The sequence below is a fragment of the Hippocampus guttulatus genome, chromosome 4 (genome assembly GCF_054856545.1).
Source record: "Hippocampus guttulatus isolate MCC_2025c chromosome 4, RoL_Hgut_1.0, whole genome shotgun sequence".
NCBI classification, from domain to species: domain Eukaryota; kingdom Metazoa; phylum Chordata; class Actinopteri; order Syngnathiformes; family Syngnathidae; genus Hippocampus; species Hippocampus guttulatus.
The window spans coordinates 3,813,468-3,938,905 of record NC_141264.1 but is presented as its reverse complement, the minus strand read 5'-3'; the positions used below and the strand labels follow the sequence as shown (position 1 = coordinate 3,938,905).

At 43.0% G+C, this 125,438-nt stretch overlaps 2 protein-coding genes and 1 long non-coding RNA gene across 4 annotated transcripts; 1 reads left to right on the top strand and 2 right to left on the bottom strand.

The window, feature by feature from the left end:
• Positions 1-3,835: 3,835 nt before the first annotated feature.
• On the bottom strand, positions 3,836-29,864 carry gal (galanin/GMAP prepropeptide). Its single transcript, XM_086109262.1, has 6 exons — positions 29,805-29,864; positions 29,546-29,626; positions 28,052-28,106; positions 7,498-7,584; positions 5,865-5,936; positions 3,836-5,451 (listed from the first exon to the last, which is right to left on the bottom strand). Exons 2-6 carry the CDS (start codon positions 29,624-29,626, stop codon positions 5,390-5,392), a joined length of 357 nt encoding a protein of 118 aa, XP_085965388.1. The 5' UTR covers positions 29,805-29,864; the 3' UTR covers positions 3,836-5,389.
• A 27,988-nt stretch (positions 29,865-57,852) lies between these two features.
• pard6a (par-6 family cell polarity regulator alpha) lies at positions 57,853-88,918 on the bottom strand. Of its 2 annotated transcripts, XM_086108206.1 has the most exons (7): positions 88,582-88,918; positions 71,427-71,649; positions 70,958-71,014; positions 67,689-67,978; positions 66,162-66,287; positions 62,844-63,040; positions 57,853-59,326 (listed from the first exon to the last, which is right to left on the bottom strand). In XM_086108206.1, exons 1-7 carry the CDS (start codon positions 88,645-88,647, stop codon positions 59,056-59,058), a joined length of 1,230 nt encoding a protein of 409 aa, XP_085964332.1. In that variant the 5' UTR covers positions 88,648-88,918; the 3' UTR covers positions 57,853-59,055. The 2 variants fall into 2 exon arrangements, with proteins under 2 accessions (XP_085964332.1, XP_085964333.1); XM_086108207.1 differs by lacking the exon at positions 70,958-71,014 and having other exon boundaries at positions 88,582-88,916.
• Positions 88,919-116,683: 27,765 nt separating this feature from the next.
• On the top strand, positions 116,684-117,436 carry LOC147205678 (uncharacterized). The gene is made up of 3 exons (XR_015100595.1): positions 116,684-116,816; positions 116,888-116,983; positions 117,059-117,436. It is a non-coding gene; the product is annotated as an uncharacterized LOC147205678 (long non-coding RNA).
• Positions 117,437-125,438: the final 8,002 nt, after the last annotated feature.

The window sequence follows — 125,438 nt, the reverse complement described above, 5'->3', positions numbered from 1 at the left end:
AATCATGAGTCCAATTTTTAAAAAATCGAGTGATCAGTTCTTTCCAGTAAAATATGTAGCTGGAAATAAACACAGCTTTTCACTTGTTCCATATTTTATTACATTGCACCCATCATGTCTGTGTGAAACTGAAAATCAGAATCATCGTTATTTGCCCTATTAAAATATACTGTACTTATAAATGGTGAATTTTGGGACATAAATTTCCAAGTAATTTTCATTTTCTGTTTCCGCGGGGTTCAACTCCAACCAACTTGGCATCGCTAGACCCAGACTGACCCCATGGGAACTGGTTCTACAACCTTTCGGTGCAGTTGTATCACTAAAAATGTCCATGAAATATATGCATGCATAATGCGAATATATGCATAATGTTTACTGTGCTCATCCTGCTACCTTTGCATTAATGAATCCGGTACACCGCGATAATAATAATTTTCTTGATTATGTTTACGTTGTTGTCAAAATTTATATCCTTGTTGCATGAACTTCGGATGGGTTCAAAAAGAGATGTTTCCAGCCGAGGCATGAACAATGACGCAAGTTCGAAATTGTGAAATACACCAAAGGTAATGAATTGAGTCTCACCGGAAATTCAAGCTGAGGGGGGGATACTTCACAAATCTGCCTGTCTGGAGTAGGTCACTGGGCTACCCTTTCTCCCCAAAAATTTCAGCAGTCTTTTCCAGAGTTTTTATATTTTTTAAAAATTGATCAGGGGCCACTCAGACTATGGCCCGCCATTTGCCCATGGCTGTTCTACAATAAAAGCTGATCATTAAAAAAAAAAAAAAAAAAACAAGAAAAGATTTTTGTGACATTGTCTGAACACTTAGTCAAGGTTGAATGATGGTGTCAATTGTGACACAATTGATTTATTCATTCATTCATCTTCCGAACCGCTTTATCCTCACGATGGTCGCTGGGGGTGCTGGAGCCTATCCCAGCTGTCTTCGGGCAGTAGGGAGGGGACACCCCGAATTGGTTGCCAGCCAATCACAATTGATGTATTTAAAATGTATTAATCCCAATAGTGAGGGTAGGACTCCGCCAAGGCTGCCCTTTGTCGCCGATTCTGTTCATAATCTTTATGGACAGAATTTCTAGGCGCAGCCGAAGCGTTGAGGGCGTCCGTTTTGGTGGCCTCAGTATTGCATCCCTGCTTTTTGCAGATGATGTGGTGCTGTTGGCTCCTTCAAACGGGGCTCTCCAACTCTCACTGGAGCGTTTCGCAGCTGAGTGTGAAGCGGTTGGGATGAAAATCAGCACCTCCAAATCTGAAACCATGGTCCTCAGTCGGAAAAGGGTGGAGTGCCCCCTCCGGGTCGGGGGAGAGATCTTGCCCCAAGTGGAGGAGTTTAAGTATCTTGGGGTCTTGTTCACGAGTGAGGGCAGGAGGGAGCGAGAGATCGACAGGCGGATCGGTGCAGCGTCTGCTGTGATGCGGACGTTGTATCGGTCTGTCGTGGTGAAGAAGGAGCTGAGCCAAAGGGCGAAGCTCTCAATTTACCGGTCGATCTACGTTCCAACCCTCATCTATGGTCACGAGCTATGGGTCGTGACCGAAAGAACGAGATCCCGGATACAAGCGGCCGAAATGAGTTTTCTCCGCAGGGTGTCCGGGCTCTCCCTTAGAGATAAGGTGAGAAGCTCGGTCATCCGGGAGGGGCTCAGAGTCGAGCCGCTTCTCCTCCACATCGAGAGGAGCCAGATGAGGTGGCTTGGGCATCTGATTCGGATGCCTCCTGAACGCCTCCCTGGTGAGGTGTTCCGGGCATGTCCCACCGGGAGGAGACCCCGGGGAAGACCCAGGACACGCTGGAGTGACTATGTCACCCAGCTGGCCTGGGAACGCCTCGGGATCCCCCGGGGAGAGCTGGAAGAAGTAGCTAGGGAGAGGGAAGTCTGGGCTTCCCTGCTAAAGCTGTTGCCCCCGCGACCCGGCCCCGGATAAGCGGTAGAAGATGGATGGATGGATGGATAATCCCAATAGAAACGTTTTGAAATTAAAACAAATTGGAAGGGAGGATTGCGGTCGACTTCTGTGGTCCAACTGCATTTAAAACTGTCAATAAAAAAAAGAATGATCAAAGTGATTTTTTTTTCTTTATTGAACTCCATCGTCTTTGACCTGATGACAGCAGAATGGGGGAAATAACAGTACAGAAGCACGAATCTGTGTTTAACATCGAATTTGATTTCAGTAACCATTACCGTCGATCTTTGTGACTCTATGGCTAAATAGATGTACTATCTATTTACATCTGAGTATATGCTATTAATTAGATTTTCTTTTATTTTCACACAATTACAGTAGGTGGTTTTTATTCGGTCTGTATTGCCATGCAGTATTTCTTTGTCATGTTGCCAAGTTGTAATTCATTGGTTAATCGAGTCACTTTGAAGTAAATAAATTAAAGGTCACTGCCTCTGGAATCTTATGTGCAGGTACGAGGAGTCTTCAATGTCTTCAAACAGCAGTTTTCTTTTTTTTAATTATCCGTCAATGAGCTGGGTGGTGTACCTGATGACGGTCACTGTGGCTTTGCAAAGAGGACACACCTTTTTGTCTCCTCTGAGTCAGTAAGTAACAATTACGATACCAAGACATTATTATAGTTGAAATAATCATGAGTCCAATTTTTAAAAAATCGAGTGATCAGTTCTTTCCAGTAAAATATGTAGCTGGAAATAAACACAGCTTTTCACTTGTTCCATATTTTATTACATTGCACCCATCATGTCTGTGTGAAACTGAAAATCAGAATCATCGTTATTTGCCCTATTAAAATATACTGTACTTATAAATGGTGAATTTTGGGACATAAATTTCCAAGTAATTTTCATTTTCTGTTTCCGCGGGGTTCAACTCCAACCAACTTGGCATTGCTAGACCCAGACTGACCCCATGGGAACTGGTTCTACAACCTTTCGGTGCAGTTGTATCACTAAAAATGTCCATGAAATATATGCATGCATAATGCGAATATATGCATAATGTTTACTGTGCTCATCCTGCTACCTTTGCATTAATGAATCTGGTACATCGCGATAATAGTAATTTTCTTGATTATGTTTACGTTGTTGTCAAAATTTATATCCTTGTTGCATGAACTTCGGATGGGTTCAAAAAGAGATGTTTCCAGCCGAGGCATGAACAATGACACAAGTTCGAAATTGTGAAATACACCAAAGGTAATGAATTGAGTCTCACCGGAAATTCAAGCTGAGGGGGGGGGGGGGGGGGGGGATACTTCACAAATCTGCCTGTCTGGAGTAGGTCACTGGGCTACCCTTTCTCCCCAAAAATTTCAGCAGTCTTTTCCAGAGTTTTTATATTTTTTAAAAATTGATCAGGGGCCACTCAGACTATGGCCCGCCATTTGCTCATGGCTGTTCTACAATAAAAGCTGATCATTTAAAAAAAAAAAAAAAAAAAAAAAAAACCCAAACAAGAAAAGAACTTTGTGACATTGTCTGAACACTTAGTCAAGGTTGAATGATGGTGTCAATTGTGACACAATTGATTTATTCATTCATTCATCTTCCGAACCGCTTTATCCTCACGATGGTCGCTGGGGGTGCTGGAGCCTATCCCAGCTGTCTTCGGGCAGTAGGGAGGGGACACCCCGAATTGGTTGCCAGCCAATCACAATTGATGTATTTAAAATGTATTAATCCCAATAGAAACGTTTTGAAATTAAAACAAATTGGAAGTGAGGATTGCGGTCGACTTCTGTGGTCCAACTGCATTTAAAACTGTCAATAAAAAAAAGAATGATCAAAGTGATTTTTTTTTCTTTATTGAACTCCATCGACTTCGACCTGATGACAGCTGAATGGGGGAAATAACAGTACAGAAGCATGAATCTGTGTTTAACATCGAATTTGATTTCAGTAACCATTACCGTCGATCTTTGTGACTCTATGGCTAAATAGATATACTATCTATTTACATCTGAGTATATGCTATTAATATTATCTCATCAATTATCAAATATTAAAGGTACTGCGAGACAACCAAGCCTTGCTAAAGACAACATAATTCACTGTTGTGTAAGAAATAACAACATAATGACTCGAAAGCAGGGCTGTCCAATAGAAAATAATAATTTTGCCACAATAACATTCTTCACCTTTAATGTATTAAACACACCAAAACCAATACAGCGTGAAATATGATGGGAGGCCTGTTACTCCATGTTATGGGGCTGCTTACAGCAAAGGGTGGCTTGAATTTGTGCAGGCTGACATATCAAGCCCATGAAGACTAGAAGGAAATGTGTTGCCCAGTGTCAGAGAGCCGGGTCTATTTTGTGGCAAGTTTATATAGAGATCCGGGTCATTATAAAGGGTTTGCATTAATAAATATAGAAATAGTTTGACAAAGAAGTGGTACCTCTACTTACGAATGTCTCTTCATTTGAATATTGCCTCTTGTTACAAAAGAAATTTCAAGATGCGAAAGGTAAAAATACAGTATAGGCTGATCCTCGCAGCTCCGAGTTTCCTGAACTTATGGCTGCTCTGCCATTGGCTATTACCTAGAATCTTCCTGGCATTCCATTGGCAAAGAGGGACCTTTCCCGCATGTGTCTATGTGTGTAGATAGATACGATATGTGTCTATGCAGCGTCCTCGTCATCTGCCCGTTGGGCCATGAGGTTTTTCGTAAGTGTGAATCACCTGGAAAAATTGTTCACCAGTCCAGCGATCGCTATCCGTGCTGATGTTTGCCTTGGATATTTTCGAAGGATTGTTCAAACCCAACAAAAGCAAATGTCCTTGGATCAGTTCTTTCCAAAACGCCAGGCAAAAACCACTTCCGAGAGAGAGCATGGACTAAAGAGGGCAAAAAATGCCAGTTCAAAGTTAAATGACCATGATTTTTATTCTTTACTCTATTCTTTGTTTTTTACATTATGTATAAATCTCATTTATTATGCAATAATCTAATTGTAACATTTATTTGTTACATATTTTGATGCATTGTTATGCTTTAGGAAATATTTATATCCGAATTTTTGGGGGGGAGGTGAGGGTGGGCCTTGGAACAAATTAGGGCATTTACATGGAAAGTGTGTCTCTACTTACAAAATGTTCTAGTTAAGAAATTTCTTCCAGAACCAATTAATTTCATAAGTAGAGGAGCCACTGTAAATCTTGTATTTCACGAAGAAGCATGACAAATATTAGTAAGGTCTCGCCACAAGGATGCCACACAATAGGATCAAAATACCATCGTTCTAGTCTTAATGTCATCTGTTATTATATTACATTTGATGTGAGTACCTAAACCTTGGACATCCCTGCTCTAAAGTGAACAAAAGTTATTTGAGCAAAAGCAAAATGATGGGTAGAGAAGGAGTGATAGCAGATTGTGATGTGGCTAAGGGTTAGCCATTTCATCTGAAGTCACAGAAGAAGTCAAGCTTTGCAAGGCTCCCATTTCTACAAATTACAAAAAAGAAAAACAATTGATTTTTGATATAGCTCATCACTTGAAGCTGTTTGTTTGAGAGGAGATCTAAATCAATATCCTAATCATCATAAATAATGGCAATTGAATCAGCACCAATCTGGACAATTTTAAGGACACCCATAGACTGCGTAACATGTCTGTCAGTGTTTTTCACGGATTTATTTTGGAGTCTATAATAAAATCCATAAATGCCCTACCCCTCATCCATTCTTTTCCTGTATTACTTCTCCAGTTTACGATCAAGTGCAGAGGTGCTGACCCAATTCCTTGACCCCCCCGCCCCCAATCTGGTGGCTTACTTGTACTTCTTTGTGTAACCCTACCAAATAACAAACTATTTGCAAATTATCCATAACACCCATGGCACAGAGTACATGAATACCTTTATATTTGAGGTATGTCAGGAAGTCAATGAGAGTGTGGACAATGTCTTCCTCCGCTTTCCTTTGGTTACCTGTGAAAATAGAGAACACCCATACATCCGTTTTCAACACTGCTTATTTTTACAGGGTCCAGTGCTGGAGCCTATCCCAGCTGACTTCGGGCAGAAAGCAGACGACACTCTGAACTGGTCACCAGTCAGTCATAGGGCACACATAGAGATAAACAACCATTCACACCCACATTTAACATCGTCAGTGAGTGGGAACTGACCCCGCGCTGCCCACACGCAAATCAGGCGAATGTATCAATACACCTTTTCAGAACATAAAAAAAAAAAAAAAAAAAAATCAAAAATCTAACTTGTACGAGAGCAGGTCAAAAGCGGCGAGAACCTTTGCCTGAGGCTTTTGTACCTCTGCTGCTGTGACCTCAGTGGCTCAGTTTTCCAGTCCCTATTCCATGACCTCTCAAGGTGTTCTTTGCCGTTAAAGGTCAAGTGTGAAGTAAACTTGGCCAACCACCTATTGAGTAATATGGCTAACACTATTTCAAGGGTACTTTTGTTACCTTTTTTAACGCAGCCCACCCAGGTTCTAAATTAGACCCACAGCAGCGTCCTGAACGGCAAAAATGCTTTTGTTCACCAATCGCCGGTCATTGCAGTGATGTCATTGCTGAGTCACCAGTCAGCCATCATACTGCATTGTTCATTGTCCCGTTAACTGGTCTTTGCCAGTGATTTTGAGGGATTTGGTAAAGTGCCTCGGCACTGTGTGGCGCTGCACTGTTCACATACGGGCAAACAATTGTTTGAGTGGTCAAAAGAAAAGAATAGGGAACATAAATGGGCCAGTTTCGTTCTCACAAAGCGAATGAATTTCACGCCAGTGTTGATGAGTGTTTTTGTTACAAGCACTTTGACTACCTCAGTTTTCTCAACCGTTTTGCTTATGATAAATGCTTTGCAAAAAGGTAGGTGTGATAATCACGAACTCTGGCTGTTGTGTATGAAAACATTCGATTCAAAGTATTATACATGTACATGGATGTAATGCTGTAGGAAATCTTTCAAACTACTGTATTGTCCGCACTATAAGGCACACTTATTGAATGCTAATTCAATTTTGTTAAAAGCCAAGAGTGCGCCCTATAATACGATGTGCCTTGTATATGGATCAACATTCAGATTTCTTGGATGTAGTATTTTAAATGTTCTATAAAGCGCTTAGTTACAGCTGTAGTTGTTGTGAAAGCTCTATATAAATAAAGCTGCATTGTATTGTATTGCCTTTAGCATAACTCCATCTGGTGGATGCATAACACAACCGCAGCCACTATTGTAGCTTCTATTCGATACGTCTTATAATGCGGTGCGCCCTATATATGAAAACAGTTTTTAAACAGGCCATTCATTGAAGGTGTGCCTTATTCTCCGAAGCGCCTTATAGTGCAGAAAATAAAAGACAGCATATGTTTTACAAGTGCATATTGGATCTGCTCTTAAAATAAGTTGAATTAACTCCACAGTGAATGCCACTCAGTGTATTGATCTTGGTGGTGTGGCATTATATTACAATCCATGTCATACATACTGATGCATGATACTGATACATTATGCTCAAAACACCAACCTGTTTGGAAGTTATCTTCCCAGTCCATGTCTCTCTTGCCAGCAAGACCAGGCTTGTCTCCAAGTATCCTGTGCCCATCTATGCCATCTGGACAGGAGTAGAGTTGTTTGTAGTTAAGGGCAGCCAGCATGCCAAATACAGTGTCACTCACACTTGTGCACAGCTGGGTGTGAATGTTTTGCTGGTGGCCGGAGGGGCAATCGGTGCACACTGGCAGCCACGTTTCCATCCGTCTGCCCGAGGGTTGCTGCGGCTACACAATGTAATTTGCCACGGCCAGAGCGTCAACGTGAGGGTGCATGAATAATGTATCCACTCTCAAGCATCTTCGAGTGTTCATTTCAGTTCAGTTATTATTAATAATGTTATTACTATTACTGTTATTATTAATTATAACAATCATCATAATAAATACACTTTGACACAATTTAATTCGAGTTTTATAGCCTTGTGCTGATTCTGCATCATAATCTGCAAAGTAGGCTGGATATCCTTTTTTTTTTTACACTTCAAATAATTCAAATTCAATGAAAAATAAAATCACTCTTAATTCACTAAATGATATGCTGAAATAGTACACTGTGGGTTAGTTTAAACTTATTTATTTAAATATTTTCTGTCCCGCTTAACCTCTTCAATGGCAGGATGGGGACTGCAGTCTGTCCTGGCAGACAGACAACCTCCCCCCAACATAGTCGCCATTCGGTTGAAGGGTGGTGGTGGTGCTTTCAGAGAGAATTTTGACCCCACACCAGCTGCATGAAAAATAATTATGTGAACCTCTTTTCTACATCACTCTGATTTATGCCTACCAAACTTAGGGTCAGGATATAAATCAGGTCCATGTCAATTTTTACTGGGTCATTGACTGTCAGAGTCAAATGTTCTGAGCTATTTTGTTGTTTTTAAGTTGTCTGCGTTTTGGCGAAGCTCTTTCTTTTCATGTTGTATAATTTTTCTTGTCTTTCCCGTTCTTTAGCAATAATTTAATTGTACAGTTCGAAGTACTGTAGTTGACATCATTTTGTAATTATAGTGCTCCCAAATTCAAGATATGAAAAGATGATTTGGCATAGAACTGTCATGGTTCTGTTTGATTTGTCTCGTAGTAGGTGAGAGAGGAGGGCGTCTCCTCCAGTGCCACACCTGTTCATTGTCAACATCATCAATCACCTGCCTTTAAAAGGACTGCCAGGCTGACAACCCATTGTTGGATAATTTAGCCTTTCTCATGACACTAATATCAAGCGTTGTATTTTCCAGACGTCTAGGTTCATGCTTCGTAGCCACGTTTAGTATTTTTGATCTTGGAAGTGGAGCAACGCCACTCGAGGGAAGCGCGCCTCTGCAGTCGATACAGTAGTCCGCAGTCTCTGCTTTGCGTGCGTAGCGCGAGCACGTACGTACGCGCGCGGTTTTTGGTTTCAACCAATCAGTGCCAACGCAACACACATCACGGATCGAGAAGCCGGAACAACACCACAACTGGTTAGCCTAGCCTACGCGACGCACGAGGTCTCACGGACACGTTTTCCCGATTATCTGTGTGCCTTGCCTTTCTTTCCCGAGAATACATTTTCACTGTACTGACTGTCTTAGCCACTGTGCCTTTCCCGTTCCACTCGGGCTTATAGCAAGTCTGCTCAGAAAGAGACGAAATCTCATTAGAAGTCCATTTTTTTTTGTACATACCTGTCAACTTTTCGGAGCATCAAACTGTATAAACTACCAAAAAAATCCTTATAAAGAGCAAAAAATCCTTATAACATACCAAAGCATTTTATATGTCAAAATAACGGCAGAAAAAACCCCACGAAATTTTCAATGATATTTATTGTAGATCTCCATAATACAATGTCTGGTTAATGTCTAATCATCATTCTACTTAGTGGCATTACTTAAGTTACCGGAAATGAAAGCATTCGAGTAGACTAGCACCATTCTGGGCAAAAACAAACGGAACTACCTGTTAGGGGGAAAAAAAACAAAAAAATGGAAATTTTCAGAATCCGTATGATTTGTGCGATACGGCCATATACGTAAGATTCACCACAAAATCCATATGAACTATGGCTAAACCGTATGAGTTGACAGGTATGTAAGTAATGCCACTAAGTAGAATGATGATTAGACATTAACCAGACATTGTATTATGGAGATCTACAATAAATATCATTGAAAATTTCGTGGGTTTTTTTCTGCCGTTATTTTGACATATAAAATGCTTTGGTATGTTATAAGGATTTTTTGCTCTTCATAAGGATTTTTTTGGTAGTTTATACAGTTTGGCGCTCCGAAAAGTTGACAGGTATGGGGATGCCAGGATGATGCTCGATAATAGCCAATGGCAGAGCAGCTATGAGTACATTGCGTTCAGGAAACTCTGAGCTGTGAGTATTTGTCCCTTTTGCATCTTGACATTTCTTTCATAACAAGAGGCAATATGTTCCTGTTGAGATGTTTTGTAACTTGTGTAAAATATTTCATATATATACTGTATATGTAAAAAAATCCTCATCTCACCCATCGGGTGGTGTCCGTCCTCCATTCAGCTTGGGTCCTCTACCAGAGGCCAGGAAGCTTGAGCGTTCTGCGCAGTATCCTTGCTGTTCCCAGCGCTGTGCTTTTCTGGACTGGGATGTCCGATGTTGTTCCCGGGATCGGTTGCAACCACTCATCTAATTTGGCCGTCACTGCCCCGAGAGCTCTGACCACCACAGGCACGACTGTCACCTTTACCTTCCAGGCTCTCGCCATCTCCTCTCTGAGCCCTTGGTATTTCTCCAGTTTCTCGTGTTCCTTCTTTCTGATGTTTCCATCACTTGGGATTGCTACGTACACTACAATGGCTTTCCTCTGCCCTTTATCTATGATCACGATATCTAGTTAGTTCGCCATTACCATCTTGTCAGTCTGTATCTGGAAGTCCCACAGGATCTTCGCTTGGTCATTCTCCACCACCTTTGGAGGGGTTTCCCATTTTGACCTTGGGGTTTCCAGTCCATACTCCGCACAGATGTTTGGCTCCTCTGGTATCTCTACCAATGGCCTTCTATGCTTCGCTCATGTATTGATCTACTGTATGTGTCCACTTATCTTAGCCGCAATGATGCCTGTCATGAGCTTCCATGTTGTAGAGACAGGTTATTGGCCGATAGTTGGATGGGACTGCACCCTTTGAGGGATCCTTCATGATCAGGATCCTTTGCTCTTCGGTTAGCCATCCTAGGTGATCCCATCCCTCAGCAACTGGTTCATTTGTGCTGCTCGGCACTCATGGAGTGCTGTGAGTTTCTTTAGCCAGTAGGCGTGGACCACCAGTAGGCCTGGTGCTGTCCAGTTTTTCATATCTGAGACTCTTTCCTGTATATGTTAGTTGCTCCATGTACAGCACTTTGTATGCAGCGATGGCTGTTTGAAAGTGCTCTGTAAATACAGTTGAGTTGAGTTGAGTTGAGTTGAGTTGAGTTGAGTATGTCTGCCACTGTTATGGTAACTGGGTTCTGTTCAGGGAGGTTGCTGAGCTCCTCTCAGCGTCACCAGCCATTTTGCACTGCTGTTATGTGCGACCTCCTTCTCCCGTATGCCTTTCCAATACCTTTCAGTTTCCAGTCTTGGTGGGTCTGCTCTGCTGTTAGAACCGTGCCACTGAGCGTACATTTTCGCAGGTTGTGTTGCGAACAGCCTGTTTATTCGTCTAGTATCATTCTCTTTCATGTACCTCTTTATGTGACTGGACAAGGCTTGGGTCCTTTGCTAGGCAGTTTCGAGTGCTTCGGTTATGGTCATCTGGATGTACCTCTCGGGTATTGGCCTTTTCATCACACCTCTCTTGGCCTCCGTCTTGCTCTTTATAAGGATTTTTTTGGTAGTTTATACAGGTTGATGCTCCGAAACATTGACAGGTATGTATTTGCTATGGTCGACCATTTCACAAATCATCCAAATCAATTTGCAACAGGACTTCTCTCTAGAGCTAAGATCGGTCCTAAAAAATCGAGCCCGACCTGACGCGAACCGGCCCGAGGGTATTTAAGGATTGATTTGCAGGCCCTAGCCGGAAGCAAACCAGACATTTCCTATGTTATTTGTGAGGACTTGGGAGGAGGAGGGGTGATTTCTGATCACAAAGCCTGTCTTTTGTAACGAAATCTAAGTTAAACAAGACTGTATAAACATTTACCGTATTTTCACGACCATTCGACGCACCGTATGGTTGGGCGCAGTCTCATTAATGGGTGCTATTTCTGTATTTTACACATAGACAAAACACACTGTATTATTGGGCGCGATTTTAAAGTGGTAAAACATACGCCAGCTTAAACATACGGCATGCATGCGCGCACGCTAAAAACACGTTAGCTTGTAGCATACGGTAGCATGCCAAGACATACAGATACAAGCTAAAACACGTTTTTAAAAAGGCAACGAAGCAAAACGGAGTTCCGTTGTATTTTATTTAGCCATCGTACAATGTACTCACGTTTTTCGATCAATCATCACCCAGAAATCCATCAAAGTCCTCATCCTCTGTATCAGAATTGAACAATTGTGCAAGTACCGGTAATCCATCAAAAACGCCGTGTTCCCTCTCGTTGTCAGTCACTCTCATTGCCATGTGGCTCCACAGAAATGATGCCGGCTTTGCCAAAAACTCGAACAACAGTGCAAGCAGACACGTTCGTCCAAGCAGCCACAATCCATTCGCAAATTGTGGCGTAACTCGCCCGGCGCTGCCTCTCACTCTTTGTAAAGTTGTGTTTGCCATCGATCATTCATTGTTCCCATGCCGTTCGCAACTTTACTTTGAACGCCCGGTTGATGCCGATTTCCAGCGGTTGGAGTTCTTTAGTCAAGCCTCCGGGAATAACGGCAAGCTCAGAGTTCATTTGCTTGACTTGGTTTTTCACCGCTGCTGTGAGATGGGCACGCATGCCAAAAGCATAACCGATGGCTTGAAGTTTGAACTGAGCTTCGTAGGCGTGTCTCTTTGTAGAATTTATTTTCGGGGGTTCTTAGAAACCAAAACCGAAGTTGTTTTGCAACAATGCACATAGCCACACTCTATACAGGTGTTGGTACCTGCTTGTAGCGTCGCTTTAGCGTCCACTTACACGCCCACCCTTCACTCATTGGCGGCCTGCTTCCCCGCATGCCTGTCACTCACGTCTGCCTTTTCTCTCTCTTTCTCTCCATATATGTATATATACACGCCCACCCTTCACTGATTGGCCGACTTCTTTGCCGCATGCCTGTCCACAGTCACTTCCGCCTTTTCTCTATATAAACAGCGTGTCGGCTGTCAGTCAGATTTTGGAACTCAGCGCATAGACAAGACGCTCCGCATCATAAGGCGTCCTGTCCATTTTGGAGAAAATTTTAGACTTTTAATGGCGCCTTATAGTCGTGAAAATACGGTACATCTTTTATATTTCTGTTTCTGAAGAGGTTACATTAACGACAATTTTCCATCATTGACGGATTTTTTTTCAAGAGTGGATGGGGAAAATTTAAGGCCGTCCGTCATTTTGACGGGTTGAAAATTGGGCCGTAAACAACAGCAGCAGTACGTCCTTATGAATCTAGCGCGGCACTTTAAGAGAGAGAAGCAGAGAGACAAAGACGAACACTGACGGGTGGATACTCAACAGAGACTGGAAGGAGTTCTTTGAATTGTCCTTGGAAGAGTTTAGTACAGTACGTGTTGTGATGAGGCGACTTCTGTTTTTTTGCAAACCACGGTCTCTTGTGGCCAAAACTATTCACGGCCTCGAAACAAAAAAAAAAAAGTCAGCGAGAGAGAAGCCAGACCCGACCCGAACCCGAAGCATGATTGACATTCGGGTCGGGTCGTACGGCCTGATCTTACCTCTACTTCTCTCGACAGATAAATGCAATGAACTTGCCTGCTACTTTTGGGAAAAAGAACAATCCATCAGGTCAAACATAATCACAAACTCGCAAAATTATAAAATGATGCAGCACTTAACATCAGACCGGGTTGCGTTCTTGTCAAATATGTAATGTCTCGTGTAATGTCACCCACTACATGCTGGGTGAAAAACTGTAGAACTGAATGCCAGAATGGAATGTTTGTATGTATGGGTTTAAAAATACAAAATCATGTCATCAAAAATAATTCTACAAAATGGACTATGCAGAGTCGGGATACTAGGGCAAGTCCAGTTTGTGAATTTGGTCGTTGACTGCATGCTGCCTGCACATATGGCAATTTGCAGACAAAAAGTAAACTAGATTTTTGACTCGCTAAAACAAGGTCTAAGTGTGCTGTAACACAACAAGAATGAACAAAATGACATAACACGTCATAGTTGAGACAGATGAACACCTGCTTACAGCTGTAGCCTTTATAGACTTACAGTGCATTCCAAGTTATTATGCAAATTGTGTTTTTTTTCTCAGATTTTTATAGTCAGTGCCATTGGCATTCAGCATAATTTTCAAGTCAACTGTTAGAGAACAATTTGAATTTGAATTTTTTCAACAACCTTCCCAAATGATAACCTCCCCCCCAAAATAAAAATGTAGTTTTTGTTAAAATTCACGCTATGCAGTCATGTTTTTAGCTTGAATGAACACGTGAAGCCACTACAACATGTCTTCAAGGTATTTGACACGCTAACTCTGATTCAATGTGGGCACAAGTTCAATTAAATGAGTTTCACAAAATAAAACCAATTTAACTACATACTACACACTCTGGTTTAAAAATATTTCGACGGTGTTTTCTCCACGTACTTGGGTTTCCTCCCACGTTCCAAAAACATAGATGGCAGATTAATTGAACACTCTAAATCAGGGGTGTCGAACTCATTTCACGTTGTGGGTCACATACGGCCTCGGTACATGTCAAGTGGGCCGGACCATTAAAATTATAGAGTACTCTGCTATAAATAACCAAAATAACAGGTCTTTCCTTTGGTCTAAAGAAGCACAGGAACATTAGGAAAATGTTGAAATTGAATGAACATATTTTTTACAAGACATTTTATGAAGCACCTTAGATTTCCTTAGACAAATGTGCAATTTACTTTTATCATTCACATATACAGTATGCATTGCAATGGATCCCACTGATTGTACAAAGAGCACAACTTTAACAAGTACCGTAAATTCCGGGCTACAGACTGCACCCAATTAAGAGCCGGATGCTCAGATTTATGAAGAAAAATCGCGGTCCCCCGCTGAACCCCCGCAGAAAAAATGCAACATTTCTTAAGGTTAAAATAATCTCCATATTTTTATGAGCATGATAAATGCATTTGCACAACGAAATTATGCTGAAACACATAATAAGAGGCCAGACAAAGAGAGATCTCGATGCGCATTTGCGTAATTACGAGGAGAAATACTGCAGCCCACTTGGCTTTAAATAGAATAATGCAGTCACCTTTTTAATTTACACTCCAAGTGAGAGGCAAATCAAATGTCAGAGGGTCTTCGTCCATATTTATTATTTCATCTGGGCTGATGGAATTCTCCTATCTTTGTTTGTGTGAATGTGCGGAACGAAGCAAGTTTGTCCTCGTAATTGGGAGTAGAGCTTAGATCGGTCCTAAAAAATCGAGCCCGACCCGAACCGGTATTTAAGCGGGTTTAAAGCCCTACCCGGCCCGAGCCCGATCACTTAACTTGATTTGCAGGTCCGAGCCTGAAGCAAACCCGACATTTCATGTTTTATTTGTGAGGACTCGGGAGCAGGAGGGGTGATTTCTGATAACAAAGCCTGCCTTTTGGAACGAAATCTAAGTTAAACAAGACTGTATGAACATTTACATCTTTTATATTTCTGTTTATGAAGAGGTTACATTTCCATCATTGACGGATTTTTTTCAAGAGTGGATGGGGAAAATTTTAAGGCCGTCCGTCATTTTGACAGGTTGAAAATTGGGCCGTAAACCACCGCAGCAGTACGTTCTTAAGAATCTAGCGCGGCACTTTAAGAGAGAGAAGCAGAGAGACAAAGACCAAAAATGACGGGTGGATACTCAACAGAGACTGGTAGGAGTTCTTTGAATTGTCCTTGCAAGAGTTTAGTACAGTATGTGTTGTGATGAGGCGACTTCTGTTTTTTTGCGAACCACGGTCTCTCGTGGCCAAAACTATTCACGGCCTCGAAAAAAAAAAGTCAGCGAGAGAAAAGCCCGGCCCGAACCGAACCCGAAGCATGATTGACATTTTAAGGCCCAACCCGAATTTCGGGTCGGGTCGGGCTCAGGCGGCCCGATCTTACCTCTAATTGGGAGGGAGCTGCTGACACAACGTCGTGCGTGCCCTAATAGGCAGGCTTTTCCGTTTCATGAATCTATAACACCACGACGGCCCACTTTTAACACCTTTAAAAGCTTTGGTTGTCTTTTTACATTGGCTCAGTTCTTCTTGCCAGAGCCTCCACCTTCACACCATCGACTAGTCTATGCCAAGATTACGAGCAGCAGCTTGATTTCCTTCTTTAACTGCCAGAGTGATCACTTTTAGTTTAAAAGCTGCATCAAATGCTTTTTGTCTGGTATTCTCCATCTTGATCAGGGTTAGAAAAAAGACTGAAATAAGGAAGTTGTGATTACCGGTAATCATACAATTTCATTGGACCCCTGTGTACTACTCATTCATTTTATTGGTCGCCTGTTGCCGGCTAACACAATTTTCCCCGCGACGGCTAAAAGAGCGGAAGTTGTGATTAGTCATACAATCTCATTGGACCTCAGTGAAAGACTCATTCATTTTATTGGTCCATGTTTTTCCCGCGATGGAAAAAAAAAATTAAAAAGCCGCTTCATATTACACGTCGCAGTGTTGAAAGTGTGGGAAAAAAGTAGCGGCTTGTAATCCGCAATTTACGGTAAATGGTCTTGAAAAATAGAGTAATTCACTTTAAAATTAAACGAGATTTATAAAGAAAATAATTTTTAAACCATTTACACATGTGCATATAAAATCAAAATTTAATCATTGCTCACACCTTACAAACTAAGGAGAGTGCTATTAAATGTGAAAAGAATAAAGTTTTCAAATGTCCTTCATAGCGTCTGCTGTGTTGGGTCTGTCTCAGTGACAGGCTGAGACTGTTGTTGTCTTCTTCCCTGATCAAAACAGTGTGTCCCCTAGCGGATACTCCACGAATTGCACCTTATTTAAGATATAAATTCCGTGTCTTTTATGCATTTTTTTCACTTATAAATTATCCTGCGGGCCTGATCGATCCCATGCTCTAAATTGTCCCTAGGTGTGAGTGTAGGCGTAATTGGTTGTTCGTGCCCGATGTGTGCCCTGCGATTGGCTAGCAACCAATTCAGGGTGTCCCCCCGCCTCCTGCCCGAAGACTGCTGGGATAGGCTCCAGCACCCCCCACGACCCATGTGAGAATAAACTGGATCAGAAAATGGATGGATGGATGTTTCTACAGTGATCAAATATTTGGTCTTGATATTACATTGTTATATAATATAATAATGGTGTTGTATTTTGTGTCTGCTCATCTTAATTCATCTGAAAGGTGAATGTGACACAAACCAACGGCACTTGTAAAATGACAGCAATAGCATCTGGATTCCATAGACATAACAGTAAAATCTGGAGAGAACCCCCCCCCCCCCCCCAGAATATATATATATATATATATATATATATATATATATATATATATATACAGTATATATATATATATATATATATATGTGTGTGCCCTGTGATTGGCTGACAACCGGTTCAGGGTGTCCCCGCCTACTTCCCAAGACAGCTGGGAAAAGGCTCCAGCACCCCCCCGCAAAGCAGATCGGAAAATGAATGAATAAATATATATATATATACACACACACGTGCGATAATAGAAATTGGATGTCTGAGTGATGCCATCAATGCGTGTTGTGACCATTATGTTTCCTGAACAAGTACTAGATATGCTGCAGCAATTGCACCATCTATCATTTTTTGGTACTTACTGACTAGACAACCAAATGGTCACTTTGCAGAACATTGACAGTCAGCATTTACAGAATACATGTCTCTGAATACTTGCTTAAAAAAAGACAATATAGCGGTACCTCTACTTACGAACGTTCAAGTTTTGAAATTTAAGTTACGAAATGGATGGATGGATGGATGAATGGATGTGTGTCTATGCAGTGTCCTCGTCAGTCGCCCCTCGAGCCACGAGGTGTTCCGTTTTTCGTAAATGGGAATCACCCAGAAAAAGTGTTCACCAGTCCGGTGATCGCTCACTATGCTGATGTTTGCCTTGGACTTTTCGAAGGATTGTTAAAAGCCGACAAAAGCAAAGGTCCTTGTATCAGTTTTTTACAAAACGCCGGGCAAAAACCACTTCTGACAGAGATCATGAACTTAAAGAGGGCAAAAAACGATGAGGACGAAGTTAAAAGTTAAATGACCATCATTTTTATTCTTTACTGTATTCTTTGTTTTTTATATAATGCAAAACGCTCATTTATTGTGCAATAATTGAATTGTAACATGTATTTGTTACATATTTTGATGATGTTTTTATGCTTTAGAAAACATTTATGTCAGAGTTTTGGGGAGGTTGAAATGGATTAGGGCATTAACATGGAAAACCCGTCTCTATTTACAATATTTTCTTGTTAAGAAATGTCTTCCCAAACCAATTAATTTCGTAAGTAGAGGTACCACTATTACAGTAATCCCTCGTTTTATCGCGGTTAATGGGGACCAAAAGCACCCGCGATAAACGAAAATCCGCGAAGTAGCGACCAATAAACATATATTAAAAAAATAAAATAAAAATTAAGTCCGCAAAAGGTCCGCGAGAAGCTGCAAAACAACAGCGAGTCACATAGAGCAACATATACAGTACTGTACTCCATGTATATGAAACAAAAAAAAAAAGTATATATATATATATATTTTTTTTTAATCCGCGATGCACTGAAGCCGCGATAAACGAACCGTGAAATAGCAAGGGATCACTGTACATACTTTTACTGTTTGGATGGATAAAATCAGACATCAATACAATGATAGCCGGGACAGGAAGTTTGAATGGGGCAATTCCTGGCCTAAAAGTGAGGTCCTGCAGCGGCTGTTATGTTTCTATCTTACATTGAGTGATCAGGTTGTCTCTGCCTCTGGCACTGGGTGAATCCTTTATCTGAATTAGGTGATCAATCCGACCTGTAACACAGGATGAGGCAGGAGGAACTTTTATGTGAGCTTCCACAGATATGCAAACACACTCACACACAGGGGGTGAACTGCCCACAGAGAGTTTACAGGAGTTTCCCCAATTGGCCACTGACAGTTGAATTGAGCAGCTCATTTTGAGGGAATAAAAGGTCAAGGTCATCTTTATTGTAAAATGTGCTCTATGTATGACATACAGCACAGATGAAATTTCTTTCTCTCAATCCTCATTTCAAACATACAAACATGCTGTGCATTAAAACACACACAACTAGAGATAAACCAGCAAACAACACTGTACAAAAGGCATACTATATAAATCTAAACAATAAAAATAAAAAACACTGGCACTTATGACTATCTTGGGTTAAAGTGAGGTAGTGCAGTGTGCAATACGCGAATGTCGGATGCGGAGGAGAGGTTCATAGGTTCCCTAACAAACAAAGCAAAACAAAAATCACACCTGTAACAGCAGACTGTTTCGGTTTTCCCCTTCTGTATATTAAGTGATTGATATGTTGTCGTAACCAATAAAAACATAAAAAGTAAAGTGATTTCAGCTGACACTAGACACTAGAACCTGGAATAGGCGAAATCCATGAAGTAGTCAGTTTTATTTTTTACAGTTATTATACAATACTGAACTATGTATACGATGCAGAGGCGATTGCTCTAAGACTGCAAGGGAAGCTCAGCTTCTGTCATGTTCCTGTTCTTGGCTTTGCCAGCAGGTGGCAGACTTAGCATTCTTGCTGGTTGCACACCTGCTGCTAATCTTGCAAATTAGGGAACTCAGTATTTAAGGAGCCACAAACTGTCTGCTGGTTGTCTGAGTATTGTTTTGGCTTGCTGCTTTCCTTGCTCATAGACCTTTGCTATAGACCTCGTTGTACTCGCTATTGTTCCCTTGGTACCATTGGTTTTGTAAGTACAGTCATACCTCAGTTTTTGAACGTCTCTGTTCTCGACCAAATCGGTTTTCAACCAAAAATTTTGAGTTTTTTATGCCTCGGATGACAACCGAATTTCGGTTCTTGAACAAACTGAGCGCACTTGAATGCGTCACTTGACTCCTCTTGCCTTCCTTACACGAGGAAGTGACACTCCCTCGGGTAGACGAGGACGTGACGCTTCCTCGTCTAGCGTTCCATTGTGAACAGACGTGTTCAATAAAGATTTTTTTTTAAAAGAGCGTGGTTTCGGTTTTCGAACAAATCGGTTTTTCGAACAAATCGGTTTTTCAAACAGCCTTCTGGAATGGATTATGGTCGAAAACCGAGGTATGCCTGTATTGTTTTTTTTTGTTTTAGTGAATTGGCTTTTGCTGCGTGTATTTCATACATTGTTTTTCGTTTGTAGTCTCGGGTTTGTTTTCCTTCCTTGCCTTTAGTGCAAGTGCTTTTGGTTATCGTTTAGTTCTTGTGTTCCCTGGTCCTTGTTTTGACCAGTGCTTTATGTTCCTACTTTGTCGGTGCAATTTTTGTATATTAAACATTTTTTGTTACAGAGTACTTGTCTGGAGTCTACAATTTTTGGGATCCTCAACATTAAATGGTTCGACCGAATCATGACAGCTTCCCTTAAAATGTCAAAAAGTAAGTGATCAAATATATGTGTGTACGTACAAATGTGTGGACATGCCATTGACTAAATATGCGCGACAATGCGCTCAACTTTTGTTCCGAATCAGCTTCTTATTACTGGTTACGACACGACTCTCTTCTCATTCATTCCCGCAGCTTCACTGTGTTTTAAACTGTGTGGACGCTCTGCGTCGACCACGCGGACTCTGGGCGTCTAGAGAGTTCAGTGTAGGTTGTCCCAATGCATTGAAACGAGACGAGTCATTGGATAAGTGCTGCTTTTGTCCTGCCAATCGGATGCTCATCTTTTCTGCATGATGATTGGATGATCTGTCTGAGGTTGAATTTCTTTTTGATTGATAGAGAAATGAGCCAATCACGATCTTATGGTGAAGGCATCGTTTTCATTTTTTTGAAAAGGAACGGAAAGTGGAATTCATATACAAATAAACGGACACATTTTATGATGTAGGCCGAAATTGAGCTTCCCCTTCTTGACAGACGAGCATCCGCTGCTGATACAATGAAACCAAAGACCAAAAATTTGTAAAGGTAAATTTGGCAAGCTGTACAGAGATAAGGTGCGGAAACTGTTCACGTTGGTCAGTCCCTTAGCCAATCAGGATGCAGAACACAATTCACTGTTTAAAAAACTGCACTAAAAAAGCGGAAGGTGAACTGCGTTATAGCGAGGGTTAACTGTATACCAATAATTATACGAATAGACTGTGTGCTTTTCAGTATTATTCTGTCACATGCCAACTCAGATGTCTTTCGCGCACATTGGAAAACTTTAAGAAAACGATGGTGGCCTTAATTGGGGAATAAATAAAATGTGTCAGTATTAGGGTTAGAGTTCTCAGTAATAGGATCTGAGTTTGTCCTATCACACAATCTAGGTCAGGGGTATGTATCAAACTCATTTTTGTCACGGGCCACTTTGGAGTTACTTCTTCCCTCGGAGGGCCAAATTAATGTTTAATCATCGCGTGGTATTGTTATTTGTACACAACAAATTGATGGATTACTAGTTTTGAAATCGGTCAACTATATGTTTGTTCACTTATTGTTCAAGTGAGTGTAAACAGGGTCAGAAAATTAGCACAAAATCTCAATGTTGTTTATTACACCTGACAATTTGACATTTCTGTACAAATTTTAGAAATCATCATGGCAGTTGACACACATGATCTGCTTTCGTGGGCCACTAAAATGACGTGGCGGGCCAGATCTGGCCCCCAGACCTTGAGTTTGACACCTGTGATCTAGGTCAAACTTGCTCAAGGGCACCTCAACATTTGTCACTCCACCAACTAGAGCTATTAATGAGTAACCCACAGAGGGCTTTCTCATGCAAGTGCACACATGGGCAACCAACCTGGATATGCTGCTCAATGCGGCCGCTCCACAAGTCGCCAAAGTTGCATTTACTGTCGGTCACAGCTGTCAAAGTCCCAATGAAAACACCTTGCTTTTTACAGAACGTAAAATGTGAATAACAGTGTTTAAATACTGTTCTTGCCAGGAACCTTTTGTAAGTCCAGTCTTTTCAGCCTTTGGAGTGTTTATGTATTTATTTTTTAATTCAGTTGACTTGGTCTTTGCCGTGCTTTTGTTTGGTTGATGTTTTTTTTTTATGTGACCTGTGAATCTGAAGCCCTTTGGAATACCAATCGCTTGCATTCCCATACATAGGTGAAATTAACAATGCAAGGTTTCTGCGCTATGAGCAGGAGCGTTTTAGGGAGTTACATTACCAATTTCAGGAGGAGTCAGATTTGTCGAGAGCAAAGTTGTGAAATTTAGGACAATTGCAAAATTCACCCCTTGCTTACAATATGCTGAAAGAAAACAAACGTACTGACTTTACAGCGGACACACCGCCTGACACAGGTAATAAATATTTGTTGTATCTAATTTAAAAGGAAAATAAATATCTGCTCAGAAAGCATCTGCCTCTCTGAAGTGCCTTGGTATGTTGGAGTGGGCCATGACTTTTATTGTGCAACTCCACCTTATCCTGCCAGACAACCACAAAGCCATGACTTGCTTCTTCCATCCATCCATTCATTTTCTAATCTGCTTATCCTCACAAGGGTCGTGGACGTGCAAGAGCCGATCCAAGCTGTCTTCGGGTAGTAGGTGGGGGACACCCTGAACTGGTGAACTGGTTGCCAGCCAATCACAGGGCACAGAGTGTTCCGTTAACATGCCATGCATGTTTTTGAAATGTGGGAGGAAACCAGAGTACCCAGAGAAAAGCCACGCAGCCACAGGGAGAACATGCATCTCCACACAGGAAGGCTGGAGCCGGAATCAAACTCTGCAGCTCTGCACTGTGAGGCAGACGTGCTAATCAGTCGCCCTCCGCACCGCCCCAATTTCTTCTTCTCTTTTTTAAATTAATTTCAGACATGTCAATAACCACATAGCCAAAGCATTTCAAACAATATAGGTGTAAGTTGAGGGGTTCGTTGTTTTGGAATGGATGGCTCTACTTTATGAACGGCAAAAGGAGAGATGGAATCCTTTGAATGCAGTTTTATTGAAAAGGGGAAAAAAGACGTCTGCACCGCAGCACGTTCGAGAACGCCACTCCTTCTTCAGGCAACTAAAACACTTCCTGTTTCCTCCAGCCAATCAGACACTCTCAACTTAAACATGTTAACATCAAAGACAATACTGTAATGTTCAAACATACAACTCAACAGTATTTATAGAGCACTTTCAGACAGCCATCGCTGCATACTAAGTGCAGTACATGGAGCAACTAACATATACAACAGTAAAGCAACAAATCGGTAACAAAGACGGTAGAAAGCACCAAACAGTAAAACCAAGAACTAATCTAAGTCATGCTGAGTCGAATGCCAAAGAATACAAGTGAGTTTTGAGGAGGGCTTTGAAGATGGGCAGCGAGGAGGCTTGCCGAATGTTCAGTGGGAGGTCATTCCAGAGAGAGGGACCAGTAACAGAAAAGGCTTGATCCCCTCTGAGCCTCAGTTTAGTTCTTGGTACTTCTAATAATGTCTGGTCTGCAGACCTGAGGCGCCGGGCAGGTGTGTAGGGGCTGATGAGCTCAGAGAGGTAAGGTGGCACGAGGTCATTTAGAAATTTGAAGACAAATAATAGGATCTTGAAAATAACTCTAAAATGTATAGGGAGCCGGTGAAGGGATGCCAGAGTAGGAGTTATGTGCTCCCTCTTACAAGTACCAGTCAAGAGGCGAGCAGCGGCATTCTGGACCAGCTGGAGGCGCTTAATGGAGGATTGGCTCACTCCAAAGTAAAGGGCATTGCAGTAATCAAGCTGGGATGTGACGAAGGCATGAATTACTGTCTCAAAGTGTTCATGTGAGAGGAGAGGTTTTATTTTGGCCGGCTGTCTAAGGTGAAAGAAGCTGGATTTGACAACGGCACCAATTTGCCGATCAAGTTTGAAATCACTGTCCAGTTTAAGGCCCAAGTTTGAGACTGTTGACTTAAGGTAAGGAGACAGGGGGCCCAAGTCCACAGGATGGGATGTACAAGGGCAACTGGGACCAAACAATATCACCTCTGTCTTCTTTTCATTGAATTTCAAGACATTTTGTGCCATCCAGGTTTTGATTTCTTCCAGGCAGGATAGAAGTGGCCTTAATGAGAAAGAGTCTTTCTTGCTCAGTGGGACATAGATCTGACAGTCATCTGCATAGCAGTGGAAGGAAATACCATGTTTCCTTAAGATGGAACCCAATGGGAGCAAATACAGTGAGAACAGCAGAGGCCCCAGAATCGAGCCCTGTGGAACACCACATGACAGGGGAGCAGTACGTGACTCAGAGCAGCCAAGACTGACACATAAGGTTCTGTCAGCTAAATAGGACCTAAACCACTCAAGAGCACTGCCACCAATGCCCACCAAGTGCTGCAAACGAGTCAGCAGAATACTGTGATCCACTGTATCAAATGCTGCAGTTAAATCCAATGAAACTAGACACACGTAGTCTCCAGTGTCATTTGCCAGGAGGATGTCATTAGAAACGCGTAACAGGACTGACTCCGTGCTATGCATCGTCTTGAAACCTGACTGGAAGACCGCCAAGATGTTATGTTCATCCAAGAAAGATTTCAACTGCATGTGCACCACTTTTTCCTGAATTTTTGAAATGAAAGGCAGTTTGGAAATGGGCCTGAAATTTGACAGCACATCTGAATCAAGACCAGGTTTCTTGATCAAGGGTTGGACCACAGCATGTTTAAACTGTTGGGGAACTATACCAGAAGAGAGGCTGCTGTTGATAATGTCCAAGACCGATGTACCAATATTCGGGAGAACCTCCTGAAGGGAATGCGGGGGAAGAGAGTCGCAGGGGGAGCCAGATGGCTTCGTCTGGAGAACTACATCCTCCAAAAGCATCAAGGACACAGTTTCAAAAGAATTTAGCACAGCTGAACACGGAATGTGGACAGAGGGGTCAGATGCGGACTTTGAGACCGGAGTCCTCGCTGTAGAAACCTTATCAATGAAAAACAGAAGGAATCTCTTGCACATCTCGGGTGAAGAATCCGAGCAAATAGGCAGAGAGGGTTTGAGTACAGAATCTATGGTTTTAAATAGTGCGCGTGGGTTGTGACAATACAAGGATAATAATTAACAATTAAGCAAAAGCTTCCACAGGTATACACGCACATCAATATACCTTGTCAACATTTCCCTTTCAACATGCCCAAAAAGGGGTAAGAAGTACAACTTACTTTCCCCAACTGTAATATTCACTATTCACCAACAATCATGATGGTTGTGATTCCCGTGAGTCCGGTAAACCAATGCTACAAACAACAGTTTTTTTCTTTTCAAACATTTTACCACTTACACCTCCCAAAACACACCCTATGTACCATCATAGTTACAGTGCTAGCTCCCTATTACCCCATATTTTGATGCCTATATTTTTTGAAAATAATCAATCTGAGCTGCTTCCCCAAAAAAACCCATCCTTGGATTATGTTCGAACTCATCACTGAGTTCATTTCAAACTCTGACACCACTCATCGAAATCCACTTTCTAGTCATGGTTGTTCGAAGACTCCTGGTTTTTAAATTAAGATCCATCCATTGACTTTCTAATCTGCTTATCCTCCCGGGCGTGCTGGAGCCTATCGCAGAGCACCAACAGCCGGAGGCAAAGTTTACACACAGACGAACTCCTCTTTGAGTAGCATAACATCCGCTCTCCCAACTGCTCGCACGTCCCCCCTCACATCCTGTGAGTCACATGACGCATTCCAAAATACTCAGCAAAAACAACATGACGTGTTGTCAACAACAACACACATATCCTCAATTTATCCCTGCCAAACACTTAGATTTGGCACTTGCACATTTTGTAAATTAAAATGTAACAAAAAAAAAAAAAAGAACGGTTGCTGTCACTAGGCATCAGTGTTCCCTCGGCGCAAAGGCAATTTAAACAGCGGATAAAATCAAAACAATTTTGAAAAAAATCAAACGTGAGCTGGATTGGCATTTTCAATTTTCAGATTCGCCTCTGTCATGGTGACAAAATACAAATTAAAAATTCTGGGGTTTTTTTTGGTGGATTTTGGATGGAAGAAAGGTGCACATTTCTCTCTATCCAAAACCGTTATTGTGTGATCCTGAATGCATTTTGTAGAACGCTAATTATTTCAGGAAAGGTAATTGCAACCACCTGGGAATGGCCAATTGCAGCTTGTCCCTGATTGGCCTGAAGCTCAAGTGAACTCCCTTTAAAAGAGGAATGAGGAAGTCACTGCGCGTCGGACAGCCTGGAGAGCAGTGCTACATGTGGTCTGCTAAAAACTGGTCAACTGTTGCTCCTTGAAATAAAGAAAACTGGAAAATCTCCTTCCTGGATCCTGGCTGAATCGCCTTTTTATTCTTTTTTTGCCTGGCCTGCTGTTTCGCCGCATAACAGCCTCATACAAAGAATTCAACGGTTAATGTGATACACAAGGTTAACAGAGTGGGGAAAGAAAAATGTTAAAAAGAAAAAAAAGATTATGAAAGTGTGGGAGCATTTTGGACTGAAATGCATGGAAACGTGGAGCCTCCAATGTGGAAGATAAATATTTTGACTGGCAAATACGTGAAGACATACTTGCGTGTTCGTCTGAATGTGTTGGAATACATTCAAACGTACTCGCAAGTACTTTCGAACGTACTTGGCTCGAAATACGTTCGAACGTACTTTTAGGCAAAATGCTACATGGCATTTTCTCAACTCAACTCAACTGTATTTATAGAGCACTTTCAAACAGCCATCGCTGCATACATTTTCCATAATTCCACGGGATACTGACTTGCACATGTATTTTGAGTAAAAATTCAGAAAGTAAATCATGCACTGCAGCCATTCATCTATCCAGAAGATCCATTTTCTGAGCCGCTTATCCACACGAGGGTCGCAGGCTTGCTGGAGCCCAGCCCATCATCTTAGGGCAGTAGGCGGGGTACACCCTCAACTGGTTGCCAGCCAATTGCAGGGTACGCATAGACAAAAAAACATTCTCACTCACAATCACACCTAGGGACAATTTAGAGCGTGCCATGCATGTTTTGGGAATGTGGGAGGAAACCAGAGTACCCACAGAGAACCCGCGCAGGCATAGGGAGAACATGCAAACCCCACACAGGAAAGCCAGGGCCTGTGACGACATCGTGAACAGCTGCGCTTCTATCCAGCTTCCTCCCACATGTACAGACTGTACAGTTGAGGTCTGTTGTCCCCTGCCTGTAGTATCAAATCTTCACCAACAGAGGGTGATAAAATACTGCTGAACAGCTGTAAAATGCCGGTTAACGTTTAACTGTATGCAAACTTTAAATCCACACACAAACGAAAATTCCGAGGAGATTGCGGCAATTCCTGCTTCGTGTTTTTTCACTTTTTGCGGGGGAGTTTGCCTAATAACTGCGAAAAACGAAGGATTACTGTTTTTGAATTTCTAATGAAATAAAATTTGTTTTGGACTATGTGAGCAAAGTGTCTAAAAACAAGCCATATATATTTTTTACAAATCCACTGACCATGGCAGTGCAACAATTAAAACACATCATATTACTGAGAACTCAAAACAATATAATCTTTTTAAATGGAGTGCAAAATGATGTTTGCACCTTTATAGACACATTTCACACACACAGGGAATATGATCTGAAGAATTCATTCCAAACTAGCCATCCCTTTGAACAGATATGATTTAGATATCAAATATACACTACATGGTAAGGTGTGAACGTGTTAAGTTACTCATGTAATATGCTGTCCACCCTGTGAGCTGAAGAAATAAAAACAAACTAAAATAAGAAAATGTGCGCCTAACAACCCCAGGTTGCCACTTGAGAATGGGGCCTAAACAGCTATGTGCACCCCTGATTGAAATGTTGAGACATTAATAAAGTCTGCCCAAAGTCACATGGTCAAAATGTATTATGTGCAAGATGAGTATAAATGTTGGTGAATTCTCAACAAATCTTGTGAAAAATATCAACAATTTGAAAGTTTCATTTTCATTCACGTTCATTCTCCTCTCAGTCACAAAACAATTAATGATTACAACTCTTGCGATGCAGTTATGGCAAACAAGACCTTTAAAATATACTATTATAGGGCAGTGGTTCCCAACATCCAACTGCGCAACTGACATTTAGCGAACATCTGTCTATTTAAGAGCCATGAGCCACATGGTGGAAAGAGTTTAGTGTAAATAATGTGTGAAAACAATGTAAAACTATGCAAAATGAACAGTCGGTGTGTTCGCAGTACTTACGGGGACCTAAAAGGTAGCCGGCACTATTGAGAGTCCACCCCCTCTTCTCCTTTGCCTGCATGGTGAAATAGGACAAAAGTAAAGGGGTCGACAGATTAGTATTTCGTCCTTAAGATCATTGCGTATCTACACTTGTCCTCACAAGGACAATCTTTGGATCACAATGACTCCATTTATAGATTATCGTCAAATGAAAAATGTAGTTGACAATTCTCGACATGTACTTATGGAACAAATGTTGATCTGGAGACTTAATCTGTTTTTTAAATTTTCATTTTAGGAATTAAAATACATCATTGCAGATTACGAGATGACAATCACTTTCTGGTTATTTATTGCTATTTATTACCAGGTAAACCCAAGGGTGTACTTTTATTTCCCCCCTTTTTGGATAAAGGAGATCATATTCGGATTTTGGGGTGCTTAGTGGCGCTGATTTCCATGTTTCTGTAAGTAATCAACTCCCAAGGTTTCACCAATTTGAATTGGATTGTGGATTCCAAACTATTTAGTTTCCAAATTTGAGCCAGCTCAGTGGGCTGTTCTGTGATGATAATAAATATTTAGACGTTGTAAAATAAAACATGAAAACTATGATTTCTTTATTAATTTATAGACCTGAAACATACTGGTGTATTAACTACATCATTAATAACAAAAAAACATAAATCATGATTTTTAATTATCAATGCATTTAAATTTTTTTGGGGTCGTGTACCTTGACGTGCTGCTGCCTTTGATGAAGATGACAAGATTCACAGTGATTGTCTGAATACCCAGTCACTGCCAGTCCCATGCAGTAATGCATTTTAGAGTTGCATCAAAAAGGCCATCATCAAAAATTTCACCAAACTAATTACAGTATGTAAGCGACTCGCAGTGAACCCTGATGGGATGAGCAAAAAGTCACGACAAACAAATGCTCTATTGTTGTGTGTAATTGTTTGATTAATTATTATTAATTAATTATTCTCTCTGGAATGACCTTCCACTGAACATTCGGCAAGCCTCCTCGCCCATCTTCAAATCCCTCCACAAAACTCACTTGTATTCTTTGGCATTCGACTCAGCATGACTTAGATTTGTTCTTGGTTTTACTGTTCGGTGCTTTCTACCGTCTTTGTTACCGATTTGTTTTACCGTTTATTGTATATGTTCAATTGCTCCATGTACAGCACTTTGTATGCAGCGATGGCTGTTCCAAAGTGCTCTATAAATACAATTGAATTGAATTATTGTTTAGCGCAACTGTTGCATGAACCTCAATTTGGTTTGTGGAAAAATAAATTTATCAAGCCCTGTATGTAGATTATTTATGGATCCCTAATCCCTACAAGCAATGAATGTAATTTATAGTCGATCATTTTCTTTTGTTCCAGTTCTACTTCTGAGATTGCAGCAAAGAATAGAATAACAACACACAAAACTGAAGATTTCATTCACAAATGCAACAGTAAATTGCATGGCATTAATGAAAAAAGAAGAAGATCTTACCGCTATTACCAGCTCGATGGTCTCCGAGAACATTGTGCAAAAGACGAGAGACACCAGCAAAATCCTATAGGACCTCTTCATCTAAAGAATTCAAGTAAGAAGGAAAGACATCAAGAACTACCTCACCCATTCAATTTTTACAATCAATCCAACCGGGAAGACTTTCCTTATGTGGGACTCTTCATGTACTGTAGATTGACCTACACATAGAATGCCTTGATAATAAGAATTAAATGACTTGAACAAAGCAGTGTCTTACCTTTGATATGCTGGCAACACAGACTCTCCTCCCCGAAGGCAGCAGCTGAAGTTGCTGTTTGTGTGAACACTTTGCAGTTCCGATGAAATGGGTACTACATACACCTTTTATGGTCCTCAAACTCACCATGGCTTCGGTCCACCTGCGTCAGCAGCCCTCTCCCCTCAGACAAGAGAAAGCGTAATGAAATTCAATTACATCATGTAATGCCCGGAGCTGATTTTTCTTTACCCCCCCCCAGAGACATGGATTAAATTTGAAAATGAGGGAACTCTTCCTATCACCATCTTTCACTCTACAAGCATATGCTTCAAGTTTGTGTTGCAAATCAGTGTTGGACAATTTGTTTTCATGCTTGCTTGTTTGATTTAAGATTTTTCTTTGGGTCGGTTGAAGGAAGAGTGATTATGAAAATCCATATAAGATAAAATATTGAAGACATTCCTCCTCTACCAAATAGTTCATCCTTTTATATCTGCTGCTTTCTGGTCAGGTAAGGAAATAAAAATAAATATTTACCACCTACTTATTATTCTACTGATCAGTGAAATGTCCATCTTTCACTGCAGGTGGAATCATTCCTTTTACAAACTAGTGAAACGTTATGGGCTAAAATACATTTCAGTTCAAACTTTTAAAAATAAGTCCAGTATTAGGTTTCATTCAAACAAGATATTTCATTGACAATCAATCATCATAAACGTGAACCTACAAAAGTGACTGAAAACATGTATGCCAGGACAATGCAATGCCGTAATAATTTTTTTTTTCAAATTCCTATATATTTTTTTCATATCTTCCACTTTTATATTTAACATACCGGTAATCAAATAAATGTAAATATCAGACTAAGGTAACACGAGTACTTGACTTGACTTAAACAAAATTCAGTTTTAAATGTTCATTTTATGTGTTAATGGGGAAAAAAAACAATTCAACGCTACCTGGTCCTGTGTGAAAATGTAGTTTGCCCATAAACCTAATAACTAGTTGGACCACCCTGAGCAGCGACAACTGCAATCAAGCCTTTCACATTTCTGTGAAAATATTTTCTCCCAATATTTCTTGCAGAATTGCTTTAATTCAGCAACACCGGAGGGTTTTGAGTTGCCCTTTCAAGATCATGCCACAGAATCTCAATTGAATATAAGTCAGACTATGACTAGGCCACTCGAAAACCATCATTAAAAAGAAAAAAAGAATAATAATTTGATTCATGACTTTGCTTGCCGGTGTGTTTTGATGTTGTCCTGCTGCCGAACTCAAGCGTGCTTCAGCTTGAGGTCACAAATTGATGGTCAAGCATTCTCCTGGAGGATTTCCCAGTCAAGAGCATGGTTATATCAAACACAGCAAGTCGTTCAGGTCCTAAAGGAGTAAAGCAGCCCCATCGCATCACTCCACCACCTCCAGGTTTGACTGTTGGTATGATGTTCTTTTTATGAAATGCTGTGTAACATGTATGGCAGCTATAATGAGTCACACACTTACATTTCATGTCAGTCCATAGAATAGTTTTCCAAATGTCTTTGCTGATAGCTCAGTTGGTAAGGCATCGGTTTGGCATACGGGAGACGGTGGTTCGAATCCCGCTTGGGGCAAAAAAAAAAAAGAGCACATAACACCATCCAGTGTGGATCCTTGGGCAAGATCCTTCACGCTAATGCCTACCTCATACAATGATGAGAGACAATAAAATGAATGACATGGGTTTTGACGTCGCCTGGCCAAACAAGGTCTGCGTCAGGTGCTGGGGAACCAGAGCACCTTGATGAAAAATGGGCTACTGGAACAAAGCGGAGATGGGCGAGATGCGATAACATGGCTCTGTTGGAATGCTACTCAAGCAACCCTAGTCAGAGGGGTTACACGCAGAGAATGTGGGCTAAATGGCTACTTCGAAACCCACAGTCACGGTTGACCACGAAACAACTAGTAGCTCAGTGTTCCAACATCCACAAACGGCAACTGCTGTCACAACTTGAGATTGATGAAGTACAACGCAGGTTCCATGGTGTAGGGCCCCAGGCTGCCAGATCAGAGGAGGAGGTCATACCAGAGATTGGGAGGCAAGCCCCAATGAATACAGATGATGAGATTGGGAGGCCAGCCCCAATGAATGAAATGCTGAGCGAGGCAGCAACTGACCTGAAAGCCAAGATCATGGCGAGAATGAAAGCTGGGCAACCTAGAAACGGATTACAACGGCTATGTGAAGTACCACCTGAAAGTCTCATGGAAAGTGTGAATGCAGCACTGAGGGCGATCCCTACCGTAACGATCACGGAAACCAATGAGCTGATATACGCTTCAGCATCAGTGATCCTAGAGATGCTTGGCTATAAGAGCAACCATGGAAGCAATGAGATACGTTACCCACCATGGAAAAGACGGTTGGAGGCTAAGATCAAGGCGGCTCGGAAAGATGTGAGTCAATTGACGGAGGCCCAGAGAGGTGTGATGAAAAGGCCGATACCCGAGAGGTACATCCAGATGACCATACCTGAAGCACTCGAAACTGCCAAACAAAGGCTCTAAGCCTTGTCCAGCCGCCTAAAGCGGTACAGGAAAAGAGAATGAGGCCAGACGAATAAACAGGCTGTTCGCAACACAACCTGCACACTCAGTGCACAACCACAAGTGTACGCTCAGTGGCAGGGTCCTAACAACAGAGCTGACCCACCAAGACTGGAAACTGAAAGGCTGGTGACCCTGAGAGAGGAGCACAGCAACCTCCCTGAACAGAACCCAGTTACCATAACAGTGGCAGACATACAGGAAAGAGTCTCAGATATGAAGAACTGGACAGCACCAGGTTCACACCTGCTGGCTAAAGAAACTCACAGCACTCCATTAGCGCCTAGCAGCACAAATGAACCAGCTGCTGAGGGATGGGACTCACCCAGGATGGCTAACCGAAGGGCGAACGATCCTGATCATGAAGGATCCCTCAAAGGGTGCAGTCCCATCCAACTATCGGCCAATTACCTGTCTCTTCAAAATGGAAGCTCATGTCAGGCATCATTGCGGCTAAGATAAGTGGACACATGGATCAATACATGAGCGAAGCACATAAGGGCATTGGTAGAGATACCAGAGGAGCCAAACATCAGCTTCTGGTTGACAGAAGAGTCGCACAAGACTGCAGGTCCCGACGTGCCAACCTGTGCACAGCCTGGATTGATTACAAGAAAGCCTATGCCTATGCCTATGACTTGATGCCACATACATGGATCACTGAATGCTTGGAGTTGTATAAGGTGAACAGGACCCTAAGAGCCTTCGTTGCGAACTCGATGAGGATGTGGAAAACCACACTTGAAGCCAATGGCAAGCCACTTACCCAAGTGTCCATCAAATGTGGCATATACCAAGGTGATGCACTCTCCCCACTGCTGTTCTGCATAGGACTGAACCCCCTAAGCCAAGTAATCACCAAGACAGGCTATGGATACCGCCTCAGAAATGGAGCTACAATCAGTCACCTCCTCTACATGGATGACATAAAGCTGTATGCTAAGAGCGAAAGGGACATAGACTCCCTGATCCACACAACCAGGATCTACAGCAGCGACATCGGGATGTCATTCGGGCTTGAGAAATGTAGTCGGATGGTGACTAAGAGAGGAAAGGTAGTCCGTACTGAAGGGGTTTCACTCCCTGAAGGAACAATAGCAGACATTGAGGACAGCTACAAGTACCTCGGTATACCACAAGCCAATGGCAACCTCGAACTGGCAACAAGGAAAGCGGCTACGGCCAAATACCTCCATCGAGTGAGGCAAGTCCTAAGAAGCCAGCTCAATGGCAAGAATAAGACCCGGGCAATAAACAGCTATGCCCTGCCAGTGATCAGATACCCTGCAGGAATAATAAGGTGGCCAAAGGAAGAGATTCAGACCACGGACGTTAAGACCCGAAAGCTCCTAACCATGCATGGAGGGTTCCATCCCAAATCCAGCGCCCTGAGACTGTACGCAAGCCGAAAGGAAGGAGGCCGGGGACTAGTGAGTGTGAGAGCCACTGTCCAGGATGAAACATCCAAGCTCCATGAATACATCAAGGAGAAGGCTCCAACGGATGACGTACTCAGAGAATGTCTCAGACAATGGGGAACAGAAGATGAGGCGCTGGAAGAGGGACCATCATGGGAGGACAAGCCCCTACACGGGATGTACCACCGAACCATAACTGAAGTGGCCGATCTCAAGAAGTCCTATCAGTGGCTAGAGAGGGCTGGCCTGAAGGACAGCACAGAGGCACTCATCCTGGCTGCTCAGGAGCAGGCCCTGAGCACCAGAGCCATTGAGGCCCAGATATACCACACCAGACAAGACCCAAGGTGTAGGTTGTGCAAAGAGGCACCTGAGACGATCCAACACATAACTGCAGGGTGTAAGATGCTGGCAGGGAAAGCCTACATGGAACGTCATAACCAGGTGGCTGGCATAGTCTACCAAAACATCTGTGCGGAGTACGGACTGGAAACCCCAAGGTCAAAATGGGAAACACCTCCAAAGGTGGTGGAGAATGACAGAGCGAAGATCCTGTGGGACTTCCAGATCCAGACTGACAAGATGGTATTGGCGAACCAACCAGATATCGTGATCATAGATATAGGGCAGAGGAAAGCCGTTGTAGTGGATGTAGCGGTCCCAAGTGATGGAAACATCAGAAAGAAGGAACACGAGAAACTCGAGAAATACCAAGGGCTCAGAGAGGAGCTGGAGAGAGCCTGGAAGGTAAAAGTGACAGTCGTGCCTGTGGTGGTCGGAGCACTTGGGGCAGTGACCCCCAAACTAGATGAGTGGTTGCAACAGATCCCGGGAACAACATCGGACATCTCAGTCCAGAAATGTACAGTGCTGGGAACAGCAAGGATACTGCGCAGAACCCTCAAGCTTCCTGGCCTCTGGTAGAGGACCCGAGCTGAATGAGGGATGGACACCACCCGAGGGGGGGTGAGACGAGGAATTTATAATTTTATATATATATATATATATATACACACACAGTATATACATATAGGGCGGCCTGGTAGTCCAGTGGTTAGCACATCGACTTCACAGTGCTGAGGTGCAGGGTTCGATTCCAGCTCCGGTCTCCCTGTGTGGAGTTTGCATGTTCTCCCCGGGCCTGCGTGGGTTTTCTCTGGGTACTCCGGTTTCCTCCCGCGTTCCAAAAACATGCATGGCAGGCTGATTGAACGCACTTAATTGTCCCTAGGTGTGAGTGTGTGCGCGCATGGTTGTTCGTCTGTGTGTGCCCTGCGATTGGCTGGCAACCGGTTCAGGGTGTCCCCCGCCTACTGCCCGAAGACAGCTGGGATAGGTTCCAGCACCCCCCGCGACCCTAGTGAGGCTTAAGCGGTTCGGAAGATGGATGGATATATATATATACTGTATATATTTTAAATTTTTTATTTTGCTTGAGTAAGATGAGGTTTTATGTTCTTTTTCGCCTTGGAAATCTGCTGTGGATGTAATTTTCATCCTGTTTCCCCATATCAAAAAAGCAAGCAAGAAGGAGAACAATGAAGCACTGTGTGGCGACCCTCCAGTTGCTTCAGCTTTATTTTCTGTTCACAGTGCTTGGTGCTATACTGACAGAGTCTCTGCTTGTTTATGATTGCCAATATTTATTGGACTTTCAACACAACGTCGGAGGTTCAGGTGCAGTCGAGCATAGTGAGGAGAAGACATTGCCTCAGTTGCCGGCAGACATTCTGGCTGATTGCTTCCGTGTTCACGTGCTTCTTTCATGGTGGAAGCGTCGCCGCGGCAAACGCAGCAGTCACCAGGCGAAGCTAAAATGGGTAGAACATGGTTCATCTCTGCTCGTTCCCGAATATATGGATTTATACGTGCTTGCTACCAGTCATCGGCTCTGCCGGAGAGCCACAATGAAGATTTTCCAGTCAGGTTTTAAAGTGATGCATAGCCTTGGTTGCTCTGAGTCCTGCACTGCCCCACTAGCGTATAGTGTTCCACAGGGTTCAATTCTGATGCATCTGCTGTTTTCATTGTATCTGCTGTCCTTGGTTTCCATTTTAAGAAAAAATGGTATTTCCTTCCATTGATATGCGGATGACTATCAGATGGTTGTTCCACTTTGAGACATTGAGACCACTTTTGTCTTGTCTGGAGGAACTCAAGGCCTGGATGGCTTTCTGGCTTTCAATTTATTGAATTTCAGTGAAAAGAAAGTTGTGGTGCAGAATTTATAGTGTTTGCTCTCAGTAGCCCTTTTACATCCCCTCCTGCTGATTTGTGGCCCTCTGGCGCTTTATTTTAATCCAACAACTTCAAATCTGAGTCTCAAACTGGACAGTGAATTTAAATTTGGACCAACAAATTGGTGCTGTTGTTTAAAGCAGCTTTTTTATTTTAGGCAGCAGGCTAAGTCTCTCCTCTCTCAACAGCACATTGAATTAGTAATCCATGCCTTTGATACATCTCATCTGGATAATCCAGATGAGATGGATTACTGGATTACTGGAATTCACTTTATTGTGGAATCAACCAATCCTCCCTTGAGCATCTCCAGTTGGTCCAAAATGCTGCTGCCTGCTTCTTAACTGGTGCTCATCGGAAGGAGCACATAACCCCAACTCTTGCATCCCTTCTCTCACTCCCTGTAGAGAGTTCATTTTAAGATTCTTTTCTTTGTTGTCAAATCTTCAAATGGTTTCACAACACCTATCTCTCTGAGTTCCTCCACTCCTACGCACATGCCCCAGGTAATCGGACCAGATTTTGGAAGTGCTGAGGACTAAGCGGAGGCTCAGAGAGGATCGAGCCTCTCCATTGGCAATTATTATCTTTGGAACGAACGCAAAATGTTTTGCAACCTCACTCTTTGCTCATCTTTAAAAGTTGTCTGAAAACACATTTTGATTTGGCTTTTGACTGAGCATGAGATTCAGTACTGTTTTGGTGTTTTAATGTTTTCATGTTATTAATGTATTGTTTTAACTCTCCTTGCTGTGGTATGACAAATTTTTACACGCCATTTTAGCTTCCCAGCGTTCCGTTAGTTGCTTCTAGATGGCATCGGGATGAGTTGAGCTGTTGCACACCTGCGGGCAATTAAGTCCTACTTTTAAGCCTTACCAGCACACCAGGATGGACCGGGATTATTCTTGTTTTTTCCAATTTTGCTGTGTGCATTCTTGCTTGCTCCAATGTGGAGAATACTGTATTCTGCTCTCCTTGTTTCTGATGGTAAGGTTTTTTTTCCTGGTAATATTCTCTGCTTTGTTTGTGATTATTTATTTGTACTTTATAACCTGTCACATTCTACTTTTTGTAGCGCATTATGTTCATTATTCTGTTGTTTTGGTACTTTGTAAATTACTAATTGTTGTGCTCTGTTCATTTGATCGGTCCTTTTCACTGTGTGTTTGGTAACAGTTTTTGATCCCCAGATTTTGCTCTTTTGTATTTTACAGTTTTATTTGTTCCTTGGCTTGGTTAAAAAGACTAGTGAAGTTTTCCAATGCTCTGTTACCACCTTGGGGTCTGATCAGTCACGTAACACAGTTTGTCAGAATGGTTCCATTTAAGTCATTTTCTTGACTGAAGAGATCTGGGGGTAATCGGCGTTGCATTTTTTCCCCTTAATAAATAAAATCAACTTTTATCATTACATTTAGATTTAGATCAGTATGTGGTATTTACCTTTGTTTCATGACATTGAATGTTAAAGTGAGGAAACCATGCGGGGGAGAAAAAAAATTCTAAATGACGCAACGATTTCTTTGCGACACTGTTGCCCATTTGAAAGAAACAATAAATGCAGGGAGGGATACCATCTGCTTGTCTCGTCCTATCCAATTTAATGTTCTAAAATCAAGACATTAAATATACTTGAAATTCACATGTGGATCCCCACGTCACAGGTAAAAAAATAATGATAAAATTGTGTGAACTTAGACATGCAGGAGAAGTGTTATCAAGCACTAGGAGCCAATGTATAGTGATCCCATGACGAGTTCTTGTTTTGACACCTTCAAAAAGCATCTCCAAGTGATCTGTAAATCATTCAAGATTACAGTCTTCAGATTCTATCTCATTATCTCATTGTATCATTATAGTAGCAATCCTTTGTCTTTGTCCATGTGTTTTATTACAGTCGTAAGACAATCTGCACCTTTACCAAATCTATAATTGGCTAAACATGTATATTTTGATTAAAAAAACAAAACATGTAGATTGGTCAATATGAACTCTTCATCTGCAAATTTGTCAATAAAGGTAACATCTGTCAAATCGGATATTTGGTATTATTATCTGGTGCATGCAAACTCAATAGAGGCTAAATAGGAAGTTGTAATATTTTCTGGCCAAATTATGTGTTTTGGAAAGGGGTTAATGCAAAGCATAGCATGAGGGGTGAAATTATATAATTTGTAAAATGATATTTTGTGTCTCTCAAAAATACTTTTTTGAAAGCTAACCTTTAGCCATATAAGGAAGTTATATGTCATAAGTTGTTTTCGTTGTCCTGAGAAAAGTTTATTTTCGCACATAATGGTTTGACGTCATACTTGACTCATTGTGTTAGCCACTGTTGCAGTCGAGGTTAATGGACAGAAGGGCAGAGCAAAAGAAGCATCCTAACTCTCGAGTAAACTGTTGCAAGTAAGATATTCACCATGCAATTAATATAATTGTTGCCTACAATGGTTAAAATAAACAATGATGTGTGGATGATCCCTTGCAAAATGCTTGCCGTGCTTATTCCGTAATTACTGTCAGGCATCATGGTGGACATTGCTCACGAGGCAAAGTTGTAGAAAGAGGTTAAGAAGACTGAAGCAAAAAAGAGACTTTCGGGTACTTTTATATGTAGCCAGCACATCTGGGCTGAGTTTTTTTTAAGCTTTATAAAATGCATAAAAACTTAACTAATCACATTCTCAAATCAAAATGACAAGTTGTTCTATACGAGTTAATTGGCAACACTTAGTGGGAAAATTGGACATTTTTGGTCCAATACAAAACTGTGGACATAGACGAGTTGAGTTACAAGAAGCGGCCATGAATTTCTGACACATGCACCCCAGAATTACTGCATCCCTTCAAAGCCTCCGCCTATTTGTTGTGTAAGAGGTCTGGTAAGCTTCAGATTTGCCTTTTTTTTTTTGTCAATGCAAAGCCTATTGCGGACTTGAATTTCATTAGAAAGACAATCTAGAGAGGAATTGACCTGCCCACAGCTGTGTCTTCAAATATGGTTTTGTATTATTCAATGTGCATGAAATAATGACCATGAACACTTAGTCATTGTTCTGTTCTGTATCAACTACAGGCAAAGAGGTCACTGTCATCATTTCCAATGTCTTTAACCCTTTCATGCACCCTGGAACCAGATAACATGATAAGATTTCCACCGTAGTAACCGCTGTCCCTGAAAGGGTTAAAAGAAAACAAACAGCTGCATACACATTAGTATGTCTACAAATGACCACTAAAAGAGGTGGATAGGGGCTCTCGAAGACCGGACTTGGGCACCCCTGATCAATTGCATCCTCAAAGAATGAAGCCATATCGTTTCCAGCCAAGAAATAAGTCTACCAGGTGACATTTTACTTTTGATCTGAGCGATATAGCGCCACATGGTCTTTTGATGACACAAAATACACTTTGAAGAATGAGTGAATCGGGCAATGCAGCAGACTCATTCGTGTGGTTGTGCTTGTTGTTGTGATTCGTGGTCGATTGCTATCAGTCATAAGGTGGAGCCAAACCTTCTGCCTGCATACCAACATGACAACCCCAAACATATACTGTACATCCCCCAAAATAACAGATACGGTACAAGAGGTGAGTTGGGAATCCTACCGGTATGTGTTCTTCATCAGGTTGTCAGAGTCAAGGATAGTCTTATACAGGGTGTCTATAAAGCCTGGGTACATGGTAAAAACACATACTTCTTAAAATAAAACAATTTTATTCAATTGTAATGTTGATCAATTATAGTTTCAACATGATTTCCATTATATATATATATATATATATATATATATATATATATATATATACACACACACCTATGTCTATATATCTATCTATATATATCTATATATATATATATATATATATATATATAATATATATATATATATATATATATATATATATAATGTATGTATGTGTGTAGGGTGTAATTATGACTAAATAAGGGATATCCCTTGTGCTGCAGTCGATGTAAATAATTTGATGTAATGCGACATACAATTTTACAAAAATTGTAAAAGTATTATTCCAGAATATTTTTTTACTTTCAACCACTCGACATGTTCAGTGGCATCAGCGCTATACATACACATAAAGTTCTTATTTTTTTCTATGTATTTTTGCCCTCTATGGACAATAAAAGCGGTACTGTGCTATATGACCTAAACCAGTGGTCCTCAACTAGAAATGCTGTAGGTCCATTTTTTTTTTTTAAATAAGACCAAGGTCCAGTCCCATGCACGGCGGTCATGGGGAGCAGGGCTATATGCCCATTTAGTATGGTCAAGCCAAGCTTATACAAATCAACACTCCTCACAACCAACCAATAATGGGGTGCATGAAAATAACAATTATTCACTTTGCCAGTACACAGCAAATAATGAGAGGTATTGTGTTGAGGCACAGGAACTCTTTTATTTTGTTAAGTTGTGCCTGCTTAATAATAGAAATAGCCCTTTTAGGGAAATAAGACATTTTTTACTTTAACTTTGTTAAACAGTAGTTGTCTTTTTTTCCCTTAATTTAACAAAAACAAAACAAAATACTAATTTTACCAAAATAAATACTAAACATGATAACAAAAATATCCTTTTCATTTGTACAATTCCCCTTTTCACATCCCCTCTGAAATCACTGAAAAATATATCAGAAGAGGAGTTAAGAACCATTTTAAATGCTGACACAAGGGAGCACAGGAATGTGCAGTGCTGTTCTTCCACTAAAGGTGAATGCAATGTCTGAGGCATGCAAATATTATTTGAGGACGCCATTGTGATGTTCAATTACCATGTTGCGGTGTTCTGCTGTTAAACAGCTGCAAAGATCCCCGGGGGGTAGACGGGAGCAAAACTGCACACAATCGAAACCTCCCGCGATTCGTCTTGTCTGTTGTGTTGTGTTATTTTTGTTATTTTGACTTCAAAATGGCGCCGCGTGAGTGGCTGCCTTTCCAGCAGCTCCTATATTTTGTTGTTCTACTTCTTCCTTCCGTACCTTTACTGCTGTGAATCGGGAATTTCTCCATTGCGAGACAAATAAAGGTTTTCTTATTATTAATTGTCTGTGTGCGGCTCTCCTGGGCTGAAGCTGTGAGCACACTGTGGCGTCGCGCATGCGTCTGTTTCCTGACACAATCATCCATTTTGAATGCGTGACATGTATGGGCACACCTTAAGTTCAGAGGAGCCAATCAGCGCATCGTTATCGCCAACATGCCCTGCTCAGCCAGGGTCTCCAGTTAGTCAAACATTATACACACACAGTCGCGCTGCTGCGGTACTCTGCAATACATCTGTTGGTGCACGCAAAGAATACAACGGATAATTTTAACAAGCGATCGCGGTAATGCGCAGATTATAGTCCAAAAATATAAAATGTATAACGTAAAAATTACTTTATAATTTTTTATTTTATACAATTTGCCGAGGGTCCGGACAGAGGAGGTCGGCGGTCCAGTCGTGGATCGCGGTCCGCCAGTTGAGGAAGACTGACCTAAACATATATTCATTCATTCATTTTCCGAACCGCTTTTATCCTCACTAGGGTTGCGGGCTAAACATAATAAACATAAACAAAATAAAATAAAAATCCTCGTCTCACCCCCCCTCGGGTGGTGTCCGTCCCTCATTCAGCTCGGGTCCTCTACCAGAGGCCAGGAAGCTTGAGGGTTCTGTGCAGTATCCTTGCTGTTCCCAGCACTGCACATTTCTGGACTGAGATGTCCGATGTTGTTCCCGGGATCTGTTGCAACCACTCATCTAGTTTGGGGGTCACTGCCCCGAGTGCTCCGACCACCACAGGCACGACTGTCACCTTTACCTTCCAGGCTCTCTCCAGCTCCTCTCTGAGCCTTTGGTATTTCTCGAGTTTCTCGTGTTCCTTCTTTCTGATGTTTCCATCACTTGGGACAGCTACATCCACTACAACGGCTTTCCTCTGCCCTTTATCTATGATCACGATATCTGGTTGGTTTGCCATTACCATCTTGTCAGTCTGGATCTGGAAGTCCCACAGGATCTTCACTCTATATTTATATATATATCTATATAGATATATACATACACAGTATATAAAAAACATGAATTGGATATGAATATTTCATATCACACCATTTTTATGCTTTGTCTTTGATTTAAAGATGACAACACGCAAAAATCTACAAAAATTGTAGAAATTGTAAAACAAGGGTTTTAAGCTTTGAATTTTAAGCTTTAAAATGGCCCAAATCACTCTGACGACAAAGCAATTCCATCTAATTGGTCAGAAATTATTAAGCATTAAAGCTTACCTTTGAGGTAACAACAAATACTGCATGAAAGAAGCGGTGAAATACATTGATGTTCATTTTGTGATGATGATGGTTATCCATCAAATAATTTTCGAGATTATTAGGGTCAAAGGTGAGCAGGTGCCGATCCAACATTTCCCCCTGCCTTGGTGGACGTCTGTGTTCCACTAAATTTGTCAAGTCTAATTGTGACTACGGTGGCCCGGTGATGCAGTGGTTAACGTGTCGACCTCACAGTGCAGAGGTTGTGGGTTCTATTCCGGCTCCAGCCTCCCTGTGTGAAGTTTGCATGTTCTCCCTGTGCCTGTGTACTCCGGTTTCCTTCCACATTCCAAAAACATGCATGGTAGGTTGATTGAATGCTCAAAATTCTCCCGAGTTGTGATTTTGAGTTCGAATGGTTGTTTGTCTATGTGTCCCTTGCGATTGACTGGCAACCAGTTCAGGGTGTACCCCGCCTACTGCCCGAAGACAGCTGGGATAGGCTCCAGAACGCCCGCAAACCTTGTGAGGATAAGCCAGGGGTGTCCAAAGTCGGTCCTCAGGGGCCGCCGTCCTGCCTGTTTTCCAGCTCTCTCAGGAGCAACACACCTGATTCAAATAATCAGGAATGTTCTAATGCTGCTTCAGAGCTGGCTGATGAGCCATCAACTGAATCGGGTGTGTTGCAGCCGGGAGAGCTGGAAAACAAGCAGCATGGCGGCTCCTGAGGACCGACTTTGGACACCCCTGGGATAAGCGGATGAGAATATGGATATTTGAATTACTTGTTGACTTATTTTTGCCTGGGTGGGTTTTGCTGCAGAAGAGCTCTCACTCTGCTTGCAGAATTTCCATATGTTCTCAACTCAGCCCAATTTATGTCCTTCAATTTTATTCCATCGCCTTACGGAGACACACCTGATTATGTTCTCAAATATGGGATCATGTTTTTGTTGCATGAGGTGGTATGCTTTCCATCATCCTGTCACAGCTATGGTCTCACTTCCTGTACCTGTTTTTACACATGGTGTACCAGACCCACAATGAAAGAAATTTGGTTTTAGAGTCGAATAAAAAATATTTTTCAGATAATGCTGGGGTGGAGAGTACAGATAAAAAGGACAAGCAAACCTAATGATAGAAAAAGACAGAAACCCAAAAACTAAAGCTTACAATTGAAAGCTGGACATCACTGACACTTGACATGATTTGCACTGACACAAAAAAATCAATAAGCCAGCACTCAAAAGAGAATACTGTTGAAAATAGCATGAATTTTTGTTTGAAAGATTGATAATGTAACTGGAAGAGCATTTGTTGGTTATTTGATTTAAAAAAATACAAGAACACGTGTAGACAATAGCAATAAGAATAATTTTTCGGTGTGCACAGTTTTGCTCTCGGTCTCCTCACATACCCTTCTCTTCAAAGGCGAGATAACAGCAGCACAGGAAGGCAACAGACACTTTTCTTTTTCAAACCGCAGAGGTCTTGCTGTGAGGAAAAGGAAAAGGGTGTACATCATGAGCTATTAGAGCATCATTGTCCGGGGGAAAAAAGGTACATGGACACAATACAGTTAGTGCCACCATTAAAGAGCTTTGCACAAGAGACAAGGTCAGCCTTTGAAGGTAGATTGTATTCTGATTTTAAATATAATTGAAAGTAAAAACCAAATGGCCAAAAATAAGTGACAAAAGCTCATGAAGCATTTCTGAGGAAAAATATCCAGTATTAAGTAAACAAGTGGTGACTGATGGAGTGTTCTCCAGGTCTCAACTACAGTGGTACCTCTACTTACGAAATTAATTGGTTCCGGGAGACATTTTTTAACGAGAACATTTTGTAAGAGACGCGTTATCCATGTACCGGTAAATGCCCTAAGCCATTCTAAGCCCCCCAAAACTCAGACATAAATGTGTTCTAAAGCATAAAAATGCATTAAAATATGTAACAAATACATGTTACATATTAGATTATTCAACTCAACTCAACTGTATTTATAGAGCACTTTCAGACACCCATCGCTGCATACAAAGTGCTGTACATGGAGCAACTAACATATACAACAGTAAAGCAACAAATCGGTAACAAAGATGGTAGAAAGCACCGAACAGCAAAACCAAGAACAAATCTGAGTCATGCTGAGTCAAAAGCCAAAGAATACAAGTGAGTTTTGAGGCGGGTTTTAAAGATGGGCAGCGAGGAGGCTTGCCGAATGTTCAGTGGGAGGTCATTCCAGAGAGAGGGACCAGCAACGGAAAAGGCTCGATCCCTTCTGAGCCTCAGTTTAGTTCTTGGTACCTCTAATAATGTCTGGTCCACAGACCTGAGGCGCCGGGCAGGTGTGTAGCGACGGATGAGCTCAGAGAAGTAAGGTGGCGCGAGGTCATTTAGAGATTTGAGACAAATAATAGGATCTTGAATTAGATTATTGCACAATAAGTGAGAGTTGTGCATAATGTAAAAAACTAAGAATAAAGAATAAAAATGATGGTCATTTAACTTTTAACTGCGTTCTTGTCGTTGTTTTGCTCTAGTTCATGTTCTCTCTCAGAAGTGTTTTTTCTCTGGCGTTTTGTAAAGAACTGAGCAAAGGACGTCTGCTTTTGTTGGCTTTTAACAATCTTTCGAAAATGTCCAAGGCAAACATCAGCAGAGTGGGTGATTGCCCGACTGGTGAACACTCTTTCTGGAGATTCAAATTTACGTAAAACAATATGAACATGGCCCGAGAGGCGAATGACAATGACGCTGCATAAACACACATCTATCTATTGACACACAAACACATCGGTAGAGGTCTCTCTTAGCCAATGGGATGACAGCATGATGCTCAGGAATAGCCAGTGGCAGAGTAGCTATCAGGATGTTGAGTTAAGTAAACTTGGAGATCCGACTCGCAACCCATACTGTATTTTTTACCTTTCATATCTTGAAATTTCTGTCGTAACTAGAGGCAATATTTTTCTGTTGGGGCGTTTCGTAACTTGAAAATTTCGTATGAGGAGACGTTCGGAAGTAGAGGTACTAATGCAGTGGTCCTCAACTAGAAATGCTGGAGGTCCACTTTTTTTTTTTTTTTTTAATAAGACCAAGGCACGGCCATGGGGAGCAGGGCCATATGCCCATTTAGTATGGTCAAGCCAAGCTTATGCAAATCAACACTCCTCACAACCAACCAATAATGGGGTGCATGAAAATAACAATTATTCACTTTGCCAGTACACAGCAAATAATGAGAGGTATTGTGTTGAGGCACAGGAACTCTTTTATTTTGTTAAGATGTGCCTGCTTAATAATAGAAATAGCCCTTTTAGGGAAATACGACATTTTTACTTTAACTTTGTTAAACAGTAGTTGTCTTTTTTTTCCCTTAATTTAACAAAAACAAAACAAAATACTAATTTTACCAAAATAAATACTAAACATGAAAACAAAAATATCCTTTTCATTTGTACAATTCCCCTTTTCACATCCCCTCTGAAATCACTGAAAAATATATCAGAAGAGGAGTTAAGAACCATTTTAAATGCTGACACAAGGGAGCACAGGAATGTGCAGTGCTGTTCTTCCACTAAAGGTGAATGCAATGTCTGAGGCATGCAAATATTCTTTGAGGACGCCATTGGGATGTTCATTTACCATGTTGCGGTGTTCTGCTGTTAAACAGCTGCAAAGATCCCCGGGTAGACGGGAGCAAAACTGCACACAATCGAAACCTCCCGCGATTCGTCTTGTCTAATTGTCTGTGTGCGGCTCTCCTGTGCTGAAGAGTACAGTGTGAGCACACTGTGGCATCGCGCATGCGTCTGTTTCCTGACACAATCATCCATTTTGAATGCGTGACGCTTATGTATGGGCAAACCTTAAGTTCAGAAGCATTATACACACAAAGTCGCGCTGGTGCGGTCCTCTGCATTACATCTGTTAGTGCACGCAAAGAATACAACGGATAATTTTAACAAGCGATCGCGGGAATGCGCAGATTATAGTCCAAAAATATAAAATGTATAACGTAAAAATCACTTTATAATTTTTTATTTTATACAATTTGCCGAGGGTCCGGACAGAGGAGGTCCGGACAGAGGAGGTCGGTGGTCCGGTCGTGGATCGCGGTCCGCCAGTTGAAGAAGACTGTACTAATGTATTCTCAACTGCCACGGTTGCGCACATTTACCCTTATTTGCATTAAGAACCGCCTCTTATATCCCGTATAGAATATCAGCAACTCTTTTAAGAAATCCAAAGCATTGCAAAGAGGATGTAGAGAATCTCAACGATCTCTGTTACTACGAAAAGTAAAAAATAAAAAAACGAGTTAACATGAAAAATAAAAATGATACATATATTTTTTAATGTGTCACGGCCCACAGATGAGGATTGTCTCTGATTCACTAGAGGAGGACGAGCAAGTTATTTGGTGACATCACGACTGCATACTGTACGAGATGGCAAGTTAAATCAAATCAATAGAAAAAAATGTTCACACTCGTTGCACGCATTATTTCCTTTGTGTTTTCTCGAGCGTGAGTTGGAAGGATTTGGACAGCGCATAGTTCAGCTGTACGCATTACGTTTGTTGCAAAGTGAACGCTGATCACTTGTTTGGTGCCGACTGTGCTTCATTCCTTATGCTGCGTAAATGACGTCCATAGAATTATATCTATCTATCTATCTATCGAAAGCTATGTATATCTATCAGTGTTGTATCCAAGGACCGCCAAGGACTTGACTCTGAGGCCAAGGCCAAGGCCAAGGACTTGAGAAATTTTCCGAGGCCAAGGCCAAGGACCAAGGACTTGCCTCCGAGGCCAAGGCCAAGGACCAAGGACTGATTTCGAAACTAAGCCTAGCCGAGGACATGTATAAAACAATGCTATCATACCACTTGGCAGGTCTTCATGATTTGCAACACCCCTCCATCATAACCCTTTGCACTCCCTAACGCTTGAATGAAGTGTTTTTATTCAAAGAGTAGAACAGTCAGGGTTCGTGTTATTTATACTGAGAAAAAAAAATAAAATCATATGGTATACATTTATGAATTAATGTTTTAGTGCAGTAGTTTCTTAATATGAAGTAAATCAACACTCAACAGGCATGACGTGGCACGGAACACAAGTTGAGAAATGACTTTGCATAGAAGTCAATCACTGACTGCAGAAAAAGCGGTAATCTCTCAGTGATAATTTTACAGTTTACCGGCAGCGAGTCCCAGGGACTCGCTGATCAGAAAAGTACAAGTGCCATTATGGATTGAGAGAGTCCCAAATTTCGAATTCTGAAAGGGTCTACTTATTCAATTGCATATGATAATAACACAAACAACAACATATACATACAATGATAAACAAATGCTGCAAAAATTTAAATAATTCAGGAGCAGGCCTGAGGATTTCGGAAATTCATGGTAACCGTTTTTCGGTTCCGTCGGATTACCCAATGGGAAACCATGATTACAAATGTTGGGTTCCGTAAACGTTCATCATGGGAACCCATTTTTCTATTTTGACTGATATTGATAATCAAGAATTCCGAAACTCCAAAGTATAATGTTTCAAGGGTCAATGTTTGAAAACTATGCATTAACAATGAACATTACATCAGCAGCTGTGTACTCCAGGTTTATTCCAAAAAATAAATGGATCAAAAACTGGTGTACTCATGTGGCATCATCAGAGTATTTTTTCCAATCTCACACAGCAAAGATTAATTGACTGGTAATCATTAATACAGGTAAGTATTGATGTGGCTTGACATCCTCTTCCCAAGACGATGCATGTGTAAACTACGATCAATTTGACACACGTCATCATGAGTTCTACCAACAGTGAACATTAGCATTACTACACCTTGTGACGAATGTTTTATTCATAAAGTTTCCATGCTACAACCAGTAAATTATAGAATAACCAATACGTGCCTCGCGTCGTATTTCGCTCTCGCGTTCTGTGCATACGTCACAGGTGAGTTTAGTGATACGTCCTTTGGACGATTCATACGAAAAATCAGACAAGCATTCCCATTTCTTAAATATCGTAATTAGTAGACCTTGGTGAGTGTTTTTTGCCGCCATCTCAAACTTTCATCGGTGCGATTCCTCAGTTTGCGGACTAAAATAACAACCCGCATGCGCACATAACGTCATCTGTTGTGTCCCCCCCCCCCCCCCCCAACACTGAAAACAAAACAAAACAAAACAAAACGAAAGTAAATTAGAAGAAACACACACACACCACATCACATCACAAACACACATACAGGCGCAGTGAAATCGCGTGGATCACACAGTCAATTCAAATGCGGTGACTATAATTAAACTATTTTTCGGTACCGTGAAAATGACGCCACGGAAACGACACGCAACTGGTCACGACTGTTACTGTGAAATCCTCAGGCCTTGCCGTAGTTTTTTTTTTTGTTTGTTAGTTTTGCCTGAGAAATTTCCTTGCGTCCCAAAAACGCACATTGTTTGGAACTGTGCGTCCCGTGGGAAAATTATGCGTCCCGCGTCTAGAACGCGGGACGCAGAGGTAACGAGATGGCTGAATCTCTAACCTGAATCTCTAACCAGTACTACTATTATTACCACTACCACTAATACTACATTAATTTAATACCTTCAACTTCAAAATAATAATAATAAATAATTAAATCAACCATGAACATCTGTGCGGAGTATGGACTGGAAACCCCAAGGTCAAAATGGGAAACACCTCCGAAGGTGGTGGAGAATGACAGAGCGAAGATCCTGTGGGACTTCCAGATCCAGACTGACAAGATGGTAATGGCGAACCAACCAGATATCGTGATCATAGATAAAGGGCAGAGGAAAGCCGTTGTAGTGGATGTAGCGGTCCCAAGTGATGGAAACATCAGAAAGAAGGAACACGAGAAACTCGAGAAATACCAAGGGCTCAGAGAGGAGCTGCAGAGAGCCTGGAAGGTAAAGGTGACAGTCGTGCCTGTGGTGGTCGGAGCACTCGGGGCAGTGACCCCCAAACTAGATGAGTGGTTGCAACAGATCCCGGGAACAACATCGGACATCTCAGTCCAGAAACGTGCAGTGCTGGGAACAGCAAGGATACTGCGCAGAACCCTCAAGCTTCCTGGCCTCTGGTAGAGGACCCGAGCTGAATGAGGGACGGACACCACCCGAGGGGGGGTGAGACGAGGAATTTTATATATATATAATTCCTCTTGTCTGAGACATTCTCTGAGTACGTCATCCGTTGGAGCCTTCTCCTTGATGTATTCATGGAGCTTGGATGTTTCATCCTGGACAGTGGCTCTCACACTCACTAGTCCCCGGCCTCCTTCCTTTCGGCTTGCGTACAGTCTCAGGGTGCTGGATTTGGGATGGAACCCTCCATGCATGGTTAGGAGCTTTCGGGTCTTAACGTCTGTGGTCTGAATCTCTTCCTTTGGCCACCTTATTATTCTTGCAGGGTATCTGATCACTGGCAGGGCATAGCTATTTATTGCCCGGGTCATACTCTTGCCATTGAGCTGGCTTCTTAGGACTTGCCTCACTCGCTGGAGGTATTTGGCCGTAGCCGCTTTCCTTGTTGCCAGTTCGAGGTTGCCATTGGCTTGTGGTATACCGAGGTACTTGTAGCTGTCCTCAATGTCTGCTATTGTTCCTTCAGGGAGTGAAACCCCTTCAGTACGGACTACCTTTCCTCTCTTAGTCACCATCCGACTACATTTCTCAAGCCCGAATGACATCCCGATGTCGCTGCTGTAGATCCTGGTTGTGTGGATCAGGGAGTCTATGTCCCTTTCGCTCTTAGCATACAGCTTTATGTCATCCATGTAGAGGAGGTGACTGATTGTAGCTCCATTTCTGAGGCGGTATCCATAGCCTGTCTTGGTGATTACTTGGCTTAGGGGGTTCAGTCCTATGCAGAACAGCAGTGGGGAGAGTGCATCACCTTGGTATATGCCACATTTGATGGACACTTGGGTAAGTGGCTTGCCTTTGGCTTCAAGTGTGGTTTTCCACATCCTCATCGAGTTCGCAACGAAGGCTCTTAGGGTCCTGTTCACCTTATACAACTCCAAGCATTCAGTGTGATCCATGTATGTGGCATCGAGTCATAGGCTTTCTTGTAATCAATCCAGGCTGTGCACAGGTTGGTACGTCTTGTGCGACTGTTCGTCAACCAGGAGCTGATGTTTGGCTCCTCTGATATCTCTACCAATGCCCTTCTGTGCTTCGCTCATGTATTGATCCATGTGTCCACTTATCTTAGCCGCAACGATGCCTGACATGAGCTTCCATGTTGTGGAGAGACAGGTTATTGGCCGATAGTTGGATGGGACTGCACCCTTTGAGGGATCCTTCATGATCAGGATCGTTCGCCCTTCGGTTAGCCATCCTGGGTGAGTCCCATCCCTCAGCAGCTGGTTCATTTGTGCTGCTAGGCGCTAATGGAGTGCTGTGAGTTTCTTTAGCCAGCAGGTGTGAACCTGGTGCTGTCCAGTTCTTCATATCTGAGACTCTTTCCTGTATGTCTGCCACTGTTATGGTAACTGGGTTCTGTTCAGGGAGGCTGCTGTGCTCCTCTCTCAGGGTCACCAGCCATTGTGCACTGCTGTTATGTGCAACCTCCTTCTCCCATATGCCTTTCCAGTACCTTTCAGTTTCCAGTCTTGGTGGGTCAGGGGGTTGGTTGGACCCTGCCACTGAGCGTACACTTTCGCAGGTTGTGTTGCGAATAGCCTGTTTATTCGTCTGGCCTCATTCTCTTTCGTGTATCGCTTTAGGCGGCTGGACAAGGCTTGGAGCCTTTGTTTGGCAGTTTCGAGTGCTTCAGGTATGGTCATCTGGATGTACCTCTCGGGTATCGGCCTTTTCATCACACCTCTCTGGGCCTCCGTCAATTGACTCACATCTTTCCGAGCCGCCTTGATCTTAGCCTCCAACCGTCTTTTCCATGGTGGGTAACGTATCTCATGGCTTCCATGGTTGCTCTTATAGCCAAGCATCTCAAGGATCACTGATGCTGAAGCGTGTATCAGCTCATTGGTTTCCGTGATCGTTACGGTAGGGATCGCCCTCAGTGCTGCATTCACACTTTCCATGAGACTTTCAGGTGGTACTTCACATAGCCGTTGTAATCGGTTTCTAGGTTGCCCAGCTTTCATTCTCGCCATGATCTTGGCTTTCAGGTCAGTTGCTGCCTCGCTCAGCATTTTATTCATTGGGGCTGGCCTCCCAATCTCATCATCTGCATTATTGGGGCTTGCCTCCCAATCTCTGGAATGACCTCCTCCTCTGATCTGGCAGCCTGGGGCCCTTCACGTTGTACCTCATCAATCTCAAGTTGTGACAGCAGTTGCCGTTTGTGGATGTTGGAACACTGAGCTACTAGTTGTTTCGTGGTCAACCGTGACTGTGGGTTTCGAAGTAACCATTTAGCCCACATTCTCTGCATGTAACCCCTCTGACTAGGGTTGCTTGAGTAGTAGCATTCCAACAGAGCCATGTTATCGCTTCTCGCCCATCTCCGCTTTGTTCCAGTAGCCCATTTTTCATCAAGGTGCTCTGGTTGCCCAGCTGACGCAGACCTTGTTTGGCCGGGCGACGTCTGAGCCGGCATGTCATTCATTTTACTGTCTCTCATCATTGTATGAGGTAGGCATTAGCGTGAAGGATCTTGCCCAAGGACCCACACTGGATGGTGTTATGTGCTCATTTTTTGCCCCTAGCGGGATTCGAACCACCGTCTCCCGTATGCCAAACCGATGCCTTACCAACTGAGCTATCCAGCCGCTATACACACAGTGTGTGTGTGTGTGTGTGTGTGTGTGTGTGTGTGTGTGTGTATATATATATATATATATATATATATATATATATATACACAGCACATTAATGTGCCATGGCACAGTGGTTGAGAATCACTGAGTTCAGAAATGTGTTGAGTGTAAATGCATCACTTGGCAATCCAACTCTAAGCATATTAATGTCACAAAAAAAGTCTGCCCTGAAATTATTTACGTCATGCTCTCACCCACTTTTGGTGCAAATTACACTTAATAACTCATCATTTAGGTCACCTTCAAAAGGAAATACCAATTAGATCGTAAGTGTGATTATGTGTTATTTGGAAACATAATAGCTCGTTTTCTTTGAAGGACCATCTCATTAAGAAGAAAAAAAAGGGGAGGGGGGAATCATCTGAGCCAAACCTGTCTTCAACAATTTTCTCCTGTTGTAAGACATTCCCAATGAATATGTACAAGAAACCTAACAAAGTGGACTGTGTACCTACCTAAGACAGGTTTGTTCCGCAATTTTCTGTGAACAACCAAAGCCATGATAAAAACACATTTTAGACGTAAAGATGAGGGTGTAGGAGCCAAATTAGTTACTTTTGATAACCAATGAATGCATTCTGTACTTTTGCATTTCATAAAACTGTGGCTGGAGTTATTTGGAACAGTTGTGTTTCAGTTCAGACTTACCTTTATTAGTTCCCCAATTGGTACATGTTAGGGATGCTCCGATCGATCGATGGATGATCAATATCCAACACTTTGGAGAGAACGTATCATACTGTATATCACAGATATGCCATCAGTGAGATGATGCTGATCTCTGCAATAATCACGTTGACGTTTTCATTTGAAAGTAACGTGATGTGAAACGAAAGCCTGTCGTGAGGGTTCTTTGTCATCAAGAATGTACTGTAGTCATCATCCTGAATGGACAGCGTTTCTCTCACGATGGCACATCAAAACCGCACTGACGTTTGGAGAGAACATCTGAAACAGGGATGAGTTTTGGGAAGTCAGTCCTTTTATTGGATGAAACCAAAGTGAAGTTGTTTGGGCATATGGATTCTGGCTGTGCTTGGAGAAGAAAAGGCAAGGCCTTCAACCCTGCATCGTACTAATGGGACTGATGATTTGTTCCTCTATTCACTAATTATCATTTTTTAACTAAAATCCAGCTAGGATAGGCTCCAGCACCCCCCGTGACCCTTGTGAGGATAAAGCGGATCGGAAAATGGATGAATGGACAATAGGGTGATTGACTCAAACAACTTATGAAAGTCAAATACAGTAAATATTCTCTAGTACGGACTCGTGTTTGCGCTGTCCAATTTGTCCTGATAACAGAAATTCCTCATTTGGGAAATGAACATGGTACATGTCCTTTATGAACCTGCAAGTATGTTGACAAAATGCACGTGTAACAACACAATCAATAAAATACAAAAATATACTATCAAAAAACTGTTTATATAACAAAAACTGCAATACAGGTGTATCCCCAAAAAAAATCACAACAGTAAAATACATACAGTATTTGAATGTTTATTTTTTTCTGTCTTGGGAAAAAAATGTGTATTTTGGACTGTTTTGTTGGATGCATTCTTCGGTTTATGACAATGTTTGCCTGCGTGTCATACAGTTTTCTTGCTAGTTGCAAGTAACTGTCCCGTTGATCACCGATGTCTGGTAATTCTTGTGCATACTGAAGGATTTTTGTTGCCATTTGCATTGCTTCCTTGCTGGATGGTGGCTTGTCATCAGGAGTTGAATCGATGCCTTGTTGTTTAAAGTTTCGTAGATTTCCGTCTTTCTCACTCCAAGTGTCTGCTGGATCTTTTTAACTTTGTGTCCAGCCTCACTCAAACGGATGCATTTCACTCGCTCCGCTCCAGTCGTTACAGTTCTTCTACGTTTCGATGCGATGATCTACACGTCGTAAGTGAATAAAGTTAAAATCTTGCGCAATTACAGTAAAACGCACGCCAATAAAAAGTCGCTTGCACGTCTTCGTTTCGAATCTGATGAATGAAAACGGCGAAGTGAACACGTTTCTTCGGTCATGTCGAGTGGGTGCTGCTTTTAAGCTAGTGCTGCGTTCTCCAGGACGTAAGTGAATCAAGTTAAAATCATTCACAATTACAGTAAAACGCACGGCAATAAAAACTCACTTACACGTCGTCGTTTAGAATCTGATGATCGAAAAACGTGAAGTGAAAACTTGTTTCAGCGTTGTGTCTTTTCTGTTGCATCGGGTGGGCGTTGCGTGTATTTAAGCTCCCGCGGCATTACACCTCCATCCGGGTTACGGGTAGTGGAATTTCCGCATACGCAAGTTCCGGTAACACGTAATATCGTAGTCAAAATGTTAATGCATAGGTTTTTATTCCGGGTGAAGGATATTCCTTTCCATAGAATTCCGGGGATGGGAATATTTACTGTAGTCTCGGCGCTTGTTATGGGCTTTTGCAATCTCTTCAAATGACACAGTATACTGACGTCATGATTTTTTTCCCCTTTGATCTCCCTCCTTTAAAAATAAAATAAATAAATAAAAATAATACAGTGGACCAGAGCATATTTGTAGTTAGACAAATGAGAATTCACCTATCCCATTATTTACAGAAGAACTCGCCAGTGATGTGACAAAAAAAAAAAAAAAAAGTAAATGCAAAATGTACAGATTTTTTTTTTAAAAAACAAAAATACTATGAACAGTAAGTATGATTTAGTGCAGGAGTGCTGATCAACCGGTAGCCCGCGGACTGGTCCCAAGTTGATCGCGAGGGGTGGGAGACGGAGATGGGGGGGAAAAAAAGATTTGTGTGTTTGTAGGTTTCGGTTTCATTCATTTTGGAGGCCGTTACGGCTGTTGCTCATCGTGCCATGCGTGTGTGCATATGTGCGCGTGGGCATTGTTACACACCCTCGTGTGTGCGTGTGTGTGTATGCTTGCACGCTCGCGATCAGGTCAATCGCGGGAGGTTGGTCGCTTCAAAATTCGATCTTCTGTCAAAAAAGGTTGGGCACTTCTGATTTAGCGTGTTGAAGTGTCTCTTTAAATGAGACAATGATTACTCTCTACCATAAGAAAGCTAAAAATCACAAGGCGGTTATGTGTTTGGCAGAACTTCTGACATACACACACTCACTAAGTCACAACTCTGAAAGAGTCATAATATATTTGAGATATACAGTCAGTGGGGGGAGAGAAGTGGGAGGAGAAGGGGCATAACGGTTAATGATACTATAATGGTGGCTCCCATGTCTGCTGCTTTGGGTCATACTTAAGACAAACAAGGATTCAACAAACATGGTTTCAAAACCAGTCGAACTTATAACAACAGCCCAGCAGAACATCACTTAAACCATTTACGACTGCGTGGATCCAGTGATTTTGTCTCAGTAGACATCGGAGCGCTAACTCATGCATCGGCTGAGTAGACTTTGGTCCCGGCGTGGACGGCCCCGGGAGCATCGACACCATCGATGTAACTCCTGTACTTTTTCTGTGCAGTGAAAAATGTTCATTGTTTTACACCGGCTTGCAGCAGATAGGGTAATTCATCATCATTATCATTGTTGTCGTGCATGTACAGCTACTGTACATTGTGCATGTGCTGTTCAGTATACTTTTTTTTCTTAAGGTACAATAATGTTTATAAGCATTTGAACAGCTGTTAAAACCTGTGGTGGTGAGAATGAAAGATATATATGGTTTAATCAAACAAATTTGCATTCAAATGCATTTTGGATACACTGGTTGTATTAAAGCAAAATTATAATGGATCACGGCACCTTTCTTACCGAAACGCATCTGACGCATGGCATCTAAGTTCGCAGATAAACAATACTTGTTCCTTTCGTTGAAAGGTGAGTCTATCACACACACACATATATATATAGGGTTGGCGCTACACTGTGGTGGTGGGGGTTGTTTATAGCCCTGTCAGAAATCTGTGTAGCCCAGCTTGAGCTCCTCCAGCATTTGATTTGATATTCTAAAATATATTGATAAATTATTTTCTCAGGCCCGCTATGAATCGGTCTAGCCCGCCTTTAGTGCAGGGAGAGAAAAAATCCTGGAGTCATCCGTGTTCATGTCTATGTCTGACATATGTTTGGGGGTTGCATTCGAGGACAAAACACGGAAGCGTTTGCCTATGCAGAGCTGCCACCTTTTACGGATTGTCCATTTTTTATAGGGGAAAAGGATAAGCGCTTCAGAAAATGGATTGATGGATGGTTGGAAGAACATCCTGAGTTGTGCTGTTCAACATGTGTATGACGGGAGATTTTGGGATTAAAGTACCGTATTTTCTGCAAGAAAAGACGCACTGGATTATGAGGCGCACCTTCAGTGAATGGCTATTTTGTAAAAATTTTTTCATACATTAGACGCTTCGCACTAAAAGGCGCAATCTACAATGCCTCCACTAGATGGTGCTACGCTCCTTCCATTCAACTCGAGAGGCGTCCGTTCAACTTGAGAGGCGTTCATGACCGCCTCTAAAAAATGTAAATGAACTATTACTGTACTTAAATGAAACTACGAAAAGTGAAAATAATGCATCAAAATAAATTTGATAGCCGCCCCCCTACAGAATTTATTTTGTGATTTCCTCGCTTGATTTTCTTCATGGTTTCATTGACGTAAGAATTAATTTACATTTTTCGGAGGCGGCCATGAACGACTCTCGAGTGGAACGGAAGAGAAGGCACGGAGACGGACAAAGACGTACCAGTACCTGTATTTGTTGAGCCTGTGAAAACCATTCAGAAAAGTCTGCGTTTAAAAAAATAATAAAACCACAACCACAGCTCTCATTTTTTTCAACAAACTCAGGTGTGTCTTTGTCCGTCTCCTTCCCTTCTTTTATTCCGGTCAACTCAAGAGGCGTTCATGACCGCCTCCGAAAAACCCATTGGGATTTCCTTTATCGTAGCTCCAAGAGTACAATCACATAAGATAAAATAAGAAAACCTTTCATAGTCTCACAATGGAGAAATTCCCACTTCACAGTAGCAAAGTTATGAGAGGAAGAAGTAGAAGAACAAAATAAATTCTCTCGCGGTGCCATCTTGAAGTCAAAATAACACAAGAAGATGTCAGTCATAGTTATTTATTCCTTTGTTGTGTATTCACAAATGATGAAATCACAAAATAATTTCTGTAGGGGGGCGGCTATCAAATTTATTTTGTGATATCCTCGCTTGCTTTTCAGTTTTGATGGATTATTTTCAATTTTTGTAGTTTCATTGAAGTAATCGTTAGTTTACGTTTTTTCGGAGGCGGTTTTGAACGTCTCTCGAGTCGAACGGAAGAAGACACGGAGACAGACAAAGACGTACCGGGACCTGTATTTGGTGAGACTGTTTTAAAAAAATAACACCACAGCTCTCCTTTTTTCGGAGCTGCAACACAAACTTATTTAATAAAGCAGTGACACAGTTCACTGAACCAACAGCAAGTTATAACATTGGAATCATGTCTCCAGGAAGGAGCCATCTTGGAGTCGACGTATTACCGTAATGACCATACAAAAGACGCACCGGATTTTAAGGCGTCGGTGAGCTTTTAAGAAAATTGAAGACTTTTTGGTGCGCCCAATAGTGCAGAAAATACGGTAAATCAAGTATCTCAAGCTAAAGGTTGATGCTGGGTTGTCGTCAACGCATATGTAAATGACGTTTTCAAAAAAAAAAGTATTTTGTCGATAAAGCATAATAAAAGCGCACTTCACTACCATCGTGATAAATCAATCAATCCATCAAACTTTATTTATATATCACTTTTCATAAAATCGGATGTTAGATTTTTTGGGGACTCCACAACATGTTTTTTTTTTTTAGCAAATGTACAATTAGTAATCCATTCAAATAGATTCGGGATTCAGTGGTTAAATGGTTAACGAACAGCAATCGCAGACTTGAGGTACGAGTCTATCTCCTAAAGACGATATATCACAATATCTATGACAACAATGATGTGGCGCATCATTCAATAGTAACAAGTAGTAAGTGAAGACACAGTCAACGACGTGCTGTCACATCCATTCCGAAAATGGTGCCTTGCTTTCAAATTAACCAGGGGAATTGTGGGCGTACTGTTTTGGCAAATAGACACAAAGATGGGCACACCGGATATTTTTCAATATTGCTATGTTTCCCCATCAATACCTAGAAATGGGCCATTGGAGGTACACTTTAAAATGTATGGGGATCATACTTTGTGGGTTAAAGTATTAATACAGGTCACAGGTGTCAAACTCAAGCCAGATCCAGCCCACCACATCATTTTATGTGGCCCGTCAAAGCAATTTTAAAAGCATTTGGATATCTCAAGTATTTTTTTTTTGTTACCAATCCCTCTTTTAAAATAAATGTAATAACATTTGAACAAAAATGGCCCCTGATTGCAAAAGTATAGTTAGTCATCATCTTCCTGTGTTAATGAAACATGAGGCAATTGGTGTTCACAGTTAAAACGGCCCCCTGAAGGAAACCCTAATGACGAAGTGGCCCATGACAAAAATAAATTTGACGCTCCTGATCATTTCAGTTTTCGGGAACCAACCATTTGCCATTCGCGGTCGGCTCTGTCCCAAATCCCCGGTGAATAGAGGGGGTCCACTGTATATGTATTTTACCTGCTTCACTGCAGTTTCCATATTTTTAATGCAGTCTATACTTCTGTATGGCAGTATAAACATCTCTTAACAACCATATACTGTATATCAATAACGGCTGCGAAGAGTGATGTCAAGTCACATCAATTCATAATGCAATCTGTCCACCATGGTAATTGAAGAAATCAATATTGCTGCTGATTATATACATGTATTGGAAATTGTAATAGGTATCAGCGAATCAACCGCAGGCACCCATAAAGATTTTCCTCTTTTTTTTCTTCTTTACCATGTTATTTGACAGTCAGGAAAACACATGGCTGTGTTCACAGTGTTAATATGTTGCCACCCTCTCTCATACTCCGCTGAATGCTGTGACCTGGATGTCCGTTTTGACCAGACCTCAGGTTTGATGCCATGTATTCAGGCATGGAAACGCTCTGTGGAAGGGTTCTAACCACAGGGCTGCTGTGCAATCTTTCACTGGTGAGGTTCGTAGTGTTATGTGATTGGTATAATGTCAAACAGTCATTTTCCAGGATGAGGTCACCGTCATCATCTTCTTCTTCATCGCTGTCACCCTCTACGATGCTGTTACTGAAACATATGACATTTCAAACACATCATTAACAGAACTATGCAGCATACACAAAATGGAGTTAAAATGAGCACAAAATACAGAACAAGAATTATAATAGCAGTCACCCACAATACAGGCCACGAGCCTCCTTTTGTCACTGCATACTTGATTGTGTATTATCCCATTGCCCCCCCCCCCCCCACTCCCCCAGCGGGGGCACATTTCTACAAACCCAATACTGTACCAATTAGGTCGGGGGTCGTAAAAACAGAATACAATGATTTACAAATCATGTTCAACCAATATTTAATTCAATACACTACAAAGACAAGATATTTCATCTTCAAACTGATAAACTTCAGTGTTTTTAGCAAATAATCATTAGAATTAGTACTTGTTGGGACAAGTGGCAAAAAAAAAAAAAAAAAAGAGTGTTAAGGAATGCTCATCAAACACCTGCTTGGAACAGGCTAACTGGGAACAGGTGAATGCCATGACTGGGCATAAAAGGACCTTCCCTGAATTGCTCAGTCATTCACAAGCAAAGTTGGGGTAAGGTTCACCTCTTTAAGAACTGCATGAGAAAATAGTCGACCAGTATCAGGACAATGCTCCTCAATGTAGAATTGTAGGAAATTAGGGATTTCATCATCTATGGTCCATAATAACATCAAAATGTTGAACGAATCTGGAGAAATCACTGCATGTAAGCGGCAAGGCCGAAAACCAACATTGAATGCCCGTGACCTTCAATTCCTCAGGCGGCGTTGCATCAAAAACTGACATCCATGTGTCAAGGATATCACCACACGGCCTCAGCAACAGTTTTGAAAAACAATGTCAGTAAATACACTGAGGCAAAGTGGAAAAGTGGTCCGTGGTCTGACAAGTCCACATTTCAAATTGCGTTTAAAAATTATGGACATTATGCAGCCAAGCAACGTCTTCTTCATAGACACCTCTGCGTATTTCATAAAAATAATGCCAAACCACAGTCTGCACATGTTACAACATCATAACATGTTGTAAAGAGTGTGGGCACCAGAATGGCCTGCCTGCAGTCCAAACCTGTCTCCCATTAAAAATGTGTGGCGCATTATGAAGCGTAATGTATGACAATGGCGAACCCAGAATGTTCGACAGGTGAAGCCATATAGCAAGCACGAATGGGAAACAATTCCCACGAAATCAGGTTTCCCACTGATTTAACAATCAGTGTCCTCAGTTGACAAACATTGATTGAATATTGTTAAAAGAAAAGGTGATGTAACACAGTGGTAAGCATGAGCCTGTGCCAGCTTTTTTGGAACGTGTTGCAGCCATAAAATTCAAAGTCAGTGAGTGTTGGCTAAAAATGATAGTGTATCAGTTTGAACATTAAATATGCTGTCGTTGTAGTGTATTCAATTAAATGTAGGTTGAAAATGATTTGCAAATCATTATATTCTGATTTTATTTAGGTTGAACACAACATCCCAACTAGATTGGAATTTAGTTTGTAGTTGTATTCAGAATAATACCAATAGTTAAAAACAGTCAATAAAACTATATTGCAAAATTATATGTATTATATCATACATTTTTAAGAAAATGTTGAATTACTTTGAGTTGTTTGGCTTCAACAAAACAGGTGGAAGGGCAAAATTCATTTCACCAATCTATCGACAAGTTTGAACCAGAATGAAAAGTCTGAACAGTTGTCATTGTCAGAGTTGGCAGATTGGTACTGAGCAGCAGTATCACATCCATCTGTCTCCCGGATCAAAAAACTGGGAATAGATTGCTGTAGCACACAACATGCCTCATTCATCAGCATGGAAGGAGAACAGCTTTTTCCACATTGAAACTAAAATATCACTGCTCATGTGAGGAAGGCGACCTCAAGTGGACAACAACGGTACTTGCGTCTTCACATACACGGTATTAACATTTTTTTGCTTACCATCAAGTACTGTTTACGCTGATGGAGAAAATCGGTGAGATCAATTCGCGGACCTCAGCGATGACCATCTGCAGGCCACAGCGGTGAAAGGCAAGAAGCAGCAGTCGACCCAATTAAAATTAATTAATTATAAATTCATATTTTGCGGCACAAACGCTTCAAGCAATTGTTGCAGTCAAACAATTTCTGTAACTTTCAGTGAGATTTCTGTAGCGGTCGACAGATATTTTGCATGATTCATATTATTGACATGAGCGCAAAGAGCAAGTCTCAAATGTGGCTCTCCAGTCTGCATGTTTCAGCTCCTTCCACGGATGTTTCGTACGAACTATGTCAGTAACCACAGTATACCACTTCAGAAGAGTATTTCAGTATGTTTTGTTTTTAGCCATTCTTGGGTGATTTCGCGACACTTTTTGAGGTTATATTCTGTTGAAGCACCCATCACCTGCAGCTGAGACCAAGATTTCCACTGCTGGAAATCACGGTTCTCACCACAATATGCTGTGGAACAAAATATTAAGTTGGGTCATTCCTTTCTTGGCAAGTTGTATTTAGTTTATATTCATTTTTTTCCAATAAATCTGTGGGCCACAGGCCCGGTGGTCGAGTGGTCAGTGCGTCGACCTTACAGTGCAGAGGTGCAGGGTTTGATTCCAGGCTCCTTCCAGTGTGGAGTTCGCATGTTCTTCCCGTGTCTGTGTGCGTTTTCTCTGGGCACTCCGGTTTCCTCCCACTTTCCAAAACCATGCATGGTGATTTATTGGGCCCTCCGAATTGTCCCAAGGTGTGAGTTTTTTGTCTATGTGTGCAATTTGAGTGAATATTATGATTTTTCTTCAGTTAATTCAATCATATAAAGTGGCTCAATAGGCTTTCCACTTGATATCTGGGAATCACAGCTGCTTCTAGCAACTGTTAATTTATACTATTGAGTGTTTTTCCATTCTGTAAGTTATGAATGGGGTCTTACTGACACATTGTCATCAACTTTAAAACATTCACAAGCAAGGATGGGGTCAGGTTCACCCCTTTGGGAACAAATGCGTAAGCAAATACTTCAAACACTACTTTAAAAAAAACGTTTAACATACAATTCCCGGCAATTTAGGGAGTTCATCATCCTCAGTCCATAATATCATCAAAAGATTCAGAGAATCTGGAGGCCTATTTGCATGTACCGTAAGCAGCAAGGCTGAATACCAACATTGAATGCATGTGACCTTCGATCCATCAGGCAGCACTGCATGAAAAAGAAAAATGGCATCACTTTGGAAAAAGAGTGCCACACATGGGCTCAACAACACTTCAGAAAACCATTGTCAATTAACAGAATTCATCGCTACACAGACAAGTGCAAGCTCAAACTCTCATGCCAAGTGAAAGCCATATCTCCAAAACAACCAAAAACTATCAAATAATCAAGGTTATCCGTTTGAACTGAATATCGTAGCGGGTGAAAAGGATTTGCAAACATTGTATTGACATTGTATTCTGTTTTACCCATTGTCCCAACCTCATTGGGGCTGGGGTTTATAAATGTGGACAAGCACCAATCCTGATTCTGTATATTAACGCATGACATGTCAAACCTTGCTGTGATAGGTGTGCTGTGAGAGGCAGGACTCGTCGAATCATGAGACAGAGCGGAGCCTGTCGATCCATTTGAGCCAAAAGAACCAGAATTTCCTGTTGTTTTACTCCCTCGATGAATGACATTGTTCCTCTGGTTTGCTGGTTTCACTGTCACTATAAGATTGTGGCTGTTGGCCACCATCATGTCTGTCACCTGAAATGATATAGGGGGGAGGGGGGGGGCGTTTGCAAGGTCTCAAATTAAAGTTACAAAGAAGTATACTCATATGACTGTTGCTGAACAGGTTTGGCATTTTTCGGAATGCGCGTTACTCTTTCCACTGTGATTTTATGATAATCGTATCGAATTATTGATTAAAGTACCTGACCCTGTGTACTGCTCACATTGCTCCTCCCACCAATCTATCTTTTCCTTTAGTTGAGTCTAGTTTTTAGTGCAGCATGCTCACTCACAACTGGGTGGCAGCGGACGGACTGCGCCTGTTGTGGCTTTTTGACTTCTCCAGTGCCTTCAATCCCATCTCACCTTGTTGGTCCTGTTTTCTGTTTTGGACTCCTGTGTCTACTACTACTGACCTGCATGAAAAATGTGGTATTTTCAAAACATAATAATAAACACGAATCAAGACACGAGGAATGTCCTATCTGGCCGCAACATTCTCTGGTCGCTATGGTAACATTTAAACGTGCCTTCAAAATAATATACGCCGCAAATAAAAAGTGCATGAAAAATACGACTCTCCATCGCCGCTTATTATGCAGAGTAGGCTTGGTGCGTGTGAATCTCCCGTTGAGATAAAGCCATATTTGAAATAGGACTCCTGATAGTGTCCATTAAATGTAGCCTTCTCTTTCTTGAAAGTCATAGGCTTCTCTTCTGTCTCCTGGCTGGGCCTTTTCTCCTTCCCGAAAAGACTTTTCAAAGACAGTTTTTTATTCATTTTGCTAGCTCCTGGGTTTCGTTTCCTATCTCGTGACTGAGAAGCGCACATTCACCTGCGTCAAGAGTGACATACTGTAGACCAGGGGGGCACATTACGTTGATCGCGATCGACCAGTAGATCAAGGACTTGTCCCAAGTCGATCCGAGGGGTGTAGAGGAGGGAAAAAAAACATTTGTGTCTCTGCATGTTAGTAATATATTTTTTGTGTTAATGCACACTGCACCCTAATCATTCTACCAGTCTCGCTTTCACAAAAAGCATTTTAAAAACCTAAAATAAAGCATGTAATCTTTAACCTACGATGACGTGTGACTGCATCACCGGATGTTGTTAGCTCTCAGCAGTTGCAGCTTGTGATCAGAGTTGTTGCGCTATATCTTTTATCGTTAGCATTATTTTCATTCAGAGTTTGTTTTGTACAATTCAAAGAACAGGAATCCGGAGGGCTGAGAGAAACATTTTAAAACTGTATGCTTGAGCTACGATCGTTAACAGGCTGCCTAAGTGCGTCGCATGCCTCAGTGTCAGGCTATTGCTCATCACCGCGGCCCGGCGGTTGGGGGCCCCTGTCCTAGATCACACATTACTTATCGGAAAGGCCACAGCCAGTGCGCTCGAGGTGCACCCTGTTGCATAATGATGTCAGTGATGTTAGAGTAGCACAAGGGCATCTCCCTTTCTGTTCGCCTAACACCTAGGATTTTGAAGAAAACTGTACCATGTCACCTGATGACTCTGTGGTGATGTCATGTATTAAGGATGGACAGGAACAGGGATCATCTGTGTCAACATTAGCAAACTCAGAAGCCAGTTGTGGACAGAGACCAAGGACCACCACTTGGGCCTTCACTATAATGGGAAGGTTACTGACATGGTGCAGTGTTCCAAATGTACAGTCAGTCAGTCTTTAAGTCTGTCTGTCAAGTCAAGTCAATATTTTTGCAGCCCTTAGTCACAAGAGTCCCGGTTAGTCAATCCCAAAATCTCCGAAGCAGCAACTCTAAGGAGGTGGTGCACCTCAGATCTTGTCCCAGTCGGTCGGTGCAAAATCCGTGTAACAATGTCTGTCTGTCTGTCCCATCCATCTATCTGACAATCTATCCATCTGTTTAACGATCACTGCTTTAATGATAAGGTGGCTTAGAAAAAGGGTTGAGTAAGGCTATGTTCTCACTGCAGCTGAATTCAGATTTTTTAAAAGTGTTATTTATTTATTTATTCCCATATCGATCTGATTTCTTTCATGCAGCGTGAATAGTTTAATTCAGATTTTTTTTCTGTTGTGTCTGCAATATGAACATTTGTACACATCCGATCAAAGTTTCTGTGAGGAGCTGGGCAATATTTTGCTGGGCAAAGATGAATCTGGATAAAACCTCTATCTATGGCAGTGGGCATTCTTGAATGTTGGTTTGAGGAGCCACAATAGATGTTAATTAGAAAAGCAAATTGTACTCTGAAGAAAGAGTGTGTAGTTGGCCAATTGCTAGATTAGGATTCGCAACTACTATCTAACACCAATTGATGTTAGTTTGCTTGCAGTTTTTGCTGTTGTTGTGCAGAACTATTGATAGTATTGACGAGGTATGTTAATGGCTTCATACATGCCAGGTACTTCTGGGACTGATTGATGTTGACTAGTCTTTGTTGGCCAGGACATCTACTTCCAGATTGGCCATCATATCAGACTTAGCAGTCAGCATTAAAGCTGATAACATTAAACTGTGTCCTTTTGGAATTTGGATGATCTTAAGAGAGTTTTTTTTTTTTTGTGATGAATCTTTCATACTGTCGCAGAGATGAAAATGAATCCATTTACTCGTGCATTGCTTGGATTGATTGTGAAGACCAGTGATTCTCAAAGGGTGGTACAGGGCTCCCTCAGGTGGTACACAAAATTATCATTGAATATTGTCACACTTGCAATGTTTATTCATCAATTCTGTCATTGTCTGTGAGATCCTAAAGACAACCAACCGAGTGTGATTTGTGACTGGCTGGGCAATCGAATAGGTGGAGAGAGAATGTGTGTTCATGAAATCACGTTTGTGAGAAATAAATTACAATTCTTGTTTAATCTTGTTTTAGCATGGGTACGCTTGACACTAATCATTAGTTTTGTTGATATCTTAGCACTTGTCCTGGTTCCTTCATCTTTTCTGAGGAAACTATATTAACAGCCGTGGTTACTGTGGGAGCTCCAAAAAATGTGATGTAGTGAAGCCACGATAAATGAAATGCGATATAGCAAGGGATCACTGTGAACCACTCATCAACACATGTGGCCAAGGCATGAGTACAAGAGACAAAATCCAAAAAGAAAAAGGCTGGATGGTATCTGAATAATTTTGTGTTATGAAACGTAATTACCTGGTCTAATGATTTTCCGGTAACATCAATCCCATTGACTTCTAGAATTTCATCGTTAACGCCCAAGAGCCCGGTGCTCTCTGCAAGACCACCACGCACAAGGCGGGATATGAACACTCCTGGAACCTATGGTAGGGAAATGCATAAAGTAAATAAAACAGTAAGAATACGAATGTACAGTATAAATCAATCTCCATCTGTGAATAACATCCAAAGTGCACGTCCACAGCTCAAGACCGAATCCCGCTGAGAGGCGAAGGTTTGTGAGTGCTGGCAAAGACAGCAAATGCGTGTTAACGTCGGGGTTTGTTCAAGCTCACAAACGTTCGCCAAACAATCTCCAGATGTCCGCCAACCATTTGAATGGATTTTTCTTGTTCGCAATGAAATCTTGAACACGATCAAAATTCCCTTGTGACAAGAAATATCCACGCAAACGTGATTTTGTGAACATTTGCAACCTTGAACGAACCCTAATGAGAACACAACATTTGCTGCCTTGGCAAACACTCGCAAACATTCACCCCTCGGGGGGATACAGGCTTAAGCCATTGGAGGGTTAAGTTAAGAAGCACCCAACAATGTCTTCAAATGTTGGCCATATTGGAATATGTTATTAATATTCATTCATTCATTCATCTTCCGAACCGCTTTATCCTCACTAGGGTCGCGGGGGTTCTGGAGCCTATCCCAGCTGTCTCTGGGCAGTAGGCGGGGGACACCCCGAATTGGTTGCCAGCCAATCGCAGGGCACACAGAGACAAACAAGCATGCACGCCCACAATCACACCTAGGGACAATTTAGAGCGGTGGTCCTCAACTAGAAATGCTGTAGGTCCACTTTTTTTTTTAATAAGACCAAGGTCCGATCCCATGCACGGCGGTCATGGGGAGCAGGGCCATATGCCCATTTAGTATGGTAAAGCCAAGCTTATACAAATCAACACTCCTCACACCAACCAATAATGGGGTGCATGAAAATAACAATTATTCACTTTGCCAGTACACAGCAAATAATGAGAGGTATTGTGTTGAGGCACAGGAACTCTTTTATTTTGTTAAGATGTGCCTGCTTAATAATAGAAATAGCCCTTTTAGGGAAATAAGACATTTTTACTTTAACTTTGTTAAACAGTAGTTGTCTTTTTTTCCCTTAATTTAACAAAAACAAAACAAAATACTAATTTTACCAAAATAAATACTAAACATGAAAACAAAAATATCCTTTTCATTTGTACAATTCCCCTTTTCACATCCCCTCTGAAATCACTGAAAAATATATCAGAAGAGGAGTTCAGAAACATTTTAAATACAAGTTCAATCAGCCTGCCATGCATGTTTTTGGAATGTGGGAGGGAACACCCGGAGAAAACCCACGCAGGCCCGGGGAGAACATGCAAACTCCACACAGGGAGGCCGGAGCTGGAATTGAACCCGGTACCTCTGCACGGCGAAGTCGACATGCTAACCACTGGACTACCGGGCCACCCCGTTATTAATATGTTCGTATAAAATGATGAGTCCTACCTTTTCAACACCATAAGGTGTAACTCGCATACTGGCGCCATCTCGGATGTAGAAGCCCAGGGGTTTATGGGTACCGTGCTTGTGGAGCCGTACACGGCGATGTGTCTCAGGTAGGATATCCACGTCAATAATTGATGAAATTTGACGGAAGTTCTGTGGTCGGCCAATGAGGAGACCCATTTTGCTCTTTGAGTGGGTAGACAATGAGGCAGGGGTACGGAGTCCTGTCAAACCCAGGCCTTTTTTCCGCCTCTGGAGGGAGTTAGTTGCAAAAACTACAGGTTCATCCTCTTTATTAAGACAGAACAAGATGGGGGGGAGTGGGGAGAAAAGTTATTAGCATTTAAAATTATGTTCATGGTGGCAATTGACTCATGGTTAAAAAAAAAAAGACAAACATGCTGTTCCTATTTTAGAACAGGGGTGTCAAACTGATGGGGAATTGACAAACACAATGTTATCATGTTTAAAAGTTTCATTTTGTTACATGCTTGATTGACCTCGAACGCATGTGTTCATACAGCTTGTACACAATGGAGCACAGAGAATCAGGGGTCAATTTGAAGCCTGTTAACGGACAACTTGGAAAGGAAGATTTAATTTCGGGCGAAAGGGAGTACTCGGTACGCTCCATCATGAGAAAAGGTCACCAAGCCAGGTTACAGATGTTTCAGTTTGTGGAAAGGCCACTCATTAAAATGTCTATGTATCTGTTGATCTATGGATGTTGCTGCGTGTACCAGGGGAATGCCTTGGCCTTCAGGGGTCCACTGAGGGGCGACCCATTGGGGCCGTCCAGCGGAGTGGTATGTAAATGAAGAAGGGAGTGTTTTTCTGATATATCACTTGTAATTTGCATACACGATCAATAAAAAGCCGGCAGAGGCTGCAGAGGTTGGGTGTCAGTTGAGAAGTGCACACAGAGCGGCTTCATAGAAAACTGCGCCTCCTGCCGGCAGTGAAAGTCGATCTGTTCCCGCGTCGAGCCTCTGTTCAACTGTCCGAGCGAACATCTCTGACACAAACTCATTTTTGTCACGGGACAGCTTTTAGTTGCAGTCTCCCCTGGAGAGCCGTTATGACTGAAACCATATAAAGAAGTCAAGACTAACGGTTTATTCATCTATTGTAAGTTACTGAAATGAGGGGTTTGGTAAAATGCTTACAGTATCACTCTTATTTATTACAAATGAGAATTGGAAATTTTGGTTGAGATTTTAGCAAGCATCATGCAAGTTGTCATCTTTGATTTGCTTTCGCAGGCCACATAAAATGATGTGGCGGTCCAGATCTGGCCCCCGGGCCTTGAGTTTGACATAAATGTTCTAGAATGACTTGTAATAATTGAGGGAATGTAAATATTAGATACAGCTCATTATAATGCATTGGACTGTAGTTTCACACCACAGAAAAATTATACCCACAACAATGACCATATTGTTAAATGAATACCTCCCTGCCAAACCTATTTTTATGTCTCATTGCACTATTTTCTGCCTTCATATTTCGTTTTTGAAAATATATAATAATAATATAATAATATAACATTTGGACAAGATATACACTTGTCAGATACAATGTTATTTAAAAACAATTAGTGTGTGCCGTACTGCACTGAACAATTTTGGTAAATTGACCACAGTTATTTTAAGCATAAAAAGTTTTCGGTCAAATGATTTTTTTTCCCTTTAATCCCTGCAATTACATTACTAAAATGTACTTAAATGTTCTCAATCATATTTTTTTTAATGGTCCCAAACAAGGGTTCGTATTGCTCGCTAAACTATGATGTTAGCTTACCTGTAAAGACGAATCAAGTTAGACTTTGTCGTTGTTGTGTATTCATTCAGTGAAATGCAAACCATGCCTTTTGCCATCCTATCTTTACCAACGTCATTGACAAAATAATCCATAAATTCAAATACATGATCATTGGAGTTAATTTTATGCTGGTGTTGAGGTCATCACTTAACACTGACAAGTGACACTGACTGGGTTGCTAGGTTGTCGTGAATGAAAGAAAATCCCTCTTTTTTTCTTTTTGCTCATGCTTTCCTTCCTAAAAAGACAAACTGTCTTAAGATGCAGATTTCATCCTATAAATTTGATGCAGTTCAACTGTAAGTCAATTCGGGTCACTTAGATACCAAGTCCCAAGTCAAGCCATTCCAAATTATTACTAAACAAGTTGCAAGTCGTAAAAATAGCAACTCGAGTCAACTCATATGCCTCAAGTACCCCATCTCTGGATCTCATTCGATTGTAAGAGTGGTCAGACTGTTGTTGATTGTATTGGCAGTGTTTTTAAACTCACTGAGCGAACAAGCCAGCCAGGAACATGCGAGGAGCTTTGAAAACAGTAGGCAGGTTGGTTTGGTTCGGCTAAACTGGTATTATTTTTAGCGCCACGTCAGAATGGGTTGCCGTCTTTATTGGAATTTGAAGAAAAAAAAACACATCAGTGAAATGCTCCATATGAAATGAATTCAGTGGAAAAAAAAGGACCAATTGATAACTCAAGTAAAGTACCTCTTTTACTGCCTACGCTGCTCTTCTCAGGAATAATGTAACATCTTCGCTATTCAGATGGAATTTTTAGTGCAAGTGAAAAACTTGTCAGCCAATCAGAGAAGAGTCATAGAAACCAAAGGGTCATGTTGAATTTAAAAAACAACTTTAATTAACACTTAATTTGATGATATTTTTTATGTATTTTCACAACCATAAGGCATACTTAAAAGTACTTAAAAGTTTTACTTTTTTTTCCAAAATGGACGGGGTGCCCTATAATGCCGGGCGCCTTACATTTTTTCCAAAATGGACGGTGCGGCTTATATGACCGGACCTTTTAATGCCGGGCGCCTTAAGTGTGCACCGAGTTCCAAAATCTGAAAATGTTGAGTGACATTGATGAGCATGCTGCTTGACTGGCTGGGAGCATTTCCTACCAACACGCTGCTTATATAAAAGAAAGGCAGATGTGACTGAGGACAGGATGCGGATGTTAAAGGGGGACAGGTGCGTGTGAAAGAGGACCCTGAAGGCACACCCCCAGTAAGTGTATATGGTATTGCATTGCGCAAAACAATACTGGTTTGGCTAAGGACCCCTGAAAAAGGCACCGATGAAGAGACATGCTTATGAAGCACAGTTTAAACTGCAAGCTATCAGTTACGTCGAGGAACATGGGAATCAAGCAACTGCCAGAAAATTCAAGATCAACGAATGCATAGTTCGCAAGCAGGAAGATGACAATGATGAGAGAGAACCTGGCGTGTTTGATGGAGAACTTGCCCAGCGTACATTTGGGAGAGAGAAGATGAGGACTTGTGGATTTGTAGATGAGGATTGAGCCAAAGAAAAGTAACGTGAGTACATTGTTAAATACTTCAATACAAGTAAAAGTACAAGCAAACTTACTTTTGCTCCCGCTGCATGCTAGCGTATGTTTTAGCGTTCATGCATGCTACCGGGGCAGCGAGAGAGAGCGAGACAGCAGTATTGGTACTCGCTAATGGCAGAGAATGAATAAAATATTAAGTAGTCGAACTCAGTCTGAAAAAATGGTATCGCTTCATCTCTTCAAGAGTATTCCTTTTACAATAGTTGATTTCACTCCATGGTTTAGGAAGGATTTTTTTCCATACATACATCTCTCATTGACAGCCTCCATGAAATTTCAACTGTCATTTAAAAAAAGTTTCAATCTACAGAATGTGATTACTACCCCATCCTTACCTTTCTTGGTGATGATAATGCGGAGCAAGGGATTTGCTGATGAAACAGCTTTGTGAAAGTTATCATCATTGTTGATTGGAAGAAGGTCTCCATGGTCATCTGCGTATCCCAGTAACATGTCTACTTCTGGGATGTGATGGAGGGTCTGGAGGAGGCTATAGAACTCTTGGAAGCCACCCGGGCAGTTCCTCTTAAAAGCAAAGCGACGGTATTCTGCATCAAACTGCAAACAAGACATTGAACAGTAAGAAATGCTATTTTAAACAATTGAAATGCATGCATGGCAGATTGAACCCATGTATTATTAAGATTATGAATTATAAGAAAAAAAACTTTATTAGTCTCGCAATGGATTATAATGTAATATTTACTTTTCCATCCATTTTCTAATCCTGATCACATTCGTGGCCATTACCTGAGGACAATTTAGAGCAGTGGTTCTTAACCTAATCAGAGGTACCGAACCCAACCAGTTCATGTGCACGTTCACCGAACTCTTCATTCGTGAAAAAAAAAAAATGATTTTTTACAAATTCAAGACATTAAAAAAACACATTGATTTAAAACAGAAAAAAGTAAATGAAAATTACATGGACTATATATTTTTTTTTATTGTATGACGTATGATCACGACAGTCACAAGGTGACCACTGAGCGAACTAAATTTACTGCAGCACTGATTGGACAAGCAACGTAATGTGATCATCTGCAGCCAGCGATGGCCAAGCAGGCGTGTCATAACTAATTGTTATGTTGAGTCGGGTGTGTCTTAACCTCCATGACAGAGGCTCCGTCGAAACCCTGAGACCGATTCACCAAACCCCTGGGGTTGGATCAAACCCAGATTGAGAGCCACTGATTTCGTGAATCAACTTAACATGGCCCTTTTACTAGGCTACCAGCTAGCTACTACTAACTACTACGACTAACATCTACAACTTAGTATTCGTGTGTGTGTGTGTATATATACAGTATATATATTCATTCATTCATTTTCCGAACCGCTTGATCCTCACTAGGGTCGCCGGGGGTGCTGGAGCCAATCCCAGCTGTCTCCGGGCAGTAGGCGGGGGACACCCTGAACCGGTTGCCAGCCAATCGCAGGGCACACAGAGACGAACAACCATGCGCACTCACACTCACACCTAGGGACAATTTAGCGTGTTCAATCAGCCTGCTATGCATGTTTTTGGAACGTGGGAGGAAACCGGAGTACCCGGAGAAAACCCACGCAGGCCCGGGGAGAACATGCAAACTCCACACAGGGAGGCCGGAGCTGGAATTGAACCCGGTACCTCTGCACTGTGAAGTCGACGTGCTAACCACTCGACTACCGGGCCGCCCACAGTATGTATATATATATATATAAATATATATATATACAAGGGTGACCCAAAAAAAACGGGCCCTAACTCTAATTAGGCCCCGTTTCTTAGTGTTTTGTCCGAATGAAATGAAACTTTGGCCATAACTAGTTTATTATATTCAAAACATCACATCATAACACTTGGGTCTTTGGCCTTTTTTTCTCCGTTCTAGAGCATATGTTCTAGATGGCCTCCATTTAGCTCCGTGCATTTCTTGAGGCGCAGCACGAAGTTGTCCATGACGTTCTTACAGACTGAATTGGTAATGGCTCTCATCTCCTCCCTGATGGCTTTCTTGAGTTCCGTGATGGTTCTGGGTTTCCCTGCGGAGACTCTGTCCTTAAGATAGCCCCAACGGGGCTCACGTTGACAACTTCCACGTGGTGACCCTTGGTAATCTACAAATCTGTAGAGCGAATGTCAACAATCAGAGACAGGAACCCCCTCCGGGGTGGTAAAAGGATAAACCCTCGGCCCTGGAGAGCCGTGAGAAGAACCGGCCCAGAGCATGTGCCCTTATCAGGGCATGCAAATCCATCTGTTGCATGGGCCGGAGTGACAATAATGCAGCTAAATGTGGAAGGCTTTACTAAAGCAAAATGTGCAATCATAGAACACCTTATGGAAAAGCACAATGCAACAGCAGTCCTCCTGCAAGAAACCCACTCACTGGATCATTCCAAACTCAAGATCTCTGGTTAGAACCTCGCTGCTTGCACTAACAGCAGCATACATGGAATAGCCACTTTTGTGAAGAACTCTGCCACCTGGAACTCGATCAACTCATCGCAAAGTGACAATGAAGTGGAATGGACGGCAACGGAAATTGAAGGCACCACCGTAGTCAATGTGTACAAACCACCAAGCACAAAACTGCAAGGCAATTCCATCCCTGCCTTTGCCTCACCTTGCATATATAGCGGAGATTTCAATTCCCATAGCACCACATGGGGCTATCAAACCACTAATCCAGATGGTGAAACACTTGAAAGCTGGGCCTCAGCCGCTGGCTTGTAACTGCTCTATGATCCAAAACAACTGGACAGCTTCCACTCCAGAAGATGGAACACAACAACTAACCCGGACTTGGCTTTTGTCGACATTAATGGACCCATTCCAGGGCGGTTGATCCTCAGTCCGTTTCCCAAGTCACAGCATAGACCATCACTCATACTCCCGGCTAATCCAATCAGGCCAATACCAAGCAAAGCTGTGAAGAGATAGAACTTTCGAAAAGCCAACTGGCCTAAATTCAGGCTCTTAGTTGATAACAGGATCTGCCACCTACCAGACTCAACATCAGCAGACCTGAATACGTCTTATATGTCGTTCTGTAAAGCCCTATACAAAGCCGCATAAAGAACAATCCCACGCGGTTACCGTCACCAACTCATACCAACATGGGACGAGGAGTGTGACAGCCACTACAAAGACTTCCTGTCTGCCGCAACCAGTGAAGAAGCAACCAAGACTTCCACCGATCTAGTGCAATGCCTCGACGCGAAGCGTAAGAAACGTTGGGAAGACACGGTCCAAAGCATAGACTTCACTCACTCCAGCAGAGTAGCTTGGAAGACCTTCAATCGCCTCACAGGACGCAGCTTTCAACCCAAACGCTGCCCTGTCACTGCCAACTCGATTGCACATCAGCTATTAGCTAATGGAAAGTATAAAGAGGCTGACAAAGTCCATGACCTCCGAGTGAAACAAGAATGCACCAGATTATGGAATGCTCCAAGCGTTGATGGCTTCCTCTCAGCTCCCTTTTCCACCAAAGAGCTAACCTCTGTCATCAAACAGATCAAGACTGGCAAAGCTCAAGGCCCTGATAATATTCCACCTGAGTTCTTGAAATACTGTGGCCCAAAATGCATGAACTGGCTATGCAAATACCTCTAGGCCTGTATGAAGCACCAGTCTATACCTAAGATCTGGCGGAAAGCTACTGTGGTTTCCCTGCTGAAACCACATAAACCTCCCGATGACCCAAGGAGCTACCGCTCTATCTCACTGCTATGTGTTCCGTATAAGATCCTAGAACGACTTCTCCTGACCAGACTTGACTCAGTGGTTGACCCCCAGCTGCCTAAAGAACAAGCTGGCTTCCGACATGGACACTGTACCACCCAGCAAATAATCAAGCTGACCAGTTATATTGAAGATAGCTTCGAGAAGGGAAACAAGGCTGGAGTTATCTTGGTTGACCTAACTGCGGCATATGACACTGTATGGGATCAAGGACTGATACTGAAGCTTCTCCAGATGATTCCGGACAAGCAAATGGTACGCTTCTTGAGCAATATTCTGGCAAACCGAAGCTTTGTGCTAAAGACCAGCGATGGACAACGCAGTCGACCCCGCCGCTTGAGAAATGGAGTACCACAGGGATCATGCCTCTCGCCTATGCCTTTTAACATCTATATCAGCGATATGCCCAAAACCAAGTCTCATCAATATGGATATGCTGACGATCTTGCACTATGCTACTCCCACAAAAGCTGGCGCATGGTGGAAAAATCACTAACTGCTGATATGGCACTGATATCGGAATACCTGAGAACGTGGAGACTTAAATTGAGCTTGGCAAAGACTACCACCACACCTTTCCACCTAAACAACATGGAATCCAAGCGCCAACTCTCTGTCTACCTGAATGGGACTCCACTCCCACATAACCCATCCCCCACGTATCTAGGAGTGAAGCTCGACCGACAGCTCACATATAAACAGCACATAGATGCTCTTCGTGCCAAAGTAACAACTCGAAACAATCTGCTGAGACGCCGAGCTGGCTCGTCCTGGGGTGCAAGCACTCACACACTCCGTATAAGTGCTCTTGCGCTTGCTTACAGCACAGCTGAATATGCAACACCAGTGTGGTGCCGAAGTACCCATTCAAAGAAGATCGATGTTGCCCTCAACGACACCATGAGGATAATCACCGGATGTCTGTGTCCCACCCCCACGGAGTTCCTACCAGTATTGGCAGGCACTGCCCCACCCAGCTTACGTAGAGAAAAAGCTACCCACTGCCTTGCTCAACATGCTGTGCTGGACAAAAACCATGCCCTAAACCAGTTGATCGCCGAGGTACAACCTGGAAAGCGCCAAAGGCTAAAATCTCGCCATCCTTTTCCTCATCATGCTGCAGAACTTCATGATTCCAACTTTAACATCCTGGAAGCGTGGAGAAGTCGTTGGGATAAAACTGCAAGACCCAACCAGTTCATGGTCCAACCTAACACCAAACCCCCACCTGGCTCAACGCTACCCCGGAAAGTCTGGGTACGACTCAACCATCTAAGAACTTGGGTAGGCCGTTTCAATGACAACATGTTCCGATGGGGTCTCGTCGAATCACCATTCTGCGACTGTGGACCAGAACTCCAAACTGCAGAACACCTCATCTACTATTGTCCCATTCATCGACCACCAGATGGCAACTTGAACCTCACAGCACCTAATGAATCCACTGTCCAATGGCTGCAACGTCTGGACATTTAACATCGCAAAGCTGCCCTCATACGAGAGAGAGAGAGAGAGAGAGAGATAGCCCCAACGAAAAAAATCTGGGGGGCTTAGGTCCGGGCTATGGGGTGCCCACTCAAAATCAGTCTTGAGACTGATCACTCGGCCTCCGAAGTTCTCTTTCAGCCAATCTCGGGACAGGTTTGAGGTGTGAGAACTTGCTCCGTCCCAGTTCTGAATTCTGCTTTTGGATGGAGCCTTTTCACATTCGAACTGATGCATGAAACTGTCCTGTTTTTTTTTAAACGAGCCTGTCTTGTAGTAAAATTTAACACAGTGTATTCTTTGTCCCAGCTCCCACTGGGGTCTTGGTGTACTCACAGTCGTTGATTCTGCCATGTCCTGTAAAATAAGGGCAATCGGTGAATAAATAAAGGAGATATCACATAAAGTGTACACGGGGCCCGTTTTTTTTTTGGGGTCACCATTGTATATATACTGTGTGTGTGTGTGTGTATATATATATATATATACACACACACACACACACACACACACACACACACACACACACACACACACACACACAGCGGCTGGATAGCTCAGTTGGTAAGGCATCGGTTTGGCATACGGGAGACGCTGGTTCGAATCCCGCTTGGGGCAAAAAATGAGCACATAACACCATCCAGTGTGGGTCCTTGGGCAAGATCCTTCACGTTAATGCCTACCTCATACAATGATGAGAGACAGTAAAATGAATGACATGACGTCAGACGTCGCCCGGCCAAACAAGGTCTGCGTCAGGTGCTGGGGAACCAGAGCACCTTGATGAAAAATGGGCTACTGGAACAAAGCGGAGATGGGCGAGCTGCGATAACAGGGCTCTGTTGGAATGCTACGACTCAAGCAACCCTAGTCAGAGGGGTTACATGAAGAGAATGTGGGCTGAATGGTTACTTCGAAACCCACAGTCACGGTTGACCATGAAACAACCAATAGCTCATTGTTCCAACATCCACAAACGGCAATTGCTATAACAACATGAGATTGATGAGATCCCATGGTGAAGGCTGCCAGATCAGAGGAGTAGGTTACACCAGAGATTGGGAGGCCAGCCCCAATGAATGAAATGCTGAGTGAGGCAGCAACTGACCTGAAAGCTAAGATCATGGTGAGAATGAAGGTTGGGCAACCTAAAAACCGATAACAATGACTATGTGAAGTACCACCGGAAAGTCTCATGGAAACCATGAATGCAGCACTGAGGGCTCATTGAAACCAATGAGCTGATATACGCTTCAGCATCAGTGATCCTAGAGATGCTTGTCTATAAGAGCAACCATGGGAGCCATGAGATACGTTATCCACCATGGAAAAGACGGTTGGAGGCCAAGATCAAGGCAGTTCGGAAAGATGCGAGTCAATTGACGGAGGCCCAGAGAGGTGTGATGAAAAGACAGATACCCGAGAGGTACATCCAGATGACCATACCTGAAGTACTTGAAACTGTCAAACAAAGGCACCAAGCCTTGTCCAGTCCCCTAAATAGATACACGAAAGAGAATGAGGCCAGACGAATAAACAGGCTGTTCGCAACACAACCTGCGAAGGTGTACGCTCAGTGGCAGGGTTCGAACAGCAGAGCAGACCCACCAAGACTGGAAACTGAAAGGTACTGGAAAGGGAGAAGGAGGTGGCACATAACAGCAGTGCACAATGGCTGGTGACTCTGAGAGAGGAGCACAGCCACCTCCCAGAACAGAAACCAATGACCATATCAGTGGCAGACATACAGGAAAGAGTCTCAGATATGAAAAACTGGACAGCACATGGTCCATACCTACTGGCTGAAGAAACTCACTGCACTCTACGAGCGCCTAGCAGCACAAATGAACCAGTTGCTAAGGGATGGGACTCACCCAGGATGGCAAACCAAAGGGTGAATGATCCTGATCATGAAGGATCCCTTAAAGGGTGCAGTCCCATCCAACTATCGGCCAATAACCTGTCTCTCCACAACATGGAAGCTCATGTCAGGCATCATTGCGGCTAACATAAGTGTACACATGGATCAATACATGAGCGAAGCACAGAAGGGCAATGGTAGAGATACCAGAGGAGCCAAACATCAGATGGTGACTAAGAGAGTCAATGTAGTCCACACTGAAGGGGTCTCACTCCCTGAAGGAACAATAGCAGACATTGAGGATAGCTACAAGTACCTCAGTATACTACAAGCCAATGGCAAGCTCGAACTGGCAACAAGGAAAGCGGCTCTGGCCAAATACCTCCAGTGGGTGAGGCAAGTCCTAAGAAGCCAGCTCAATGGCAAGAACAAGACCCAGGCAATAAACAGCTGGCCCTGCCAGTGATCAGATATCCTGCAGGAATAATAAGGTGGCCAAAGGAAGAGATTCAGACCACGGATGTTAAGACCTGAAAGCTCCTAACCATGCATGGAGGGTTCCCTCCCAAATCCAGCACAATGGGACTGTACGCAAGCCATAAAGTAGGAGGCCGGGGACTAGTGAGTGTGAGAGCCACTGTCCAGGATGAAACATCCAAGCTCCATGAATACATGAAAGAGAAGGCTCCAACGGATGACGTACTCAGAGAATGGGGAACAGAGGATGAGGTGCTGGTAGAACAGACATGTCCAGCTCCGGGCCTAGAGGGCCACTGTCCTACCTGTTTTCCAGCTCTCCCGCCTGCAACACACCTGATTCAGATGATTAGCTCATCAGCCAGCTCTGAAGCAGCATTAGAACGATTCTGATGATTTGAATCAGGTATGTTGCTCCTGGGAGAGCTGGAAAACAGGCAGGACAGCGGCCCTTGAGGACCGACTTTGGACACCCCTGTGGTAGAGGGACCATCATGGCAGGACAAGCCCGTACACGGGATGTACCACCGGACCATAACTGGAGTGGCTGATCTCAGAAAGTCCTATCAGTGGTTAGAGAGGGCTGGCCTGAAGGACAGCACAGAAGCACTCATCCTGGCTGCTGAGGAGCAGGCCCTGAGCACCAGAGCCATTGAGGCCCAGATATACCACACCAGTCAAGACCCAAGGTGTAGGTTGTGCAAAGAGGCACCTGAGACGATCCAACACATAACTGCAGGGTGTAAGATGCTGGCAGGGAAAACCTACACGGAACGCCATACCAGGTGGCTGGCATAGTCTACCAAAACATCTGTGCGGAGTATGGACTGGAAACCCCAAGGATAAAATGGGAAACACCTCCAAAGGTGGTGGAGAATGACCGAGCGAAGATCTTCCAGATACAGACTGGCAAGATGGTAATGGCGAACCAACCAGATATCATGATCATAGATGAAGGGCAGAGGAATGCCGTTGTAGTGGATGTAGCGATCACAAGTGATGGGAACATCAGAAAGAAGGAACAGGAGAAAGTGGGAAAAAACCAAAGGCTCAGAGAGGAGCTGGAGAGAGCCTGGAAGGTAAAGGTGACAGTAGTGCCTGTGGTGGTCAGAGCACTCGGGGCAGTGACCCCCAAACTGGATGAGTGGTTGCAACAGATCCCAGGAACAACATCGGACATCTCAGCCCAGAAAAGCGCAGTGTTAGGAACATCAAGGATACTGCGCAGAACCCTCAAGCTTCCTGGCCCCTGGTAGAGGACCCGAGCTGAATGTGGGACTGACACCACCCGAGGGGTGAGATGAGCAAAATTATATATTCACCCATTTTTAATATGCTTGTATTTATATTTTCTATTTATATTTCTATTTATATACTTTTTGTCTTCTACTTTCTCCCTTTCATAATTTTGCTGCTGTAAATTGGGAATTTCTCCATTGTGAGACAAATAAAGGGTTTCTTATCTTATCTGAATATATACAGTATGTGTGTGTGAAGTGCATGAACAAACTGTCCAATTACATGAAGAAACTGAAAAACTGTCATTAAATGTCGATGTGCACCCTTTCATAAAGTAAGAAAGTGATTATGCCAAATAAATACAATCTACCGCTACCCCTGCACTGCTTTAATATGATTAAAAACTTTCCACCCCCCCCCCCCCTCGCCCACCCTCCAAAAAAAAAGGTTGCCGAGTACGCTCAATAGAAAAATTTAAATTGGAAAAAAAAACACAAAAAATAAAACCAAGAGCATAATGTGAAAAACAAATGAGATATTTGGATTCTACGTCTCAAACTGGTCTTGTTTGTTTTTGCATTTTTAAAAAATGCAAACAAGTGCAATTTTTTTTCATTCTGACTTCTGTTGGAGCTAGATATGCAGACTACACATAAGGCCTTGCTAATATCTCTCAGTATGGAGAAATCGGATGAAATAAATTGGCATAAGTATTCACCAGAAATCTATTTTTACAACTTTTCTCATTCTCATTGCTGTAGTGGGTGGCAGTGGTAGCTCATGAATTCCTAGCGGTCAAAGTATTATCATATCTGTCATTTTGGAGAAGTAAGAGACATTTAAGTCAGAAAAGTTCTCATAACTTGACAAAAATAATCAGTTCAAACACTTTTCATATTCTGATTGCTGTAATACCATAGTTGGCAACGGCAGGCCACTACTCAGTACAGCTCTAGGTGCCACATCATATCTGTCATTTTCAAGAAGTAAGAGACATTTAAATCATAAAAATATTCATAAATAGACACAAATATTTATCAAAAATCTATTAAAACAACCCTTTTCATTCTTAATGTTGTAGTTAGTAGTCCACTAATTAGTACAGGTCCAAGTGTCATCATATCTGTCATTTTGGAGAAGTAGGAGACATTTAAAGGGCAGAAATATTTCTCCCAAAAATCAATGAAAATAACTTGTCACATTGTATTCTGTATTTATTTACAGTTTATAGAATGTTCCAAGTGCATTGGAATTGGGGTTTGTCTATATATTTACAAGCTGAGAGGAATAAGTTCAAGACCAGAAGGCCCCACCCCAAAAAGATCATCATCGCACTTTTGTTTATCCCTACTTGTTTCAATTCCAAACATGCGGCAACAGGAAATGACTCTGATTGACAGCGGACCAAGATTCATTGATGCCTACAAAGAGGATTATTCGATTGTTTTAAGACCATATAACGTCATTTTCTCGATTTGTTTCAAAGTAAATACATTAAATATGTTTGAAGATAAGTGCTGAAAAAATGTGCAAAGAAAGAACAATTTTGGGTTCCAACAATGGTTCATTCTCTGACCACTTCTATTTAATATCTACATGCTCAGATTGTGGAGCATCACTACATCTTTTTTCATATTTACGCAGATGACATGCAAGTTTTCAATTCAACGTCATCACATGACTACAGTCCCATTAACTGTATTCATCAATCAATGAGTGGATGGACCAGACTTTTCTACAAAAAGACAGAAGTGATAGTTTTTAGCTGTAAAAATAAAATATCCAAGATGTGCGCTTAACTTTGCGTCATTGAAAAATACCAATCCAGCCATAAATCTTGGTGCAATTACTGACTCAGATCATTTAATGGTAAGGTGTGAAGTAAACCTGGTCAACCATCTCTGGAGTACACTTAAAACTATTTGAAACATACTTTTGTTATTTTTTTTTTTTAATGCAACCCACATAGGGTATTAGTTAGATCCATAGCAACGTGCTTAACAAGGGAAATGCTTTTTTGTTCAGCCATCTCCGGTGAGTGACATCATCTACAGAATGCCACGTCGCCAGTCAGCCATTGTGATGCATTGTTGATTGTCCTGTTAACTGGTCTTTGCCACTGTTATGGAGTTATTCGGCGAAATGCCTCTTTGCTGTGTGACGATGCACTGTTCACATTCAGCCAAACAGTTATTTGAGGGGCCAAAAGAAAAGAATAGGGCATGCAAATGGCCCAGAAAATTGGAATGATACAATTTTGTCCTCGCAAAGCCAATGAATTTCACGCTCGATGAGCATTCTTTTTTACAAGCACTTAGACGACCTCTGTTTTCTCAAATGGATTTGCAGAAAAGGTAGGTGTGTTAATCAGTAGTGATGGGATGAGTGACACCGGTGCATCAGCACTGTGCCGAGAGCTCAAGAGTGAAACCCCGTATCGGTGCGTGTATTGCTTTCAGAAAGAATCACGTGACCGATACAGGAACTGCACCGTTTGGATGTGCCGCGTCAAAGTGTGTTTATAAGGAAACAAACTGTATCAACATGTCATGGGTTTGTTGGATGGAGTTTTTCGTAATTATGGATCGTTCTTAGAAGTTTTCCCCAGTGTGGAATAATTTTGATCTTGTGGCGACAAACAAGGTACATCTTTTTCTCCTTTGAGCATTGTTTATGTTATATACTTTAATGCCCTTCAATGTGATCAAGCATGCGCTCAGTCGCTGATGCAATATGGTTGCTTTTTAATAAACAAAAAAAGGCAGCAATTAATACACACTCACAGGAGCTGCTATTGGCCACAACTCACGCCCATGCACTCCAGACTAACTGCCGGAGCCGATATTTTCCCAACCTTGCTCCTCCCCTCCCTATGACGTCACCCGTGACTCAACTTACCCAGCCCTCGAACACACAAATAAGAACGACAGATTTTACAATACTATTTTTTATGGTGGCACATTGCACTCACTTTATCAGTTTATCAAGTGAACCTGTGATACATATAATCGCCAGAGAAAGAACCTTGCAGTTGCTTTATTCATTTTATCTCGTAATTACGAGATCCTGATCTCGAAATCATGAGAGGGTGTCTGTTTTCTTAACAAGTGAATGCAATGCTCCACCTTAGTTTTTGCTCTGTTCTGGGAAGAGGTTTTAATTGTTTTCAGAATAATTAACTTTTTATGTTAATGTAAGTGAAGTGTTGGCTCTGCTCCACAGAGCTATCTTACATAAATTAGAGCAATTCATCAATGCTGAGGCATTATAGAGCTCGGCATGGCAATGAAGAATTGGCAGATACTTATGAGAGTACCCCAGGTATGTTGAAATTCTCTCGAAAAATTGTGCTTAAAAAAAAATAAATAAACATTCATGCAAACAGACAGGCCCGAGGCCTGGTATCGAACCTTCAGCCCTCTTGCTGTGAGACGACAGTGCTAACCACCTTCCACCGTGTCGTCTAATGTCTGCTTGATATGTATTTTATGTACTTGTAAAAATTACAGTCCTTTTGTGAAGCTTTTGACAAGATATTTCCTGTTGGCTTGCAGTTCCTAACAAGCAAGCAGTGGATGAGGCAGTGGTCAACATGACCAGTTCAGGTATGAAAACACATTTCTTTGTGTTTATTTGTATATTTCTGTGGCACTGTGTCATGTGATATTAAACTAATGGTTAACTATTTTTTAGGGCACAATCTCTGGATAACACTTGCTATGGAAGTTGCAGAGACCCAGAAGACCTCGAATGCAACAGCTGACTCCATAATTGAAGTCCAACGCTACCTGGCAGAAGCAAACACACACAGCAACCAAGACCCTTTACTATTATATTGGAAATGAAACCAGAAAACATATCCACATTTGCATCAACTTGCACTTAAAACTCTCTGCTCACCATTGTCATCTGTACCATGTGAAAGGGCATTTTCTAAGTCTGGGGAGCTGGTGTCTAAGAGGAAAAATCGCCTTGGAGCAGAGACACTCCAAAAGCTTTTGTTCCTCAATAAAAATGTATAAACTAATCACTTTTTGCCTTTTATTTCATGATTTAACAGTGAATATAACTTTTCTACATGAGTTAAAATTTGTAACTATGGATTGTAACTCAAAGTTGCTAGACAGTATTTTACATAACAACTCAGTTTAGCATTTATACAAGGAAGGAATTTCTTTACCTGTAATGATTTTATAACTACTGCAGGGGTCATTATTGGGTGACCAACACAGTATCAATACAGTGCCGACACAGTTTGTGTAGTATGTCAATACACTCCTTGAGGTATCATCGTCCCATCACGACAAATCAAGGAATAACAGGCTGTTGTAAACATTCACTTCAAAGTATTACATGTGTACATGGATGTAATCCTGTACGCAAACATTCAAACAAGTGCACAGATAGAATCAATCCTCTGTCATGGTTGCAACTAATAATGCTGCCAATAACATGTGGGATGTGGCCTACAACGCAACAGATCTACCTTAGCAGTGACAATGTAAGACACCAACCCACTGTGATGTCTTCTCTCACAGCTTGCGGGAATACATGGACCAAGTCGGTAAACCCATACCTGTCAACTCATATGGTTTAGCCATAGTTCATACGGATTTTGTGGTGAATCTTACGTATATGGCCGTATCGCACAAATCATACGGATTCTGAAAATTTCCGTCCGCCCCCCCCAACAGGTAGTTCCGTTTGCTTTTGCCCAGAATGGTGATAGTCTACTCGAATGCTTTCATTTCGAAAGTAAATATGAATGGATGCTGTAACTTCGAGCCGATGGGTCAGCATTTGGAGCTGGTGAAAAAAGTAACGCAGGAATACAACTCTGAACACAGTAATGCCACTAAGTAGAATGATGATTAGACATTAACCAGACATTGTATTATGGAGATCTACAATAAATATCATTGAAAATTTCGTGGGTTTTTTTCTGCCGTTATTTTGACATATAAAATGCTTTGGTATGTTATAAGGATTTTTTGCTCTTTATAAGGATTTTTTTGGTAGTTTATACAGGTTGCCGCTCCGAAAAGTTGACAGGTATGTAAACCCATCGTGCGCAACTTATAGCACGGTACAGCATCGATTTGCAAACAATAACGCTCGGCTATAACTGCATAGCTGAATAACTGCAGCCCATATAGTTTACAGTTCTTCCAATCCCAATGGGTCTCGCCTCCACTCCCTGTCCAGCGATTCGGGCACATTTTCCGCATTCTGAGCATCCGCCTCGTACATGTCTGGTCCTCTATCTCCAACTTCTCAAACACCTGCATCCCCTCAGATATGTTTGAAACGTCGCTTTATGAATCAATGTATGACTGACTTTGTACACTTTCCATAATGGTCCCTGCTATTGTTGTCTTTAAGTGACGTCACACTTCCGGGTTTGATGCTCATCAGGATCTCATTTTGGGTAAGCGATTACTTTGTCAAATTTACGAAATAGAAATTGTTTTTTCATGCTTTATTTAGTGTATTTTGTTGAATTAACTTATTTGTGACATAAAAATATTTAAAGTGGGATTTTCCTAAAAGTACTTAACAGTTGATCTTTAAAAACCATTACTAAATCTGCCTATTACCACCTGAAAAACATAGATTGAATTCAGGACTTTCTGTCTCAACCAGACACATAAAAACTTGTTCATGCTTTTATTTTCAGAAGGCTACATTACATAATGGTGTCTTGATTTAAAAAAAAACAAACATACAAATTAATCAGGCAGCTGCAGCTAATCCAAAATTCTGCTGCCAGAGTCCTTAGAACCCCCTGGATATTGAACCACACCAAGTCAAATAATAGATTTTTAACATCTTGCTGTTGGTCTATGAATCTCTCAATGGTCTTGGACCAAAATACAAAGCATCCAGACCCCTCAGGTCATCTGGGACAGGTCTATTGCGTGGTCCCAGAACCAGAACCAAACAAAGTGAAGCAGCATTTAGTTACTATGTTCCTCCCCTGTGGAACAAACTCCCCAAATACCTGAGGTCTGCTCAAGCTGTCAGTTCACCTAAATCTGGGTTGAAAACATTGTTTACTGCAGCATTCTCATTAATCTATCTTTATTATCGTTTTAATTCCCATTTGTATGCTGTCTTTTAATTTATCTAGACTTATGCTTTCTTTTAATTTTTTAACTAATTACATTTTTTTTATTATGATCCCTTTGCAATGTTTCAATAATTGTGTTTATCTTTCTGAAATGCTTTAAATATTTTACGTGAAATACTTTGATTTGTCTTGTACGTGAAATGTGCCATACAAATAAACTTGCCTTGCCTTGTCCTGATTTGTTGAGTTTGAAGGCTCTATTTTCATAGATAGGCGCACGTGCAGTCGGCCGGGGCAAGTCAAGTTTTGGGAAGTTTGGCAGACCGTGCAATGCCTCGCTGGGCATTCCGGTAGACGGAGAGCATTTTCTATTACACGCCCCTGACGTGCCTGGCAATTTGGTGACGGAAGGTGGACTAGAACTCACAGAGACGCATGGTCGGGGATGGATAGCGTTTTCCAAGTTCCCATTTTACATTGGCCAATTTAATATCATCCGCACAAGGAGACTTTATTGCAGTTCTTCATAAACGCACTTTGCGTGCACCGATCTCCTGCATGGACTCCAATTAGCGAATCTGTAATGCCTGCCACCATGTGGAACGCGCGCCTCATCTGTGCTGAATTTAAAGGGAATAACAGGAGCCGTTTTGGCCGGTAATCAACTTGGGCATGTTCACTCCCACAATGATGCAAACACCCATTCCTAACTGCGCCCATTTATGAAAAATACCAAAAGAAAGAAACCCCATTGAGGCATATAGCTAGAAAGCACTTTGAGTGAGACTTGTGCTGGCCACAAAAATAAGGCCAACAGCTTTTAACTCTTTCACAACTTCTCAGTTGTCGGGATTTTCAGGGTTTAGCTAAAATGCGGTCCCTGGCATGAGTTGCCCCTCCCCTCACTGCATATGTATTGTGAGGGCTTTCATTCCATCAGTAGCTATCTGCTGCAATTACAAGTTACTTGGTCGTACTAACCTGGCTAATTTCAAGCACTACAGTGTTAACCATAAATCTGTTTCACCACCCTGAAAAATGCTTCTTCCACGAAATATTACATGCTTTGTGTTATTTGGGCTGCAGTGTTTCTGGTGGTCGACTGCTGAGAAGGGCTGCCTCAAAGTGCAAAGGTCTGGGGTTCGATTACAGCCGTGGCCTTCCTGTGTGGAGTTTGCATGTTCTTCCCGTGCATGCGTGGGTTTTCTATGGGTCCTCTAGTTTCCTCCCACATTCCAAACCTATGCTAGTAGGTTAACTGATCATTCTCAATTGTCCTTAGGTGTGATTTTGAGTGTGAATGGTTGTTTGTCTATGTGTGCCCTGCGATTGGCTGGCAATCTGTTCAGGGTGTAGCCCGCCAACTGCCCAAAGAGAGCTGGGATAGGCTTCAGCGTGCCCGCGACTCAGATAATGGAAGGATGGATGAATGTCCAAGTTGGCCACCACGTGCTGCAGCTGTGGAGAGTTATTCTTGAACACTGATATTCTTTTTGTCATGTACAAAATGACCTGATAAATATCATGTGAAAGTCAAGCCTGGTGCTTTTTCATTCGGCTGCAGCCACAATTTTGCATTGTATCTTTGCACACATTCAAACCTTGAATATTCATTTTACCTTATTTTGTTTGTTTTTTTATTTTCACAAGTTCTGGGACTTACTGTGCTAACCTGGTATCTCAGGTCTTGTATTATGTACCATATCATGTGTAATTGTTTGTTCAAATGACAATAAATATTCCTTCAACCCTTGAAAACTCAACTTTGAATATAACTTGAAAGGACAACCAGAAAATGAATTAGTAACAATGTAAAATAAAAATATGTTAAAAGGACAAATAAATGAATGAAATAATAAGAAATAAAAAACACCGCATATTCCTGATGTGCACGCCTTGGCATGTTTAAGGCACTGTAGTACTGTGCAATATGTAGAGTACACACTTACTAAAGGGCTGCCACAAACAATTATTTTACTATTTGACTAATCACCGCAGTAGGCGCGGTAAATCTGATCAAATATAAATCGTAGCAGCAAGCAGCTGCTTTTGTAATAACCACCATTAGCTTAGAGCTTGCATTATACTGTATATATATATATATACAGTAAATATATTTAGTTAAGATGAGAGTACATTCAACTTTTCTTGTACGTGGCAGCTTGTACCAGCATTCCTGAGATGTTTATAAATGATGATGCAACTCAAACTTCAGGTGAAACTGTAGCCTTATTATTTTTTATTGTTTGCTGTAAATGTTTAAGCCATTTTAAAATTGAACTAAAAACTATGCACTGATACAATGAAACTATCTATAAATTCAAAAATACTTAACATTTCGCTCCTTTTGGGCACCGTGCCTTTTTTTTTTTAATGTAGAAGGCAGTGGAATCAGTGAAAATAAATACTGTAAATAAACGATGATGACTGCGACATGTCATCATAATACGCTCAAAATACCTGCCTCCGATAGGAAAACGTGTTGTGTGTTTACTGTTTATAAAAGCAAATTACAAACAACCATCTTTTCTGACTAACCGTAAGGACGAGCAATCAGTGCATCAAACCATTTTCCTTCGATATCATCAAATATCGAAGGTGTCCCGACGTCATTGACCAATCACTCACTTTACTTTTGACCTCCACCACGCTGTCCGTGGCTTTGAACGACGTCTGCTGTTGGTGTCGTGACATTCTTCCCTCGGGTTGGATGATCAACTGCGGCACTGCGGCTAAAATCACTCAGCAATGTGAATGTTGTTTTCCTTGTCCGCTCCGGTTAAAGCAATTCCAACATCGAACAGGCGTGGGAGACCACTGGCCAAATTCACTTAGCATACCACACGCCTTTTGGCTTTTCGACGTATATTGTGTCAGAAGGTGATGAGCGAAGATCCATTGGCTTCGAGACAGGTGGAATCTTCTGAATTTTCGTGTACGTGATGCGAGGCGAGCCGAGTCACCGATGTGGATCCACCTCCAATCAGAGAAGGGTGCCGACGGAGGGCGGGGCATGATGGAAAACGTTCAAAACAATGCCATGCCAACCCTGCTATTCGGAGAATTGCCTTCAACACCATAATACACCTGTGCACGCGTGCGCGTGCGTGTGCGTGTCGTGGGGTAGATATTTAAGAGGGAGTGTTGTTTTAAATATGTAATAAAAATAAAAATAAAAATACATAAATCAACAGTCACCGACATTCTTAGGACACAATTACATCTATTTTAACTGTGTGAAGTAATTTCACATTCCTCAGGTGTCTCATGTACAGTATTTGTGCTATGTTAGCTATTTTCCCAACACCCCCCTCAGCGCCATGTTTCTGTGTCAAGGTGTGACAGGGGCTGTGTTGAAGAACAGGTTCTTTTACTCTGCTTGGGTGTCTAAATTTACATGGTATGTTTGTCAGGGTTAAAGGTGAGGGGAGGAAAAAGTGTTTGTGAGATATCATTATGATCCCCTGCATCAAGGTTCAATTTTTTTGAACAAAATTCCAAGTTGATCTAAGTTTGCCTTAAGGAGTCACATGCTTTGACACAAGTTCCAAGCACTGACCATAGACGTGATGCTGGAGTCAGGACCCAATTTAAGCTACAGTATCCAGCCACATAAAAAAAATCCTCCCTGTGGTTTCTTATTGGCACTGACTGGCCAATATGAATAAAATGAACACCCACTGTTAAGATGGAAACAATTGCAATTATACCTAAAGCAATCATGCGTGGACCTGTCTATTTATAAATAACTGCATTAGTTTTGTTTGCCATTGTGTGTGGCAGGATTATCGGTTGCGCCAGACAGAGGCCTCACATCATGTTACAGCACACTGAGTTTTGAAAAAAGTATAGTTATCCGAAGTGTCTCAGTAAAACAGTCTGAGTTATAGTCGACTCCACTTTCTCGCTTCAACTGAATAAGAGTTCAAATGCAAATGTGTTTTGTTGTTGTTGTTGTTTTTCTTTGTAAACAGAGCTAATTGAATATTTCTTTTATATTTGTTTCCAGGTCAAAGCTTGTAATTTCTATTTTGTCTGTCATCAGTCATATGTCTTAAACATGAACACCCAAGGTCATCCCTGTTTGATTCCCCCTGGGATTCCCCCTGGGATCACCCCCAAGACTATCCCACTGTGGTCAGAGTATAAGGGCTAACATCCAGGCAAAGATGTGATGTCCCAAAAAGGGAGTCCACTGCTAAAATTAGGGAGCACCAAAATCTCTGGGAATCCCAGTGTTGATCACACAGTCAACTCGTGTGCGGTGACTTTTATATAATATATACTGTATATATAATAGTTAAACTATTTTTCGGTACCGTGAAAATGACGCCACGGACACTACACGCTACCGGTAACGATTGTTACCGTGAAATCCTCAGGCTTGCCATAGTTTTTTTTGTTTGTTTGTTTGTTTTGACTGAGAAATTTCCCTGCGTCCCAAAAACGCACATTATTTGGAACTGTGCGTCCCGTGGGAAAATTATGCGTCAAGGACGCGGGACGCAGAGGTAACGAGATGGCTGATCTCTAAACATTCTCTGAGTACTACTATTATTACCACTACCACGAATACTACATTAATTAATTTAATACCTTCAACTTCACAATAATAATAAATAATTAAATCAACCATGATTTTAAACTATGTATTATCCAGGGGCGGTTCTGGATCAATTTCACTGAGGGGGCCGGGCTGGGGGTTTTGATGGGGGGGCACATTCAACCCAGGGCTAAAAAGACAGATTCGAAATCTTATTTGACTTTTTATTTCTTCAGACTTTGAAATTGTAGTCATAACATTACAGTGATGAGAAAAAAACAGTGTTAGCAGGGCTAAAATGTCTGCAAGCGTAACAATACGCCGTGTCCATCTGTTGAGAATATTCAAGCCAGGGGATGATATGGTACCAGCCTGCCGGGGACAAAAATTGCAAATACACTGAAGCTAGATGTTTTACATGCATATAATTATCCAAATTTTAAAAGGCAATGTCTTATATATTGATCCTGTTAAATAAAAATTAAAATAAAACGGGAGACTAAAAAAGTTACACACACGCACACACAAACACGCGCGCACACAAACACACACACAAACGCGCACACACACGCACACACAAACGCACACAAACACGCGCGCACACACACACGCACACACACGCGCGCACACACACACACACACACACACACGCGCACACACACACGAAAATAGCACTCGTGTCGTGGTAATTTCCTTCTCTGCGGACTGCTTCTCATTTTACCGCTCAAGTGGCGCAGCGCACTAAAGGGTCCGACTAGAATGTTAAATCACGCACTTTGGTTCCACCTTTCGCGTCGGCGACTCGGCACGACTGCGTAATCTGCGCTCGGAGGGGGGGCCACAGGGGGGGCCAGAATCGGTGCTACAGGGGCACTGGCCCCCGTTGGCCCCCCCCAGAACCGCCACTGGTATTATCAATATTCATTATTCCAAACATGAGAAAGCATTCAGCAAACATAACTGGAATCGAGCAAAAGGACTCCAAATCCCAACGGCCAAACCCGGAAGTGAAGTGCCGGCATTATTGACTCCAGCTGTAACGCAAATTACTTGGTTCAAACAAACATTCTAGTGCGACCGCACAAACTGACGACTGTGCAAAAATAACTAAATAAAAGACACCACTGTTATAGAAAGGCTTTACACGCTATTTAAACTGCCGATCGCGAACGGAACGAACCGTGATTGAAACTAACTGTGATGCCGCTCTTTACACGTTGCACTGACTGTCACATGTCAGTGGTAGCCCCACCCCTCTTAAAACGCCAGATAAAGTCATCAACATGGGTTTCTCTGGATGGATTTCGTTTGATTTCTTCATGAGTATTGCAGTCCCCGGGCCCCCTTTATATCTGTGGACGAAGGATTAGAGGCTCAAATCCCTTGTTGTGTCTGAGGACCGGCAACCCAAGGCCAAGGACCAAGGACTTGACTCCGAGGCCAAGGCCAAGGACCAAGGACCGACCTTCGGTCCTCGAGCCAGTCCTCGAGGCCAAGGATCGGCTCGAGGAACACATCACTGTTAAATATACCGCTTGCCCTCCTAGGTAATTTTTGACATATGTAGTCCAGCTGTCAATGGGAATGAATGAGGTAAGCAATTAAGAGGCTAATTTTGAATAAATAGTTTTTGAGTATTTCAAAGATGTCTTTGTCGTTTTGATCATTTTCATGCCAATTGCAAAACCTAACAACTCTTAAAAAAATGACATAAAGAGACGAGCCAATTTTTAAAATTAATTGTTAAGTTACTCTGAAATGCTCAGTATTAGGCTGTGTGGATAAAAATTAACAACAGGTGAGTGTACTAGAACCACAATCCCTTGGAGGAAGTCTTCACCTTAACCAAAATAACCGAAATCCCTGGGGAAGATAAGTGGTTCAGAAATGTATAGATACAGTTTAAACCAAATATTTCAAAGGGAGAAAGACGCCCCATTACAGTAATTGCATAGAGACAATTATCTGGGATGCGACCCTGCATATCGATCTGACGCCAAGTAAATACAAGGGCAGTAGTGCCGGCAATTAAACTATCCCCAAAGGCTTGAAGTTAAAAAAGAAGCCACCATGTACACAACAAAGGTTTTGGTTGAGATTTCTGAGAGTGAATCTGGCGAGCTCCTCTGTATTTGTGTGAATGCGTGCGTGTGTGCTGGTGGGCAGGCAGATCCGAGGTAGTGGATCACTTGCTTGCTTGTTCGTGTTGCTAAATCTTTGAGCATGCCTACTGTAGGGCATCAATGGGTGTCTGAACTAGCAGATTTTCATTCTAAAGGACCGACCTAGCTCAGTCCACTGAGATGCTGATTTTCTGTCTCGTCAACCTGCAGAAATGGACAAAATGACATTAAAATGTACAAACAAGTATAAACCAAAGGATTTGATTGCTATCAGCACAGGACTCAATGCAGATCAGGAAGCTGCATGGACTTACGATAGGATAAATATATTCAAACAAAGCAACAAGAGAAATCACACTTACAAAAATTAATCACACTCAAACAGAAAAATCAACGATTAAAAACAAAAAGTGCAAGATTCAAGTGATTTAAAAAGGCTTTTGAAAGAATGGTCTAATCGGTTCTTCGACAAGATGGAATGTTGTGGTGAAAGACTAAAATAGGCTGGTCCAGTGGACGAGTGGTTAGCGCGTCGACCTCACAGTGCAGACGTTGGTGTTTACCGAAGAGCGCCTGTGCCACGAATATTAATATTACCCATCCAGCCATTTTCTAATCCGCTTATCCTCACGAAGGTTGCAGGCGTGCTGGAGTCTATCCCAGCTGTTTTTGGGCAGTAGCCAGGGGACACCCTGAACTGGTTGCCAGCCAATCGCAGGGCACATATACACGAACAACCATCCACGCTCACAATCATACCCGGGGACAATTTCGTGTGTTCCATTAACACACCATTTTCCCCGTAGAAAATCCATGCAAGCACGGGTAGAACATGCAAACTCCCACAGGAAGGCCAGAGCCGGAATCCAACCCTGCACCACTGCACTGTGAAGCCGAGGCACGAACAAGGAGACAACTGAGCCGCCCTAATAATAATAATGATGATGGTGATGATGATGCGCTGTAAGCATCTGATCGGCAACTGGAGTGGCACGATGGGGGGAATGGCGGGGCTCTTGGGCCCCAGACGCGGCTAAATGCCCACCAGCCAGCGGGAAGGAGCAGGGGTCTCAACGGAAGGTGAGGCGCCCCGACATCTGGTGAGTCGGCAGCCTGGACGCCTCCCTGGTGAGGTGTTACGGGCATGTCCCAATGGCAAGAGGCCCCGCGGACGACCCAGGATAATAATAGTAAGACTTTCCTGTCTGCACAGAGAGCAGTGAAAGGTATCACCATTGAGCATGATGGTCGCTTTGGGAATTTCTTTTATCTCTGAAAGTGTAAAATTTAAATGGTTGACCACACCTTTTCCACTCATTTGAGGTCACTTACCACACTTGAAAGAAAATGTCCTGAACCGAAGAAGTCATGACAAAAACAGAATTAAATCGAAACCCATTTTGCTTGCACCTCTGCTGGAGAAATTGGTGGTAGGCTTGCGAAGTGTGGTCTCTCTGAGGTACCGTAGTGCACGTACTTTAAAATGCATGCATTTTGAACTTAGGTCGTTCTATCACTTCACCACTTGATGGCAAGTGCATTTTACACACCGTACCTTAAATAATTCAAACTGTACACTAATGATGTTTATATAAGAGGAGCTGACTGCTGGTACAATATGCTGCCATTTACATGTGATCTGATTACTCGACTAATTGCAATTGCTATCTGTGACTAGTGGCGCCCGTTGGACCAGTGGTTACAGGGGTGGGCAAACCTTTTGGCTCGGGGGCCACATTGATTTCTAAATATGACAGGTGGGCCGGGTTAGCACAAGATACGGGACATATGAAAAACTGTATATGTTGACAGTCCATACCAAACATCAACAGAACAATAGCATTAAAGCATTACCATACTTTTTTTAATGAGAACAGTGAAGCAACTGTGGTATATGTCCTGTATGAACGTCCAGGTTAACAACATACATGTACATGTGTGACAACACAAGCAACAAAGTGCAACAACATATTGCCCAAAAACTGCAGTATACAGTACAGGTATATGACAAACTATAACAAAGTTCAGACTATTTGCTACAAAATGAGACGAGTAAAAGACCTGGTGGCTTTCTTTCCACAACTCACTGTCTCGACCTTGACCTCCCTTCGATCACCACACAAGACAGCGTTGCTCAGCTGATGTCGTGCAACGAACTTTTGAACCCAGCCACAGGACGCTTCGAAGTCTTCGATGCCCATAGTGCTATGGAACTCGATTGCACTCTTATTAGCAGTCCAGTTTGCGGAACGTTTTTAGCACGATAACAGTCAAACCATTCCAGGAAACGTTTATATACTCGACAGACATGCACTCTGAGCATGGAAACACCCAGAATCGGACTGAGCAAGAATCACTTCCTCATTTTTCAAAGTCTCGTAGATTTGAGTCTTTCCGACTCCAAGCGTCTCCTGAAAGTTTCACACTTTGTAATCCGCTTCATTTAATCAGATCAGTCACTTCACTTTCTCTTCCGCGGCCATAACTGTTCCTCTTCGTTTGGATGCCATGATCTACAGGACGTAAAAATGTTCGCAATTGCAGTAAAACTCACTACAATCAAGAGTCACTTGCATGTCGCCGTTTTGGATCCAATGATAGAAAATACCGGTGCGGTCATGATTATTCCATCGTATTGAGCGGGAGTTACTTGAGTTTGCGTTACCGCGGGCTTCCGTATCATCTCCCCCTCCCTCCCTGTGCTCTACAACTTCAAGTAACTGCGCCACCTGGCGTTGAAATGCCTGTCCTTACAAGTCCAAATGAAATGAATGCAATCATTTACATCGAACCTTAATTGTGTGCTGTACCAACCTTCGGCGGGTCGGATTAAAAAGACAGACGGGCCGAATCCGGCCCGCAGGCCGTAGTTTGCCCACCTCTGGGTTAGCGCGTCGACCTCGCAATGCAGAGGTGCAGGGTTCGATTCCGGCTCCAGCCTCCGTGTGTGGAGTTTGCATGTTCTCTCTTCGAGCCTGCGTGGGTTTTTCCAGGTACTACGGTTTCCTCCCACATTACAAAAACATCCAGGGCAGGCTGATTGAACATTCTAAATTGTCCCTTGGTGTGAGTGTGAGCACGGAACCACGGATGGTTGTTTGTCTCTGTGTGCCCTGCGATTGGCTGGCAACCGGTTCAGGGTGTCCTATTGCCCGAAGACAGCTGGGATAGGCTCCAGCACCCCCCCCCCCCCCCCCCACACACACACGACCCTTGTGAGGATAAAGCAGATCGGAAAATGGATGGATGGATCTGTGACTAGGGGACAAGCAAACTAATATCTTGTGGCACGCCTAGTTGAGAATTGTTATTGCAAAGCCTACACAACCTTGGTTAGTGATCAACATTAAGATATGTTATTTACCTGCCTGTTTTGACTGGGCCCTTGATGTTGCTAGTTGCTTTGGCCTTTATTTGGTCACACAGGGTTGGGTACTGCCTGATGTTTTGTTGCATGTAAGCCTGAATTACTCAGTTACACATCAGAACATTTAGCCTTCCATGCCCTGCTGTATCCAAATGTGCTCTGTTTTTTACTTTGAATTTTTAGACTTTTACTGTACCACTTTCATTTCCTGTCTCTTTCTGGGTCCAAATCCTCTTCCTTGCATTAGATTGACATGCATAAAATCTGCCAGGGAATGCAGTTGTGTGTGTCCGCCCAACTGAACCTGCTGCCACCCCCTCGGCACCCCAGTTAAAACTGTGTCGAACCGTAATTGGATGTATGCACACATTTTCAAAAAATTAAAAAAAATCAAAAAATAAATGAATGGATGCTTTGAAAAAAGCCATGTGGGTTATTTTGAGAAAAAAAATAACAAGAATTGGTCACATGATTAACAAACATTCCTTCTTGTCAAAACATCGCAGTCTGGAATGTCGTTGAGCTTGTCTGACTTTCAGTCCTCCTCGTGTACATTCCTCCCACCTGTCACGCCTCTGACACACACAAAAAATCTTGTTTTTCTCCAGCTTTTTCAAGTTAACAAAACAACAAATTAAAAAAATCAAAATGTGTCAAATTGTGGTGCCGTTGGGATACTCAGGTTTGGAAGGGTTCTTTAATACTTTTTTTACATTACTGGTTAAAATAACAAATCCTTCTTTCGCCTGTTGATAGATTACTCTAGCTCCACCCATTATTTTCACTGGATTGATTGGTGGTGTAAAAATGTTGTGTATGGTTTTGTATTATCACATCATGCTTTGGATTTTGACAGCAGGCGTTAACCAACAGACTCAAATAAGGGCCAAAGATTTTTTTTTTTTTCCCTGAGTCAAAGCAAACGCAAGTCGGTCAGGCTATACGTGATAATACTGTTAAATTCCAAACAAATTATATTTTTTATTAAAGACATAGGATATCCATCCATTATCTTCTATGCTTATCCTCTCAAGTGTGCTGGAGCTTATCCCAGCTGACTTCGGGCATTGTTTGCAACTGTTTAAGTGTCAACCAAGATAGCATTTAGCTGCCAAAACAAGCACTGTCAGTCACTGACTGGCTAAGTGTAATCTGTTTTATACGGAGGACGAGCACTCCTCCTCTCGTCTGTTTGAAGCAAATTGAAGTCACTCCCTCCCGCACATATGGCAAGCCATTTGACCATTTATTCCACATCCCTGATATCAGACATTAGTGTGTGACACTAGTTCGGTCTTTTTCAGTACTAGTTGGACACTCAGCCACACTCGCGATGCACTTTGTCATACTAGTTGCATACAAACTCTGACTAGTTATTCATTTTCAGCAATATGTTAACTTGTCAATCATGGATTATTCTAACACGTTAACTGGTGAACCTTGATTTCCTGCACTAGTTAACTAGTGAGAGCTGAAATACTCACTAGTTTACTATTGGCGGATAAAAACGTGGCTAGTTTACTAGTTTAAGCCCCTTGAAGCCTTCATATCTAACATGTTTGTGCCAAAAATGTTATTTGTTCACTGGTAATGACCCAAATATATGCTAGTTACACTAGTGTGACATTTTAACTTAACTAGTTCTACTAGTGAGGTCTAAAATGTTCACTAGTAGAACTAGTGGATGCCAACCTGCCCACGAATACGCTAGTTACACAAAAAATAATGAGGAGGTGGGGCAGACGTGTGGATCCAAGATTCCTCTTGGATCTGAAGTTAAAATACACAAATCAGGATTAAGATTTTGTCATAATCACACCCACTTTATTTGCATGGTTTACACTAGTTTACAGGTTGTCCTGAGGATTTGCACCTAGTTCACTAGAGGATGCCCGTTATTGGTTACATGTCGACGAGTGAATCTAGAAATCCAAACTAGTGACAATCTATTTGACCTTACATGTTAGACGGTTTCAAAATGTGAACTACTTAACTAGTCGATTTAGAGATATCCACTAGTTACACGAGTTGGGCTCCATTTCACTTTACTTGTTAACTAATGATACACATGTTTACTCAGCAGTAAACTAGTTGGGTTCAGAGTGAGACAGTAGTTACCTAGTGACACAGATTTTCATATCACTAGTTAAACCCTTAAAGTTAGGAGGGCCCACCGAAGGGCCCTCCGTCATCTGTCAAAAGAAATCGCTGATGCACGTCGTCAGCTGAGTACATGTGTGAAAATGTTATACATCTTTTAAAAGCTGACTTTCTGGAGATTTGAATGGTACCCTACATGTTCCAGTTGTCGAATTTGAACCGGAACTTGGGGAGACCTCAAGCTTTGATCTTGTAGTGTTTTCAAGTCCTAATCAACATTCTAAATCCATTTTAAAGGCAGATTTTGTGAAAAGAAATTAGACGAACATAAGATTTGCCTTTTTTTCAGTTTTTGAACATCCATAGTTCACTGACAGCAGCACTTTACACAGATTCTTCCTGTATGGGAGAAATAATCATAATGAATACAATTTTGAATACTGTATTTCAAAAAGAGACCAAAGCTATGCTGATACTCCAAATGGTTCAAGAACAGCTACAAATTTACTTTGGGTACACATTTCCATTGGCGTTTTTGGCAAAGTTGCCCTCGGTTTAAGGGCAACTTAAACGTAGTGGAATGTATTTTGTCTCACTTGTCAGGCCTATTGCTGAATTTGTATAGACTTTGACTGAACATGTGTGACAAAATTGGGCACTAGGTGGCATGTGCACACAACTGGTTTACTAGTGAAATAATCAAATTTGGCAAGTTTACATGTTTGCCAGTTACAAAACAATACAAGTTCACTAGTTGTGCACACGTGTCAACTATCCATCCATCCATCCATAAACATCAACAAGTGAAAAGAAAGCCCAACATGTAGGAAAAATGTCACATGTGTTCAGTCAAATCTTGCACCAGTTCATTTCTTGTTATGACAAGTGAGACAAAATGCCTCTCACCAGTTAACTAGTTTAATCAACAGGAGTGCCTCTAGTTAACTAGTGACTCACTCTGGACTCAACTAGTTTACTCGAAAGAAAACGTGTTTCACTCGTTATCAAGTGAGGTCGAAATGAGACCAACTTGTGTAACTAGTGGATATTGTTGGATTTACAAGTTAACTAGTTATCATTTTGAACCTCACTAGTCAGCTAGTAAGGTTGGGACGATCCAACTAGTGTAACTAGTGGACATAATATGCCTTACTAGTGAGCTAGTGGTCAATTTTTAAACTGACAAGTTAACTGCTAAGGCGAGAACACCTTCTTAACTGGTGTACCCAGTGGACATTTGGCTCTTACTAGTGAACATGTGAACTGTAACATGTGATCATTCATGTCTCAATTGTGACTCAAACATCAACATGTTCACAAGTGGACTGCATGCAAATGAAGAATTTTGATTGGTCAATATTCAGACAAAAGATATTCAGTCTTAAAGCTCTAACCCTTAAGATCTTGGCTCGTAATACTTGAAAAAGAAAGCAGTGATTTTATAAAAACAGTTCATACTTTTGATTAATCTTTCTGTCTTTCTCCCTCTCATACAGTGAGGTGCAAAAGTGGGTACACAGTTACCCCCTCCAGCCCGCCCTGACAGCACTGGGTAGCTCCTTCAGCCAGAGACTGTTAGACGTGCGCTGCAAGAAGGAGAGATACCGCCGCTCGTTCCGACAGGCTGCTGAATAAACATGCGTGAAAACCTGTAACCATTGTAAATAGCACAGCCACCTTATGCTTCATATATGCTTATACTGTATCTATATTGTAGTGACTTCTATAGACATAATTCACCACCAACTGCAAAGGTGTGAATGCAATATTTTCATATGCTTGTCAGAGAGTTCACGATCATTTGATAACGGGGTAGAAATAATTGAAATCCCTTTAAGGACCGCCATGTTTAGTCTGCTTGTTTCTATGGAAACTGACTTTCGGCGGGTCTCGTTTTGCGCGGGGAGTTTTTTTGGTGTGCTAATAAAAAAACGACACACTCTCTCTGTTTGCGAAAGTGAGAAATTGTCGCTTTCTTCGAGTTTTTACAATTTCCACACAGGTGACCCTCAACGTTTTTTGCTGGACGATTCCAGACCGCGAAGATGTCCGTGAACGCTGTTTCGCTCAAGCTCCCCGAGTTTTGGGAATCATCTGCGTCTGCTTGGTTCGCTCAGACTGAGGCCCAGTTCGCCCTATGCGACATCACTGCGGATACTACGAAATACTCCTACGTTGGTATTGGGCAATTCTGCTGGGCAATTCGACGGCTGTCCCTCACCCGCGGCCGGCTACTGGTTTATGTTTTTACCACGCCAAGTTTGGAACTAAGGCAAAGAAGTGCCGCTCGCCGTGCTTGTTCGGCGGGCCGGGAAACGCCGCGGTCGGTGCTCATTAGTGGCCATGAGCGTCGGTAACGTTGGCGGGCTGCTTTTCATCTGCGACTCTATCTCTGGACGGCGTTTCCTCTGCGACACAGGGGCACAGCGCAGCATTTTGCCCGCATCGCAGATCGACATGGCAGCTGACAGCCACGGCCCTCCTTTGGCAGCTGCTAATGGGAGCCCCATTCGCACCTACGGCATGAGGTTCGTGGAACTGTGCTTCGGTGGGCAGCGCTTTAGTTGGGACTTTGTTACAGCGCGTGTCGATGTACCTCTTTTTGGGGCGGATTTTTTGTGCGCTCATGGACTTTTAGTGGACGTGAAAAATCAATGTTTAATAGATGCTGCCACTTTTTGTTCTTACGAATGCACACTCGGACCGGCTGACGTCATCCGCCTCTCCAGCATACTCCCCCTCACAGACGCTTTCCACCGCCTGCTCGCTGAATTCCCTGCACTCACACAGCCCACCTTCACTTCAGCGACTGCCAGGCATGGGGTGGAACACCACATCGCCACCACGGGCCCACCGGTCTACGCCCGCGCCCGGCGCCTGGACCCGGCCAAGCTGGCTGTGGCCAAGACCGAGTTCGACAACATTGAGCGGCTGGGGATTGTCCGCCGCTCTAACAGCCCTTGGGCCTCTCCTCTCCACATGGTCCCAAAACCCGGTGGCGGCTGGCGCCCTTGTGGAGACTATCGACGGCTCAACGACGCTACAACGCCTGACCGCTACCCTGTGCCGCACATCCAGGATTTCTCAGCTCACCTAGCCGGCAAGGTGATTTTCTCCAAGGTCGACCACGTTAGGGGCTACTATCAGGTGCCCGTTCACCCCCCTGACATCCCTAAAACGGCAGTGATCACACCTTTTGGATTATTTGAGTTTCTGCGCATCCCTTTGGACTTAAGAACGCTGCTCAGACCTTCCAACGTCTGATGGACTCTGTGCTGCGGGACCTTCCCATTGTTTTCGTGTACCTTGATGACATCCTGGGAGCAAGTTCTTCCACGGCAGACCACATGGCACACCTCCGAACCCTTTTTCAACGGCTCAGTCAACACGGACTTATCATCAACCCAGCGAAGTGCCAGTTTGGCCTCTCCACCATAGACTTCTTGGGGCACAGGGTCACGGAGGCAGGCGCAGTTCCTCTCCCGTCTAAGGTAGAAGCCATCGCAGCGTTCCCACGCCCAGTCACCGTGAAGTCCCTGCAGGAATTTCTTGGCATGGTGAACTTCTATCATCGTTTCATCCCCGGGCCTGGCTCGCACTATGCGGCCTCTTTATGAGGCCCTTAAAGGCAAGAAGCCCAAGCACACGGTTGACTGGACTGAAAGCAGAGTCAGGGCTTTTATGGACACTAAAGCAGCTTTGGCACGAGCTACGATGCTGGCACATCCCTCCTCTTCTGCCCCTGTGGCACTGACCACAGATGCTTCGGACTACGCGGTGGGGGCGGTGTTTGAACAGTGGGTGGATGGTACCTGGCAGGCTCTCGCTTTTTTCAGTAGGCAGTTACGCCTCCCTGAGTGGAAGTACAGTACTTTCGACTGTGAACTGCTTGGGATGTACCTCGCCATCCGCCACTTTCGACACATGCTGGAAGGCCGCCGGTTTACAGTTCACACGACCACAAACCTTTGACCTTTGCCATGTCCAAGGCCACAGAACCCTGGTCCGCCCGACAGCAACGCCAGCTGACCTATGTCTCCGAGTTTACTACAGACATTCAGCACGTGGCGGGGAAAGACAACTGTGTTGCTGACTGCCTCTCCAGAGCCATGGCTGGAGCGGTCCACCTGGGTCTCGACTACTGTAGTATGGCGAAGGACCAGGCTACCGACACCACAGTGCAGCAGTGCCGGTCGTCCACGACAGGTTTGCAGCTGAGGGACATGGTCTTTGGCAGCTCCGGCACCACATTGCTCTGTGACGTCTCCACAGGCACCCCTCGGCCCTTGAGCTGGCGACGCCCGGTTTTCGATGCTGTCCATGGACTGTCTCACCCGGGGCCCAAGGCCTCTCAAAGACTGGTGGCAGCCAAGTTCGTGTTGCACGGCCTGAAGAAGGATGTCAGGGATTGGGCTCGTGACTGCATGGAGTGCCAGCGGGCCAAGGTGCACCGCCACACCAAGGCCCCTTTGGAACACTTTCACGTGCCTGAGCGACGTTTCGACCATGTTAACGTCGACCTGGTTGGCCCCCTCCCCCCTTCTCTGGGGTACACTCACCTGTTAACTATGGTCCACCGCACCACACGTTGGGCGGAGGTCGCCCCGCTGTCGTCCATTACATCAGTCGACGTGGCACGGGCGTTTATTGGCACCTGGATATCCCGTTTTGGTGCCCCTTCGGATATTTCCTCGGATCACGGCGTGCAGTTCACTTCTGAGCTTTGGACTGCAGTGGCAGACAGCTTAGGGGTGAAGTTCCACCGCACCACAGCGTATCACCCGCAGGGCAACGGCCTTTGCGAACGCTTCCACTGGTTGATGAAGGCTGCTCTTCGTGCCACCTTGAAGGACGGCAACTGGATTGACAGACTCCCGTGGGTCATCCTGGGCATCAGGACGGCGCCTAAGGAGGATCTCCGGTCTTCCTCTGCGGAGCTGGGTTATGGCCAGCCTCTGCGGGTGCCTGGGGATTTTCCCCCTCTGCCCACTTCCTGCCACGGTGTTCCAGGTTCTCACTTGCCCAAGGACCTCCTGTCAGCTGGTTATGTGTTCATTGGCGTTGATGGGCACAGAGGGCCCTTGCACCCTCCTTATGAGGGCCCCTTCTGGGTTTTGGAGGCGGGACAGAAAAATTTTGTCATTGACATGGGGGTAAACCCGAGCGGGTCTCGGTGGACCGCTCACTTTGACTTGGCCGGGCCGGTTGAAGTGGCTCGCCCGCCAAGGCGGGGTCGTCCTCCTACCGGACGCTTGTCTCCTAGCCTTCTCCCCTCTGACCCCTTACTCGTGCCTCCCCCATCTCCAGTTTCTACTGTTCCTCCGCGCCCGCCCCCCTGGGGATGCGCTTCCTCGTCCTGCGCAGCCGTTACGGCCGCCGGATTCGCCCCCCACGACTTGAACTTTAGAGTGTCTATTTTTGTTGTGTTGAATTCTGGGGGGACGTGTGTAGTGACTTCTATATACATAATTCACCACCAACTGCAAAGGTGTGAATGCAATGTTTTCATATGCTTGTCAGAGAGTTCACGATCATTTGATAATGGGGTAGAAATAATTGCAGTCCGTTTAAGGACCGCCATGTTTAGTCTGCTTGTTTCTATGGAAACTGACTTTCGGCGGGTCTCGTTTTGCGCGGGGAGTTTTTTTGGTGTGCTAATAAAAAAACGACACACTCTCTTGGTGTGCGAAGGTGAGAAATTGTCGCTTTCTTCGAGTTTTTACAATTTCCACAATATCTTATATTTATATTGCATTCTAGACTGTGTACACTTATTTCTCTGAAACATTGATTTATATTTACATGCAACACTTTGTTTTTTCTTTTCTACACCCCCCCCCCCCCCCCTCAATTTTGCTGCTGTAGACTGCAAATTTCCCCAGTGTGGGACAAATAAAGGTTATCTTATCTTAGCTTGAAAATAGAAAACACACAAAATACTTATTGTGTATTAATTATGAAGTTAAATATTACATTCAAAATACATTCATCATATATGTCACTAATTTCTCCAATGTGATACGACAGTCGATAAACACTTGAGTGTGCACTTGAGTGTGCAGATGGATAATGACCAGTGGGTGTGTCATGACTGTGTTCTGTCTGTCTCCAGCAGGTGGTGCGAATACTGTAATGTCATCTGCTCTCATCTGTTATAAGGTACTATAACTAGAGATGAAAGTGGACTTTCCTGGAAAAAAAAAATATATACAGTATATATATATATATATATATATATATATATGGGCGGCCCGGTAGTCCAGTGGTTAGCACGTCGGCTTCACAGTGCAGAGGTACCGGGTTCGATTCTAGCTCCGGCCACCCTGTGTGGAGTTTGCATGTTCTCCCCGGGCCTGCGTGGGTTTTCTCCGGGTGCTCCGGTTTCCTCCCACATTCCAAAAACATGCATGGCAGGCTGATTGGATGCTCTAAATTGTCCCTAGGTGTGAGTGTGGGCGTGGATGGTTGTTCGTCTCTGTGTGCCCTGCGATTGGCTGGCAAACGGTTCAGGGTGTCCCCCGCCTACTGCCCGGAGACGGCTGGGATAGGCTCCAGCACCCCCCGCGACCCTAGTGAGGATCAAGCGGTTCGGAAAATGGATGGATATATATATATATATATATATATATATGTAACCAGGTGAACCTTACTTAGACGCTTGTAGTGAAGGCTTCCTTGTTTAACAAATGTAGCACTGTCACTTTAAGAGCCACACTAGATCAAAACACGCGGGAACATATGCAGCGTGTGAGAATCAGACCAGTAAGGGTGACATGCACGTGAAGGAGGGTAGTCGCTGAACTGTGCCCACTGCTTGTCCCAACTTGATACACCCATGATCGTCGTCGTAACCCTGGCTATATTCAGTTAATTGGTAACTAGTTTACCATGATGCATGTTAGGTGTTAATTTTGGACAGATGATTAATTAGTTGAATGATATTTGTAGAGCACAATATCTGGAGTGGTTTGGTTTGGAGTTTGAAATCTACCACTAGTGAGTCGTGTGAACAGCTGTACAGCGTAAGTGTTCGCAATGTTATAAGATGTAAATATGAACTGTGTTATCTGTTCTTTAGAGGGGAGATCATTTGTGTTTGTCCACGAGCTTTGTACACACCCAACACACCGGAACATATCGAGTAAGTGTGGCTGCATCTCAAAACATTGGGTTGTAATGATTATTTGTTCTGCACTAAGAAGTATTGTGGCTTGGAAATAATGTATTTTTATTTCTGTTTCCCTATTAAGCAAGCCACTGCTGTTGTCTATTGTGGCGTAATTGTCTTTAATCTGTTCGATGATTTTCTTTGATCTCTTAGATCCCTTTTCGAACTCTTTTAAAATTCAGTTTACATCTCAGACTTTCATCTTAAAGCTGTACAATTTCTCATTGTTCAGTCTGGAATAAAGCCCACATAAAAATTATTTTGTGTTCCAGTCTAGTCCTTCCAGAGACTCGGCTACATATATATATATATATATATATATATAATGATTTTAACTGACTTACCAGGTTTGTCGACCTTTCTAATGTAGTTGGACAAAAAGAAATTATGTTCAAGTCCTTTTCCTCAAGCCATGACCACTTGAACATGTTCCTAACACTCGTGTCTATTGCACGTATGCCAGCTTGCCAGTCTACCTGTTTGAACATAGCCCTGGCACCGTACCTGGCCGATCACGCATGAAGTAGTTTACACAAAACACTATACTCGACGTTGAATGATTAATCTGCCTTTTGTGTGCACACATGCACCCTTTGTGGCTTTGGCTTCCGTCCTCGCCGAAATGTCGAAATCTCCGAGATATGAGACATGAGAATGCGAAGGGAGGGGTGTTACAGTTACTAGTGTTCGTGCCTCAACATGGCTACACTCGCGAAAGCAAAACAACAAACTCAAACGTGTGTTCGTTCAATGTTGTCAACTAATATCCGGATTAATTTTAGGCAATTTTTCCAGGATGCCAGGATGATGCTCTAGAATAGCCAATGGCAGAGCAGCTACAAATATATTGTGTTCATGAAACTCAAAGCTGTGATGAGCGATCCATATTGTATTTTTACCTTTCGTGTCTTGAAATTTCTTGCATAACAAGAGGCAATATTTTCATGTTGAGGCATTTCCTAACTTGAAAATTTCATATGAAGATGCGTTCATAAGTAGGGGTACCACTGTATTTTTAAAGAGACAGTCAATAGGAAACCGTTGCATGCATTCGTTCGTAATCATTCTTATTTGCATGTAATTTAAGTGGTGGCACTTCCACTACGAGTGCGCACATTTATGGCCTTACATGTCAACTAGTAAGCGCTAAAATGAGCTTACTCGTGAACTAGTGGGCATTTTTTGGCATACATGTTTACTAGTAAGCTTCAAAATGAGCTTACTAGTGAACTAGTGCACACATTTATCTCCTTACATGTCAACTAGTAAGCTCTAAAATGAGCTTACTAATGAACTAGTGGGCATTTTTTGGCATACATGTTCACTAGTAAGCTGTTAAGGAATTATTCCTCTCTGTTCGTTGGATCTGAAAGAAACAATGCAGTTGAAGGTACCGTATTTTCACGACTATAAGGCGCCATTAAAAGTCTAAAATTTTCTCCAAAATGGACAGGACGCCTTATGATGCGGAGCGTCTTGTCTATGCGCTGAGTTCCAAAACCTGACTGACAGCCGACACGCTGTTTGTATAGAGAAAAGGCGGAAGTGACTGTGGACAGGCATGCGGCAAAGAAGTCGGCCAATCAGTGAAGGGTGGGCGTGTATATATACATATATGGAGAGAAAGAGAGAGAAAAGGCAGACGTGAGTGACAGGCATGCGGGGAAGCAGGCCGCCAATGAGTGAAGGGTGGGCGTGTAAGTGGATGCTAAAGCGACGCTACAAGCAGGTACCAACACCTGTATAGAGTGTGGCTATGTGCATTGTTGCAAAACAACTTCGGTTTTGGTTTCTAAGAACCCCAGAAAATAAATTCTACAAAGAGACACGCCTACGAAGCTCAGTTCAAACTTCAAGCCATCGGTTATGCTTTTGGCATGCGTGCCCATCTCACAGCAGCGGTGAAAAACCAAGTCAAGCAAATGAACTCTGAGCTTGCCGTTATTACCGGAGGCTTGACTAAAGAACTCCAACCGCTGGACATCGGCATCAACCGGGCGTTCAAAGTAAAGTTGCGAGCGGCATGGGAACACAATGAATGATCGATGGCAAACACAACTTTACAAAGAGTGAGAGGCAGCGCCGGGCGAGTTACGCCACAATTTGCGAATGGATTGTGGCTGCTTGGACGAACGTGTCTGCTTGCACTGTTGTTCGAGTTTTTGGCAAAGCCGGCATCATTTCTGTGGAGCCACATGGCAATGAGAGTGACTGACAACGAGAGGGAACACGGCGTTTTTGATGGATTACCGGTACTTGCACAATTGTTCAATTCTGATGCAGAGGATGAGGACTTTGATGGATTTCTGGGTGATGATTGATCGAAAAACGTGAGTACATTGTACGATGGCTAAATAAAATACAACGGAACTCCGTTTTGCTTCGTTGCCTTTTTAAAAACGTGTTTTTAGCTTGTATCTGTATGTCTTGGCATGCTACCGTATGCTACAAGCTAACGTGTTTTTAGCGTGCGCGCATGCATGCCGTATGTTTAAGCTGCCGTATGTTTTACCACTTTAAAATCGCGCCCAATAATACAGTGCGTTTTGTCTATGTGTAAAATACAGAAATAGCACCCATTAATGAGACTGCGCCCAACCATACGGTGCGTCGAATGGTCGTGAAAATACGGTATTTACAATCACCTTTAGTGCCCCCTCACCCCCAGCACTTTTAGGACCGCTCCAGAGGACATGTTTATCTCACAGCGGGAGAGGTCTGGACTTTCCCAACATGCCAAGATCAAATTGCATCGACCTTTCTTTGTTTCCGGGATGGAGGCGTAACTGCCCGCCTCTCATTATCATATTGTCTCTATATATTCTCATGACTATGTTTTTTCTACGCTTCCTGACGAAACCTGAAACTCTCAGGAGCCCGGATCGATTCGTAAACTGCAGAAAAAAAAAAACCTTCAAGGATTGTGTTCATCGTCTCCAGCCTCTATTTGGATGACCAACATCCTCATCAACCGAAATTAACGAACACGTGGAGGAAGAGAAAGGCCACTCTCTCCCGAACAAAGCTTCAAAATCAGTTCACTAGTGAACTAGTGGGCAATATGGAATAAATGGACAAAGGGCTTTCCATGGAAAGCCCTTTGTCCATTTATTCATCCGACGTGCTCTCATTCGTAATGTATTGTAGACCAATGAGAGTACATCCGACAGACACGTGGACTTCGGGCAGCCAATCATGATGCATTTCGTGCCTAGCAGCAACAAAAGCCAAGGAGAAAACTTTCAGGTGCATTGAAAGCTTTCGGGGTAAATATTACTCCTATTGTGACATAAAATGTTGTTTTATGATGATTTTAGGCGGTAAAGTAATTGTGTAAACGTCAAAAATATGGTCAATTTATCAAGATGAAGCCTGCTTAAAAATTTGCTCCAACGATTTTGGAGATGTGTCCGACTTTGACAGCAATGGCAGCAGTTCAACGCTGAAAGTCGCAGCCGGGAGCAGCTTTATGTCGGCAGGACTTTCTAAAATCTGCTGCTTGCTCTGACAGTTCTCTATCTGACAGTCACATATTGGCTTATTACTCACAAGCTAATTGGTATGAAAAAAAAGAGTTAAAGTTAATGTTTGGAACATGATTTTGTTATTACTGTAACTCATTCATTCATTCATCTTCCAAACTGCTCTATCCTCACTAGGGTCGCGTGGGGTACTGGAGCCTATCCCAGCTGTCTTCGGGCAGTAGGCAGGGGACACCCCGAATTGGTTGCCAGCCAATCGCAGGGCACACAGAGACCATGCACGCCCACACCCACACCTAGGGACAATTTAGAGTGACCAATCAGCCTGCCATGCATGTTTTTGGAATGTGGGAGGAAACCGGGGTACCCAGAGAAAACCCACGCAGGCCCGGGGAGAACATGCAAACTCCACACAGGGAGGCCGGAGCTGGAATTGAACCCAGTACCTCTGCACTGTGAAGTCGACGTGCTAACCACTGGACTACCGGGCCGTCGACATGTTGGTTGTTAAACTTTTTAGAGGTATCGAACCCAACAAGTTAATATGCACATTCACCGAACCCTTCATGAGTGAAAAAAATATATATCGTATTTTCCACACTAAAAGGCGCACTGGATTATGAGGCGCACCTTCAATGAATGGGCTATTTTGTAATTTTTTTTTTCATATATTGGGTGTGCTGCATTATAACACTCAATCTACAATGCATCCACTAGATGGAGCTATGCTAAAGGAAATACCAACAGAACGATCAGATGTCAGGAAAACGTTTTTCATAAAGCAGCGACACAGTTCACTTAACCAACAGCAAGTTATAACAGTGCAACATTTGATCACGTAATGGAAACAGTCTCATATCGTGACGGTAAATCAAATGAAAGTGCAAGCACAATGTCGCGCAAAATAGTGCAAAGCAATAACAATAACTCAGCGTTGTTCAAACGTTAATATCCATATTCACACCCTGCCCTAGTCGGATCTTTTTTTCACAGATTTTTGCGCAGAAAGTGGCAAGCTTTCCTTTGTAGTCTTGAGGCAGTTGCTGCAAAACAGTAGTTCGTGTGTGGATAGACAGATGACATCTTTTCATAAACCGAAAGCACCAAGAAGGACCACCACTTAATCCATTTATTTTCAGTCTCTGGACCAGCGCTTTTGCCTTTATTCGAATCGTGACTGTACAGACACTCATACTTGCTGCTCTCTGCTCAACAACCCACTGTTTGAGTAGTTCCTCAACTGTGGCCATCGTGCTTTGTTTCCTCAGAAGCTCTGTTTAGTCTTCTTCACCTGGCGCAGGGCGTCTTGTTGCTTCTGCCACTCCCGCACCATTGACTCGTTAACGTTGTACTCTCTTGACGCTGCTCTATTTCCATGTTCAACTGCATAACCGATTGCCTTAAGTTTGAACTCTGCGTTGTAAGCATGTCTCTTGCGAGCCATTTTGGGGGGGGGGGGGTCGAAATATTATCGTAATGACCATACACAAGGTGCATCAGATTTTAAGGCGCGCTTTGAGCTTTGAAGAAAATGGAAGGCTTTTAGGTGTGCCTTTTAGTGCGGAAAAAACGATATATCTATTTTTACAAATTTAAGATATTAAAAAAATGCATTTATTAAAAACAGAAAAAAATTAATAACATTTCAAGAGAAAAATATACTTTTTTTAAAAAATTGTGCAATGTACTATCACGACAGTCACATGTTGACTACACATATTGACGACTATCATCCATCCATTTTCTACCGCTTATCCGGGGCCGGGTCGCGGGGGCAGCAGCTATAGCAGGGAAGCCCAGACTTCCCTCTCCCTAGCCACTTCTACCAGCTCTCCCCGGGGGATCCCGAGGCGTTCCCAGGCCAGCTGGGTGACATAGTCTCTCCAGCGTGTCCTGGGTCCTCCTCGGGGTTTCCTCCCGGTGGGAAATGCCCGGAACACTTCACCAGGGAGGTGTTCAGGAGACATCTGAATCAGATGCCCAAGCCACCTCATCTGGCTTCTCTCGATGTGGAGGAGAAGCGGCTCGACTCCGAGCCCCTCCCGGATGACCGAGCTTCTCACCTTATCTCTAAGGGAGAGCCCGGACACCTTGTGGAGAAAACTAATTTCGGCCGCTTGTATTCGGGATCTCGTTCTTTCGGTCACGACCCATAGCTCGTGACCATAGATGAGGTTTGGGACGTAGATCAACCGGTAAATTGAGAGCCTCGCCCTTTGGCTCAGCTCCTTCTTTACCACGACAGACCGATACAACGTCCGCAATGTTGACTACTAAGCCAATTAAATTTCCTACAGCGCTGATTGGACAAGCAATGTTATGTGATCATCTGCCACCAGTGATGGCCAAGCAGCGCGTCATAGCTAAGCTCTTATAAGGGAGCCAATAGGAGTTGACCTCCTATTGGCCGTCACCCTACTCACTAGTTGACTAGTGAGTAGGGTGACATCCACTAGTGCGACATTTTGACTTCATTAGTAGTGAGGTCAAAATGTCGCACTAATGAGGTCAAAATGTTGCACTAGTGGAACTAGTGGATATTTGGGGCATCACTCGTTGGCAAGTAACATTTTTGGACTCACTAGTTCGATATCGAGGCTTTAAGGGTCTTAAACTAGTGAACTAGTTAATGTTTTATCCTCCACAAAAGCTTTAGCTACGTCCAGTGAAAAACAATAATGTTTCTATCTCCTCTGACTCTCACATAGACAGCAAGAAAACCATTTTTTCTCTGTAATTTTTCACTTTTGCTCTTTGGTGATCATAAATTTAATACAACTAAAATGCTGATTTAAACACTTTGAATACATTTATAAAATACATGATCATCATTATACTTTTACTAAAAGCAAAGCTGATTGTGTGTGCGTGTCAATCCAAAAAATATTACTTCTCTCACATGTAATGACAGGCTTAAACACTTGTTACCTCAAAGACATAAAACATACTGTAAAATACATGCTTCATGGGCAAAACACTTTTGAATGAATCATCTGTGAACATTTAATCATTTATATATTTAAAGATTAAATGTTAAAATTATCAAACATACCACTCCTTTCATCTCATTTGTAATGATCGGCACAACCATTTTTTATACTCAACCATATGAAACATACCTGTGAGGGAATATGTTCATGTGCAAATCTTCTAATATATTCAGTAAAAGCTGTTTCTGAATACATTTTTTGGCAAGATGATGATCAAACATCATATAAAAAAGTAGTTGTCAGCAAGCATGAACATATTTGGTTATTTAGTTTGTGTGAGATTGTGTTTTAATTTGTTTAAGTTTATGTGTGACGTTGTGTACTTACTTCAGCTGCTGTACCTCAGTCCGCCACACTCTAGTGTATAATTCTGAAATTACCATTATTTCAAGGGCTATCTCAAATGTGGTTCTCTCTAGTTCTATCTTGTGGTTAAACCTAAAATTACGATTCTAATGCACTGGCGAGTTCTCTCTAGTGGTCAAAACTAACATTACAAGTTTGAAAGGGTCTAAATCAGGGGTGGGCCACCCAAAATGTTGAAAGAGCCATATTGGACCAGAAAAACAAAAAACAAATATGTCTAGAGACGCAAAAAAATAATAATAATAGAATAAAATAAAATAAAAAGCCTTATATAAGCATTATAATGAAGGCAACACATGTGGTATGTATCTATCTATCTATATTAGCTATATTAGCCGACTATCAAAATGACCAAGTTGGTGACAAATACACAATGATTATTCATGATTAAATGTTTTTCCTCTGCAGTGTAGAACTGGGATGCCCTCCCTTTGTTGATGGAAGATCTACTTTTAGTCAAGATGGCGCCCGAGTAGGCAGCCGTCAGCAAGTGCTCTCATGAGCCTTTCTTTTTTTTGTTGTTTTTGTGTTTGTTTTGTCACTTTGTGTTTGTTGTTACGTCGTGTGGACCAGATGTGGACTTTTTTCAGCATTTTTTGGCCACGACATTCATCAAGGAGGAGACTCTGTGCTCGGTGGTTGCGCCTTCTCGGCAGCATGGGTATAGCAGCACTGTTTTTGACTGGGAGGAATGTCGGCGCCATTTGACTGTCATTGCTGGACAGTCCCAGGGCGCTTGTGTCTTGCGTCTTTAATGGGCAGCATTTTTCACAGCCCCGCTTTGTTCAGCGGAGAGATCGGTGCTGTTGAACGGTCTGCGGCTGGATGGATGTAAGTCTTGAGGAGCCGACGATGAGAAGAAAGGAGCGTTAGCGCGGAGCGCCGATACAGATTTGGAACTGGGAGTCGCGGCTTGGAGTTTGAAGCGGATTACGTGGGACAGGAGAAGTGAACTAATCTCTTTTCGTCAATGGACGCTACAGCTTCGTGTTTGCTTTCAAAGCTTAGCTTGTAGCAGACGTGTGCACATTTTGAGCATGACGTCTCTGATCCACTGGTGAAAGGACACTTTGATCCTCTCCTCTTTCATCTAGAACTGCTTCAGACAACAAAGTGTATGCAGAAAAGTGGTGAAGATTGCACGACTGTCTGTGTCCTATGTGTTGTGTTATTTTTGTTATTTTGACTTCAAAATGGCGCCGCGAGAGTGGCTGCCTTTCCAGCAGCTCCTATATTTTGTTGTTCTACTTCTTCCTTTCATAACTTTGCTGCTGTGAATTGGGAATTTCTCCATTGCGAGACTAATAAAGGTTTTCTTAACTTTTCTTTTCTTAACTTAACCAACCTTCCACGAATGACCCGTTACCGCACACACGCATTTACACACACACACACTTACAAACGCATGCCATAATGAGCAACAGCCATAACGACCCCTAAGATGAACAAGGCATGGGAAGCACTTTTGCAGCGTGTTAACTCTTGTAGCTCACGCGCACCGTTGAAAATGCTTCCACATTCCCATTCTTTGCCAGTACCCTCGGTGAATGGAATGTGTTTTTTTTTCAATGCCCACCTGCCTGGCAACACATCCTTTCATCACTTCATTAGACATGGTTATTCTGTTACATCATGCATGCTCTGTCACGTTGAGCCCGAAGCGACAGAATAATCGCTTCGTGCACAACTACTGGAGGTAAGTGGATCCCCGAAATAGCAGACACAGAAAAGGAATTTTGTCATAAAAAATGAGATTTATTATAACACAGAAATCCCCGTATAAACGGACAACAGAAAACGCTGGTCAAAAGAGGGCCAGGAAATAATAACGAGGCAACAGAAAACGCTGGTCAAAAGAGGGCCAGGAAATAATAACGAGGCAACAGAAAACGCTGGTCAAAAAAGGGGGACCAGGAAATAACAACGAGGCAACAGAAAACGCTTGTGAAACAAATATGGCAAGGAGAAAGTTCTTAAGTAAAATACTCATCAAACACGAGAGGAATATCAAGGCATGCAAAAATAGTCAATGGTCATATAAGTCAGTCTTAACCGAGAAGGAATAGACGATAGCAAATGGCATGGCGTGGAATACTCCGGCAGTGAGCTGACTGTCGGAGCGCCTAAATATAGCAGGTGCAATCGTCAACAAATGGGTGGCAGGTGTGCAGGCGGCAAGCAAGAACGCCTGCCCCCTGCTGTCAAATACGGAACGTGACATGCTCATTTTGACCCCACGGTTCTTTTTGTGGCAAATGAAGATCCAAATCTCGCATATGAAGTATCTTTGTCACTTTTCACTTAACTCTATGAGAAACATTTTCCACCAAGAGCAGTGACCAGGAAGCAACAAGTCTTGAATAAGCCATGGATGACACAGGGCATAGAGAAAGCATGTATAAAGGAAAATTTGCAATACGTTTTTTAAAAAGAATTAGGAACAAAAGATGCTGAACTTAATTCTAAGAAATAAACTGGTAGCACAGTGGTTGACTGGTTAGCACAGAGTGCAGAGGTCCTGGCCGTGCCCTTCCTGTGTGGAGTTTGCTTGTTCTCCCCATGCCTGTGTGGGTTTTCTCTGGGTACTCCGGTTTCTACCCACATTCCAAAAACATGCGTGGCAGGTTCATGGAACACTCTAAATGGGCTGCTCCCTGGACACTCTGGAGGAGGTGGGCAACAGGAGGATGCTCGCTAAACTAAAGGTTATGATGGACAGTCCCTCCCACCCCTTCCAGCCCGCCCTGACAGCACTGGGTAGCTCTTTCAACCAGAGACTGTTACACCCACGCCGCAAGGAGAGATACCACCGCTCATTCCTACCGACTGCTGTCAGGCTGCTGAATAAACATATGTGAAAACCTGTAACCATTGTAAATAGCACAGCCACCTTACGCTGTTTTCTATGCTATTGCTTATTTATTATATTTATTCTACAAATATATTGCTAATGCTCTATTTTATATTGCACTTATATTGAACTGTGTACAGTTCTTTTCTGAAACAGCCATCCACAAACTTAATGAAGAGGTTAGAGCTAGATGAGGTAGTGCAGTCGTGGGTCAGCAGAGTGAAGAGGAAGGGGCTCAGCACACATCTTTGGGGGGCCCCTGTGTTCATCATGATGGAGCTGGAAGTGTTGCTGCCGACCCGAACTGCCTGTGGTCTCCCCGTCAGGAAGCCCAGCAGCCAGTTACACAGGGAGGTGGTGAGCCCCAGGTGGTCCAGTTTGTGGATGAGCTGCTGCGGGTTTATGGTGTTGAATGCTGAGCTGAAGTCAATGAACAGCATTCTGATGTGTGAGTCCTTGGTCTCCAGGTGGGTGAGGGCTGAGTGGAGGGCAATTGAGATGGCGTCTGCAGTCGATTGGTTAGACCGATATGCAAACTTGTAGGGGTCCAGGGAGGAGGGAGGGCAGACTTGATGTACTACACTCGAAGCACTTCAAAAGGATGGGGGTGAATGCGACCGGGTGGTAATCATTGATGATGGTGGTGGCTTTGAGACATATGGGGACAACAGCCTGGCTCAATAGTTGTTGAAGATGTCGGTGAAGACATCTGTGAGCTCCTCAGCACAGTCTCTCAGGACACGGCCAGGGATGTTGTCAGGACCTGCCGCTTTCTGTGTGTTTGTCCCTCTGAGGGATCGCCTCATGCTATCCCGGGAAAGCGCCAGCACCTGATCGCCAGGAAGAGCAGGGGTCCCCAACTACCGGTCAACCGACTGGGACCGGGCCCCAGCCCATTTGGGACCGGGTCGCACAGACATAGACCTGCGAGCTGTAAGCAAATTTACTCCATCAGACGTGGCGGAAACGTCTTCGAGTCTAGGTAATTGGAGTCCCCACTTCTAACATTGGCGTACAAGTTGAAATAAACAGAATCTGACAATCAATGAAAGAAGAAGCTGGAAACAAAAAGTAATACGTTCCAAATTGACCAACCGGAAGGCTAAACGCGCAGTTGATGGGCAGCCATGACTTCCGAAAATGACGTTATTTTGACAAGAGAAGCTCCTCCCGGAGCGGTATCTCCAGAGCGACGTAGTGGAGGAGGAAGCTGTTGTGGATGGTTTGCCGTTAAAATCAAGGCAATACAAGAAACCCGTTCAATCCTTTGAACAAGCAACACCCAAGTGATCAAGTGGAAAGCTTGAAAATCCGAGAGGAGTTTGCCCACATAAACATAGCCGTTTCGTCACGAATAACGAGCCGGCAGCCACCGGATGAAGCTAAATTTGCAATTAGCAATGATGCTAACGCCATATGTAAGATCATAACTGAAAAATTATTATGCTTACATTGTCAGGCGTGTTTATTATTCTTGATTGGTCCATTTATTAATGGTTTACTGTGTTATTTTATTCCACATTTTTTGTACCGGAGAATAATACCCTTTAAAATGAATAAAAACAAATGTATTTAAGCAATGTTATTTGAAAGCTGAAACAAGATACAGTAAATATTCCCATCCCGGAATTCTACGGAAAGGAATATCCTTCACCCGGAATAAAAATCTATGCATTAACATTTTGACTACGATATTACATGTTACCGGAAGTTGCGTAACCGGAAATTCCACTACCCGTAACCCGGATGGAGGTGTAATGCCGCGGGAGCTTAAATACACGCAACGCCCACCCGATGCGACGGAAAAGACAACGCTGAAACAAGTTTTCACTTCGCGTTTTTCGATCATCAGATTCTAAACGACGACGTGCAAGTGAGTTTTTATTGCCGTGCGTTTTACTGTAATTGTGAATGATTTTAACTTTATTCACTTACGTCCTGGAGAACGCGGCACTAGCTTAAAAGCAGCACCCACTCGACATGACCGAAGAAACGTGTTCGCTTCGCCGTTTTCATTCATCAGATTCGAAACGAAGACATGTAAGCAACTTTTTATTGGCGTGCGTTTTACTGTAATTGCGAAAGATTTTAACTTTATTCACTTACGTCGTGTAGATCATCGCATCGAAACGTAGAAGAACTGTAACGACTGGAGCGGAGCGAGTGAAATGCATCCGTTTGAGCAGGCTGGACACAAAGTTAAAAAGATCCAGCAGACACTTGGAGTCGGAAAGACGCAAATTGACGAAACTTTAAAAAACAAGGCATCGATTCAACTCCTGATGACAAGCCACCATCCAGCAAGGAAGCAGTGCAAATGGCAACAAAAATCCTTCAGTATGCACAAGAATTACCAGACATCAGTGATCAACGGGACAGTTACTTGCAACTAGCAAGAAAACTGTATGACACGCAGGCAAACATTGTCATAAACCGAAGAATGCATCCAACAAAACAGTCCAAAATACACATTTTTTTCCCAAGACAGAAAAAAATAAACATTCAAATACTGTATGTATTTTACTGTTGTGATTTTTTTTTGGGATACACCTGTATTGCAGTTTTTGTTATATAAACTGTTTTTGGACAGTATATTTTTGTATTTTATTGATTGTGTTGTTACACGTGCATTTTGTCAACATACTTGCAGGTTCATGCTCATTTCCCAAATGAGGAATTTCTGTTATCAGGACAAATTGGACAGCGCAAACACGAGTCCGTACTAGAGAATATTTACTGTACTTATCATTTGTGTATTGTTTGTGGGGACGGTATTTCAAGGAAGACGGCACAGAAGTATTTTCACATTGCATCTGTGAAGTTGCGCTTTGTTAGCTTGTGTTCCTGACAGCAGTTGTGCTCACGGAATGGCCAAAAGAGAGGCAAAAAAAAAGGTTGGATTGAAAATGACAGTTTCAGATACTAAAAAAGAAGATATTGTTTCCAATCCTGATGTTTTAAAGCACAGGTGTCAAACTCCGGTCCTGGAGGGCCGCTGTCCTGCATGTTTTCCAAATCACCCTTTTGCAACACACTTGATTCAAATGATTAGATAATCAGCAAGCGCTGCAGAAGCCTGCTATTGAACCTGTTCATTTGAATCAGGTGTGTTGCAACAGGGAGACTTGGAAAACATGCAGGACAGCGGCCCTCCAGGACCTGAGTTTAACACCTATCTTTTAAAGGCTATAAACAAGCTGAATAAACGCTTCTCCAAGCTTCAGAATCAGAATCAGAATCAGAATCATCTTTATGGGCCAAGTATGTAGAATACACAAGGAATTTGTCTTCGGCATAACACGCTGCATTAGTATCATCATAAACAAGGACATGACAAATAAGTATGAAAAATTAAGTATGGAAGGACATTTTGTAATGGAAGTGAACCGTAGTGCGGTGGTACCACCCACTGACAACTGTGAGACAATGTGCAAATTATCAAGCAGAGCCAAAGTGATCAGTGGGAGAATACAATACGATAACAGTTGGACAGTTGGTGAAGAAAATCATTGAACCATTTTAAAGTGACCAGTAGCAGTATTTGTCGGACAAGAAGTGTGCAATTGTGCAGATGTCCTTGAGCGCTTTGAAGTGTCTGGAGCGGTGGAGTATACGTCAGTGACTGTTTTGGTATTTAATGGCTAGAGGGAAGAAGCTGTTTAAGTGTCTGCTGGATTTGGTGCTCATGGATCGGTAGCGCCTGCCTGAGGGGAGTAGCTGGAAAAGGTGGTGGGCAGGGTGCGGTGGATCCAGTAGGGTTTTCTGTGCCCTTGTTTTGATTCTTGCAGTGTGCAATTCCTCAAGAGTGGGTAGGGCGGTGCCAATGATTTTTTTCCGCCGTCCTAACTGTCTGTTGCAGTCGGATTTTGTCCTTTTTTGTGGTGACCCCAAACCAAACCGTGATGGAAGAACACAGTATTGATTCAATGACTGCCGTGTAGAACTGACGTAGCACCTCCTGTGGCAGGCCATGCTTCCTCAGCAGCCTCAGGAAGTACATCCTCTGCTGGGCCCTTTTCAGGATGGAGTTGGTGTTGACCTCCCACTTCATGTCCTGGGAGACTGTGATTCCCAGGAACTTGAAGGTCTCGACGGTTGACATAGGATAGTTAGATAGTGTGAGGGGCAGCTGTGGTGAAGTCCACGATCATCTCTACAGTCTTGAGCGTGTTCAGCCCTAGGTTGTGTCGGCTGCACCAGAGCTCCAGCTGCTCCACTTGTTGTCGGTACGCAGACTCGTCGCCGTCTTTGATGAGACCAATGACCGTGGGCTCATCTGCAAACTTTATGAGTTTGACAGCTGGGCTTGTTGAGGTGCAATCGTTTGTGTAGAGGGAGAAGAGCAGTGGAGAGAGGACGCATCCCTGTGGGGCTCCAGTGCTAGTGGTGCGTGTTGATGATGTTGTTTCTTCCCAGTCTCACCTGTTGTGTCCATCCCGACAGAAAGCTGAGGATCCACTGGCAGATCGTAGAGGACACACCGAGCTGGACAAGTTTGGGGGTGAGGAGTTCCGGGATGATGGTGTTGAACGCAGAGCTGAAATCCACAAACAGGATCCTTGCATAGGTCCCTGTGCTTGAAGCAGGATGGGACCTCACACAGCTCCAGGGATCTGTTGAAGATTTGTGTGAAGACCGGAGCGAGCTGGTCAGTGCAAACTTTCAGGCAGGAGGGGGACACTTTGTTGGGCCCCACAGCTTTCTTGATCTTCTGCTGCTTGAAGAGCCGTCTCACGTCCTGTTTGTGGATCTGTAGGGGAGAGAATGAGGGTGGGTGCGTAGATAGAGTAGTTTCTGGTAGAGGTGGGTGTCTGTGGGAAATGGGGGTGTCCTTTTCAAATTGGCAGAAAAACATGTTTAGTTCATCAGCCAGACCCTTATTGTTCACTGCTTGGGGGGGATGTCATTCTATAGTTTGTGATTGCTTTCAGGCCATTCCACACAGATGCAGAGTCGTGAGAAGAGAACTGTTTTTTCAGCCTTTCTGCATAGCTTCTCTTTGCGATGTTAATTTCCTTTGTCAATTGGTTTCGGGCGTGTTTGTACAGTGCCTGATCTCCACTTTTAAGTGCGGCCTCTTTCTCTTTTCTAAGTTGCCTGAGTTTGGGAGTGAACCATGGTTTGTTATTGTTGAAGGAGCAGAAGGACTTCGTTGGTACACACATGTCCTCACAGAAACTGATGTATGAGGTTACAGTGTCTGTGTATTCATCCAGTGTGCCCGTTGAAGTTTCAAAGACGCCCCAATCAGTGCAGTCGAAGCATTCTTGTAAAGCTAGCTTTGCTTCATTGGTCCATTTCTAATTAACAACCGGTTGAACACATTTGAGTTTCTGTTTGTATGTTGGTATTAAGTGTATTAAATTGTGGTCAGAAAGACCCAATGCTGCGCGGTATGAATTTTTGAGTGTTATATAGCATTGGTCTAGAATGTTGCCTTCTCTGGTGAAACAGTCGATGTGCTGCTTATATCTGGGAAGTTCACGGTTAAGATGTGCTCTATTAAAATCGCCCAAAATGATCAGGGGTGACTCTGGGTATTTTAGTTCGAGTTTACTTTTTACTTGTTCAGCTAGCGTTTGTATCACCGTGTTAACATTAGCTTGTGGCGCAATGGAAACACTGACTAGTACAAAGGAGGTAGAATGGCTTGCAGTATAAAGACAGCGACTCCAGGTCCGGGCTGCAGTGTGCGTCGAGCTTCGTGACATCACTGCACCATTCTTCGTTGATATAGAAGTAAATTCCACCACCTTTCGATTTCCCTGATAGCTCCGTGTCACGATCGGCTCGGAGTAGGCGGAAGCCGGGTAGATGTAGCGTTGAATCCGTGGCGGTCACTGAGCCAGGTTTCAGTGAAGCAGAGCGCAGCAGAACGTGCAAAGGTTTTGTTGGTCTTTGTGAGGAGAAGAAGTTCATCCATCTTGTTTGGCAGAGAACGTAGATTAGCAAGATGGATCGATGGGAGCGAAGTTCGAAATCCACGCTACCGGAGCTTGACTAGCACACCGGCTCGCTTCCCTCCTCCCATGCTCCGTACAGCGCAGCCGCTCCGCTCGCTATTCGCTCTGAAAAACCTTGTGGATTTTCGTGTGCTGGTGAAAAAAGTCAGAGTGTAGACTTCCCAATGTTAAGCAACTTTTCCCTCGTGTAAGTAAGCCGCGTAGGGTCGCCAAAAAGGCGAAAATGACAAAAACAGGGCTAATACTAGGGAGCGTGTAACCAAGGCTGCCATACTTGTCACCGCCTGATGAAGAAATGGTCGTGTAAAATACGCCAGAGATGATAGTTCTGTCTCATAAATTCAAAGCTAACATTTTGGAGACTTTTATTTTCGGATGAGGGTTTGTGGATAACCTTCTTTTTCATTGTTTGTAATTTGTACAGCCACAACAACAATAATCAAGCCAAAGCCATGTGCACAAAGCTATTTGAAAAATTTAAAACACCATCCATCCATCTATTTTCTGAATCGCTTTATCCTCACTAGGGTCGCGGGGGGTGCTGGAACCTATCCCAGCTCTCTTCGGGCAGTAGGCAGGGGACACCCTGAACCGGTTGCCAGCCAATCGCAGGGCACACAGAGACGAACAACCATCCGTGCTCACAGTCACACCGATGGACAATTTAGAGTGTTCAATCAGCCTGCCATGCATGTTTTTGGAATGCGGGAGGAAACCAGAGGACCTGGAGCAAACCCACTCAGGCACACGGAGAACCTGCAAACTCCGCACAGGAAAGCCGGAGCTGGAATCGAACCTCTACATTGTGAAGTCGATGCGCTAACCACTCGACTACCGGGCCGCCAATTTGAAACACTCAAAGTAAAATATAAAGAGGCACAATTCATACTTGGGGGAAGATTTTAATGATACTCCTGATGACCTGATACATCGATTATAGAACATGCCAACACAAAAGATTTAAAAGCCCTGTTTCACCCGCGAACAACTCAGTCATAGACATGATGTTGCACCACTGTCTGATTATAAACTTGTTACTATTATTCTAACATTATTTGTAAAAATAATAAATTACGTGTTTTCAGGAAACTAAATTATAACCTGTTGACTGATAAAATATTTTGTTGTATGGTCAAGAGAACTACAGTCAAGTGAGTCCAGAATGCTGCAATGAATCCAATGCAAAGATGGTAATACTTTAAATTCAAAGTTATATAAATAGCAATGGGACGAAATAAATATTTTCAAAAAGCTATTTCAACTAAATAAATCAATATCATGAATCCATGTTTTTTTTTTCCAATTGGAAACGGATGAAAGAGGAAATAGATGTTGCTGATATTAACATGCCTTCAGGAGCTTTTATAGTTCACGAGCAAAATGAATGGATTTAGGTGAGGGAAACTAACGTTATTATCTTTTTTTTTGCTATGGAGAAACATAATAAAACAGAAATAATGTTTCAGTCCTTAAAATAAATGATGACATACCACCAATTATTAAGGTATTTCCAAATATGTCATTTTTATACTCGGTTATATAAATAAAAATCGTGCATCACTGATTTAATGTGGTGGACCAGGTGGGTGCCCAGGCGGACCTGGTGGACCAGGTGGTTTCCCGGGCGGACCTGGTGGACCAGGTGGTTTGCCGGGCGGACCTGGTGGACCAGGTGGTTTGCCGGGCGGACCTGGTGGACCAGGTGGTTTGCCAGGCGGACCAGGTGGTTTGACGGGCGGACCAGGTGGCTTCCCAGGCGGACCAGGTGGCTTCCCTGGTGGACCAGGTGGTTTCCCAGGCGGACCTGGTGGTTTCCCAGGTGGCTTCCCTGGTGGACCAGGTGGTTTCCCAGGCGGACCTGGTGGGTGTCCGGGTGGACCAGGTGGTTTCCCAGGCGGACCTGGTGGACCAGGTGGCTTCCCAGGTGGACCTGGTGGACCAGGTGGTTTTCCGGGTGGACCGGGTGGCTTCCCAGGTGGACCAGGTGGGTGTCCAGGTGGACCATGTGGGTGACCGGGTGGACCTGGCGGACCAGGTGGGTGACTGGGTGGACCTGGCGGACCAGGTGGGTATCCGGGTGGACCTGGTGGTTTCCCAGGTGGACCTGGTGGACCAGGTGGCTTCCCAGGCGGACCTGGTGGGTGTCCGGGTGGACCAGGTGGCTTCCCAGGCAGACCTGGTGGACCAAGTGGTTTCCCAGGTGGACCTGGTGGGTGTCCGGGTGGACCAGGTGGGTGTCCGGGTGGACCAGGTGGGTGTCCGGGTGGACCTGGTGGTTTCCCAGGTGGACCAGGTGGGTGTCCGGGTGGACCAGGTGGTTTCCCAGGTGGACCAGGTGGGTGTCCGGGTGGACCTGGTGGGTGTCCGGGTGGACCTGGTGGGTGCCCGGGTGGACCTGGTGGGTGTCCGGGTGGACCAGGTGGGTGTCCGGGTGGATCTGGTGGTTTCCCAGGCGGACCTGGTGGACCAGGTGGCTTCCCAGGCGGACCAGGTGGTTTACCATGTGGACCCGGTGGCTTCCCAGGCGGCTTCCCTGGTGGACCAGGTGGTTTTCCAGGCAGACCTGGTGGACCAGGTGGTTTCCCAGGCGGACCTGGTGGGTGTCCGGGTGGACCAGGTGGTTTACCAGGTGGACCTGGTGGACCAGGTGGCTTCCCAGGCGGACCAGGTGGCTTCCCTGGTGGACCAGGTGGTTTCCCAGGTGGACCTGGTGGGTGTCCGGGTGGACCAGGTGGTTTCCCAGGCGGACCTGGTGGACCAGGTGGTTTCCCAGGTGGACCTGGTGGGTGTCCGGGTGGACCAGGTGGGTGTCCGGGTGTACCTGGTGGGTGCCCTGGCTCACTCGGTGGGTGTCCGGGTGGACTATGCTCATCTGTAGTAAAACCTGCTCTTGATGGCACCTGTCTCTTTACCTGAGCAGAAAGACAGCCGGTCCCTGTGAAAAAGAGTTGACATCTTTGTTACATGGTGACATTTCACTTAGTCTTTGTTACTTGCTAGTTGAGCATTTGATGACTTACCTAACACCACAAGGGCAACAGTGAACACCTTGAGAATGCTCATTGTGGCTGATGATGCCCTAAAAGACAGTCAAAGGGGATGGTAAATGTATATCGAGAAAAAGTCCATCAGGTGAACATGATGGGAGAGCTGGCTGCTTGGACACTGTCAGTTTGTTGAGGCCCAGGTTCCATGCTTTGCCACGAGGCACCTGGACTGCGACTCGGAAGAAGAGTCATAACTCCCTGCTCATCTTAATGTCGCCATTGGACAGATTTTTTTTTCCTGTCATTGACCAACATGGTGCCAGCATCAAACATACACTTCAAAGTCCACCGTCACACAGATCCTTGCCGTGCAAAAGCCTTTAACTTCACAAACCATTTGTCAACAAAGTTTTGCACTGTCAAACACAGCATTTCGCAGATCCTCACTTATTGGGAGATTAATTTTTTGAAATTTTACATACTTTTTTTGTGGGACCATCCCCCATTTGGGGGGAAAATGCTAAATGTGAGTTATCACCAATTTTTCAAGAATGCTTTGGATTAACCAATGGCCAAAATTCAGGTTTATTCTACCTTTCTCGCTATTTCAGTCTCTTCAGCAGGAGATCATACCAAAAGTTTCCAAAATATACCCTTTTCACACAAAATCTGGAGAAAAATAGCTTACACTCACACCGAAGGACAAACTCATCAAGAAGAATAGAGACTTTGATGGTAATATTTTCGCTTCTGTGACTAACATTGCAACCATGGTTCCATTCTGTGACAGCATTTTGAAATCGCCTTTGAAGTCAGCTAAATAATTGATGTTTTTCATAACCAAGTGCTGTTAATGGCACCTAAAAGAAACCCAAAAAATATTCAATGCCACAAACGTGTTTTCTTGTTTTTTACATTCTAAAGGTTTTCTTGAACACCCTGTTAAGCTCTGAATAGTGTCTCATAAGTGCTTCACACATTAAAATATAATTCAAATATAATTAGGAACGGCGGCCCGGTAGTCCAGTGGTTAGCACATTGGCTTTACAGTGCGGAGGTACCGGTTTCAATTCCAGCTCCGTCCTCCCTGTGTGGAGTTTGCATGTTCTCCCCGGGCCTAGCAGGCCAAAAAAACATGCATGGCAGGGTGATTAAACACTCTAAATTGTCCCTAGGTGTGAATGTGAGCGTGGATTGTTGTTCGTCTCTGTGTGCCCTGCGATTGGCTGGCAACCGATTCAGGGTGTCCCCCACCTACTGCCCGAAGACAGCTGGGATAGGCTCCAGCACCCCCCGCGACCCTGGTGGGGATCAAGCAGTTCGGAGAATGAATGAATGAATGAATGAATATAATTCGGAACTTCAAAATAATGTGTGTGTGTGTGTGTGTGTGTGTGTGAATGTGTGTGTGTGTGTGTGTGTGTGTGTGTGCGTGTGTGAGTGTGTGTGAATAATATGACAGAAGCAACATGTTTTAATTGTCAGAAAACAACAATTTTACTTCTGAAATATCCCTCGTAAGATTCATTTGATTTGTGACTTTTT

Bases quoted from the DNA above. Each gene is read 5' to 3' on its own strand.
- gal (XM_086109262.1), bottom strand. From the start codon at position 29,626: ATGAAGAGGTCCTATAGGATTTTGCTGGTGTCTCTCGTCTTTTGCACA. The intron at 7,585-28,051 runs GTAAGTACTGCG...ACTCCTGTCCAG, and splicing joins CGGCTACCTTTTAGGTCCCC to ATGGCATAGATGGGCACAGG. The intron at 5,452-5,864 runs GTATTCATGTAC...TGTAATTTGTAG, and splicing joins GACATACCTCAAATATAAAG to AAATGGGAGCCTTGCAAAGC.
- pard6a (XM_086108206.1), bottom strand. From the start codon at position 88,647: ATGTCACGACACCAACAGCAGACGTCGTTCAAAGCCACGGACAGCGTG. The intron at 71,650-88,581 runs GTGAGTGATTGG...TCTTGTTTGCAG, and splicing joins TGGTGGAGGTCAAAAGTAAA to TTTGATGCAGAATACCGTCG. The intron at 66,288-67,688 runs GTAGGACTCATC...TCCCTACCATAG, and splicing joins CACCTTATGGTGTTGAAAAG to GTTCCAGGAGTGTTCATATC.